The sequence below is a fragment of the Nesoenas mayeri genome, assembly GCF_963082525.1.
Source record: "Nesoenas mayeri genome assembly, chromosome: Z".
In the NCBI taxonomy this organism is placed as follows: Eukaryota; Metazoa; Chordata; class Aves; order Columbiformes; family Columbidae; genus Nesoenas; species Nesoenas mayeri.
The window spans coordinates 23,307,319-23,445,000 of record NC_137542.1 but is presented as its reverse complement, the minus strand read 5'-3'; the positions used below and the strand labels follow the sequence as shown (position 1 = coordinate 23,445,000).

The 137,682-nt window shown below is 38.9% G+C and overlaps 1 protein-coding gene across 1 annotated transcript; it reads left to right on the top strand.

Annotated features, from left to right (window-relative positions):
- Positions 1-74,016: 74,016 nt before the first annotated feature.
- Positions 74,017-133,798, top strand: TMC1 (transmembrane channel like 1; the record flags this gene model as incomplete). Its single annotated transcript, XM_080362758.1, has 20 exons — positions 74,017-74,056; positions 82,367-82,432; positions 82,569-82,941; positions 85,518-85,658; positions 95,771-95,861; positions 100,615-100,696; positions 103,494-103,600; positions 104,863-104,961; positions 109,014-109,156; positions 112,400-112,544; positions 114,593-114,787; positions 120,536-120,715; positions 120,872-121,024; positions 122,220-122,348; positions 126,230-126,297; positions 129,225-129,464; positions 130,837-130,962; positions 133,037-133,115; positions 133,211-133,346; positions 133,539-133,798. 20 exons carry the CDS (start codon positions 74,017-74,019, stop codon positions 133,796-133,798), a joined length of 2,853 nt encoding a protein of 950 aa, XP_080218884.1.
- Between the last annotated feature and the right edge of the window lie 3,884 nt (positions 133,799-137,682).

The following is a 137,682-nucleotide window of genomic DNA, read 5'->3' as shown; positions in this document are numbered from 1 at the left end:
GAGAGAAGTTAATCCTGCCACTCGTTAGCTGTGCCGATCTAAAAATCTTTACTTTTGCTTGTTTGTAAAGTGTACTCTGCTAAGAGCGAAATAATCTCGGCAATGTGCAGAGGTGTTGGCTTGAAACGAGTGTTTCAGGCCATGGTGACAGCCCATATTCAACAGACCCCCTCCACCTCCTGCCCTTCCCTGCTTCCCACAGGCCCCCAGGTACCTTCTGGCTGAATGCTCAGGTGTAGAGGGCTTGCTGCTGGCTATTGGCTGTCACCATGCCAAAACACAGGGAAGACTTAGAGACCAGACCTTGATTTGCCTTCCGCTTTGCAAATTTGTGGGTTGCTGGACCTCAAGACTAAATATTTCTGTATTTCTTCATGCCCAAATGATGTTTTGATGATAGTATAAGTGCAATAAATAGACTTCATGTCTGTTGGACGTTGATGAGTATACTCTATTCAGAAGTGGTGCTGACCTGGGCGCGTAAGAGAGAAGGAAAGGCTGCATCACTGTGGAGAGAGGGAATTAAAAGGTCATGCAAGCCTGGGTAGTGGGGAAAGAGAAAGAAGTCAAAGGAAGGAGAAAAAAGCTTGCTATTTTAGAGTTCTTGCTCACTGTGAGAGCAGCACAGGGTATCTGATGGCTTCAAAACACTGTTAGTAGGTAGAGGATGATGGCTAGTTGCTTTGTCACAGCAAACTAAGGGCATTTTTGGTTTTTTAAGGCAGTGTTCCTGGGAGATGGGAAATACATTAATTCATATAAGCATATGTTTTCCTTAAGAATGGAACATCATCAGTGGTAAAATTTGAAGTTGCTTTATAAAATTGTTTTGAGTAATTCAGTTTTTCTTAAACACAGTTTCTGCCATGTTCTAGTGATATTCTAAGTCAGCAGTTTATTGGAGTGTATATTCGTGGGCTTCTAAATCACTTAATCTGAAGAAAACAGCTAGAGTTAGAATGTGTGCCTTTATGGGAGACACACCATAGAAACCATTAGAAAGTTTTTGTTTGTTTGTTTGTTTTTTCCTGATGTGTCTTCTAGAGCTCTTTTTCATTGTTTTTCAGAGAGATATCTCCTGAGACTCAAAAGCTTCAGGCAAGTGGAGTTGCACAGTGCTGCAGTACAGGATGCTCTGTAGAAGTATAGGGCACTCTGCTTACTGCAGAAGGCTGCTGTTGTGCTATGGAACAGCAGCTGCTCTGTAACCAGTGTTTGGAATAACACTCCTCTTACCTGCAATATTTGGGCTGGTAGTTCCTACTTGGTAGTACAAAATAGTTTCAATTATTACAAGAAAACATGTAAGCATAGCTTCCTGATTTATGATCTAGAGGTCTTCTGAGATCACTGCTCTCAAGACTCTGAGAGTTGGATAACTTTAACCCTTTGAGGGGAAAACTGGAAAAAGAAGTTGGTATGTGTATTATTTTCCACTTGCACAGGTTTTGTGACTAGAACCAAAACAGAGTATGACAGTATATGTTATTGTAAAAAACACAAGTTGGCCTACCTAGTAGCCCTGGGGAGTAATTTTAACCTCTCTTGCAATGGCAGAACAGAGGATCGTGACAACAGTTTCAGCTGAAAGCTATTAACCAAGGTAAATCTCAAAGAGCAGAGTGATTTTTGAAGAGGTAGGTCAACAAACAAAGTTTGTATCAAAGATAAAGAACCCCAGAGGAGTGGGAAGTGGGCATAATTCCCTACTAAGATCCTTCACTTACACACTCCTCTCATGGTTATTAACTTTGGTATAGAAGCTGTCTTAGAAAGGCAATATTTTTCCTGTGTGTGAGTGCATAGGAGTTGCAGATTTGTTATGGGGTTCTGCAGAGATGGGATGCCCTCCAGTTTCCCAAGCCACAGAAAAAAAATGGCCCTGTGACCCTGTACATATTCACCAGAGATTTTTAACTTCAAGGCTGAGACTTCTGGGACCCTCTGTTTGCCTTGGAGTCACTGGAACATGCCCCCACTATGTAATATATTAGAGAAAATAAGTGGCCCTTAATATATAATTTTATTGGTTTTTTTTCTTTTTATTTGACCTATGTTCAAAACCCACCTGGATGCCTTCCTGTATAGACTCTTCTAGGTGTTCCTGCTCTGGCAGGGATATTAGACTAGATTATCTTTCGAGGTCCCTTCCAATGCAGCAGCATTGCAGCAAAACAGGAGAAAAATTTTAGTTGAAATTGCTGATTATTAATTTCATTGCTAGTTGGGTGATGATACTCTCCCTGTCCTTCAGAGCAAACCCTCACATAATTAAAAAAAACCCTGAAGGAATAAAGTATTAGCCACATTTTTTTCTTCATTTATTGCTAAAGAGCTAATTCTGCCTCTTGTTTTGGAGATCACCTTATCCTGTAAGAGCTCAATACCTTAAAGAATACTGTGTGGTTCACACAAGCTGCTTTGGAGACCTTTTCTAATTTGGGAGGGTTGGAATATGAGCGATCTATAAAGGGGGACCACTCCCAGTGTAGCCTCAACATCTTACCCAGAGAGCAAAAGGCTGCTTGCATTCTTAGTGACCACAGCTTCAGAAGGAAATGATCTTGGAAATCATGTAGGTCTGCTCAGTGTCATCGCGGGTAAGCTGCACTTCTGAGGAAGCAGGTGTCTTTGATTAGAGGGAGAAGATTTTAAGCAAGTCTCCTCAGGTGAACATCCTCATTGTAGAGCAGAAACATACAACTTCTACTGCCTTACAGCTGTTGTTCCTGGTTGTGTTTTGTGAATTGTTCAGTGGTGTAGGCACCTACACCTTGGTAGGTGAGGGAGGTGGGAAATAGCAAGTTTGGGAATCTGAGGGTGACAGGGCATGGAGCAGGGTTCTGGGCCCTCCTCTTAAAGAGCAAGCTTGCCTTCTGATGAAGGGCAACTGCCCTCTGGAGAGCCTAGAGGTGAAAAAGTAGCATCCCTGAAATGTTTTGGTGGTGATCTGTTGTTTCTAGAGATAAATTTTGAGCGATCTGACAAAGAGGGACAAGTGCCTGTCTTCTGCACAGATTCTTTTTCTCTAAAATGTATTAATTTACCTCATGGTATGTAATTGCAAGTTTTTACCTAAGAAGAGTAGTAAAAGGGCTGCCAGTACTTTCTCACCCCTACTTTCTTCTGTAGTGCTGACATTTGAATAATGACACATGCTCTGGTGGTCTCATCTTCATTGTAGACAGTACAAGAGATGTTGAAAGTGACTAGAGTACAAGCTCTTTGGGCGGTGGCTCTCTTTTTCTGTATTTGTATAGTACTTTGTGTATTGTGATCCTAGATATAACTTCTGTTCCTAGGTACAACTAGATAATGGTAATAATTGTTGTTACAGTGGAGGGTGTTGTCATTTAATGCTGGGCCAGCCTCTAAACAGCAAAACAGTTGCACCCTCACTTTTCCTTCTCTGGAGGGAAGGGGCAGAGGAGGAAAGACTCATGGGTTGAAATAGAAACAGATTTAATAAAATAATAGTAAAAGGAAAATTATATAAAGCAAATACTTAGCCACTAGAACAGGTACTCCCAACAATGAACCCTGGAAGGCTGGAAGCTATGAGAACAGCGAGTTTAGTAAAGGCCTGGAGAGCAACAGCAGGACACAGGAAAGTCATGGGAATTGGGTCTTGTGAGCAAGGAATAGGAGCAGGACCCCATCAGGAACAGCGACCATTGAGGAAAGAGAGCCATTCCCAGCAACTTCCTGCTTAAATATGGAACATGACGTTCATGGTATAGAATATTTCTGTTGGCCAGCTTGAGTCAGCTGTCCTGGATCCACTGCTCCCCACATTGCTCAGCTGCTTACTTGCAAAACATAGGAAACTGCGGGATGACCTTGACTTCCCTATCATAAGTATCAATATCAGTGAGTTTTTCCATTCTTGCGTGCTAGAATACATATTTTCTCTGTTCAGTCTTTTACTACTGATGTAATAGTAGAAGCTCTTTTTGTTGCTCTTGATGTTCCTGGCAAGCCTCTGCTTTCATTTTCTGCACGGTGCCTTTTTTGTGTTGGAGCTCTATGATGGGTTTCCTGTTGTGTCAGGCTGGCTTCCTGATATGTCTGCTTAGTTTCCTGAGTGTAGAGGTGGACTGTTCTTGTGCTTGAGGATGCTCTTCTCAAAGGCCGACCAACTTTACTGGGATCCTTTTTCTTTCTGAGCTCACGCTCATGATATCTCACCTACTAGTTCCCTGAAGGACCCAAAGTCTGCTCTCCTGAAGCCCAGGGTCTGTGCTCTGTTACTCTGCTCCCTCCTACCGCCTCAGAACCTTGACTCCACTGTTTCATAGTCACTACAGCATCAGTCACTGTCCATTTGCCCTGCTTGGCTCATCCAGTACCTATGTAACAAATACCTACACGCAAGAAGTTTTCCTTGTTGCTCTCCAGCAATCTCCTGGATAGCTAGCATCCCAACATGTTAAATTTACTGATGAGGGTGGGGATCTGTAACACACAGCATATTCATTACAAAACCACAATGCACACGACTACAACTGTTTCAACTACAACTTTTTCAACTACAACTACTTCAGCTACAACTGATTTGTGTGCTTACTTGCTTTCAGCTGGTTGCTGTCAACTTCTGATGGCAGGCCACTACACTCCTCAGCTTCAAAGCTCTCATCTCCTTTGTGAAACTTCTCAAACCACCACTGCACTGTACGTTCATGAGCAGTTCCTGAGCCAAATGCGTTGTCAATGTTGCGAGTTGTCTCTGCTGCTTTACAACCCACTTTGAACTCAAGTAAGAAGATCGCTTGAATTTGCTTTTGGTTTAACATAATTTCCATAGTCTAGAATAAATTTAAAATAAACAGCAAGTAATAAGTCGGTAGCAAAAAAACATAAAGAGAGAAAAGTGCATTAAAATAATGTATACTGTAACGACATTTATTTAAGAATTTATTCCAATATCAAATGGCAAATTTCAACAATGCAAAAAACACAATGCCTTTTGCACCAACCAGTACCTTGTTGCATGCACTCTCTTTGAACAGCTAAGTCTGTTGTCTTCATTAAACTCTGATCAGTGGAAATACCACATGGCAAAAGCCATCATCTCCTAGACAGTCAGTTCCTAAGCAGTTTTTGGGCTTTAGCAAATTCAACATATTCAGTTCTATTTGCTGCTTGATAAGATGCAAGTCTGAGCTGTAGAACACTGGCAATGGGCTTGGCAAGAAAATATTCTGTATTTTTTGTGTTAATATGAAATTCCAGGTAGTTACAGCATGGACAATGTTACAGTAATATAGTTACAATTAATAAAATACATTATTAGTTATACTAAGGCCTTTCTGTGACTGAAATGTCTGCATTCCTCAGCAGATAAAAGTAATCTACATTACTCGAACAGCCCACAGTAGGCTTTAATTTAAGGCATTGTGAGTTTTGTTCATCTGTGAACATGTGGGGTGAGTGCCTCAAGTAGGCTGGCTGTGTTGATCCTTGCCAGTGCATCTCAGTTACCTTTGCTTGTTATGCTAATGGCACCTCAGTCTTGTCCAGATTCATTTTAGCCTTCAGAACTTAATGGGCTCCCAAAACCAGGTAAGTTATGTGGTATTCTACCCCTCCTGTCCCTTCCCCTCCCCGTCTTCTTCTTTTCTTTTTCTTTTTTTTTTATGGGCAGGAGGGCAGTCTGTTATATTCAGCCATTTATCTTCCTCACAACAATTTTTCTGAGAAATCTGCCATACTGGTGGTGTACATCCACTTCTTTTGATAATCTTAATTTTTGAGATTTTTTTTGGCTACATTTAAACAGGAATCAGATGTGGTCACTCAGACTGCAGGGAATTTCTGCCCAATCTGTGATTTTATTTAATTTGAAAATTACACATAATCTCCATTTTCCTTGTCAGACTTCTCTGTGTTTTTGGGCATCTCCTGGTCAGAGATCAAACTGTACGTGTGATGTGATATGACCATACATCCTGAAATAGAAAGCCTGGAACCTGACCAAGGCTCAGTCCTGGAGGATCAACAAATCTGTTTTCATTTTCCACAAAGGAGACAAGCATTTACAGGTGGATGTTTGTGGCTGTAGTGTTGACAGATGATGCGGTAAGAGGGCTGAGCTTGGCAGAGAAGCTGCATTACAAAAGCAGGTGGATTTGAAGTGCCTGTTTGTTCAACACGGCAGAGTAATGTCTCAATTCGCATCATGCAGTTGGTTGTGGCCAAATCATTTGTGTTTGTGTAGCTGTACAGACCCTGCTGGGCTACCCAGATCTGCTTGTGGACAAAGTCTCCATTGTCTTAATATAGTTCTTTCTGTCTGATGTAAAATTGAACTAATCCTTTTTGAATCAATACTGGGACATATCTGGTATTAAAGATAATTTATTCAGGGCACACCAATTATTCAGATTTGTGTGTAACATAAGATTCTTGCAATAAGGGAATGACTTCATGTGGAACAGATCACCTTTCTGTCTTTTGAGAGTGGGATTCTTTTGAGCTAGTTTGGATATGTGGCTTACAATTTGCTTGCCACAGAGATGTAAATATTTGACAGGACACCACTGGTAATGGTCTATGATTGTCCTCATTTAGTTTAAGGAAAAAAACAAACAAACAAACAAACAAACCAGGAAAAACACAACTTTAACTCTCTCCTCACAGGAGTTTTGAGAACAATAGTATTTTTGTTTTCTCTGATGCTGGGAAAGAGCTCAGGGATAATTCATCAACTTGCTCCAAAAATAACTGCTAATCTCCATTTCCTATAGCCAAACACTTTCATGTGCTGTTCTGTGGGAACCCCATGAGTACCGTAGTATTGGGTCAAAACCAACCTATAGTAAATTTCCTCAGAGAATGAAAATTGTGAATGTGAATTGGTGGAACCATAAAAGAAATTTACCCTATTAAGCTGCTTAGATCCTTCACACAAAAGAGCCCCAGGAATCCTTATGCCTTGGAGCTAAGACTGGATCAATGGAATAGAAAGGAAAAAGCTTTACATCTGCTGCCATATGGAGGCTCATGCAATGCTAGCAAAGCTATAATGAACAGGTTTCCAGGGTGGTGGGTGTGTAGGAGCCAAATTTATTTTTTGACTAATACAGAGCATTTAAAAGGCTGGAATTTTAAAGGCATAACTGAAACTTGCATATCAGGGTGAAAATGTTTCACAGTAACAGGAATAAGACAGAATCCTGGTAACTTCAGAAGACTATAGATCATGTGAAGCATTACTCAAAGTTATTGGTCTTTGAAATTTTCCTTCCTGCTTATGTTTTCAGCAGCACGTAGCTGAGGGATACAAATTATGCCAACTTTCCACTGAGAGTGAAAGATACCTTTTGTGAGATAAGCTATTAATAGCCCCTGATTCAAAGAGTTCTTTATTTTGTTCTTTTATAGAATTACTTACATTGTGTATTATGTGTTATTTACAGTTTTATTGGAATCTCAGAACTAGAAATGGGTAAATAACAATCCACATAAGTTGTATACCACAGAAAATAGTAATTATTACACAAAGTAAATGACTAAATACAACTTGACTTCAAAGGAAAATAAATAGTTTAAAAGCAATATTTGTGTGCTCTCAAAACAAACTAAATAAATATGAAAAATGTTCAGACACTTCAGAGGAATATACATTTAAATAGAAACAATACATGCTTTAAGAGAAGTAACAATGTGGCGGCTGATTTTCTCTTTTTGTGAAACCTTACTCTTATTTAAAGCTTTGCATTAAGGAGAGACTACTTCAGCATTCGGAATTTAAATGCAGTTTGTTTGAACTTTGGTTAATTTCTCAGGTGTCTAAGAATGATGTCCACAAGTACATACATGCTTGCAAAACTGGTTGAAAAGTGATCATTACACACACAGTAATTTTCTCTGCAAATCTAGAGTGTTTTATATAAAATTATCTTCTAGGACAGTAAGGACCCATTGAAAATTTGTTCTATTTCATATGAAGCATATTACCCTCAGAAAGCACTGGTATAAAAGTTCCTTGGTGAAACTGAAAGCATATGTACACCGTTTTTTTAGCTAAAACGCTCACACTGTTCTGACATCCTGCTTATTATTCTGGATTTTTTCAATGTTTTGTGGCATGTGGAATATGCAGTTATAGTACTTTGATTTGCTGTAGTATACGCATGTATTTAAAATGGCATGGTGGCACCTGTTGCAGTTTTAAGGTGACTTAATAGGCACTTCTCTGTGACCACATAGTTACTCATCAGTAGAATTTCATTAGCTGATAGCACGAAATTTACAGGTAACACCAAATTTGGAAGCACTCCAGAAAGCTAAAATGTCTTCACTGTATATTTCTGCTGTAACCCACACAGAGGTTATTACAAAACACTATTTCTCCACAGAAGCTAGTATTCTGGTGCATACACACACTGAGATATCCTTTAAAGGAGACGATTTGAGCGAGCTCCTGTAAGCCATGCCTTGAACAGGAGCCTAATGTGTCTTTCAAGGTGTCCAAGGTGTGACACTTGGCGATCTATCTAGCCAAAATTCTTGAAAGTTTTTGCAAATGTTGACTTAAGTGACTTTTAACAGGGATGTAGCAACTCAGGAAAACAGGGATGTGTATCAGTCTGATTTCCACATCTGCTACTTTCACACAGTGGCAAGTTTGGGCTTCTGCAAATGAATTATTTGCATGCCAGTCCAGTGTTCTTGCTGTGGAGCCACAGAAGATGTTTGCTTTACTTGTGATTTTAGAATTCATGAAGATCTTTTACTCACAAGTCATTTGCCTCAGACTCTTTTCATAAGTATCTGTCTGCTTGTTTTGGCAAGTCTTTAAACTCTCTGTAACTTAGTCCACTTTAAAAGCCTTGTAAGTGTAAGCAAATACAGGTAATTTTCATTAAGATGTCAGTTTTCATTTCCAGAAGTAAGATACCTTCATAAAAAGCACACAACCACTGCTGAGAAGAATGCAGCTTGAAACATTATGAATATGCAAAATTAGCAAGTCTGCAAAAGTATTTCCTTCATTGCATTCCAAAGGCACCACAAGCCTAGAGAGAACTTCATGTTACCTGCCTCTTTATTTCTCAGCACTAGGAGATTTGTCTGTGCATATCTAACTCCTTCCAGGTGTCTGATGTCATCAGTTTCTAACTTCTGTTTTTCCGTTTTGGTAGTCTTACTACTGTGGAATAATTCCTGAGGAGGGCAAATTATTGGAACTAACTATCAAGGATACACTTATTGAGACAAAAAGTTATTTGCACATCTTCAGCATACAAGACAGCTGTGCAGCAGGGAAAGAATCTGCCCTACATGGTTCCTCCCTCACTTCAACCTGGTCTACGGTCTTGGATGGTAGTGTATTTGGGAAGCCCAGTGTGCTGGCATTAGGAAGTATGGGGGACTGGGTTGTTGTGAAGGTACCGTGGCCATGCCTTGTGTAAAAGGCAGGTACAGGAACCAGATGGTACAGCTGTTGTCAATTAAAAAAAGATCAATGTTCAATTCCATCTAAAATGCTAGTTACTAAAGCAGAAACTTGTTTTGTGGATGAACTTTGCTCATTATAATCTCATTATAATACCAAAACACACCTCCATCCCAAAGGACACCTGCCTTCCACATGCCCCCTATTCACTCTTAAGCATACTCTCTTTTTACCTTAAAAATTGAAGTGAGAGTTTTTACACCAAACACTAGAGTCACTCAAGCTCCACCAAACGTAGAAAATAGTATAAAATACCCTAGCAATAGGGGAAAGCTGGGGAAGACACCATCACTGAGAAGTCAAAGAAACAGCATGACAGACTGCTGGGATCAGTCAATGGGCTGAGCCCATCTTCTCCACCTAAAATGATGATTTTGGGTAAGATTTGCACATTCGGTTATACCGAGTATTTCCCTGGGACACTTAGACTACGTGCTTATATTTGTAATCCCATTAATAGTGCTATATAGTCACCTTAGAATTTATATGTATTTGGTACCAGTACTTATTTTTTGCAACTAATGTGTTTTTTGTAGCTAAAGTGTTTTTTGCAGCTAAAGCGTGTTTTTGCAGACTATATTTTATCAACTGCCATCTGAAAGAATGTGTATCTGTTGCTTTAATAAACTTCATTACTTGTGCATCTAGTCATGAGAATTTCTCCTTCAATGTGCTCAGACTTATAGTATATATTACACTATTAATGAATCTGTGTGAGTGCGTCAATTCAATGATCATTACTACCCCTGCACTATCAGTGAATCCATAAATTGTATGAATTCAACATAATGCTGGACTGGCTGTTGAGCATGGTCGGACTTGTAGTGCTGACTTGAGGTCATTTGATGTAACTGGGCATTACTCATGGGTTCAGCTCAGCTGCACCTAGCTCCCAGTGAAAATATTGAGGACAAGCTAGAATGCAAGGGAGCTTAACTTCTGTTAAATTGACACTCTTAATGCAACAACTACAAATAAAATAATTAAGAGAATTTGTTTATGAAGAATAAAGATAGCATTTACCTGGGCTTGAATATAAGTTAATGATGATACAAAATGGAATGCAGGTATAGCAGGGACAACTGTCTATCCATGTTCACTTGCCAGACTGTCCTGCCATTTTGGGTAGCAATGTATACTCCCTTGCATTTTAATCTATAGTAAATAATAAAAAAATCCAGTGATGAAGACATTGGCCTATGATATAGATACATAAACTACATTGTCATCTTCCTGATGATCATCTTACTACATTTACCTCTTCTTTTAGAAAGCCCCAGCTGCTAGGGAGAAGATGAATTTCTCTCCTCAGCTGAAGAGGGCCTACTGTACTGAGTTCAAAGTGAGAATTACACTGGACACTTCCAAAAAGCAAGTCTAAGTATGGATTTATGTACCTAACTTTAGTTGAACATGTTGACCTAGGAGACTGGGACAAGGACACGTATTATGACAGTGGCAGAATCAGAGAAGGACCTCAGGAGCCTTGGTGCCCTGCCATTTGTTTAATCCTTACAAGACTGATTCAGTACTCACAGTACTCCTCCTTGTAAAAGACTAGCCCAGCCCACCTGTGCTAGTTCACACAAAATCAATTAGATCTGTTTCCAGGCATTGTACAATCCTGAGAAGCAAATTTGCTGTTATGAATGAGTCTCTTCATGGCATTGGATCACTGTTCTTACTGTGCTGATTAGCAGAGAGTGGATAGTTTGGTTACTCTTGCCACTGGATAAGTTTGATCACTTGATAATCTGGAGATGGGAAGTTGCAGAGGCAGGGAGAATCTCCTTTGATAGTTGGTGTTCAGTCTGTAACTACTAAGGGAGACTGCCAAATCTATCCTGAGCAATGCCAGTGATACCTCCACAGGCACTTTAACTTCATTCACTGTAGCCCGTCAGTGGTTATGTCATCATAGGGCTGAAAACCCCTATTGGCATTTTGTAAAATAAGCATTCCAACAATAAAATGTAGTAATAATAAAGCTATGTCATAAAGATCTGAATGGGAGAAGATGTAATTTACTAGAACTTCATGGAAGTATTCATTTTTCAGACTATAATTGTCTTTTCTTGCTTCTTTTTGCAGTACGTCTAAGCATCCTATATGTCTTTTATATATTTTCATCCTTTCAGAACCTCAGCTTAATTTACTCGTTTGATGCACTTTCGAATTTTTAGCATTGTTCATTCTGTTGGGCTTCCACTGTTGATAACCTTCCTATTACCCTGTGTTTTTAACATCACATTTTATTTTTTTAGTCTTACAGTTTATGATTAAGGCAGATTTTAAACCCAGGTAGCCACCAAGGAGTTTACTGAAAATTTGTCAGATTGCACTGTACTCTTGTGCCTTTGGATTCTCAGTGCAGTGGAAATTGAGATCTTTGCTTCGCCATCCAATTCTGTGTCCACAAGGTAATGGTAGTGGCATTTCCAGAAATTCACAGTGCTGTTTCACTAGACCTCCTCTCTACTGTTGGTATCTCACCAGAAAGAAGCTGTGCAAGGTCCTTTCGCACACAGCGAAGAAAACCTTCTTTTGAGTGTGCTCCAGCTAGGCACACAGAAGGGAAATGGATTTTTTTTTTCCTGGGAAGAGATCCAGTGGTCAGGTATCTTTCTCAAGTGGTCAGTTTTCAGCAAGTAATTGAATGTTGTCTTGTTAGCCTGTTCTCTTCCTTTCTGTCCTGGTAGTCAAGCTGTTTGTTGAAGGAGATGAGTTATCTCACTGTTACTTTTGCACTTCACTTGATTTATCACTTCAACATTTGGAAAGCATAGTAGAGCATAATTGCACTCAAGAATGTAGTTTAATATTGAAAACTTTTCTTTCCATTGCTACAAAGGAACTAACTTTTGCAAGAAAAAGGAAATATGCCTAAGAGCAGTGTTTTGAAGAACGTGGTTACTACAGCTCATAAAATATGAAACAAAGAGCTCCATGAAGTCTGATTTCAGGAGCAAAAAAACCCCAAGTTACATCTAAAGTATAGCTAAAAACCTAAAATTGTATTTGTGTCATCTTCCTAATTTTAAACTGACAGCTTTATACTTGAGAATTTTTCACTATTCCAGTTCACAGAAACTGGTTGATACTTAAGTAGACAGCCTGTTAATAAGGCCTGCAGGCACAACTGCTAATGCTGAGACCCTATTTTTCAGTTGCCTCTTAGCCACATTAGGGTTTAGTTAACTGTGAGGCAAATTTGTGCTACAGGTGTGTCTTGGTGATGTTGTCTCAGACTCTGTTCTGCAGGCTTTCCTGGTGTCATCAGTTTCATAATGACAAAACTATGTTTTCATCCATGCAGCTTCTTTCATTTGTGAGAGGAACAGGGGAGAGGTTTTATTGCACTGGTGCCAGAGGTATTTTGCTGGAATAGGAGTGATTTGTTGGTATAATATAGCAAATGTTGTATAAGGTGAAGCTTTCTGTGGCAGAGGTGTCTGCATTGTAACCTGTTTGCAGGATTAATACTAACACTGGCGTCTTATAATTTGTTTTGATTCACTTTGCAACCTTAACCTTCTTCCCATGTCCTTTGAAAATTAAGAAACTGTTTCAGATCATAAGTGCTTTTTCAGTGGAAAAGCACAATCTTTGACAAAAGGAGAGTTTAAGAGTGGAAGTTCTGCCATGTGAGATGGGCTCACCAGAGGGAAGAGGGATCGTACAGGGAACATGGGCACCTCATGGTAACTGAGCTGGTGTGGTGCATAAAGGCATACTGCGAGTATGCCAATAAATCCATTCATTAACTGTCTCTACTTGCCTAAACACCAGCTAAGAGGTCATATCTACCACTTTCTGTTTCTTCCCCAGGGCTATTCATTAGGTACAAACTGGAATGATAAGCTGAGATCCAGGGTTCAGTTTAGGGGATCCCTTAACTTGGCCACAAAGTGCATAGCCCAGTTAGTTGCCTGCATACTCATCAGTATTGGAACTATAATGAGGAAAGTGGAATTGAAGCCAAGTGTTGATAGGATCCAAGCTAGGTGGGGGTGAAGGAGGATGCTTAGGAAAACGACTGAGTCACTCAAAGAACCAAAAGAAGCATAAATGTGATTATCATCAGTCTCAAATTGGTGACTGCAAAGTAGTTAAAATGATGTAACTGAGGTTAAGAGATAATTATAAAAGGTGAGAACAGACAGAGGGGTACAATTAGGGCTGGCATATTATCATGTATGTAACTTAAATCTCTTTATAAATGATGGTGCAACTCTCACTGACTGTAGCAGAGCAAAATATAAACAATATTGAGCATTGCATACTTGCAGTTAAGACAACAGAAGAGGGCCAAAGACACATAAATGCAGCATTTATGTAGTCTAACCAGAAACCTGTGGACATACCTGTGGGCAGAAGATGACAAATGCTAGTTGTTTGCTTTCTGGAGGCTGATTTTATAGCTAACAGGTAATGAAGTTAAGTACTTCTTCCAAGTGAAGTTACCAGAGATGCAAAGATGCCAAAGCATAGAAAACAATATAACAGTCTCAGGGCATCATGGCATCTGAACTGTGGAGAAACTATAATCTGCATTTTGTCATTCTCTACATTGGTTTGTTACACTCTGGGAAAAATACCAATGTTTTATTATTAGAGCAAAGAGTGTCTTCACCCTCTATACTTGAGGCTGTCCATCCCATAATATTCTGAAAATTCGTAGTCTAAGTACAGGTTGCATTAAGGTCATTACAAATAACATTATAAAACAATATGAAGTAATGAAACTGTATAATGAAAGGAAAATGAAAGGAAAATCTATAGAACTCCTACCTAGCTTTTCTTAGTGTAACTCTTACTTATTTCAGTGTATCAGTGCAATTCCCATGGAAAATGACACTGATGTGAACCTTTTGGTTGTAATATCTCACATTGTTATTCCAACAGACACTTAAGATGTTTTGTGGCTTTGTATTGGGCATCAATCACTTCCTCTTGCACAGCAAAATAACCCACGTGCTGTGTGGAGTTGGCTGTAAATTCAGGTTCTGTGACTGCCCTCTGGCAAAAAAAGACAGGATTGAGTGGCCAGACCTTTCCTTAGATGCAGGTAAGTACTGCTGCCAGCCAGGGCACAAGCAGGGGACTGACCATGGATTGTGAGACCATGAATGAGTCAGTTTTAGGGCAACCTTTTGGTGATGGCCTGCTGGAGATTTGACTTACACAGCTGGCAAGACAGTGGAAAGTCCTACCTGAGCAGCTCTTCCTCTATGTTTGCTTTACAACACATTGGGGAAATTTTCATGGTGTTTGCTTACGCACAGCCTAACCAGCTTAGCTGCCTTCATTTCAGTTTAGGCTTTGGCAGTCTCTCAAAGGTGCTAAGCTTTATTGACTGAGCTACAGGAAGCGAAAAATAAATCATTGCTTAGGTTTCTAGCCTGGGCTTAGATTTGATGAGTCTAGTGCACAAGAAATAGGGATTGGGTAAGTTTTGAAAGGTTACAGATATGATATGGGTGGTATTTCTATGGAGATCATGAGAATGGCACAAATGACTAGGGAGTGTACCAGAAGCTTTTTGTTGATGCTGTATATTGAGATTTTCTAAGATATCTCTCCTGTAAACCTTTACTGAAAATAAGATCATGGGAAGGCAGTGGCGAGATAAAGCATGGCTCTGTCGTCTACCTTTTGACACCAGCTGTGACCTGCTCAGGATTCCTGCTCCACTTGCTTGTGGTGGCCAGACCATTGCTCCCCTATCTCCTTCTTTTCTGTCATCTTCTTACAGTGATGCAATGCACTACAGAAGAAGGACAGGAACAATTTGTCCATGTCCCCCTCCTGTGATGGAAGGAGGGGCTGGCCACTTGGGAAGAGCATAAGGCTGTTGTCAGAGGATGCAGGGAGGCAACTAGGAAAGCTAAGGCCTCCTTAGAATTAAACCTTGTGAGAGGAGTCAAGGACAACAGAAAGACCTTCTTCAAATACATGGCAGATAAAACTAACACCAAAGGCAATGTAGGCCCACTGATGAATGAGATGGGTACCCTGGTGACAGAAGATACAGAGAAGGCAGAGTTACTGAATGCCTTCCTTGTCTCTGTCTACTCTGCTGGAGGCTGTTCTGAGGAGCCCTGTACCCCTGAGGCCCCAGAGGAAGTCAGGACAATGGAGGAATTGACAAGGACTGGGTTAGGGACCAGTTAAGCAGTCTGGACATCTATAAATCCATGGGTCCAGATGGGCACTGAGGGAGTTGGCTGAAGTAATTGCTGGGCCACTCTCCATCATCTTTGCTAAGTGCAAAGAGTGTTAGAGAGCAGTGTAAGGGACAGGGACCTGGGGATCCTGGTGGACAGCAGGATGACCATGAGCCAGCACTGTGCCCTTGTGGCCAAGAAGGCCAATGGCATCCTGGGGTGTACTAGAAGGGAGGTGGTTAGTAGGTTGAGAGAGGTTCTCCTTCCCCTTTGCTTTGCCCTGATGAGACTGCATCTGGAATATTGTGTCCAGTTCTGGGCTCCTCAGTTCAAGAAGAACAGGGAACTGCTTGAGAGAGTTCAGCGCAGAGCCACAGAGATGATGAAGGGAGTGAAGCATCTGCCGTATAAGGAAAGTCTGGTGGACCTGGGTCTCTTTAGCTTGGAGAAGAGAAGACTGAGGGGTGACTTCATTAGTGTTTATAAATATATAAAGGCTGAGTGTCAGGAGGATGGAGCTAGGCTCTTCTTGGTGACAACAATAGGGCAAGGGGCAATGGGTACATACTGGAACACAAGAGGTTCCACTTAAATATGAGAAGGAACTTCTTCACAGTGAGGGTGACAGAGCACTGGAACAGGCTGTCCAGAGAGGTTGTGGAATCTCCTTCTCTGAAGGCATTCAAAACTCATCTGGATGTCTTCCTGTGAAACCTCATCTAGGTGTTCCTGCTCCAGCAGGAGGTTTGGACTGGATGATCTTTGAAGGTCCCTTCCAGTCACTAGCATTCTGTGATTCTGTGATACAGAAATCATTTAACTCACACATTGAATGTATTTGCTTTCATTCATACTACTATGAAGGCTTTCTACTCAGGCTTTAGAGCAGCCCTTCAGCCATTAGCAAAAGTAGTGTAAAATTACAAACAGCCACAACAATTTTGTAATTTATGACTTAGAAAGTCAGCTTGACATATCCACTGCTCAATTGTTTTATTTTAGCATTCTCTCTATAAAGAGGGAGCCAGTAGACACTCAAGCCCACCACTGATTTTTGTTTCTCTGATAACCTTGGTGCTGCTATTAAATAGCCAGGAATTAGTCAGTGCTTCTGGCCTGATTCCTGTCTGAGCAGATGAATGTGAATGCACCCAGCCCCTTTCCAGCCTGCAGCTCTTTCATAGTGACGCTGGTGTGTGCTCTAGGAACAAAAGCAGACAAAGAGTTGGCTTGTCTGCACGCCACCGCCTTTTCTTATGTCCGGATTTGGGCACAAGGGTGATGGAAAGACTTCCCATGCTTCTGGCTCCCATCTTCCCTTTGTGCAAGGGCTCTGCTCATTTCAGCCGTAAAATTAGTCATGCTTGTAAGCTCTTGTGCCAAACCAGTGGGTTAGTGACTTTGGGGAGGTTACAGTCATGAACTGTGGCTGTTGTTAAAACAAAATGAATGGATTGCTGGCTGCTTACAGGCTCAAAACTGAAGAAACATGCAGAGCCCACTGGGCTGTTCGTTTGCTTTTGGGTGGCATTTTACCTGGTGCCAGAGCCTGGAAATTCTGCTTGCTCTTCTCCCCCTAATCAAAATTTCAAATTAATTCTTACATTGTAGGCAGTGGATTTTGTATGACTATTGATTGATATGTCCCTATCTTTTACCTGCTATTATCTTTTGGAGAAAAGATAGGACTCTTTATTACTCTCATGTTTGAAATGCCTTTTGGAGAGGTTTGTCATGCTCCCTTCTATTCCTGCTTTTGGCCCTGTAAGTCAAGCCCCATCCCCATGCCACTCTAGTATATCTACCTTTTCTTTGTTTTAATTGTGGAGCATAAAAACGCCTCTCTATTTGCCTTTCTGTGGTCAGAATTGTTTTAAATTACATCACACTAAGAGGATATCAGAGCATAGAGATGGAGTGCAGGGGAAGCCAACCTATTGAACAGTAATGCAAGGACGACAAAAGGGCCATATGGGGCTCTGGTCACACCCTGACAATTCAAGGAGTTATCTGGTGCTTCACAAGTGCTGGTGGCAGAAATAATCCTGTGGACCATCATTCTAGAAACCACAGTATAATTAAAATGTGCATTTAACTGAGTCCCCAAAGAGTCAAATGATAAGAACAAATGAGCTGCAAAGGTTTACATTAATCTTTGATGTGCAACCTATTTGCAAATAGTTTCTATTTCTGTCTACATGTCTGTAATCACTCTGAATCACTGTATGTCTGATATGCAATGTAAATTACTAGGCCAGATTAAATTTTGGAGTCTCTAAAACTGCAGATTTTGATGTGTAGATTTTCACCTCCATCTCCAAAGATGACAGCATTTTTATTCTTTTTTTAAGTATATGGTGCTACTTATATTACCGAAATGAAAAACTTTAGCGAAGCCTTGCAGCATATTCCAACTTTGGGGATAATGACACCATTAATCCATTCACGTCTGATATAAGATGAACTCTTACTGGTTGGGGAGTGACCAGGAGCTGTATGTTAGTCTTATTCACCCACTGAAGAATCTTAGCTTATAATAGTTTTGATTTTTCTGAAAATTGTCTATGCTCTTAATCAGTTTCCTTGGATCAGGAGATCTAGTGTTTCACTAAAGATTTTTTCATCTGCTTTTTCTAGTGTTACATGAACACTTTCTAGTTTTAGTACTTTTTCAGTTCCCAGTTACCCTGACACTACTTTTTTTTTTTTTTTTTTTTCTAACTGGGAGATTTGGATTTGAGATTGTATTTGAAAGAAATTACTTTCTTGGAATTTCGCTGTCATGAAAACAACACAAAATTCTGTCTTCTGTATAAAACTAGCACGTTAGTGGGAAAAGTTGTCACTCATTATAGAAGCTTGCAGTTCGATCTAACTATTGAAAGTCTGCTTTTCTCTTTTATTTTAAGCTATTTTATGCTGCTCATGAGATTAAAAGGTTATCCTGAGAAAGTCACATTGCAGGCCTGAAATCACCCAGCTGTTACAACAAGCCTTTCCAAACCAGTGACAAGTGACAAAATACTGTAGTAACACTCAGGCATGCTGACGTTGTGGCCTTTCCTCTTGCACTTGTTTTAGAAGATTTCAAAGTATTTCAGGATGACACGTGTTTTTAAGATCCATCAATGTTGGCAATATCCTATTTGTGAGTCAGCTGGTTCTCTCTTTTTGCTGAGTAACTTAATGTGAAATATTATGTCATTGTGTATTAATATGATCTCTGCACGTTAGAGTTTGACCTACAAGCAGACTAGCAAGTCTCACTGATGGAAACAAGGATTGTTAAGCAAACTTCCTGAATTTGAGAGTAGTGGGAACCAAGGAGCTGGAGATGTGTCTGTGACTCTGTGTTAGATGTTTGCCACAGAAAATCACCCATCCTTAGTCTAGCAGACTCCTGCTGAGCCTCCTGCACACTCACCTCTGTAGAAATGAGAGAAGATACATCTGTGAAGAGGTCCTGGTGTTGTTTAGCAGTGGTGGCTTCATTTATCAGCTCAGTAGATTTTTGCTAAATAAGATAAGAGATTACAGGATAAGTTCTTATACTGGAAATGCTGTGGCTCCCAAGTATCAGCAACCAGACAAGGTTTTCAGCATAAGAACTGGGAGTTAAGACATATGTTTTCTAAGAAGGTGGCTTTGAGGTTATTTTATGAAATTCAAAAGTGAGTTCAAATCAGTTTACCCTGTCGTGGTATCTGTAACCATAGAATCTTGCTTGACTTTAGGAACAGGCAGGATTCATGAAACTTGAAACTTTGCAACTTATGTAAGGTGTTACATTCTTCTTTTTAGAGTATAGAGTATTTTTTTTTAGAGTATTTTTTAATAGAGTATTTTTTTTTAGAGTATTTTAAAGATCCATGTTTTTCAAGTTTGTCCTTGAAGTCACGTTTTTAAAAATACTTGCTTTCCATACAGCCATAGGCAAAGCTGACTATGGATACACAGCAGTCCAGAAACCTCTGAGAAAGAAACACGAACGTTGTGAAATCCTGTAGAGTTGCCTTGGTTGAGGCCCCTTGAGGTTATGTGTTATGCTATCAGCTTTAATTGTATTGTTGCATACATTTTTTTCTACTGGAAATTTTGCCTACTGTTGCACTAACATTTATGAACCCTTGTGTTGGATTTTACTTTGTTAACTTTTTTTTTTTTTTAAATCATGCTTTTCTTGTGATGTGTAGGAAGCTGGAAACATGGGTATGTAATTTCCTGGGATTTTTAAAAAGTCACACCTTAAGCTGAAGAAGTCAACTTCTTGAGCTCTCCTGACCACCTTTGATGTGGATCCTCAGCAGAGATAAGGAATCCTAACACTTTTCTCATCTAATTAAACTAAATGAATGACTGGTAGTTGTAGAAGCCCAAGAGACTTAAGTTTCCTAAGGTGCTGAACAGCAAAACCAGACGTGTAAATCAGTCCGTGCTACTGACCTCTCTTCCTGGATGACCTACAATGCTCTGCCTTTTCCTCTCTTCTTCCATCCTTGGAGGCCTTGGATCTGGAAGAAGAGGTAGGTGAGGAGGCAGTGCCAAGTCTGCCTACAAGATCACATAGGAAGAGGCGGTTGACTCCACAACTTAAGACTGCCTCTATTAAGAAAGAAAGAAGGGTGATAGTAATAGGAAATTCCCTTCTGAAAGGAACAGAGGGCCCAATATGCAGAGTTGACCCTCATCTTAGAGAAGTTTGTAGTCTACCTGGAGCCCGGATCAAGGATATTGCTAGAGAGCTCCCAAGACTGGTGCACCCGACAGACTACTACCCGCTGCTGGTCTTCCAGACAGATGGGGAGGAAGCTGCTTCCCGTAGTCTGAGGGCAATGAAGAATGATTTCAAGGTCTTGGGAAGGATGGTGAAAGACTCAGGGGCTCAAGTGATCTTTTCTTCACTCCTTCCATCTTCAAGTGACGATGTGGGATGGAATAGGAAAATTCATTCTCTAAATGGTTGGCTCCAAGAGTGGTGCTACAGGCAGGGCTTTGGATTTTTTGATAATGGTTGGTTCTATAAGACACCAGTCCGGACAGTGTCACGTGGGAAAGGTTTATCTCAGAGGGGCAAAAGAATGCTGGGGCAGGAATTAGCTGGGCTCATTTGGAGAGCTTTAAACTAGGCTCGAAGAGGGATGGGGTTGTAGCTGGGCTTGTCCCAGTGGGGCAGCATTCTAGAACTGATGAGGACCAGGTGGCCTCCTATGCTCCTAGGGAGAAATGGGAGTGCTCTGCTCGCTCCTTGAAATGCCTGTACACCAATGCGCGCAGCATGGGGAATAAGCAGGAGGAGTTAGAATCCTATGTTCGGCTGGGAGATTATGACCTGGTGGCAATTACAGAAACATGGTGGGACAGTTCACATTACTGGAATGTGGTCATGGATGGCTATGCCCTTTTCAGAAAAGACAGGCCAGCCAGGCGTGGTGGTGGAGTTGCTCTCTATGTGAGAGAGCAACTACAATGTACTAAATTCTGCCCAGGAGTGGATGATGAGCGAGTTGAGAGTGTATGGGTCAGGATCAAGGGGCAGGCTGGCAGGGGTGACACTGTTGTGGGCGTCTGTTACAGGCCACCAGATCAGGCTGAGGAAGTTGATGAGGCCTTCTATGGGCAGCTGAGAGTGGCCTCGCAGTCACAGGCCCTGGTTGTTGTGGGTGATTTTAACTTCCCTGATGTTTGCTGGAAGGACCATTCAGCCAGCCAGCCACAGTCCAGGAGGTTCCTCCAGTGCATTGATGATAACTTCCTCATGCAGATGGTGGAGGAGCCGACTAGGAGAGGAGCACTGCTGGACCTCATCCTCACTAACAAGGAGGGTCTGGTCGAAGCAGTAAAGGTTGAGGGCTGCCTGGGTTACAGTGACCACGAGATGGTGGAGTTCAGCATCTTGTGTGGCAGGAACAGAATAGCAAGTAGAATTGCAACCCTGGACTTTAGCAGGGCTAACTTTGGCCTTTTCAAGCAATTGCTGGGGGAAATCCCATGGGCAAGACTGCTTGAAGGAAAAGGGGCCCAAGAGAGCTGGATTGCATTCAGAGATTGCTTCTTCCGCGCTCAGGATCAGAGCATCCCCACACGTAGGAAGTCAAGGAAGGGAGCCAGGAGGCCTGCGTGGTTGAATAGGAATCTATTGGGTATGCTCAAGCAGAAGAGCAGAGTTTACAGGTCGTGGAAGCAGGGGCTGGCCACTTGGGAAGAATATAAGGCTGCTGTTAGAGGATGTAGGAAGGCAGCTAGGATAGCCAAGGCCTCCTTAGAATTACAGCTGGCGAGAGGGGTTAAGGACAGCAAAAAGAACTTTTTCAAATACATAGCGGATAAAACTAATACCAGAGGCAATGTAGGCCCACTGAGGAATGGGGTGGGTGCCCTGGTGGCGGAAGATACAGAGAAGGCAGAATTACTGAATGCCTTCTTTGTCTCTGTCTACTCTGCCGGAGGCTGTCCTGGGGAGCCCTGTACCCCTGAGACCCCAGATGAAGCCAGGTCAATGGAGGAGCTTGCTTTAGTTGATGAGGACTGGGTTAAGGAGCAATTAAATAGACTGGACATCCATAAATCCATGGGTCCAGATGGGATGCATCCGCGGGTGCTGAGGGAGCTGGCTGAGGTCATTGCTGGACCGCTCTCCATCATCTTTGCCAAGTCTTGGGAAACGGGAGAGGTGCCCGAGGACTGGAGGAAAGCAAATGTCACTCCAATCTTCAAAAAGGGCAAGAAGGAGGACCCGGATAACTATAGACCAGTCAGCCTCACCTCTGTCCCTGGGAAAGTAATGGAACAACTTGTCCTTGGTGCTATCTCAAGGCATATCAAGGATAAGAAGGTTATTAGGGGCAGTCAGCATGGCTTTACCAAGGCTAAGTCATGCTTGACCAACCTCATAGCCTTTTATGAGAATGTTACAAGGTGGATGGATGATGGCAGAGCCGTGGATGTGGTCTACCTTGACTTCAGTAAAGCCTTTGACACAGTCTCCCACAGCATCCTAGTTGCTAAGTTGAGGAGGTGTGGTCTAGACAATAGAGTAGTGAGGTGGGTTACAAACTGGCTTAAGGAGAGAAGCCAGAGAGTGGTAGTCAATGGTGCGGAGTCTAGTTGGAGACCAGTATCTAGTGGAGTACCTCAGGGGTCAGTACTGGGGCCAGTATTATTCAATATATTCATTAACGATTTGGACGAGGGAATAGAGTGTACTATCAGCAAGTTTGCTGATGACACTAAGCTGGGAGGAGTGGCTGACACGCCAGAAGGCTGTGCTGCCATCCAGCGAGACCTGGACAGGCTGGAGAGTTGGGCGGGGAATAACCTAATGAAATTTAACAAGGAAAAGTGTAGAGTCCTGCATCTGGGCAGGAACAACCCCAGGTTCCAGTATCGGTTGGGAAATTCCATATTAGAGAGCAGTGTAGGGGAAAGGGACCTGGGGATCCTGGTGGACAACAGGATGACCATGAGCCAGCACTGTGCCCTTGTGGCCAGGAAGGCCAATGGCATCCTGGGATGTATTAGAAGGGGGGTGGTTAGTAGATCAAGAGAGGTCCTCCTTCCCCTCTACTCTGCCCTGGTGAGACCCCATCTGGAATATTGTGTCCAGTTCTGGGCCCCTCAGTTCAAGAAGGACAAGGAACTGCTGGAGAGGGTCCAGCGTAGGGCAACCAAGATGATTAAGGGAGTGGAGCACCTCCCTTATGAGGAAAGGCTGAGGGAGCTGGGTCTCTTTAGTTTGGAGAAGAGGAGACTGAGGGGTGACCTTATTAATGTTTATAAATATATAAAAGGTGAGTGCCATGAGGATGGAGCCAGGCTCTTCTCAGTGGCAAACAATGATAGGACAAGGGGCAATGGGATCAAGCTGGAACACAAGAGGTTCCACTTAAATTTGAGAAAAAACTTCTTCTCAGTAAGGGTGACAGAGCACTGGAACAGGCTGCCCAGGGGGGTTGTGGAGTCTCCTTCTCTGGAGACATTCAAGACCCACCTGGACATGTTCCTGTGCAACCTCACTTAGGTGTTCCTGCTCCAGCAGGGGGATTGGACTAGATGATCTTTTGAGGTCCCTTCCAATCCAGAACATACTGTGATACTGTGATACTGTGAGATGGAAGATAAATGTGAATATGCTCCAAGAAAAATCAGAGTTTGAGGCCCATAATGCTGAGTCAGTTTCTGCTCGTTCTGCCAGTGAACGCAGCCTTGGTTCTCATGGTAGCTATTTGTCTGCTTCTCAGTTGAGTCAGAATTGCATTCAACCTTTTCCCAGTTCACCCTCAGTGCTTTCTGATGGGTACTGTCTTGAGTCTCCCCTGTGAAGGCCTGAGTGCTTACACTTTTCAGGAGCTGCTCAACTTCTCAGAGTACTCAGATCATGTAGTAAGTGACAAAGTAATTTTCTAATGAAAATAATATATTGGAAGAGAAAATCAATTAGTATTTAAATAAAGCCCTTGAGACAGCCTAACACACTTTTCTTAAAGAACTGCAGGCATTTGAAAAGAGTCAGAGAAACAATAACATCTTTTAAACATGAAAATCTCATGAAAAAGGCTCCACCAGCTGTAATTAAAAACGTAACCTCCTCTTGGGATCCTACTAAAAAAAAAATCAGGAATCCTTCTGGAAATCATTATATGACCTCTTGGTGCACCACTGAAAGAGAGAATAAAGCTCCAGTGTTGCAAGTTGCTCCACATGGGAAAACGCCTTTACCCACCACAAACTCTACTGATTCTACTAATTACTAGGGTAATGTCTTAAAGGGAGAGAACTGGCAGCTTTGATCAATCTTAGTGCTTAGTTTAGTCTCCACTTTATAGTTTAGACTATAGGATAGACTCATGTTGGCTGGGGATGTTTTATGGTGATGGTGACAACACTAGAATGGGTCTGGCAAGCCAAGCAAAAAGACTGTACCCTTGCATGAGGAGGAGCTCTGCCCAGCCTAGTGCTGCTGTAGTGAATCTGACGGGTGCCCCACTCCATTAAACACCTATGCTGTGCAATAGGGCTGGGAGGTGAGGAGCACTGGCTTCACCCTCCAAACCCGTGCTCCAGTGCAGCAGGGTCCTGAGTCTGCATCAGCCCATCTATGGTCCCCATTGGAGTGTAGTGCCTGTCCTGCTGCAGCAACTTGCAGCATGGAGGCCTCATAGTGTGCAAGGAGAGATGGTGTCAAACCTCGAGTGTGTGCAGAGATCCTCCGGTGCTTATAAGTGGGTGCCTGCTTATAATTGGTAAGGACTTAGTTCTTTGAATGTTGAAACTGTATAGGTAAGAGATGTGCTATGAAAAGGGTATCCTCTTTGACCATTATAACTTTAATAATCTCTTCTTTAGCCTTTTTTTTTTTTTTTTAGTGCATAGTCAGGCATTGTGTCAGGAAAATAGAGAGACCAAGAGCAAAAGATGTCCAGTGAAAGGGGTTTTATTTTCTACTCTTGTTCCATGAAAGAGTTCATTGTTCCACCTCCACAGTTTGTTGCTAGCTGTGGAGAAAGGAGCAAATTACTGAGTGCAGGCAGAGGAGGAGAATGGTGTTGGGATGAACAGGGCTTTTTATCACAACAAGAACTGGCCAGATAAGAAATCAGTTGATTTGTGTGAGATGGGTGATCTTATATTTTAATATTCTGGTCGTCACCATGCTGTCTTTGATGCTTTTGGAACTGTTTGTACTTTGATTTAATTTGGAATTATAGCTTTCAAACAGATTCAGTAAGTCCCTAGGGGCACAGTTAGTTGTCAGCTGTGATTACATTTAATTAGTGCAAATGGGAAATTTGCTGTTTTCCCCTTGAATTGTAGCTTACTGAGCTGTATTGAGTCTTTTTTGGGGTCTGTATTACCTTTTGATTCTGTGGATTCTGAGTTACATTATAGTACCATATGCTTGATATGAAGCTTTATAGCAATTACCGTTTACATAGAAAAAGATATAATACTAGACAATGTAAAAAATCCTATCTTCTGCATTATATAGAGAACAAATTTATTTTCCTTTCTATATATACAAAAATAGCAGTAAAGAAATGTGGCTGAACAAATGAAGGTGAATTGATATTGTTTCTTACTAGTAATTTTGACAGCACTTCCTAGATAAAAATTTTACCAGTTGAACTATATTGATCTAATTATAGTGCTATAGTTATGCTGGAATAAATTCCCATTTGAGCAGTCTTAGAGAGGAGAGTGTTTGTGCAAGGATTTGTGCTGATTTAGCTCTAGTGAGATAATTATACTAACATTGTTTGACCCATCCGTTTCTCCATGTAGATAAAATGCTTAGCACAAATACCAAGCTCAGAGACCCACATCCAGTATGTAGCAGGACTTATTTGCCATGGATATGGCGGGAGTTATCTGCAATGGGGTGCTGGAGAGTGTCTCAACTACCTACCCTTTTGATCCACATATCTACTGGTTCCTCAGCTGAGCCATTAAAACCTCTCACCATCATCTATGAAGCCTTCTCATCAGAGAAACAAGATATATGCCCAATGATATGTTGTCCAATAAAGTATGGTTTTTTGCCTCACAGTATATGGCATTCACTGAGCAAAACCAAATTGGGACACATCTGTAGCTAATTTTAGTCTGGAAGAGAGGAGTGGAATTTTCAGGAATGTCTGGGCCAGGGACATTAACAATGACATGGGCAATATGTATTTGATGTAAATTGCTTAAAAATCTGCAGGCGGTGCTGCTGTAGGCTGGATAGTTACTATGACAGTATCTGCAAATAGCGTGATGGCTGATTTATGTGCAAAGTCATGTTTCATTTCAAGTGGGTTGGTACGTCTGCATTTACATTTGACCTCCTTTTCTATTTCACAAGAATAATTTTGTGATAGAATTTGGTCTTCATTAATAAGTATTTTCAGTTGATTTCAGTGTAGTGTGACCAGGTCTTAGCAACATGGATGACACAACAAAATTAACTTTGTGAATTAATATTGATTGTACCTGGGGACTTCTATGCATGTTGAATTTACTCAGCAGTAAATCAAGCTGCAATGATATAACAAGATCTGCATATAGGCAGCATATTCCCCTAGTTTAATGTAAGTGCCAGTTACTATATTGCTAGGTTTTGTGTTTTGCTTTGCTATCATAAAATGTGAATGATGTGCAGCAGAAAATGTACGTTAAAAGTGTATCAGAGTTTTTCTGGAATACTGCTGCTAATTGCTACACAACATCTGCAAACAAATGTTTGGCAACCTATGGGAGCAGGATGAAATGAAGGAACAAGGCTTGGGTTTGGAGGGATTACATATGGAGGACAATTAAAAAGACAGCAGGGCAAGGAGGCAAAACCTGAGAACTGTTTGAAGAAGGAAAATTGCTATATTCAAGGAACTGTGCAAAAGCAGACCCTGTGGATAAATAAACTAACAAAGTGTGCCTTCTTGTTGCTCTTCTGCTTGTTCGGTTTTGATGTCTGACTGCGTTTACATTAACCTGAACTCTGAACGGCAGCAGTCTCTGAAAACCCTGCATATGAGAGACAACTGCTCATAGGAACTTCTTGAACTCCAATAATAGCTTTGAAAAAGAAGAGGCATTGTCAAGCAAAGAAACAGGTTTCTTTCATTGATATTAATAATGTACTATGTGTGATCACTTCAGGCATCTGATACTGCTCCAGAGCATCCAAGCTCAATGGTGAGGGTATCAAATGTTTCACCTAGGTGCAGAGACTATGGACTGGACTGTCTGGGTGGAAGGTGCACCATTCTGAGCTGAGGACACTACACAGGAGGCAGTGTAATGGAGATTATGTTTACCTTGCAGAGCAAATGTCCTTTGGGGTCTACCTCCCAGGTCATGACCCTGTGATCACCTGGTTCGGTGGAGCTCTTGGACAGTGCTGTGATTTCATTCTGGCCTCTGTGCTTGGGTTTCCCTTGTGTGGAAAGCAGAATGCAGGGGATGCTATGGACTATATGACATTCTGAGAGGGCATTGCTATGCAGCTGAGTGTTCACCTCGGCTCCTGCAAAGGATCCAAGGCCTCATGATAAAGTCATAACATGTACAAACGCTGCTCCCCACTATGACATCTAGGCCTGGCTGATAGATTATAGACAAAGAGTACTAAAGCAGCTAAAAACCTTTCTTTATACTATGAAAAGTGAGAGAGTGGAGACAATAAGAGTGTGGAAAAATGGAGTGAATCAGAGTGAAGCTATATGGTACAGTGCTTCAGAGAAAATAGCAAATCAGCAGTGTGTACAGGCCTAGACACTGGGAAGTGTTCAGCAAACTTAGGGATTGGCAAGATATTTCCAGCTGCTCTGCAAAGAATCAATACACGGGCTGGTGCTGCAAGGTGGTGAATTTTGGTGAGGATTTCCCTTTGATAGGAGGTAAAACTGGTGCTTCATAAGCTTCTTCATCCTCTGGGGTTCTCAAGGGAGGTCCAAGAGGGAAGAAGGAACCTTGAATCCAAAAAGTTTCTCAACTGAGACCTCTTTGATCCTACGGTTCAAGCCCCCACTGTTTGCTCAGCATGTAAGCAGTTTCAGTGTGATTTTATTTTCTCTTTTTGCCCGTTCAACCAAATGCTTCTGACCAGAGAGAGCTTGTCTTCCATTCTTTTAAGAAAGTGGCATTTTACAAAGCATTTGAGGAGGTATTTCACAGAGAGTAGCAACCAATTCTCTGAGCCAATAGGCCACAATGCTTAAATAGATCACACAGCAAAGGTTCACTTATCGCCTTCTTGTCTGTGTTATCTCATACCACTGTACCCTGAATAAGGCACAATGCAGGTGCAATAAACGCATGATCCCAGGAGAGCGTGGACCTTGGCTAGTGGTGTCACACCCCATGAGCTAGGACAAGTTACCCAATATGTTAGTCAAAGCCTCTTTTGCCACAGGAATGTCTGCACGTCTATGTGAGACGTCCCTGAAACTGTGCCATCAGCAATTCTCCCTTAGGAGGTGGCATCTCCTAGTGTGCTCAGACTACCTGGAAAAGTGGTGTCTTTCTCTTCCTGTGGTGCTTCCTATGCTGCTCCAGACAATATTGTAGCTAACACATCAGAATTGGATTCTGAGGTCAACACAACACCATCGATCACTGTTTCCCAAAGGCACCCCCTGCGGTTATTCTGCAGCTACTTTGGTGACTGTTAGACCATTCCTGGTATAAGCAAGTCTTTGTCAGCTGTGGTAGCTGGAAGAAAAGACTCAGAAGACAGAAAAACACATCGTAATGTCTGTGCATCCAATCAGTAGCAATCTTGAGGACTGCTGAGGGCAAGGCAGCAGCAATATCTGTAATTCAAGGGATGTTCCCACCTTCATCACAACAGCTCTGCTTGCCAGGCTGTCAGCATTGTCACCACCTGCAGGCAGCAATGGAACATCACGAACTTCCAGGTGCTCTAGGTGCTTGCAGGAAGTCTCCTGTGTGTATGTTGCTATTGGTGAAGTGCATACATCTTTGTCTTCTGCAGCTATGGGTTGCTCTAGATCTGCAGCACTAACTGCTTCTCCCTGACAATGCCTCTTTATTGCTCCCAGAAAAATAGTGCACTAAATGAAGCTGTTCTGTGTTGTCCTTGCTGAAGCAGCTACCCAGGCTTCTTCTCTTTCCTTGGCCTCATGCTTGTTCTCTTTCTAGGGCATCTGTAGATGAGACAGAGGAACTTGTGACTGTGGCCACCAAAGCCACTGTTGGAGCCGTTGACCAGCACAGTGTTTGGCTGGTGGACAGCTTGCAGGTATCAGCATCACATCAAATGTACACATGTCGTGTGAAGAGTATCTGCCTGACTGTCTGACTGACTTGCCTTTGTTGTGGTTGTGGCTGTTCGCTGGTGCTGGGTGTTCAAGCATCCAATCACGATGTGGTAGAAGAACTTACCAAGATTTTTCTTGTGTGATCCTGAGGTGGGGCACATCAGTTTTTAGTTGCCTCATGGCCTATATCAAACTGCTAGAAAAATGCCATGGTGAATGGAGATCAGCACTGTTGCAAGCAAGTGAAGTTGTCAGAGGGAACCTTCCTTGTCTGAAAGCACTAACTCACTGTAAAATGAAAGCTCTAAAGATGGCACCACTGCCTGTCTGCTCAGATAGCATGCTTAAAATGAAGTACATAATTTTGATGTAACCTGAAGAAAGCAGAAAAACTCTAAAGCTTTTTCTGTATTGAACTGGCTTATGTTGATATCACTAAAATAAATGGGATTGCACAAGTGAACTGTGTTTATTTATTGCATATGCTCTAGACTGTTTCTTAGAGAGGTGTTGTTTGAAGTGATCCCGAAGTTAGAATAATTCTGGCCATAACACTAGAATTTAGCTTCTCTTTAGCAAATAAAATTATATAGGCATTCAATAGTCTGGGAGTTCTCCTGCCTTGTGCACCGAGGCTGCAGCTATCAGCTGGTGGAAAAAACCTAACATCATTATTTCATTACCACAATATCTAGGATAAAACTACCTAGAATTAGCTACCAATCCCAGACTAATTATGCTAAATAAAAGTTGTGTTGTCTTCCCAGTTTTGTTCCAAGTTATTGCCTAGCTACGGAGTGGCAAGATTTATGTGTTGCCATAAAATGCCACAGACCAGAGTTACAACTGTGTCAGGGTATGGAGCTGAGCTACCAGGCCCACTGAACACCATCACAGTACTCAGAGATGCTGCTGGGCCAGGAGACTGCAAATTCCCTTAACACTAATTTAGAAAGTCCGTCAGCAAATGGCTAGAAAACGCAGGACATTTATCTCACTGTTTCATTATTGCTGCACAAAATGTCACAATTCTTTTTCTTTAGCAGCTCTGTGAGCAAAATGATAATTTAACTGCATGAAAACAAAACTGGGCTAACTCTCTGAGTACTGAGGACTGATATTGAGACAAGAGTAACAAGTCCTTTCTTCTGTTCACAATTTTCTTGTCTTCATTTCATTGTACAGCTTTCTTTGCCATGAAAATCAAAATTTCATAAAGAAAAGCCACATTTGCTCAGTTTGGCTATTGTGAGATAGAATTACTTTTTGTCTTACAATTAGCTGCTGCTCACTTATTTGCTATACATTACAGAAGGCCACAATTTCAATGCTCTCCCAAACTGCATGAAGGAAGATCAGGTGTGTACTCATGTGTGTGTGTGTGTGTGTTCAAATTGTCTTTTCGCTGTGTGTGATTGTCATCATTACCAAAATATAAACTAATAAAAATAATAACATGATATGCAATAATCTATTTTACACATGCATGGGGTATGCATGAAGATCCTATTGATGCAGTTTAGCAGCCCAGCATTTAGAGCTTTGTTCTGCAATGTCTGTCTGTAAGCTTTCTGCAAGCTATGTTGTATGCTGATGCCTTGTTATTTAATTTGGAAAATATAGAGACACTGTGTATCTTCCCCATGTATGTCCCTAAGTAAGAGGGAGAAGGCGTAACAACTAGGATCTTGCAGTGATGAGTGTCTCCGTTGGAGGAGTGGAACGAAACACAGCGATCAGAAACTTCCCTTATCTGGTTAATATCCAACATTAGCTCTAATTCTGAAAACACTTGTCCATTTATTTAAATCTGAACATATTTTCAAAGTTCAGGGCCCTTTTCTGTTCTTTCTTGAACTGACAAAATAAGAAAACAAAACTCAGGGCAATTTTTCTTCTCTGAGATTACTGTAGCCTCTCTCTGTTCTCTCAGGATCATATGATTTGCTTGGACTCTTTTAAAAATATTATTGTAAGTACAAACAATTGAAGGTGGAGCCTAACCTACCACACCAGCACTGTTTGACACCTTGCTAATGCTGAACTTTTCTTACAGCTGACAGTGCAGTTCTTCTGTGAACCCTAATAGCTGTCACAGCCCTTGAGAAATTACTATTAAAATGTAAGTGTTGCTTCATACTGAGGACCCTGGTAAGTGTCTGTGGAACTATAAAATTACAGGCAGTTTTGCACAAGTATCTTTGCACAAGCATCCCTCTTTCTGTCATTCAGAACTGATTAGAAAACTCCTTTCCACACCCCTTCCCTGCTTTTAAACTAGAACACAATGTGTTTTTCTCTCTCTGGAATAAAATTTGTTTTAAGGAGATTTGCACAACAGATTTATTCATTTACTGAATGTAAAATATTTGTACTTACATTCAGAAAATTTTGGCGTTCACTTGGTGGTGTACACTGTACATGCTTTGGTATACATGAAAGGAACAAAATAGGAACGTATTTACCATATATCTAGACAGGCATTTACTATGGCTGAATAAAACAAAAATAAAATGTGCAAGAATATACTTCTGACAAGCAATCTGTTGGAAAATGTGCAGTAGAAGTATGTAAATATCAAAATTCTGAGGAGATAAAGCCTTTTTTGCTTTGCTGGAACTTCTCTTAAAAATGAACAGGAAAATTTCTCAATCAATATTTAAGCTGAAAATCTACGATGTTTAATAAATGGCTTTTCAAGTATTAAGTACGTGTACTGTATACCTTATAATATATATATATATATAAATACATATAATGCAACATAATAATTGAAACATTGACATGAATACAGGGTGATTTTAACATGTTTTGACCATTCAAATATTTGTCTTTTCTCCTCAGGTATTTCCTTCCTGAAGAATTTTTAAATTTTGGGTTGTTTGCCATACAAAAGGATAAAAAGTAAAAATCCTTCATAAAACTTAATTCCTGGATTGCTCAGCACTAGTGACGACTGCTGTATTGACAGAGCTTTGGTGGTGGTGATAGATTGAATATAATACTTCAAAGAAAGTGGAAGAAACTGATTTGAGATGACCACAATCTAGAAAATATGTTTTAGGGAACAAGAGAGGACAAGACTAGGTGAACAAAAGTGGCTTTTCTGTCTTTTAATTTTCTGATTCTGTGGTGCTGTACTATGTGCTGTTAACCCATTAAAATAAGCTTTGAGCGCTCACCATTGCTTTCCAGCCTTACAGTCAGTAACAGCAAAATGAGGTGTATTACTCATGCTTACACTGCTCCCTGGCACTGGTGGGTGTGCTATGATCTGACACTGTCAGAAGATGAGAAAACACCATTCTGAGCCTTCCCCGGAGGCCACCGTGTAATTTAGGAGATTATAACTACTAGAGTAGTAAGATTTTCTTTTTCTCGCCTTCCTGTGTGTCAGGTAGGGCAACACTTTCCATCAAGAAAGAGGATGGAGGCAACTGAAGATTTCAGTTGAATCTAATGCTGTATCACCTCAGGGCAAATAATTAGTCACGCAAGTGCATCTAATTTCTAAAGTGGTGTTGCCTTTGTAGTGGGAGGAAAGGATTGTACGTACGAAGGTAGTGAATACAAGGATGGTCTCTAGAGTGTGCTCTTTTAAACTGAGCTTCTGGCGTATTGAGCAACTGACATACTCTAAACTGAGATATTTATTGAAGGACCTGCAACTTCAGTCTGGAGAATAGGCAGAAATTGTAACGGAAAATACATTATGCAGAAAGACTGCATCAGGAGACTACCTATGTACTTGTACCAACACATACAAGTACCTGTGGAAGAACATGACATTTTAAGAACACCAAATAATTGCCCAGTTAGAGAAATCTTCAGTTTCCATTACATGATGGTTTAAACAGAAAGAGGAAACCTCAGATATTGACTTGGACTATTTTCTTTTGCAGATTCTTGTTAGTATTTCATAAGAAGACTGTGTGAGATGTAGCAACATTTGAGAAAGCCTGTTCCTCCTCAGTAATGGTTCAGTCGTGCCTCCAGTAGCACAAGTCTGTCCCTATACTTTTGTGTAATTCTGTTTTTCCTTTTCATAGCAGCTCATCATTCACCCCAGCCACAACACCGTTCTATTTAAAGCTGCTTTGAAAATTGTTGAGGATGCTAAAAAATGCCACCTTTGGGAATCTGCTCCTTTGCTGTGGCATTTGTCATCAGTGATGTGGCAGAAGTAGAAACACATGGAAAGAGACTTAAAAGTATAGAAAAGTTTCCAATGGCATGCCAAAGATGTAATGCCATGGAATTAGGCCATAGCTACACATTAAGAAATGTTTTCTAATTTGGGAGTCATTAGGCTTGTGCATTGACAAAGAACTGGTGGAAGTCTGTGTGCAACTTTTATAAAAAGACTTGAAAGCACTGCTGAATATATGGCGGGGAATAAGACTGGCCTGGCAGTAGAAGGGTAGATGAACTAATAGATCTCTTCTATCTTTCATTCTTATGATTCATATTCCATAAGCCAGCACATGGTAAAAGAAGAGGAAAATCAGTGCTGTTTTACAGATGGGATTGTTTTCAGCACTTCATGTCTGCCAAGAACCACCTGCAGAAAGCCCTTAACCCATCAAACACAGGCACATTTTGGTGTGCAGGGCCTCATTGATACTAAGGGAAAAAACAAGCCACCTTTTCAAGAACGCATCACTCTATTTCCTGAAGGGTGGTGCTGCACTTTGTAAGCAAAGTGGTTTTACCAGCTCTGTGGTGTTGACTCCTCCACTCAAAAATCACAGGACCTGTAAGCAGTTGTGCAAACATAACATACTTTGGCTTCTTTGAATGTCCATTCTAGCTTTAAACTTCTAGTGTTCATGGTATTATTTTTTCTTCTTCGGGAAATACAAAGCGTAAACTCTTTCAGAAATAGTAAAAAAACCCCCATAATAAATGCATACACTGGGAACTAAATATCCATTTTAAAATTGGACTTGATTCTGGATGTATAATTCATGTACCTGCATGCACAAAAGTGATACTTAGAGGCCTTTATGTAGACTTTTACCTGTTTTGGAAATGCAAAATAAGAGCTGTAGCTGATTCTTGAGCATGGACTGCTGGCAACCAGTTCAGTCCTTGTATTTTAATCTGTGCTGATGGCAAGAAATAACCCAGTTCTGGATCACCAAAGCTGAGGAGGGGATGGGGAAGAAAGAATTAAGTAATTGTACAGGGTGAGAGTCTGCAGAGGTCTGCAGAGTCAGCTGGCATTTATACATCTGGCAACTACACTTCAAAGAAGAGAAGCCATTATCACCCCATACAAATCTGCATAATATCTCATTGGACTGCAGCTCTAACCATAGCTCTCTAATGACCTCAGGGTCAGCTGGGGATATGGTTCCATTGTAATAGGCACTGTATGATGTGGCTTGGGTCATGTCTGCCTGGATGGCTGAATCCTAGCCCCATCATTGACAGCCTGCTTCTCACTCTATTAACATGAGACGGCAGCTGGACGGGTAGTGTTGTATCTTTTGAGACAAGACAAGACATGGGTAAGTGCATTATAATAATTTAGTATCTGCTATGTGATGCCTTTCACTCATGTCCAGAAATTCTGATCTGTTAATATTAAGGAAACGTGCATGTTCAAGTAGTGTTTACTTTCTTGGCGTGTCCGAAGTTCCCATGCTGCAAAATAACAGAGTGTTTAGACAGACAGACAGGAGGCAAGGGAGTTAAGCAACGCCATCTGAGTCATGAAGGTGGAGATGACTCCTGTCCTCTACTTCCTTCAAGCCACCTTTCGGGTTTTGAAATAAATATATAGCCCCAATGTCCATGGATTATCTTTTCTGTTCATCTTGGAACAGATACATGCATCAAAATTTGCTGGTTTCCTATGCATACTGATTCCAGGCTGAACTAGTCTGGATGTTAGGTATGCCTTCCAAGCATTTAAAATTCCATTATCATCATTGAATTCATTTGGAAAAAGATGACAATAGGAAAACATTGCATGAAGAAGCTTTACTGTGAAGGGGATAAAACATCTCATTAAATCACTAGCTAAGATCTGTGTGAATGTTATTTCCTTTTTTGCCAGGAAGTGGATTTGTTTCATCTTCCTTCTATCCTTCTGTGGGAGGCTGTCCTGCATATTACAGTCTTGGATATACTTTGTCCATAAACAGAGTGGAAGGCTAAATCTTTATACCCAGCTCTTCTTGCATAAAGTATGCTCACAATAGTGCCTACAGACTGTGCTCTGTGGCATGGTTTTGCAGATATGCAGTCTTAAGTCCTGCTCTGAACAAGTTCTGGATAGAATGAAGCAAAAGCCATTTAAACCCAAATAAAACTACAGCTCTATCCCTTTGAGGTTTGAAAATTGGACTTTTTTTTTTTTTTTTAAATTTTTCCTGACCTTTACTGAGACTTGACACAACAGGTTGTGGAAAATAAAACATTAGGTCAGCAACCAATTTTTGCAGCATTTTGCCTACACTGAAAAGGATTATAAAATTTGGAAGAAAACCACCCTCTTTCCACATTTAGATTTGTAGCACTTCTTTTGGAATACATCCACAACAAAAGCCTGGGTTTTCAGAGGTTGTTTAAACTCGTGCAAGAAGTCCGTAAGGTCTTAAATATTTTTGAAGTCTGCTCAAATCCAAAACTTTTCTATTGAAAGTAAAAGCAAGGTTGTACCTCTTTAAAACAAACTTATTAACTGTCAGCAGAGCTCACTGCTTGGTAGGAACTGTTTACCATCCTCACCTAGTTAGACTGGCAGTTTTTGTATTTAAATAGGTGTAGTGAAGGTGATGATCTAGACTGAAGTCTGGTGATGTGTGCAGATGGTCTGAAGGCCGCAGACCCCAAGGCACTGGATAGCTGTTTGCTGGGATGCAGCTCTGAGGTTGGGACACCTCAGCTCCTTGCCTGTGTCTTGTCTCAGCCAAGTGCAAGGCATCAGCAGGAGAAAGGAAAATGCTTTCCCTGAAACTTGATTCTGGCAGCTCTCAGGAGTTGGAAACTCTTTGCGAAAGAAGTGGAAGCTCTGGGAATGGTGTCTTTGGCTGAACCCTGAGATTCTTGCTTTGCAGGTATAAATTTGAGGCTCCCAAAACTTGTAGATTGCTAATTCATCCATAGCTACAGTGTGTTTAAAAATCTGGCTCTTTTCCACTCCTACAAGGCTGTCAAGAAGAGGAAAGGCAAGAGAAGCTGGCACTCACAGCTGTGAGGATCCTTAGGGTTGCTGCCATCATTTTGTGCAGAATTGCCCCAAATGAAACATTCCACTTGTTTTGAAATTATATTACAGAAGTGTGGATGTTTTCCCTGCCACAGGAAGTATAAAAAACATTGTACTAACCTGCTTCTGTGGTTCTTCTCACTGTTAGCGAAAGCTGAGTGGAAAACATTTTTACATACGTGAGCATAATGGTCTGTATGCAGTTGTAGCTTTTGACTAATAGTGGAGATAAGCAAGGAATTAGGTCTGGCCCATCACCAGTATGTGACTGGGGAAAGCAGCATGGTGCTGTATGTGGGCCTTAGTTTTAGCTTAGTAACTGCGGAAGAGGATGACACAGCTACACGATGAGCAAGGAAAAGCGTAGCCAGATGATGTCACTTGACCTTTCTGGGATAAACACCAGAAAATACAAATGGAGGAGGTATTGCGGGCTCAGAGAACTGTCAAGGACATTTGTTCTGTGACCTTTGCACAAAAAGCAGTGGATAGAAAGTCAGAACTTCTGTGGTATAATGCTGGGCTGCTAGCTAAATTGTGCACTAGGTTTTCCAGCTCATATTCTAGTTTCTTAAGATGGCGCAGCTGCTATAACATAAGGGAACAGAAGATTATTAAAAAAACACAAACAAAATTATTTCATTGAGCTGCAATATTTGAATCACTGGTGCCCTTTACGACAATATTTTCCACTTAATCCATTAGGATGCCATGACTAAATCGGTACATACACTTAACAGCAAGTACTTTCAGTCTGTCTGCAAGCAGAGATAAGTAATCAGTATTGCAGATATGACACATTCATAATACTTTGTAAGAGTAATGTCTCCATCCAGTGCACTCACACACATATACTATGTCATTTTAACCTAGTTAATAATTAGTCAAAACTTGTTTATGCCTTATCATATTCCTCCTGGAGCAGTCCATTGAATTAGCCTGCATTACAGATATTAACCTGTTATTTCTCTAATACTCATATTGTCTCTTGAAAAAGCAATAACAAAGTTCCAATCTTGTGGTGAACATTAATTTGGAATTGATGTTTTTTAAGAACCAGTTCACTATCCAAACCAGCTTCTTTTTTCATAATTGACTGTATTGCTTTTGCTGTACTGAAACTCCTGTGAATTGCTATTTGAACATACTCGAATGAGTTTTCAAAACAAAAAAGCAGTTCAAACAGAATAATATCATTCTGGTATTTTTTTTTTTTCTGGAAAAGTTGGGCATTGATATTTTTATTTGGAGAAAATGCCATTTTAATTGAATTTATATACTTAAACCGGAAAGTTTTCAGCAGGAAATTTGTACCAGCTGTAAAAATGACAAAATTATTATTTTTCCTCTTCCCTACCAGTAAGGAATGAACATCAAGAAGCATTTATTTCCTTCCAATGACATAAGTAACTATGAGAGTAAAGGAAAGAAGGCACTACCATAGTGATAGGAGTGTTTGTGTGAAAAGGTGGTTCTGCATCGACTTTGCTGTGCAGTGAACTCAAAACTTATTCTCACTCCAGCTAGCAATTAGGTACAGCCTTTGTCATTCTCCTGTTAAAATTTGGGTCATGATTTTGCTTACGTGAATAAACATTTCCACTCTAAGAGAGGAACAGGCATGTCTTGAGATGTTCTGGTCTGAGGAAGATGAGATCTGTCTCAGGTAGCTGGAACCAGATTAATTCAGCTTTTAACTTGAATTAGCTCCTGAGTTCAGTCTTGAAAGTGGGACAGACATCAGCAGTCTGATTCTAGGTGACCTGTGCCACACCAGGAGTGGACCATGAGGTACCCTTAGAGAATTACAGGAGTTTTAAGTAATCTGACATGTTCGTTACAGCTCACCTTTAGTACTGTGATGTGAAAGGTTTATTAACGTTGTGAAATAATTTTCTGTGTGTGCCCACTTCTATTGTTTATTACCTTAAAATTCATGATGAACACGTGTTAAAAGAGAGATAATATCTGCAGAGGAATGATTCTCATTGATGAGATGTTTGAATACCCAGTACCCAGAATTCAACTGGCAAAAATGTGAAAAATAATTAGATCCTACAGTTTTAGAAAGCATTCTCTCTAGGAAGTTTAAGAGGAATTTTTTTTTACATTTATGCAGCACAGTTTCATTGGGCATAGTGTTAGTTTTTCTGCAGTTTTTGTCAGAAGTACTCATTTTCAGCAACGAAGACATTGGTGATAATAAAGTGATGAGAGCAGAGAAGCAAAACAAGGGAGGGAGGAGAGATGCTGAGGGAGATAAGCACCCTTACAGTTCCTCTTGTTTCTTTCCCCTTAAGTTGCTGTGTATTTGCAGGAAATAAGTAAATAAATAAGAAACCCCCAAACAGCCTGTCCCATCCTCCTCTCCATGTCTTACTCCTAGGCCATACCAAACGTCTGTTGTGTAAACATGACCTTAGAGAGATGTGCAGGCTGTTCTCCAGGACCTTTCCCACCTGCCACTCACATGTTTCCCAGGGGTTAAGGGACAGGTCTCTTTGCTTGGCCATCCCTGTGCAAGACACAGGTGGAACTGTGTGGGAGAGCAAGTTGTTTTTTGATGATGGTAACTAGGGAGTAACCTTTACCACTTGGATCTGCCTCCAACTCCAAAACATTTGACCAGTAGAGACTTGTACAGGGTTCACAGGGGCCAAAAAAACAAGTTTCATCTCACGCAATACATGTAGCTCAGCTGTCTTGAGGGAAGTTATTTACAGCTAGTTCTACCTACCTCTTGGCCTCTCTAGCCTTCTACCCCGCCTTCCCCAAATTCTTGGTTGATTTCCAAGGTATGACTAATGCATTTCTATAAATGCTTTGGGCTTCACACCTCAGTTCTTTCACTTTGATGATTTGTTTCATCATATTCCTGTTTGCTAATGTTTCAGTCAACAAGAGTTGTTTGATGCCCAGAGGGAATGCAAGACTAACAATGGCTTATATTATTCCTAATCAAGTTCCAACTCCTACCTGATGGGTGAGATGAGAGATTTATTATTGTTAATTTAATCCTTGTGAGACATCAAATGCTTTGGTGGTGGGTATCAAGATAAGAGCTCAACTACATAAACAGTGGATGAGATTAAAGAATGGAAGCATTAATGATTAAAATGAAAGATCATACCCTTCTGCCAGTGAATACAAATTGGACATCAGAACAGTTGCAAACACTTTCTGTTGTTTTATTTAGACTTGTCTAGGCCAGCATTTATCAAGAGATCTACCCCATTACAGCTCCATTGCAGTTTGACTCAAACTTTTTAATGTTGGAGAAGTGATGTTATTTTATCAATTTTAGCCCAGGAAACTGTAAACTGTACACTTGTAAACTGTTGGATCCTGTCTGGTAAAATGAGCAGCAAGTAGTGGAGGAAAGCTAACCTAAAGAGATACAGAACAGAAACTGCAAGCCCTGGAAAACGGCCAGCTATGTGTCTCCCATCTGCATCCAACAGAAAGCACAGGTTGGGATCTGGCAGGGGTCCGTAGCTGGTAGGAGGCATCTGGCGAGGTGTGAAGGAGCCTTGAAGTTCTGCCTAATACTTGGAGAGGCTCCTGTGGGTGTGGGGTAACAGGTACAACAACAAGGCTGATCTAAGCTGGAGTTCATGATCAGAGACTGGAAAGGTCACTGGGACACTTTATATTTTTCTTCCTCTACTCTCTTGTACTTGGTTGAAGTGAGCTCTGCATCCAGCATGTGCATGAATATTTGTATTCTTTCTGTGCACTGTCACCCCAAAAGACATTTAGACCTTGCTGAGTTGTTCACAGAGATACAGCCATTAACATGATTGCATGTAGGTCCACAATGTCATGATCAAGATAGTGTGCTGACAATATAGGCAAACCAAAAACTTGTAGAAAAATTAATTCATTTCAATACAGATGAATAATGTGTTGAGAGTAATCTATCCAGCTGAAAAATCAGATGAGCATAGTCTACTCACAAGACTTTTTCGTTATTTTTCTTTAATCTCACAGTACAGGGAGATGCAATCACAGAACCACAGAATCACAGAATCACAGAATCACAGAATCACAGAATCACAGAATCACAGAATCACAGAATCGACTGGGTTGGAAAAGACCTCAGAGATCATCAAGTCCAACCCTTGGTCCAACTCTAGTCTCTTTACTAGATCATGGCACTAAGTGCCATGTCCAACCTCACTTTAAAAACCTCCAGGGACGGCGAGTCCACCACCTCCCTGGGCAGGCCGTTCCAATGCCTGACCACTGTCTCTGTAAAGAATTTCTTCCTAATATCCAGCCTAAATTTCTCCTGGCAGAGTTTAAGCCCATGCCCCCTTGTCCTATTGCTGACTGCCTGGGAGAAGAGACCAATCCCCAACTGGCTGTAACTTCCCTTCAGGTAGTTATAGAGAATGATGAGGTCACCTCTGAGCCTCCTCTTCTCCAGACTAAACAACCCCAGCTCCCTCAGCCTCTCCCCATAGGTCTTGTGCTCAAGTCCCTTCGCCAGTCGTGTTGCTCTTCTCTGGACCCGCTCCAGCACTTCAATGTCTTTCCTGAACTGAGGGGCCCAGAACTGAACACAGTACTCCAGGTGTGGCCTCACCAATGCAGAGTACAGGGAAAGGATCATTTCCCTTGTCCTGCTGACCACGCTATTTTTGATAAAGGACAGGATACCATTGGCCTTCTTGGCCACCCGGGCACACTGATGGCTCATGTTGAGCTTCCTGTCAATTAGTACCCCCAGGTCCTTTTCTGTCTGACTGCTCTCCAGCCACTCTGTGCCCAGCCTGTAGCGTTGCAGGGGGTTGTTGTGACCAAAGTGCAGCACTCGGCACTTGGCCTTATTGAACTTCATCCCATTGGAATCAGCCCATTTTTCCAGTCTATCCAGATCCCTCTGCAGAGCCCTCCTGCCTTCCAGCAGGTTGACACTCCCTCCCAACTTGGTGTCATCAGCAAATTTGCTGCTGACAGTCTCAATCCCCTCATCTAAATCGTCAATAAAGATGTTAAACAGGACTGGACCCAACACTGACCCCTGGGGGACACCACTAGTGACTGGCCGCCAGCTGGATGCAGCCCCATTCACCAGCACTCTCTGGGCCTGGCCCTCCAGCCAGTTCTTAACTCAGCATAGAGTGCACTTGTCCAAGCCACGGGCTACCAGCTTTTGCAGGAGTATATTATGGGAGAGAGTGTCAAAGGCCTTACTGAAGTCCAGATAGACCACATCCACGGCTTTCCCCTCATCCACCAGGTGAGTCACCTGATCATAAAAGGAGATCAGGTTGGTCAGACAGGACCTGCCCCTCCTAAACCCATGCTGGCTGAGTCTGATCCCTTGTCCATCCTGAAGGTGCTGTGTGATTCCATTCAGGATGATCTGCTCCATAACCCTGCCAGGCACCGAGGTCAGGCTGACAGGCCTGTAGTTGCCAGGGTCAGCTTTGCAGCCCTTTTTGTGGACTGGGGTAACATTGGCCAATTTCCAATCATATGGGACCTCCCCAGTGAGCCAGGACTGTTGGAAGATGATGGAGAGTGGCTTGGCAAGTTCTTCTGCTAGCTCCCTCATCACCCTAGGATGAATCCCATCTGGTCCCATAGACTTGTGAGGATCCAGATGGCCTAGTAAATCACCAACGATTTCCTCCTGGAATACAAGAAATGGAATACAATACTCCAGGAATGATCTATCTAACAATGGAGAGAAAGCAACTGAGTCTGGAACCCCAACTGGGAAGAAAGGGTGCCATTCCCCTCAAAGCAGGATGGAATAATGCTCCCACAGCCTAGTGCATGCAGGTTGGTGATGACAACATGAACGGCTACCTAGGACGACCTTGGGCCTTTACTGGGTTAACAGACACATAAATTAGTTTTGAGCAAGAGCTGTTCTTGCATAGTTTTCTAAGTTCTAACCTGTTTTAAAGACTACAGTAATCTATGTAATTAACAAAATGTACACTTCTGCTCCTGCTGAGATCCAAAAAGATGAGAAAACAATTACACCAACAGTATTTACCATCCCACCTTTATTGCAGCTGCTCTTTTATTAGTTGTCATTCCCAGATATGAGCAGGTAAACTCCTTCCAAGTTTTACACTGCAATTGATAAGCCCTTATCAGCTAAACTTTTCAGTTGTTGCTTTGTGGACATTGTAGAGCTGATAAGTAAAGAACATTGGTAACAGCAAGTGAAGTGTCAGTTGCTTTCTCCAAAAAAAAAGTATTGAAAGCCAAACAGTGTTCACAAAAAGGAACTCCAATGAAGTCTCTGCCACATCCAACCTAGCTTGTACCTCAGATATTGATAGTAGTGTTATATCACTTAAAAAAATAAACTATATTGTTTGCTTGATATAAATTAAGTGACATTTTGTATTTGAAAACCATCCCCCAGATATTTTCAAGTCTGTCTACTGCTTTCAATACTCATCTGTTTTAGATGTTTTTGGACATAGTTGCTTTTGTAGAATTTTACTTGTCGAGGGTATTAGCGAAGTTCCTTTTCCCTAGGCTTCTCACAGCAGAGACTCAGGCCTGGATTACGGAAATTCTAAAATAGATAATTTATTTGCATGGTAGAGCATAGAACAGATTGAACTGGGTACCTCTTGGATAGAGATTCTCAGTGGAAAAACCTCGGACAAGCCTAGCCTAACAGTCTAAGCCCCCACACTCTTGTGTGTCGCTCCAGGCCAATTGCAAAGGCACAGTCTGGGGATCTCTTAACTTTCATCAAGCAGGCTGTCAGTCAAAGTCCTGACCTTCATTTGGTATTACACATGTAGCTGGAGAAAATAAGTTCTTGACAACAGCTAAAACATTCTTCTGTTAGACACAGTTCTGTTCCTTTACTTATCTCCAGGGACATGGCTCCCCTTATCTTCTAGTTTGAAGACTCTGAGGCTTTTTTTACTTAATGAAGTAGAAAGTTTCAAAGTTTCACAGCTTGCAGAAGTTATGCTAAGAAAACTTACTTGTGCTAAGCAAATTCTATATTAGCAGTTTGTAAACAAGTTCTACAAGAAGCAGTATACCAAATAATTTAATCAGCTAACGCAGTCTGTTCTCTAGCAGTGGAAAGAATTCTGCTACTTGTTTGTGTGTTTCAACTGGCATTTAAATTCTCATATTTTCTTAAGACTTCATCCATTAAATTGCACATGTTTAACAGCAAAGGAAGTACATATTCTCTCATGTAATGTGCAAAAGTAAAACTAGTGTATGATGCTGCTGAAGGCCTGGATGGTATACTCAGATAAAAAGCATATAGTTCAGGGAGTTTTTGCTTTTTCTATTATAAAGCATTATTTAAAAAAAAAAAAAAAAAGACCAAAAATAAAGACTTAGTCAGTCATGGTGGCTTTTTAAGTTCATGGCAAGGCTAAGATGTACTTGCACTGGACTCAATGTGCTCATCACTTAAAGTTTGTATACTTATCCAGCACATTTTTCCTCTGATTATCCCACATTTGCATGTGGAAAGATTGAGTTTTCTCCCTGTGAACAGTTCCCAGATCCTGTAAAATATGAGCATGGACAAATCAGTTGGAGTCATCTGTGGGTAAGCTTTTGCTGAACTCCAGCAAATATTCAGCAGTAAGTCTATGAGGAGTGAGTGACCCGCAGATAGACAGAGACTTCCCCATGGGACTTGCATACAATCCCTTCAGTATCTTCCAACTAAAGTTAAATGATCTGAGCTGCTCAGAAAAAAACAAGTTATAAATGATGTGATAGGATGCACTGGGTTGGCACTGTAGTCTGCTCCAGAGCTGCTGGCTGCTACAAGTCCAGCTTGACCTCCTGCTGAGCATGTGGGCCACTTCAGTCAATCCAGAAACAGCTGGGGAACTGGCAGGAGGAGGGTCATGAGCAGTTAAAGGACTCCTGTTCTTGTTAGGAGTAGGTTTTCTGGAAGTTGTTCACCTGGTTGAGAAGCACTTACTGGATTTCTTAAGAAGATTCATCTGGTTGTAGGAAGTGGAAATGTGGCAGGAGAGGGCACCTGGATTTCAATCAAAAGTTTCTCAAACTACAGCCCAGTGACCTTTCCCTGAGATCTACCCTGTGTTCCTGCAAGGTTGCTGGCAGTAAGAGTTTATGTGAAAAGAGATGAGTACAGATTGTTTATTGTTTGAGGATTCCCTTTCTCAAAACCTCTTGTCTGTCCTGGTTAAACTAGTTAAGGTCTCAGAAGCCAGAGGGAATCGACAGCTGGCTGTAAACCCTCAAAGGGAAAAGCAAATTGCACAGGTATGCCATCTAAGCAGACATGACAATCAGCCAAACAGACAAAATCAAAGACTCAGAGAGTCAGAAACTTTCACATTTCCTGGTATAGGGTCAAGAAGCTCAGACACCTGACAGAATTTACTCACACATGTAATAAGGTTGACAGAAAACAAGTGACTATTCACTGAATTTCTTCTAAAAAACATTCCTATGAGAGAATAACATGAAATGAGAGAATGGGGAGTTGATACGTCACTGCCTGTTATCAGCGGGAGCTGTTCATACCAAGAATCACCCAAGTCATTAAATATAGGAAAGCTTTTCTGTCCCAAGGAAACTAAGGGTCCACAACACTCTCCTAACTTCAAACTGAATTTTTTCAATAACCTCACCTCTGACCGTAACAGGCACTCACCATGTTTCTGCTATGGAAAAAAACTAATCACTGTTTCTTGGATCTTATTTGTGAATGAGTCTGGATAAAATTAAAAATGCAAGATTAGGGCTCATCCCCATAGAAGTGTAGATGTTTCTTAGTACTCTTTGTGTTTGGATAATCTAAACTTAAAAGTGAAATTTTAAAGAGTAGACTCTTGATTTCAAGTGCAGATGGTTACGATACTAAGATTTTATTTGTCTATGACTGAACTTGTTACAAATGGAATTTGTCCTTAATGTGTGTCCCCTGAAATATTTTAGATGGTTAACTGGTAAGACTTATATGACCACATTATTGTACAAATTTCAGGAAATAATATGGCGTGATATTTTATGGGAATAAATTGAGATTTTTTTTTCTTACAGCTGTGAAAATGACATGCTAGGTACTTTCCAGAAGTCTCTAGTGCAAGGGGTCACTATCTAAGAGGAAGACAAAATAACAGAGAAGAGGGAAGTAGAACAGTAAAAGCTAATTACTATTGAAACAAAATTCTTGACAAGAAAAGAAAAAACAAACAAAAAACCCCAGAGATGCCAGTGGTGTGTTTCTGGAGTGGGACTGAAGACAGAATTAAAAGTGGAAATAGTCATGGCCTGTGGAGAAATCCATGCATGGGCTGTGGGAGAGCTATCAAACAAGGCATAGAAATGACTATGTGAGAAACTGGCAGTCACAGAAACAGGAGTGACTACTTAGTGGAGTACTGTGACATGAAAGACAATATATGTAGAGAAATATGTTTACAGAATCTTGAAAATGAGAAAAAAAAAAGACAAAACCAAATAATAATGTAATTTCAGGAAGGAGAGAGAAGGTGCCCAAAGCACAGGAAGGCACATTGGAAAGGTAAATAGCAAATAAAATCTGACATGCAGAGCCTACATGCTCATTTGTTCTGTGCCTTGAGACATTTCCATTTTGCAGTTCTGTCCCACCAGTAATACTAAGAATACTGACACAAATAATGCTGCATCAAAATTGCCCCCAAATTCTCACTTATTATCAGAGGCAAATCACCTTCAGATAGGGTACTCAGATATGAGAAGAAATGAATGATATGGTGGGTGGACTCAAAGAGGCCCTGGAATAAGAAAGGGGCAGGAAATTATAAAGAGAAACTGCTGTTCCTATTCTAGATTAATAATCTTTATCTTCCTCATCATTACAGGCAATTCTGTGCAGATCTTGCCTATGGTGGAAGGGTGTTCCAGTTAAACAACTAGGGATAAGGATCTTAATTTGTTCCAAAGGCTGGCACTGTTAAGTGCACTCTTAGATTTCTCCACTCTGCTCTTTTCTTCTTCCATTACTTGAAGTTCCTTTGTCCTTGTGATCCAGCCAAAATCAGGACAGCAGCCTATTTTACCCATGGCTTTGTTCCTTCTCCTTTATACCAACAGTGCCAAAACTTGGATTGCTAAAGCAATGGAAGTGTAGAAAACAAACAAACAAACAAAGGAAGCAAAGTGTTGTAGTTCAGAATCACATGTCTTTTTGCATAACTGTGTAAGGAAACCTCAGAAGATTGCACAGACAAAATAGACAGAGTTAGCCATTCACTTCTCACTGATCAATGAACACAAGTAGTTGTTACCTGAAGAAAAAAAAGTGCTTCCAGTTTCTGTAACTGCATGTGAACATTCTCATTGCCGCAGCAGCTCTACAAAATAAAGCCATTCTTGCAGCCTCTATGCTTCTGTCAGCTTATGTTATTGTGATTGTATATGGCACTTTAAAAAAGAAAATAAACGGGATACACAAAAAATAATTGATTTCTCTGGGGTCTAAAGCTTATCAATTCTGCATTTTTTTTTCTTTTTATTCTTTTTAAAAAAAAAAAAAAATGAAAAAGGAAAAAGCCACTATCATGGATGCAAGTTGTGAAGAGAAATGCAAAGGCATAGAAGGTAAGCATGTGAGTCAATTCTAGAAGTTGTTCAGCAGATGACTGGTGTGGATGAAGGGGAAAAGATTTTCTGTGAGATAAATTGTTTTGCGCAGCCAGAAGGGGGAAGAAGAGCTCTCACAGTATTAATGTCTACAGGAGAGGAGATCAAGATGCAAGGCAAAAGCAAATTTGAAACAGAACAGAAGGTGAGGGCTTCAAGTACTTGAACATCACACAGCAAAGCTGCAAAGTTTTGAACAAATGTAACAAGTTAAAAGCCCTGAGAAACAATTTTGCAGTGATGAAGGACAATGTGGGTGTAGGAGAGGCTTGAAACAGCTTTGTTATTCAGACATTACTAGAATAAAGTCAGAAGTATAGCAGTCTGCCTTCCTCCCATAGTTGAAGACAGTAGCTCAAGATATGGAAAAGGGAGTTGGGTAAGACTGAGAGTTATGGGAGACCAGCAGAACAATAGAAGTGGAAGACATCAGTGGGTTGAGAAGCAGTGACTGTAAAAGAAAAGTGGAAAACCTTTGATGCTCCAGTGAGAGTGGGAGAGGTGAGGAGGACCTACTGAAGTATCTTTGCAGTGACTTCCCTGCATCTTGCCAAAGTGGACTTAGATCCACTTATTTCAAAAGTACTGCAGAAATGGATGCTGGGCTTAACTGATCACATCTATGCCTAGCCTCATGTTTTTACTTTTTTTGTCAGATAGATAGAATTGTTTAGATATTGTTACACATATCTGCAGAATTGAGTGATTCTTTTGGAACAAATAATTATGAAATTGTTAGCCAGGAGAAAGAGAGAGAATGAGAAGATAAAAAGAAAAGAAAAAGACTAGTTCTAAACAATTGAACCCTAACAAGAGTCTTACGCTTGTGTTACAATATTTAGTAATGTTTTTTATGCACCCCATTATATCACTGTATTGCTTTCTGGACAATAAGTTATTTCCAAATAATTGATTTATTAACTATGGTTAGTAGAAAACAGGTATTTTAAGCTGTGTAAAGAACAATTGTGTACCACAATTGTTTTCAAGAATAAATGAGCTCAGACTGCAGTCTCCTCAGGGCAGGAATTGTATGTCTTATTGTGTGCTTGCCTAGAGAAGTCTTTGTAGGGTAGCATGTTCACTGGTGGTGCTTCTGAAATGCTTATAAATAACCACCTCTTTGTAGCTTAGTGAACCTTTTTAAGTCACAGACTTCTGGATATTTGGTAACTGAGTTACCTTATAAATATATACTACTCTGGGGAACACTTTTTATTTTCTGTAGTGATTTCAGTGTTCAGGATTCACAGCTTTGAGGAATGCAACTATTTTGTCTCCCACAGAGTAGTGGATAGTGGGAAACAATAACTGCTAACTCTTCCTCCTTGTATTTTTACATGGTTGCATTTTATGGTAGTGCTCTGATCAGTTTTACTTGACAGCGAGTGAGTCTCTGGAGGTGCCTGCTGTATAATGTCCTCATAATTTAAAGATGCTTGTTCAAAGACTTGGCTAATCTACAAAGACCTGAAAGAAATGTGTTTATATCATCGGGGAGGATGTTTTTTTCTGTCAGTGCTCTCTCTTGATGTTTATGGTAGGTAGATGCTTTGGCCAGGATCTCCTGGGGTCTGTCAACCACAGAAGCTCTGGGTCATCTAAAACAGGGACTGACCACTTCTGCATAATTCTCTGCCAGATTAGGAGATTATTATTACCAGCTTTTTGCTACCATCTGCTGAGTAAAGGTTACCACTAAAAGGCTTGTGCCAGTGGAAGGGATCCCATGAGCTGTGAGTTATCCACATCAAGAAAAATCAGGTATGTCAACTTAAACAACCTGGCTAGATAAACCAATTTTGAAATGGACAAGAGAGTGCTTTGGTAATGCCTTTTCCAACACTGGCAGTGGCTGCCAGAGGATGGCAACAACCAGTTGTCTACCAGAACACCCATTTGCCAGCTAACCATTTGTATTAAGCCCTCAAATATTTAGGCTTTTTCTTTTCCTGAGGCATCTGTGAGTCAGGTATACCAAAGAAAAGCCTTCCATATATGAACTATCCCTATATGGTGTGTATTTTCTGCAGTCTTTGTGACAGCTAATTCATATTTTATTGCATTTGCCATATTCAGCTAAGCTGAGAATGAAACCAGAGGTAAAATGCTCAAGTGGTTGGATTTGGTTGGCAACACAATGCTTGCATAAATTAAATGCAGGCTAAGAATTTGTGCCCTTGAAATCTTAGAATGATGGAAATATTGATGTACGAGCTGAAGTCCATGTGGAGCCAAACATATTTTCATCAAGCTGTGACTTACCAAAAGACCATTGCAGTCAAGACTGGATTTCCTGAGAGTCTAGACACAGCAAGAAATAGCAGAAGCAATAGTTTCAGTATGTACCCAAACCAGCCATTCTGAGTTTGACCTTGGAGCCCTTCTATTACCATTGCTTTTCTTGTCAATGTTAATAAGCAGATGCATTACCCAACAACCCTGCTAAATAGGCTGTCATCAGAAGGAGGTGGTATTGAAAGTATGAGTAAAGATGAGGAAGATAAAGATGATTCATCTAGAAGAGGAAGGGCAATGTGGCCAGTGACTGTCACCACTGCACTTCCACTGTACAGCATATTGCCCTCAGCAAAGCATGGCCTTTTGTTACCAATATTAGTCTGTTTCATTCTGCTTAGGTCTGTAGTGTGTCTGGTTTTTTTTGTGTGTGTATTTTTTTGTTGTTTTGTGTTTTCTTTTTTTGTTTTGTTTTTTGTTTTCTATTTTCTTTTTACCTTTTCATAATTACTTTAAAATATTTCTTAAAACATTGGGGGGAAAAACATCCCATAATCGTAACTGTCTCAAGTTACTTCAGTACCACACAAAGACATTACTTCATGGAAGAGAAAGAAAGAATGGTTGTTACATCTCCTTTTGGTCCACACAAACTTTCAGAAGTTTGTCTCTCATAAGCCAACAAGCATTATGGAGGTTTTTCTTGGAAGAACTTCTTTATTTGATAGTTTCTTGGGGAAAAAAAAAGCAAACATAAGACATAAGGACATTTCAAATTGCTGTAAATGATTTCATGGGATGCTAGATGATAAAAAACCAATTTATTTACATTGTTACATTTTCTGGGTTACTAGCTACAAGAAGTGCCCATTTTCTTTGCAGTAATGCATTGGATTTGGTCTCTGCAGAGTAGAAAGACAGTATTTGAGGTCAAACCCTTAATTTGTTATGTCAGTTTGCATGACTTTTGTCCTCTTTGAGGTTTTAATCATTTCTTTATTGTTTTCTAGTGTGATACTCACCCCTTTTCTTTAACAGTTCTCTTTTCTGCAGAGTAAATAAATAATAAATAATCTGGAGATTATGTTTTCTCTCTCTGTCCTATGTACAGTATTTAGGAGAAGCTTAAACATCTCAAAAACTTTACATATTTTTTCAATTTAAGAAACTAACTTGGTTTTCAGAGAGTCATTTCCTTGAAATCCTTGAGAATATTCCATTTTACCACTTGGAAAAACATGTACATATTTTCAGAAGACATGGAGAACAATTTTCAGGGTTATTGATTGGAACTCATCATAACTGCAGTTTTTTGTGGTATGTAATCAAATAACACTTCAAGTTTTTGTACTGATTTTTTATACCACCTGTTACAGACCCCAAATAAACAATAAGAAAAATAAAGTAGTTATTTAGCCAGTTGATCATGACTACATTTGCATAGCAAAAACCGTTCAGAAATAGTCCTTGGAGATGATGGAAAAAAATATACTTTAATGAAAGGTAGTGTTTGTAAGGAAATTCAAACTACGTTTTGATAAGCATTTCTTTTAGCAGTGGTGCTGTTGTTAGGGGCTCTTACCCCTTGCATTTGTTCTTATCCTAGTATACCTGAATAACCTTAATTCTTCCCTTAATTATCACAAGAGAAATGAGTACTCAACCCAAATGTACCTTTATGAATGGGTTTAGTTCAATATAACTATGTACACTATCAGTTGTAAAGATATGAACTGCTTGTATGAGCATACAGTAGGTTGGATTAGAGAGCTCATCTGGGACAAAACTTTGAAGACAGAAAAAAAAATATTTCACAGGCAAATCAACCTCCATGAACTGTAACAATTGAAGACCTGAAGCAATGATGTTTCAAAATAAGTTGTTATTTTTTTAAGGTCCTTCAGGTTGAACCTTCAGGTTGATTTCCCTATGGCTGGATTTTGCCTTAATACTTTAGTAAGGGGGGTTAATTGCATTATCAACCCATTTCATACAGTGATTGGGATGATTTCTGCTTCCCTGATGAAGCATGGTGAGAGGACCCATTTGGTATCAGATATTACCTGGAGGCTCAACATGCTTCTGTTGAAATTGTAATTGGCAATGTTTCGGCATACATGGTCACGTAGTTTCCTTGCCAGAGTTTTGCTTGTCTGCCCAGTGAAGGTAATAGACAACACACACTTCATAGGATTTCAGCAGACTATTCTGGTGCGAGCAAGAGTGAATGAGAACTTCTCCAAACCCTGTTCCAATGTGTCCCGCTACCTCCATGCTGTCTTTGGAAGGGAGGTGTCCTTCCTGAGTAGTTCCACACCCATGAGAAAAGGACAGAAAGAGTATAGAGTACCACCTGCACGAGAAGCCTCTGTTCTTCCTTCTCTTGCACTTTTGCTTGTGATTTCTGACCTCCTGAAGCAGATTTGAACCAAGAAAAACGGTGTTTCTCCTTGATGCCATAAGCATAGGCAAATAGTGTGGCGGACTATCATGATGGACACAAAGGATATTATATTGGTACACTTCAATCTTTGTAATTGTATATATATCAATGTACTCATTTTATTGTTTGTTTTATGATCCTTGGATGGAAGATAATAAAGAAATATGGAAAAAGTATAGGTATTCTCAATCTATTAATGAGGACTATTGATGCCAGATAAACTTTAATATCCTGCACTCTGTCTCCATAACTTGCTTTTCCCTTTCCAAAGAAAAAAAGGAAGCCTAAAAAGTTGCACCCACAGTAATGTATGTTCAGAAGGTACAAAATGGGACCTGTTCTGCCAGAAGTCCTGTAGTACATTCATTTTAGTCTGTCCTCTTTGCTATTTCAGTCTGCCCCATAATATACTAAAAGAATGATTAACATAACTGAGTAGTGCTGTTGTTTCTGACTTTTTCCCCCCTTCCATGACTTAATGCCTCACTCTGAAATAGCTTTGAAATCCTGCCAAGAATTCTTCTGTTCTGTGATTAATAATTCTATTTTGGCAGGCATACAGTGTCGTGCAGCATTTCATTTAGACTAGATTTATTCAGACTTGATTGTGAGATCATTGCACATCACAAACACAGTGTATAGCTCCTTGAGAAATTTTTTTGGTCATTTCACTGCATGCTGAGAGAGACACACAAACCTGTATCCACATGTTTAGTAACTGGTATTACTAAGTGATTCCAGCTGTTATAACCAGAAATCAGTCTGAGGTTTAGAGAAAGTCCTGAGGAGGTCTACCAATGGAAGTTGCCTCAGACTGCCATGTAAGAGTCACACCACATTGGCAAATGGTGGAACCTCCGAACACAGCGTGAACTAATGATTTGCTGAGTAAGACCTCCTAGGTTCAAAGTAAAAGATTCTTACTTTGCTTCCTGTCCGCCTGTGTTCCATCCACCATAGCAACATGGCTTTGGACATCTGTTAGCATCTCTGTAGCTGTTTAGCACATGTTTTGAAGGAGCTAACAGAGCTCAGTGTCATTAATTTTCACCTTGGCTATTGCACAGAAATTACAGGGACGAGAATGCAGGCATGAGGTGCTCAAGCAGTTTGTATCTCTGCCTCATCTCTTAATGGCAGTAACAGGGCTCAGAAAATTGTATTCCTACAAGTGGATGGAAATCCCTCTTTTCTGAGCAAGGCTTTCAGTGAGTGGTGCCCATCTCTTCCCTCAGGCTGCAAATCAGATTATGGTGTTTCTGTTAGCTAAAACAGACATGTGGTACATAAGAGTTTACAACTCAGTATGCAAAGTTAGCCAAGACAGATTTCAGCCTGGATTGCAGAGGCCTCTTGCTATCCCTGGCTTGACTGCTCTAGATTTTGGGCAGGCTTATTGAGATGTGGGAACTGAATATACCAGTCTCCCCAGTCTGATGTTTGGAGGTGTGAAAGGAGTGGTGGGAACTATCAGTGTTCTTGTGGACAAACCTGAACAAGCAGGCTTTTAAGAGCATTTTGATTTTTTTTTTTTTTTTTTTTTTTTCTGGTAGCTAGTATTCAGTCAGTGTTTAATACTTTGAAGTTGCAACTTTATTTTTTAATAATTCATTTGCTCCTGGTTTTCTTTCTATGACCTACTTGAAAAGGATTTATCGAATATTTATTTTTCTACTTTAAATGAATTTTATCTCACCTCTCAGCAGATGTGTCTGTCTATGAGAAGAAAATCAACCAGAAATATTGCATTTGATGTTTCCAAACATATAAGTGAGAAAAACTTTTGTAAGATGTAAGTTTGTAAACATCCAGCAATACAAGAGATATAAGTAGTCTGAGTCACAGTCCGTCTGCCCTGTTCAGGAAATTGTGAACAGATTCTTATCCTCACAACCATCTAGCCTGTAGCATAGTTGAAAATCTGACTGAGTTGATACCGTTCTTGATACAAAAGCTTTCTAAAGGTGTTGTTTCTGGAAGCTTTAGTCACAAGAGGGCATTTCATATGGCTCTTGACAATGGAAGGTGGGAAATTTAATGTGCTTTCTGATCCACAAGAATACCTTTTCTTTCTAGCTACTCTTCTCTGCTGGCTTAAAATAATAGCTAAGTGTATAGACCTTCATCCAGCACTGTTCTTTGCTAAACAATGGTTATGGTCTGTTCCTTTTTCATGCTGTACAAGTTTCATTTTGTAAATGCGGTTAGGTGAAATGCATGCTTTTGGGTCCCATTTGCTGTGACTGCTTTGGCAATGAGACCATGATAGAGAAGAGGTGAGGTTATTTAGTACTAAATAAGTGTACTATGACAGGTGTGAAAGGCTCCTTGCTTGTGTTATGCATTTGTGGCACAGTGAGTTGGAACTGTCCTGCACTATTCCTTGGGTGTGTCTACTCTGCTAGTGTCCTTGGGAAGTGCACCTTGTGTGGATGGCATAGCAAGATAAGTAAAGATTAATGATCATAGTGATTTCAGTGAAATCCATGTTAGTGAAACTTGACAAGTTGTTTGTATTAATATTTTCACACACTGGAGGTTTCTGTGAGTTACAGCTATTACTGGTTTTAAAACAGTCTTATGGTTTGGGGATAATTTCTCCTGTGCTAACTCAGACTTGGTAAAAGCATGAAAATGAAGACACAGCCTTGGTCTGTGATATCTAAGTCAGTGAGTGGAGCAGTTTCGTGTATAAGTACAAAATTTTATTTAAGGATATGACACAAAAAAGACAAAAAAAAAGGTTTTTTTGATTAATAGGAAGAATACTTTCCTCAGGAGGCTGAAATGAGTGAGTGAGCAGAAAGCAGAACTCTAATCCTATTTACCAGTGGAAGATATTTACTAATTTGAAACTTCAAAGTAGGATAGCTTAATGATTTCCATATTTTCTTTCTTTTATTGAAAGGGAAGGAGGAGGACAGTGTAAGGTGAAACGCTAAAAATCCTTTTTTTCCAGGCTCAGGAATGCCAATCACTGTTCTCATTGTCAGCTCTTCCCATACACCTGATGAGGCACAACTGGAAACTCTGAAGAATGTGAAAAATAATTTTTTTATAAGGAGGGTGGTGAAACCCTGGCCCAGGTTGCCCAGAGAGGAGGTAGATGCCCCATCCCTGGAGACTTTCAAGGCCAGGCTGGATGGGGCTCTGAGCAACCTGATCTAGTTGAAGACGTCCCTGCTCATTGCAGGGGGTGTTAAACTAGATGACCTTTAAAGGTCCCTTCCAACTCGAACTATTTTATGATTCTATGATTCTGTGAATCTATTATAAGGTGCATTCAGATCTATACTGGTCTTCAGGACATATCTGTGTGCCATTCATGCCTGTGCCTGAGCACCACATGCCATGTCACTGTACTTTTCAATTTATATCCTTCCCATGACAACAATATCTCAAAAACGTGGTAAAGTTCTCAGTTTTCCCTCAACAATCAATTTTTTTTTTTTTTTTTTTTGTATCTGGTGTGTGGGCAGGAGTTTTTTATATGTAACACTGAAGTATAAAATCTGAGCACTCAGTCTTCTGCCTAAGAATTAAGGGCTTTACCTCAAGTTAACACTGAGCTCAACCTTTGTAAATTGCAGCATAAGAAGATGTATTTTGCTAACAAAAACTTAATAAGTAATAAAACACTGCAAATGGCTCATTATTCTAATGCTGTTCATCCAAACTGCAGTGCTGGTTTTCTTGTTGAAATGAAGGATCCTCACATTACCTAGACTGAAAAAAACAGAACTACATGGATGTAAAGCTGGTGTAGTGGAAAGAGGAATCAGTCCCCACTCTTTAAGGAGCTTCACAACTGCTTTTGTGAGAACCCTTGGCTTGTTGCTTTTGCAGTCATTCATAAATACTAAAGCTCTGGCTGTTAGGCCATACATTTAAAGACAGAGTAACATCATGGAAAGCAGACACCTGCCCCCCCTGTCGTGTTTACTTAATATGCAGACTAATTGGGAGCATCACCTGATATCAGCTCTGGGGAGAGATATTTCCCTTGCTTGAAAATAGGTCAGGAGGAAACCTGACATTTCTTTGACTACCTGATTGCTGTGTTTGGCAGTCTGGGCAAGCTTTCTCAAAATATCTTCTGGGAATGAGAAACAAAAAAGTGTGAAAGGGCTTGAAAGTCCTTACTCTGCATAATTTATCAGTTTCAGCTTTCTGCTCTTTTCTTTTTTTTTTTTTTTTTTTTTCCCTGAAGAACAAATGACTGTCACCCTTTGAGCCTTCACAAAGTGATGGAAGCATCTGATTAATTTCTTGGGTAATCCAGAGCAGAGAGGGGAAGTGGCTGGTTGGAGAGGACTGTTTCTTACTGTCTCGGGAGATACTGTGAGGTGTGGATATGGTGAAGGTTTTGGGAGTTACTCAACAGATGATCATGGGTTTTAAAAGTTGTTCAAAAGCAGCTGGTGCTTCTCTTTCTATTTTTGTTCACTTCATCCATCTACACCAGCTCAACATATTACACCCTGTAATGACATGAATGAGTAATTTCTTTCATTGCTCAATATTTGTTTTGAAATTCTGATGCAGATTTGAACGCCAGGCCACTCCTTCTTCCATGATGACTTAGTTTTAAAAAAAAGATGCAGAATTTTTTAACACTTGGTTTAAGGAGTTACAATAGGTAACAGCCCAGATCAACAGGAGCATGCTTCTATGTGAGAGTAGCGTTCATCCCTGGGATGGCTTGAGGATTTTTTGTGTGTAGTGCAGCATACACTGGAGTGATGCTCTGGCTGGGGTCTCAAAAAGAATGACTTTTGTGGCCTCCAGACACACAGAGCTACAGCATCCATGTATACAAACAAGCAGGGAATTTGTTTTTGCACACACAAACATTTCTACTTCTGTAGTTGTAACAAGTGGCTTCTTAAAATAGTAAGCATCAGCAAATGATTTTAGATGACTTGCAAATTTTCAAACCCCAAGCCCTCAGGGCTACGCACCTACCTCCTACATAGCAGGAAAAGGAAGAGAGTTCAACCAATGGTGTGCAAAGGCCATAATAAAAATGGAGCTGCACCCACCAAAAGATGATTTAAAAGTCTACAGTTTAGTGCCAGCGATTTTTCCTCTGTCTTCTGAGCTTTCTCTGACTTCTCCATCTCGGATTACTTCCTCCCTCTCTCTTTGTCCTTGCTGCTTGCACTACAAGAAGGTGATATAAGATGACAGATGTGAAAATCACAGGATGCTAGCCACTGACTTGTCCAGCTGAAGACAACCCTTGCAGCTGTTTGGCATCTGTGACATGCTGCCCTGTGTGGATCTGAGGAATGGGGAACATGGGCAGCTGCTGCCATCCTCTTTTCACTACCATGCAGCAAGTCCTGGCAGCCCGAGAGAAGAGGATTAGAGGAAAGACAGGTGTCTGTGACACTTAATAACATAACAGGGTTTGTTGTGCTGCAGAGCTTGCTGGGCCTACTCTTTCCTCCTGAAGGGTAGCTGTCCATCACAGCTGAGACAAGCTCTGTGGTTTCCTGTGACTGTCCCTGGAGGGGATGGAGGCTCATGCATGACACAGTTTCTGCCCCATTGGTGAAACCTGGCAGCTCCTACAAGGAAGAAGTAGTCACTGGTGTGGCCTCACCAGTGTTTGTCTTGCAACCTCCATCAGCAGCTGTAGTTTCTTTTAGGAAGGCAAACCAGTCTAGTACATCCTGCAGCATCATGAATCATGGGTTTTGCTGCTCCAAGCTACATTTATCACGGATGGGTGAGTGTATTTAAAGGGTATAGAGACTCTGTTTGAAACTACACTGTTCTGTTTAATGTTTGCAGAATTGTGTCTTGAAAGTTTTCATGATCTGCAAATAGAGACTGAGTAAATTTTCTGGAATATGGCCCTGGACTGAAGAATTCAGCTGTCCCATCAGGGCTGCCTAAAGCAAGTGATTGCAGATGTTCACTGAATGCACCAAGCAATTCCCGTGTCTCTGACCTCTTTTACTGAGCGGATCTGTGACTGTTGCACAAAAAATGCTGATAAGATGAACACATGAGTGAAAAAGACTTGCTGTACTTGGAGTACAGATGTGCACATCAGAGCTCTGTGATGGAGGAATCACTTATTGCAATGTAAGGAAAGGAGAAAGGAACTGAAGAAGAGGGTGGGAGGGGGAAAAGGGGAAGTGAAGTTAAAGATTTAGCCATGTAGTACACAGTAGCTGAAAAAAGGAGAAAGTCAAGACCAACAGGAGGTACAGGGTGAAACCTTGTTTCAGTAACAGTACTGGTGTAAGTACATTAATTTCCATGCACAGGGTGAAGGCCATTATACCATACTCAGGAATGCTGGGATATGGCCCTGCGGGGCGGGGAGATGCTCAGCCCCATTCCCATACAGTGAGTCTTACCTAGAGGACACCTGTCCAGCTTCCTGGAGTTAACCAGACTTCACAAAATGCTCAGCTAATGCTAAGCCTCTGTACCTGCACTGCTGAGTATTAGCCAGGGAGACCAACCAAGGTCGGGAGAGAGGGATGGGAGTGGGATGGTGGGTTGGAGAGAAACTTTGTGGAACTACAGACAGAGGCCTCAGCTGCAGGAGCTTTTCCAGTGTGCATGCTCTGACTCAGGGCATTAGAAATGAGCTTTGAACAATCACATTGCCAGGATACATGAATGTTGCTTTAGTCATTTTTTTTTGGCATGTAAAAAGCCAAACTCCACATCACCACTTGTAGAAGAAAAGAACATTGTTCACTAGGCTCGGGAAATGCTGTTTTTTTTTTTTTCTTATTTTTTTAACAATCAGTGAAAGAAAAAAAGCAGCAAGAATTAATAAATAAACAAAAGAATAAACAAAAACCAGACTTAATTCTCATGGGCAGTGCACAGCTTTCTCTCTCTGGAAATCATGCTTGCATCCATACAGAGATCTCAAGGATCCAAATTGCCTCTGCTCCACTTTTCGATAGACATCTCTGACTGTAACTCATGGTGACTTTTCCTGGTGTGTCCCCACAGGATCTTGCTGTTACTGCCTCAGGAGAACTAGCAGTGACTCCATTCTCTTTGTACCGTACCGTACCACACCGTACCGTACCGTACCGTGCCATACCACGCCATGCCACGCCACGCCATGCCACACCACACCACACCACACAACTATATGTTAGTGGTATCAGTCCCCTCAAAGGTCTGGATTCAGAATATTTCTTCTACTGATACGAAATAATTTTGTTGATTCACTGCCCAGCACACAAAATTAGCTCAAATTGAATCTCCTAAAAATAAAGTGTTGGAAATTCTTTTGCATCTGTGGTGACACCTATTATCTAGCTCTTAGCAGTTCTACATGCAAATTAAATAAACCACTTAGAAAATAAAATACTTTCATAAAACTAATGTTTGCGAAGAGGCCAGAAAACCACCCTGCAATGCCTGTGTTGCCACTGAGCTCTGTGGCAACTCAACGACAAACCATCAGCTGGTCCCTAGAGAGCACAGCACATGTCAGGACTTGGCAGAGGACGGCTACATCGGAGGTATCAGTCTGTTGTGGCTTGTCCTCAGTGATCTAATGGATAATGAGTGCAGTGCATCAGGCAGAGTCATTTGTTTGTGGTCTCCTCCAGCATGGGTGTTGTGGGAAGCAAAATCCAGGCTGACTTCAATATGAGCAGAGGTGCTGGTTTATCAAGGTGGTGGGAAGGTGCCAAAGTAATGCACAGGCTGAGGGACAAACTCATGGAAGACAAGTCGTCTGAGTACTGGTTAATGCACAAGAACCATGTCAGGCTCAGGAGGTCTGTGAGCCAAAGAGGGTTAGAAGGCACTAGAGGGAAGAGTCAGAGATGCCTGTCCTGCATAGCTTGTGCTAATAGCCACTGTTACAGACAGGATGGACCTTTGGTCTGATACAGATAGACTGTTCTTATTTATATATATGCAAAAGTATACAAACTATTTTGAAATAACAAGACATTAGAATAATGGTATGTTACTTTGAAAAATGCCCCAGAAATATTTTTGAAGATGACAAAAATGACAGAGGATCTTGATTTTCCTGATGATTTTGAAAAACAGTGTTCTCTTGCTCACTCTTCTGAAGTGTTTCTAAAATGTAGATGTAGATGAGGAATAATAACATTGCTGGGGGGTCTGTCATGAATAGGGATTTGCCTTTGTCATGGGGAAACGTTTTAACTCAGAATTTTTGTGTAGGCTTTTAGCGTAAGTCTTAAGTGTATAGTTGTACATTTTTTTAGGAATTCCATGAGTTAGAAGGAAATTACAATACAAAATGTAGGTGGAATGGTTTCCAGAGGTAGTCTCTGCATTTGTAACAAGAGTTCCCACTCACGTTTTAGTGTCCGTGACTCACCCTGGAGGCTGACATTAATTGTCAGTGCTGGTGCTTTCATGGGAGTCTACTGATTTAGTGTGGCTCAGTGTTTGGGTGCTCAAATGAAGATGTAATCGGGAACTGCCTCGAACTGACTAATTCCTTCTAGCTTCAGTGGGTGTTAAGTGCTCAACTATGTAAACATCCTTTGTGAATCTCGCTGCTTATTGTTCTGCACTTTAGTGATTATCTTCTTTTGTGCTCTTATGTTTGCCCCCTGGACAAACAAAGGTGTGTAGAAGACCTTATTCACCCTTACATGTGCCTCTGCTATGGAAACTATCCTGAGAAGCTGGCCATAACCTTTGCTCATCAAAGGTTGATATAGCTGAGATCTTTGGAAGCACATTGATATTCCAAGGTTTTGTTAGCTCAGCAGGCAATGAGTAAACTAGCTCTGCCTGGCATAGTCTACAAGAGTGACACAACTCTCACATGAGAGATCAGTGTGGTTAAAACCAATAAGGCTTTTAGATCATGGGGTACTGTATAAACAGGAGCACACATGAGCTTTTTATAGCTAGCGCTGATTGGTGCAGTTCATTAATATAACTGACATAATGTCACAAGCTGGTAATTAGCCTGAAGCATGTTTTGCCGTGGTTGTGCTCTTCATGTTGTTTCACAATAAATCAGCACAAATAATGAGAGAGTCATAATAGAAGCTTCATATTTTTGGTTGTGACAAAACAAAACTCAAATGATGGATTTTCTGCTGTTTAAATAGTAAGAAACTGGGGACAGAGCACAAATGATAACTCTTGGGTAGAATTTTGTTCTGATACTTCTTGCCAATCAGGAACATATTGCTTTTTCTTGAGTGTGTCCTCCATCAAAGCAACTGAGAACTGGTGTAATGTCATCACTGGCAATATTACACTATCTGTATGCCCTGCTCTGGTTTCACTGACTTACTGACAGTAGTGCTTTAATTACACCGATAGGCCCAGAATCCAGATGTATACTCTTGCAAACGGTGTATATGTTCTTTTTTAAGTGCTAGCATAAAAGTAATAGAGAAAATAATCACCAATACTTATACTAAATCTGACCAATTCAGAGCACACCAATTAGGTTTCTGCTTATGGACAACCATCTCTGATCTCTGCTTCAGAAAGAACGTAGGGACATAAGCCGATCATGTTAGTTCACTAATATGTAAACTGGCAGTTGAATGAAATATCTGCCCTCAGTATGTAAACAGTGTCATCCACAAAAATGGGATTTTGCGTGATTTTTTCTGTTCTGAATTATGTCATTGAGTCAATGAAATTTTACATTAAAAATGAAATCCAATGCAAAAGTACCTTGTTAGTACAAAAGTAGCTTTTGTATTTGTCTGGCTCACTATAAAATTCTAGCTGTGAAAATAATCTGATATACTGATATTATTTTTTTATTATTTCTCTGTCCATGTCTGTTATCCTGCCTGAGAAAATGCCATGGGCTGTATACATAAAACACAACACTATAAGCTTGCAAGATTTCCCTGATACTTTTTATGATTGAACAAGCTCCCTGTGCAACTTCTTCAGATCTTTCAGTAATGAAATATGTTCATATTTCTTCATATCAAAACTAAATATTTTTGATTGAAAATACGTGATCTCTGTTGTATTTTTTATAAATTAAATTATCAAGGCAAAAAAAGAGTGAAAACAAAAGAGCAAAAAAGAGATTACTCTCTTACAGGATAATAGGCTGAAAATAGGTGGGAGAGAAATTTATATTAGTTTCATCATTAGTTCTGAGTGAAATGTTAAGATAAGGAAAAAGTAATTCCCACAAAAGATCTGAGATTTGCTCACTGCTGAGTTCAATAACCTTTACAAGTTCGATATACATTTTTCAATTGAGTTAAATACCTGAAATGAAAATAATGAAATGATTAATTGTAACAGTGCCCTACCATCTGTAGGAATACTCCCAAAAACCTCCATAGACTGATCTGGGCACTTTTCAGAGCATGTGATTTGGCTGATCCCTAGTCACTGACCTTAACGTGATCTGTTCTTCATGATGGTTTGCCATTGGTTTTGCTGAAAATCTAACACATCATGCTTATGCCATTTGGTAAGTAGAAACAAGGTTAGTCACTTAGACACCTAATGGCTAGTTATTTTCCTGGATGAGACTGCTTACATGCATCAATGTAAGCATGCGATTTGAAGTTCACCTGAGCCAGAATCTTCACTAGTCATCTGGGCAAACTCTACTGCAGTCTGCTCTTTCTGGAAAACAGTGACTCTTTGTCACTGTGAAGATGGTTACACTTTCTGAAGGTTTCATTTCATTTTCACAGTCTCACAAAAACAAAACAGAACAACACCAAAAACAAACCAAAACCAACATCACCCCATGCTTCAGTTAATTCCTAAGAAAACTCTATGAAATATAAATAGGAAATGCAGAAGCAGAAATAAAAGAAGAAATAAGGATTACATTATTCTCTTACTCACCCTGCACCAGTGTAGCTTGGGTGCTACAACTTAATTTGTACAAATGCAGCTTTCTATTGCTAGGTCTCAAGGCAGTGTTATCCACTTGCAGCAGATGAGGAAGCAAGAGCACAGAAAGGTGAGATGTTCTGCCTGAAGTCACACAGCATTTCAGTATTAGATCCAGGTCACCCAAACACTTTCAGTCACTTCTCCATGCAGCAGGCCAGAGTGTCTCCCAAATATATTCAGGAGTCTGCATAGACAAATAGGTAATCTTGCATTCTAGAAATTCTCCCTAGCACTTGCAGTTTTAAGAACATTTTTGTAAGCTTATTATGAGGGCTATTTGTTTGAAAGAGAGGCTATGTTCAGATGACTGAAGAACAGTGATTTTAAGAATAAATACTGAATATTGTGAAACTTAAAAATAAGTTTCTAGTGTAGCAAGGTTATTGTTGGCTACTATTTAAAAAACAGGACTGGAGGAAAGGAGAGGAGTAAAATTAAAAAAAAGAAAGTGTCTATGCCAGAATTGAATCAAAGATATATATCTTCTGAGTTCCAGAATATATCATTACTGTTCAATTTTGTTTACATTCCTGATTTTGCCTGGTCAGGATAAATAAATGCTTACATAGCAAAACTCAGACCACAGATTTTTCTGACCTGGCTTGAAGATTTTGAGATCTTATAAATGTATCTGTTCTTGTAACATTTAAATGTTGCTTTGCTGGTGCAAGAGGCTTGTTTAGCATGAGAAAAAGAAAAAAAAAACACTCATTCATGACTTTCGTTGTTCACTATTACTGAGAGTTGGAATAGTGAATGAAAGTGATTTAAAAGTTTACAGATATTATGTCAACTTATAATGTGAAGTATGTGACGTTTGAAATGCAACTGCTACCAGGAGCTATCTATAAGAAAATAACCCTTTTTTCTACTTCAGGTGTACAAGTGAGTTCTGCCATACGCAGAGATAGATGTGACACATTAATTCTATAGGAAAAATGCATATTTTCTGGTAATTGCACTTTTTCAATGTTAAGGATCTTTAGATTTGTTTGTAATGGGGAACAAGTAGCCCCATTTACTATGAAAATGAAATTATGACAAGGGAAATACTTTGGAACAAGTGGGTTCCAATACTTTGGAACTTTGGGGTAGCTATAGAGGTTTTCATTTAGAGCCATCACTCTACGTGTACTCCAGTGACAGGTGAGCCTCTGCCTGCTGACAAGCAAAACCTTTCCACAGACGGGTGTGTGAGAGAGGCTGCCTCTGTGGTTTTAATGTCAGTGAGGCAGAGCCTCTTGATTATCTCCCTTCAATCTGTAGTTCTGTTCTGCAGAAGGGTAAGCAAAACCCACGTCTTTTAAGATTTTCAAAACAACTTTTAAAGAACTTGGCCATGACCTGTTATAAACAGAAATGTGCTGAAATCTCCCAAGCAAAAAGTCCTTTTTGATTTACAATGAGAATATCCTTAAATAGTAATCACTAAGTGAACTGGAAGTGCCTACCGCTGACCATGACTATTGCCAACATGGTTGTGAAAAAGCTTGTGTTTGGCAGACTGTAGACTGGGATAAGGTCACCCCTCAACTTTCTCCAAAATGCACAAGTCTAGTGACCTCAGCTGCTCCTTATATAACAAGTCTTGCCCTCAAGGCCTTTCACCATTTTGATTGCTTTCCTCTGGACACACTCTGTTTATGTCTTTCTTGTATTGAGGCATCCAAAACTGCACACAGTACCTGAGATGAGGCCACATTACTGCAGTATAGAGTGGGTCAATCACATCCCTTGACCAGCTGGTTATGCTGTGCTTGATGCATCCCAGGACATGGTTGGACCTTTTGGCTGCCAGAACACACTGTTGACACATACTCAACTTGCCACCAAGCCAGACCCCCAAGTCTCTTTCTAACAGGCTACTTTCCAGTGTCTCATCCCCCACTTGCTTATTGCTCCTGAAAAGCCTATAACCATCCATCATTGTACCCCAGTCACATGACTTATCCCACTAGGTTTCTTTTATACCAATGATGTTGTAGCTCTGGGATGAGGCCAAACCTTCAAGCTCCTCTTACTTATTTCTTATATGTCTTTCCATACTTGAACACAAATCTTCAAATGTGATAGTGAGGATGGATTAATAGTCATAGATTTGGAAGGATGATACAGGTAAATAAATTTATGGCATTGATTATTAGAGGAAAACTGGACTTTATTTAAGAAGAGTGGACAGGTGAATAGCAAGGTTGATAAATATTCCTGTCCATCTCCCTGTCTCTATTTATGTTTATCTTCTCTGTACATACTGTTTTTGTAAGGAGAGGTTCACAAAAATATTTGTAGATGTTTAAGTCTTACAGCCACATTTAGGTTTTTGATTCATGTGCCTTCTGAATATGTGGAGATAGAATTTTGTTTCTAAACCTGCTTTTTCTTCCAGATGGAAAAAGAAATGGTAGAAAGCATATATATCTTCTTGCTTTTCTTTCCAGTTTATATTGTTGAGTGGTGCATTTTGTGCGCATCAGCATCCATTTACTGTTAGAGACAACAGTCAAAGAAATGAGATTTGTGTGTAACACCAAAAGTGGACTCTACTCAGAGCCTTTGTTTCCTGTAGTCTAGGTGTTGTTCTGAAGTTGTTTGATTTAAGCCATACTGATACAGTGAAAGAGAAGAGAGCATTTGTTTTCTGTCATTGCCCAGGTGACCAAGAATCATACTCTATCTCTGCCATCCAAATGCTTGATCAATTTAAATCTAACAGGTCATGGAAAGTAGGGACATAGCTGACATGGTGCAAAATTAATGTAGTTTAATACTGTGCTCTCTCTTTTGTTGCTTCTAAACAAAACCTCTGTTGGGTGCTCCTTAGCTTTCTTAAGTAGTGACATCGTGATTTTTCTTTGTGGGTTTTGTTGGGAATGGAGCCCTTGCATTAAGGTGCGACTGATTCACATACATTGCCATCTGCTGATAGCAGCTGAAACTGCAGCTTCTCGGGAGAGGTCTTCGTGCTTGGAGTTTCTCACATTGTAATCCAAATTATTAATAGTTTAACAAAAGCTCTATCTGTCTGTGTCTGTCTGTCTGTCTATCATCTATCTATCTATCTATCTATCTATCTATCTATCTATCTATCTATCTATCATTATCTATCTATCTATCTATCTATCTATCTATCTATCTATCTATCTCTATCTCAAAGCTAGATATTAATCAACGCTGCCCATGTTTCTAGCCTTTCATATTTTTACAAACTGAGTGAAAGGTTTTGAATGTGTATGAAGGCTCTTTCCTGACACTTTTGACTATTGTGGTAGTTAAAGGGTGACAGAAATAATAATCTGATAATCTTTCTCTATTTCCTCAGAAGCAAGGAGTATTAATTAAGTCAAGTAATATAATTTGACAGACATGCATATGTATATGTGGAAAGCTGAAATTAATAGGTGGGTGTTGCATCACATGATAAAAACAAATATGTGCTAATAAAACTGTCATTTTTTTTTTCCCAGAAAAGAAAAGTCTTTCTATGCCTTGTGCTCAGCTACCTCACCTCACCCTGAAGATGGCTGGAAAGCTGACGCAGGGTTTGGAGGACCAGGACTGTCACTAGTATTAAGTTTTTGATTGTGGTCTCTTATCAGGACAATTCTGGAGTCATCTCCACTGAGGAAGTGAGGCTGTGTTTTTCCCAAGGATCTTTCCTCCATAAATGATGACACAATGTTGCCATGTTCAGAAACAAGGACAAAGTTATTCTGAAAAAGATCTTGCAAAATCACCTCTGTCTTTCAGAAACTACCAAAGCTTATGTGAAGTAAAGCTCACTTGCAGGTCTTAATGGTCATGTTCTTGATAATTTGTTCAGTAACTAATGATCTATCTACATTTTGCCTAAATCACAGCAATTTTAAGACAAGCTTTAGACTTTGCTACATTTAGTGATAGTTTTCAAAGGACCTTTGATGTTGCAAATCATTCTTTCAAGGACACTTAACTTTGTAGCTTTAGTTCTAATTTTAATGTAATTTTATGGTTTCAAGAATATATTTCAAGCCTCAGTTTGTCCATCCAAGGCTGGACCATACTAGTATTTTTCCTGTTGCTGTTGACTGCACATGTGTGTATTTTTGCAGGCCTTCATTGTTTTCCAAACATGTAATCTTATTTTATCCTTGATTTGTTATGTGTTTGTGTGATATAAGAATATTTATTTCCTTCATCAGCTGAATTGCTGGATTAGTGTCTCAAGAGATCATTAATAGTCTAGGATATCCTTAACCTGCAGTTAACGTGTTGAAACTTTAACCTATTGGATGTGGTTGTTCAGGGTTGCTAAATAATAAAAATTATGACTGTTCAGCAGCTATTCAAAGGGTCAGTAGAGAATGAATTAACAGGTTCAAAATCTTCCCTAATGAAGGGATGTCCATGTATCAAAGGCTGATAGTATCATAGACACCTATTGGCATCCATTCTGACACAACAGCTCACAAAACTGAGGTTGAAAGTGTATGGAAGTTAAAAAATGTGTTTTCACTCGTATTATCATATTCTCACAACAACCCTGAGGCAGATGTATTTTATGGGAAGTTTGCCATATGAGTACTTGAAAAGAAACTCGTTTGTTTGTTTGTGTGTGGGTTTTTTTTTTCCCTTCAAGAAAACAATTTTCTTTCTCTTCTTCTAGTGCTAGGTTTGTCCCAGTACTACAATAAAGATGGCTGCTGTGCTTACCCTGTTTGACCTTGTCCTCTTGGGATACTTATTAATTCCTAGGAGCAGGCACTGACTGAGCACCTTGGAGGACTATAAGCAGTGTTATTAATCTTTCATTCAGTGGCTGAAGAATTTGTCATTGAATCGACTACTTGTTGCACTGCTCTTCCCCAGACTCCTGCCTTTCATTTGTATTGTATTCAGTTGATTTTACGGGAAAAGCAAAAGAGAGAGGTATGAATAGACTGGTTCCTCTGGCTAAAGGTTTTATGTCCTTGATCTGCAGATGATGTTTTACCCTGGGGTTTTGCTTCACATTCAAGATTTTACTTTCTAACTCCTGATGTACAGATGCTAACTAGGGAACATGCGGAGCTCATTATGATCCCAGTGCTTTCAAGACATATAGACTGGTCCCTTCAAGCACTTGCAATGGTCAAAGTCCAAAGAAATGAGTCCCTGAAGATGATTACATCCTTTCCACTTCCTCTGACATGTGGAATGGTGAGAAAAGTTTTGAACTGTGCCAACTATGCCTACTAATTCATTAGCAACAGCCTGAAAAATGCAATGAAACCTTGGAGTGGAAAGCAGACACTTTGGAATGTTATGTTTGCTGAGTGTGTGTTATCTGTTATAGTAGTGTGCATTGAAGTGGACATAGTATTTAGAAGGACCTGATCTGTGATTTACATGGGTCATTGATGGCTGTGGAGTCATAAAGCCCCAAGATTTTAGTACTCCAAAGCACATCCTGCCTTAACCAGTCTGTGCAAGCTAAGGCTTCTGTTCATCCCTTTTTGGCTGCTGCAGCTGCACTTACTACGCAAAGTGCTTCAAGACATCTAACAATTAGTGTGGTGGTGTTTTTTTTTGTTTGTTTGGGTTTTTTGTTTTTTTTTTTTTGTTTTGTTTTTGTTTTGGTTTTTTGTTTGTTTGTTTGGTTTTTTTTGTGTGGGTTTTTTGTTGTTTTGTTTTGTTTTAAATCTAATCTTAGAACAAATAAACAATAAAGAATTGCACTGGGAAGAAAATCTGGAGTCCCTCCATTGAGTGCAGCCACAACTCAGCAACAAACAATTACCTGAGCAGTGTGCCTATTTGTCAGCATAGCAGTTGCTGTGAGCAGTTAGACATAGCCAACAGTGTGTGATATCAGATGTTATTAAAGAAAGCAGCTGTATTAATGACCATTCGGTCAGTCATTAATTTTGCTTAGGATAATGACAATAATATGATTCTAAGTAGAATTATCTAAGTAGCATTATTGTTAGAGGAAATATATGTACACATATCTTCAGATGAACTTCCCAAATGCTTGCAGTGATGCATTTTTAGAAGTGTTCTAAGAAACAGTACATAGGGATATTTAGAAACTCTGCCACGTATTTCTCTTCCTAATAAAAATTAATTTGGCAGAATTGTAATGAATGTTTAGGAATTTAAAGATGTTTTTGAGCTTTTAATAAAACATTCTCGTTAATTCTGGAGCAGGATAGATTCAGTGATCAAGAGGAATTTGGATAAATACCTCTATGTCACATATACCACCCTAATTTATTGCATTAATTGACAAGAAAAATTTTAAAAAATGGCTTCTTCATGACACTTTTGAAATTTTTCCTCTGAATCTGGCAATCATGTCTACCAGGAGAGTGTAAAGCACCTAAGTATAATGCAAATTACATCCTGCTCTATTTTTGCCTTAACTTCCACTTTTTCAGAGATACTTGAGATACAGTATTTCAGAAATGTCAGAAAAGCTACAAATGGCTTCAGAAGCAATAACTGCAGAAGTCTGTTTGAATTTCATGTAGATTTTTAACTTAGCTGTTAGATTTCCTTTTCACGGGCTGCTCAGAGACCTCTAACCAAATAAGGTTTTCCCTGCAAGTAAATTTAGGCTGTTGATGTTTTCGCTGTGAATATCAGTGCACCATCACAACAAGGTTACTTGTGTTTCTGTTACACAACATTCCCTAACCAGTGTTCAAGAGCTGAACATGTTGATTTGGGAGTTAATATTCAAAAAGGATGCAAAACTTTTGAAAGTTTCTTACATGAAATTAATCAATCTGATGTGTCATCTGATTGTGCCTGCCCACCCTCACCAGGGTCCTCCCAGTGCCACTGTGACAAACCTGCCCTGCTGGCACTGCTGCAGGATGGTGCCCCTCAGGGAGGTTTTGACCTCCGTCCCGCCTCAGTCCCATCCTGCTGCAGCCTCCCACTGCTCCCAGACATGAGCAGCATAATCATCTACTCAGCTGTGAAAAAATGTGAGATAATGGGGACCGTAGGCACAGACTTACTGGTTAATGCTGTTCAGGCTCATCTGGCTCATCTGGATGAAGCAGGTCAGGGAAAGATCAACTTGAGTATTATATTACAAAGAAAATGATGTTTTAACTGGCATAGCTACATTGCCAAGGGTTCAGCTTGTTTTCTGCTTCTAAACCTGCCTGATTTTACCATGTGCTTCAATAGGGCAGAATACACATTTTGCGTGCTTGAAAGCAAAATGTCATTTTAAAATCCCACCCTGACAGAAAATTATTTATTGCCCTAAGTTTTGCAGTACGTCTAGAAACTGATGGAAAATACATCCAGAAACTGTGAAAAATCAACATTAGGGGCATTTCATTGTGGTAGAAAGTGTTCACAGCTGATGTGTAGAAGCGTTAGGAAAGAAATTACAGTGGCTATTTCTTTGTGAATAGGTTGTGGCACAGTAACTTACACGTTGATTACAAGCAAAATTGATGGCTGTGGGTTTACTGAGGTACTAATGTTTGTATAAAACATAGTTATATCATAATTCTTTGGTGCTGTTTTTGTTCCCCTTGGATGGATTTATCCGGTTGTCAGATGGCTGTCAAAGGGCTTATCAGTTTAGTGGTAAAAGGTAACAGGTATGTGTACCAATACTTTCCTCTTCTCCTTTATTACAGGTTTTTCTATGAGTTTCAGCTGTGATAAAGGGATAATTGTGCACTTCCTTCCTCATCTTTTGTGTACCACACATGCTTCAGCACTTTGTGTATATATCGTCTGACAATGAGATACAGATTTGAATAAAGCAGCAAAAGTGTGTCATGCTTTCTAACAATAGAAATTTTTGTAGTATTCCACAAATTCATTTAGGACTGAGCCCAGTTCTCTGAACCTGTCTGCACTGGGGCCATTTTAATCATTAATGATATCTTTAAACCGAACTGCGTTCTGATTTGATTGGTATTAAATAGAGTTAAATCACATTAAAGACCTTTTATTTATTTATTTATTTATTTTCTTTTTCAGACTGGTTGCTGTAAGGAGAACCTTCTGTAAATGTAAACTGTCCATGCTCTCTATGCAATCATTTATATTTGTGCTAGGGTGCTATTTGTGCACTAGGGTGCTATTAAGTGAAACTGCTACAGTTTGTCTGCAATCTCTGCATAGTATTTGGTACCAGTAGTAAATAGAAACATAGGATGTAGCTCCATGGTGTATTATCTCCAGTGGCAATTCTGTCTTCAAAGGTTTGAGCACACTTTCTGCCTCCTGACCCTGGCTACCCTTTCCCACATCATGTCACAATTTGACTCCCCCGTCTGTGCTAATACAATTGTTTGTTGCACCATGATGTGGAAGGGATCACTGCACTAAGCTGACATAAGAAAGCGATTATTTGCTTTGATTAGTGACTCAACTTACAGGGCAGCCCCATGGACACTGGTAGAGGTAAACCGGTGAGGGCAGCAAGTGATGGAACTCCATGAAACAGCTAACTTCTGCCACCACAAAAATAAACCACAAACCAGACTGGATCTGGCTTGTCTAAGCTAAGCAGTTGCACTTTGGTAAAACCATTTGACTGAATGTGATCACTATCTGAGTCAGAAGCCCTTGAGAAAAAAATAAAATGGAGTGTACAGTTCACTGATATCATAGCAAATGTTCACCCAGTGACTACATTCAGACTGCATGTATGACCTTCTTTTATTTATCTGTCTTTCTGCTTTTGATATTCATGTATTCAAATATTTTCCAATGTGGCTAATAAAAGAAAGTGAGGAATTATTAACTTAAATTTCTGATGAAGACTTAGTTCCATCAAGACTAAAGTCCTGATTTAACTGCAACTGTGAAACATACAATCCTTTCACTGCTTCTTTTCACAAGTACATGTAGAATCATTAACTTGAATGCCAACTTGAATCACAGAATCACAGAATGTTACGGATTGGATGGGACCTTGAAATATCATCTAGTCCAATCCCCCTGCCAGAGCAGGAACACCCAGATGAGGTTACACAGGAAGGCATCCAGGTGGGTTTTGAATGTCTTCTGGGTAGGAGACTCCTCAACCTCCCTGGGCTGCCTGTTCCAGTGTTCTGTCACACTCACTGTGAAGAAGTTTCTTCTCATATTTAAGTGGAACCTCTTGTGTTCCAGTTGGTACCCATTGCCCCTTGTCCTATCATTGGTTGTCATTGAGAAGAGCCTGGCTCCATCCTCCTGATGCTCACCCTTTACATATTTATAAACATTGATGAGGTCGCCCTCAGTCTCCTTTTCTCCAAGCTAAAGATCCCAGCTCCCTCAGCCTTTCCTCACAAGGTAGATGTTCCTCTCCCTTAATCATCTTTGTTGCCCTGTGCTGGACTCTCTCCAGCAGTTCCCTGTCCTACTTGAACTGAGGGGCCCAGAAATGGACACAATATTCCAGATGTGGTCTCACCAGGGCAGAGTAGGGGGCAAGTAGAACCTCTCTTGTCCTACTTATCACCCCGCTTCTAATACACCCCAGGATACCATTGGCCTTCCTGGCCACAAGGGCACAGTTCTGGCTCATGGTCATCCTGCTGTCCACCAGGATCCCCAGGTCCCTTTCCCCTACACTGCTCTCCAACTGGTCATTCCCCAACTTATACTGGAACCTGGGCTTGTTCCTGCTCAGATGCAAGACTCCAAAATTGTCCCTGTTATATTTAATTAAATTTATCCTGCCCAACTCTACAGCCTGTCCAGGTCTCACTGGATGGCAGCACAGCCTTCTGGCATGTTATTACAGAAGTCTACTAACTGAATCTTTAGAACATGATTATTCTTTTATTTTTTTTTTTTCAGAGTTCTTAAAACCACGACTTATTACACATGGTGTAACTATGGATTTTCAGAGATTATTTGAATGTTTTCTTGCATTTTTTTTTTTTTTTTTTTTTTTTTTGCAACAGAAGTCTTTCCCAAGGATATAAAAACACAGGATCCCGGATGTAATATGATGACTAATAAGAGAATACAGTAAAAGAAATAATAATTGTTCAGAAACACGTTTTTTAGACAAAGGTGTAGGTCCTCTTATAATTGTATGTGTAGACTTAATCTCTCTGGGAATATTTAAAACATAGAAAATAGGACTAAATACCTGGATGCATTTTGTCTGTAAACTGAATTTCAAGTACAAACAAAAGCCACTAATATTTTCACAATTTCCAAAAAACTTCAGTGCTAAAATTTGAAATTGAATAGGTAAGCTAGACAGCATCACTGGATAAACTTCCAGATGAACTTCCTTCAGGCATCTGAACAACAGCTCCAAAGAAAAACAAATGGCTTTCACTGTGATGTGGTAGGAGGATCCAGAAACCACTCAAGAGGATCTGAGAATGTGGGGTGTTTAGCAGATGCTTACTGTTTTTTTTTCGAGCTGTGTCACATTGAAAGAACTCCAGAGGAGGAATACTGGGGAAGCTCTGAAGAAATCACCTAGTTAAATACAGATCGATAATTGTATCTTGTATCGTTTTATTTGTAACATGTCATTTTGTTTATAACAAGCTGTTTCAAATCTTTTATGTAACAGCCTGACTTGTCTTGTTAATTAAATTCTTGCCTTGTTGTACCATTAAGCTTGTCTTGTGTTGTAGATACAAGGTGAATTGGTAAACTTAAGATGTAGTATCAGCATAAAGACAGAAGCAAGGAGTCTTAGCAGAACTCCAAGGTCATGCAAATATAAACCAGCAGGTACATCAGCATCTGTCTCTTTTTGCCTTCAGAGGTTTTAAATCTGTGTCAGTCTGTTAAAGCTACACAATTTAAATATCTCTAAAGTAAAGTTGTCTTTTGTGAGAAAAAAATCCATGTAATGTCCTCTGCAGGCTGAAGCGTAGACTTGCATGCAGCATCAAAGTGTGACTGTGTGGACAATGTGCAACATCCTCGCTCAATAAGGCGCTTAATCCTTTAGATGTTAGTGTTAGTCGTAAGTCAGTATAGTGCAGGAGTGTGTTTATTTTTTTTTTTCAGTAATGATAATAAAGAAGGTTAACAACTTCTTCTATTCTTTTGACCCTAGCATGCCAAACCTAAGTAGTAAACTAAACATTCATAAAAGATTAATTACTTAGGAAATTAGTATCTTCTTATATTTCAGGCTGTGAAACTTCACCAGCACCATCCGTTCAGTGACAGACAGCAGACAGGACGATGCTGATGTGCACTTCTTGAACTCAGCCTTCAGACGATCTCTAATATAGGAAGCAGGTGGAGAAGCCCTGTGAAATACAGTCACAATGCCTCAACATGAAAAGCCAACTACTGTTGAAGGAAATGGTAATTGTAACTAGAATTATGCATCTTAAGCACGTATCAGTTTTCTGCATGTAGCTCAATAGTGTGCAAGTTTTGTTTTCTTCTTGTTCTTTCTAATACAATCTGTCCTTTGTCACAATTCATTATCTTTTGATTGGAAATGTATTTTACTTGGCTTTTGAAAGCAGCTTTGCTCTGTCGGTTGGTTAGTTGCAACATGGCAATGTGGCTTTCCATTGGTTCATAAATCAAGACTGCAACCACAGCTCTGTTACTTGTCTTATATTTATATACAGTTTATAGGAAAGATTAATAAAACAAGGATATTGTGTGACTTCTGTAAACTGAAGAAAAGCAATGCCTTCTTTTCTTATTGCTTTCGGTATTTGATATGAAATATCAAACGTTTTCCATAGTAAGATTAACAATACTTCTATGCTTATAGTGCACTCTTCTTGATGTAAGAAATGTTTTTGTAGGATGATAATGCCTAACAGCTTATTCTGGCAAAGTGCAAAGCAACTCTTTGATATGGGAAGTACTTTCAGTTCTCATGGGCTTATCTTTCCAAAATATGTATCCCTTTCTATGGAATAGGCATGACATTTCTGGACTTCAGCGTGGAAGAGAACTACCAGGAACCTTATTTTAGACCAGCTTCTGAATGAATTCATTAGGTCTCACTGAGTACCAGGGCTGGTACTACTAAACAGTGTTTTCCATATTTTTAATCCACGTTTATAATGTTCAGTAGTAATAAAATGGGATCTGCTTCCATAGAAAACATCAGAAGGGACTACCTAACATTCCAGCAGGCTAGAATATATAGCTGATTTTAAGAGTTCATCCTATTTTGTTTCCTTTTGTTGTCTGAGCACCTTCATTGTTTTTTCCTCCATTTTTTTCTACAAGTCCCATTACTGACCAATTTAATTTTCAAGCAGTACATGGTAATGGAGCTCATTGTAACATGAGCGAAGAATAGATTTTAATGTAGCATAGGAAAAATACTAGTTTCAGCAGACTTTTTTGTCTGAACAAAAAAGAAAATGAGCCTGTCCATAGAACATACACATTTAAAAAATTATTTATAATGAACAAAGTCTTTTAATATCAAAGATCTAAGTTTACCTTAAATATCTGCCTTCTACTTGCAGATATCTGGCTGAATTGACTTACCTTTCGATTCAGTAACTTATTATTCATTCAAAGTACGGAGGTTTGCATTCCCACAGTGAACAAAACCCACACATCTGTTAACTGGAGAAGGTTGAGTCTTTAGGTTGTAGAATCATGATCACTCTTTGACACACCTTGCACAAAAAATTATCCTTTACATAATTTATAATAAAATTTAATTATCTTAATGACAGTTATTAATATATTTGGAGATGAGATTGTGTGAGTAAATTCAAGACTCAGTCTTGATTTAAGAAGACTTAAAAAGCTGGAGTTCCATTATAAGTAACATGAGCTACTTTCAGAATGTGGTTCTGAGTCCACTTTTGACTTAACATGTGCTGAGAGCTGGAGCTAGTCAGCACAGCTCAGGCATTAATCTAGTTGCAATTTCTTTACGGGACATTTTTCTTCATCATTGCTGACTGTCTTGACAAGTATTCTTGCAAAGAATGGACCACACCAACAATGGCAAAAATGAGGTCTAGGGCCATACATTTTTACCTTCTGATACCTTTAGCTCTAGTGAAGCCCTGATCTGGCCATTTTTCTTGTTTTGTAATAAGTCTTCTGCAATATCTATGATAGTAGGAGGTGAATGGTTCATTACACTATGTTCATGAATGTGAATTCATTGTTCTGTGCTTCTCATACAGGAAAAGAAGACTTAGGGAACAAATCTTCAGAGAGGGTATTTAAAAAGGATCAGATGGGAAGTACCTGTTCTCTAAAATAACAAAGGGAATCTGTGGTGAGCTGGTCAGCCTCAGGTATCAATCTTAAAAGAGTTGTCTTCTTATGAGATAGTAAAAAATAAAATTGACTTCAGGTCCACTAGGACTGCTAAATTTGTAACTTGAATATAAACTATTTTTTCCATGTTAACATGTTCTTCCTGTGTTAACAGTACTATGAATGAATTATAGTAAGCTAAGTAAATAACATTTCAGAATCTGGAAAGGTCAGATTGCTATGATTTACTGCAGTCTCACACTTCCCATAATACTATTGGACACCTAATATTCTGATTCTAATTCTTGCACTAAAGACTTCAATGTAAATGGAAAATTGTCTGCCATCAGCCCAACCATGTGATGAAGAAGCAATACAAATATGTATTCTCCTTGTTTTATTGCAGTAATCAGTGTGTCATGCAAGCTTGTCACATCTCTAGTCTTGGGTAAGACAAAGAGTTACATGGTTAGGTCTTTGTCTGGTGTAGGTAGGGTAATGCAGGTGTATCCGCAGAGATAATGTATGACACAGTGGCCTGCGAACATATATCCATGCTTTCCTGAAAAGAGTGAAATACTGAGGGGTTTCTCACTGAATTATCTTCCTCCTCTGCCTTTTGTAGGTTTTATAATAGTAAAATTAGATTTGACCTAAAATTTTTACACTCAAATTGTGCAATAAACCTATTTATCCCTGAAAGGGAACTTTGCGTAAGAGACATCCTGACTCAGAAACTGAGTGACAATGCTAAAACCTTGTGGTGTGTAAATACAGATCTGAAGAAAACTGGAAAGAGGAGAACGCAATCAAATGATGTGCCTGATGACAGCCACAGTGCCAACTTGATCTATACAGGCTTAGTCTTGTCATTTTGGTAAAACATTTGTAATTTTTCCTTACCAGTAGAAAACAAATGAGCGATTTATGGATGTGAATTGAATGAATTCCATTTGTTCCCTGTGATCATCATATGTAATTTTTAAATGTTCACTCAGATACCATTAGTTGACCAAATTCTTCTTAGTGGCAATCTGAAGAGAGGAAAAGCTTATTGCCCCCCAGGCAGCTTCTGTAAACTCATTATGTATAGAAGTCTGCAGGCCACAGCAAAGACATTAAGACTAATAAGTCTCCTGAGACACTAGTGGCTTTATAAATCGTAGTGTAAATATTCTGCTTACTTTAGTAACTACTACCTGGGCAATTCAGGTGCAGAAAAATAAGCAGTATACTCATGGTAGCATAACTGAACAGGAGTTGTTGTTTTACTTCATAAATTTATAGCTATTGCTGGACAGGAGTTTTTTTGGATTGTGATTTTTATTTTAGACCATTGGAAGAAAAGATTGCAACACTAACTGGGAAAAATATAGAACAGTCAAGCCTTGTCTCCAATACAAAGTGTGCAATTTCTTCTATAAATTCAATTTTTAGTTGTAATTTCTGTTTCAAGTCCCCTTCTGTGCCAAAGGTAGGCCAAGCTGTTTTTCCCAATGACTGGAAGCACACTAAGAGGATAAGGTCTACAGTGTTAAGGTCTCAAAGCTGGGATGTTGAAGTCTCCACAAGTTCACTCTCACCATAGAATTTCTGTGAGATCTTGGTATATATTTTCTGGTGTGTTTCACAGAGATCAGCTGTTACTTCTAGTGATATTTATCCTCACGGAAGCGTTGTGAGACATTCTCATATTTACATAATCAGAAAGAACAGTACAGAAATATATGTAAAAACATATGGAACTGAACATTGTACAGCTCTTCCTATTCTTTATGACTAATATTTCACATGCATTTGTTGTCTAATATGATCTCGCATTGCTGACATTTCTACATGCTGGGCACCCAGTTTATTAGCTTTCTCAGCTGATGTCTTCCTGACACTGAAAAAAATCCAGCATAGTTCAGTCTGGAGGGAGACATAATAATTGCTTGCAAGGCTCTACCTGCATATGATCCATTACAGTGGCTCTGTAATTAATAAATAGAGTAGAAATTTGTTTTATAACATATACCAAAAGTCTAACAGTATTTTTTGAATTGCAGGTTACTTTGTGTACCATAGAACTTTTTGATGGTACCAGCATGTAGAACTGCTTAGAAGTCGTGAGTTTTACATAGCAATAATGTGAGCAGTGATATCACAACAGTGGGACATATTTTATGGAGTAATTCCAAGAGTCATTATCCCACTCACAGTGAAAAATCAAGGAAACTTATCAGTATAAAACAATTTTTTAAAAATCCCCAAAACATGAAATCTAGGCAGTACCATCTGGCAAGTGGTGTAAAAATAACTTTGGAAGATAAGGTAAAGATACAACAGCTCCCACAGTCTACTAAGCAGACATGTCATATAGCAGAGTCCTATGGTTTTATACATTTTTTTCTGTCCTTAATTTCCTTGCCAGACAACATGTCAACATTTTGAGCTCTCTCCTGAGATGTCTGATGTTCTGTCTTCACTGCAGTCTTTGACTTGCAGGTTAATCTGAGCCTATATTCAGGACTTTCTCCTTTAATCTTTTTGCTTATTTGTGTCTATAGTCTAAAGCATAAATAAGACTTAAAGTAAAATGATAGCTTACTCATATTACGCTTCCCATGCCCTTAGTTTAGAAAGATGAGAAAGTTTCCCTCAAACTACTGTGGGGGGAAAAAAAAAAATCAGAAAGTGATTTGGTTTCCTAGAGTATAAGGAATTACGGACTATAGCTCCAAATATACCTAATAATGGATGTGTCATTAAGGCAGGATAATGCATCCTGGAAGATATAACAGTTAACAATGGCTTGCTCTGGGTTATGTAAATTCAAGTTAGCTGACTCAAAGCCTAATAAGCAGATATTAGTCCTATGAATATTAATACTGTGAAGTAATGAGGTCCTATCAACCCTTTTCAGGAATAATGAGTAATTATAGACAGTGCTTTAGTGAAACTTAGTTGGCTTTGGTGGAAGATTGATTGGACCTTTGATAAGTGGGATCAGATGAAGATCTGTTTTAAAAAGCAGAAGACAAGTATATAGACCTAAAAGTACCCCATATAGTGATGATTTTGTTCCTGCATCAAAAACTATACATTTATGTTTTAAAAAAAACAGAGCATAAAAAATACTCTTCAGTTTTTCTACAGGATGATAACATAGTGCCTGGAGAATGCACTCTACTGTTTCTCTATGTTGTGGTTTATAGAAGAACATTTAAATTTAGTACTAAACTGCATTTAGATTTACTGTCACCATGAAATGTAATTTGTTTATTATTGAAATGCTTCTCCCATAATTCAATAAGACAGGCTTTGCCACAAACAGCTGAAGTGCTGAGTTATGAGCTGCCAAGCCTCTTGCTTTCCTCTTTGATAAGTATTACAGAGTTAGTGGCCTGAAATAGCTTTTTAATAATAATAATAATGTTAAGTACAGAAATGATTATTTATTACTCTTATTACTCAAATACCAAATCAACAAGCAACATTGTTTTTTTAATGACAGATGCAGAAGCCCCAAATACAAAAAGAAAATTATTAGTACAGCTTGTCTGAATTACCAGTCTCCAGGGCTAGCTGTAATGTGGATGTGGTGTGGGGTGTCTATGTATCTTGTAAGAACACATGCATACGCACTATTCAGGACAGACCTCCGGGGTGCTAAAGCTCCTTCATCCCTCCCCTCAGTGATTCTTTTCCTCATAGGCATTACAAACTGCTGTCACAGCTGACACGAATAAATTTTACTTCTACCCTGAGCTTCCTTTTTTATGCCAGTGACACAGCTCATAACATAAAGCATGAGGTAGCTGGAGGGTTAGAGTGTGAAACTAGAAGCTAGTTTCCAGCTTCTCTGAAAAATAAATATTAATACAATGTTTTCTGCATAGTAGCCCAAGACCTCAGAGAGATCTTTTATTTTGTGGATACATCAGAATTAGAAGGACAAACCTCTAACATTCTTCATAACGACAGGTTTCATCTCTCTGTGAGCATGTGGCTGTGGAGTCAGAAATGTTCTGAAGTTCAGTTTGAAACCATAATTTTAAATTTTTGCAGAAATAACTTTTAAGGCTGCACTTGTGCTTGTTGGGAATGTGTGTAGTAACCACTAATCTTCTAGCTACATGCTTCCATGTAATCACTGGTCATTTTTTTTCTAGGCTTTTGTTTGATTTTATGGTTTTGCTTAATTTATTTAAAAACTTTATTAGTTGAACACTCTTTTACCTGAAATGTTGGATTCTGACTAACATGTTTGTAACATTTATACTATCAGAATTAACTAAAACCAACAGCTACCTCCTGCCCCACCTAAGCTTTTGTGTTGCTTAGTCCACTGTCACTTCTACTATTTTATCTACCTGATGTCAACTTGAGCATGATACACTTTCATTTGTAATGCATGATCCGGTGTATGCGATAAACCTCTAGATGTTTGCTTGTATGCACTCATCAGAACTTGCAGTGAGGTCAATCTTGTACTATCAAAGTACTTCCCTGGGAATTTCTGCTTGGCTGGAGGAGATCAGCAAAAGCATTAGTTGCAATGCAAGACCCTGCCCTATTGTTGCATGAAAAGTATCTCTTTAGAAGCATCTGGCTTCATCTTTGCAAGATTTCAATAGCAACATAATGATCTTTCTCAAATGCAGATCCTGTTACTGTCAGCAGCAGAAGGCATATGTCCCAACAGAACAAAGGAGTGCTTATTTTCACATTCCACTGGTGATATTGAATTATAACATTTTTGCATAGTCTTAAAAAATTATTGTGCAGATGCTGTGGAAGTGCTAGAAAAAGTAATTACAATGAAATGGAGGGACTCTCTACATATATTTTTGTTTTAAAATGCCTGTCAAATTCTGGATTATAGCCCTCTGCCGGCTACTGCACTAAGTGAAATGACCCCAGATTCCCTCTTGTTTGCAGCATTACATATTTTACTACTTTTCTTTGATACTAGGTAAAGCAAAGACGTTGTGTCTGATAGTTGCTACAGTAGTCTCTAGATAAATCAATTTGTGTATAAATTTTTGATGAATCACTAATGGCTTTTTAAAATTTATATAAAGAACTAGGGTACTAGTGAATGGGTAGAGTAAAACAGTATAAAGAAAAATTCAAAAGTATTACAGATGAATGAAAAAGGAAGAAAAATGTAGTTTCTTCTTGCCTGAAAAATCCAACTATGACATGATTGTGATGTCACCTGTCCTGTCTGTACGGAGGAGGAATTAGACAACATACATCTGGAACTTGCATGATATGTAGGAGCAGAATGACAGCTGTCTATTTCTATTCATGGTAATATTTTTTAGTCTTCTCATTAATCTCCTGCTACTATGTATTTCTATGTATTTCACTGCTGTGTCTTATGTACTGTCCTACATATACAAGATCAGACGTACCTCAAGAGAGCCTAATAGCTCCTGGCTTCTCAGGTATTAGTTGGGTTGCTTCTGACAAAAACATTACTAGTGAATGCCACTAGCAGTTTCAGGAGTAACCTGTTCAATAGTATATTTGTACCAATATTTGCAGAGAGCATATTCATTAAATATTATGATGGATATAATGTGCATGAAAGGGGTATTTTATTTCTTCTCTTTATATGCATGATGCCAGTTTCAAAGTGTATCAGGCATATGAATTAGATGCTTTCCTGGTTACTGATGGGTAGCAGAGACAGCATCTCCTATTGAATTTATTGAGAATGAAAAGCTTAAGCAACAGATCTCCCTCAAACCAAAGATGTTTCTGAGCAGAAATACTACTTGCTTGTGTAAATAAGCTCTCTCTCTTAGAATCTCCAATGTTTTTATCATCTTCTGACTGGTAGATGAGGACTGTGCTACAGCATACAAGCAAGCTCGGTCAACTTTTGTCACTTTGCTTAGAGATTTGGTTGCAGGAATGTAAAGTGAGTATCCTCTTTCTTCTGGGACTGCTCTCTGCAGCCATGCTGTGCAGCTGTGAAGCTTCATGCCCCCTAGTCATTCAAATCAGAAAATGATTCTTTTAATCTTCTTTAATCTCAGCTAGTGCCTATTTTTCATATGTTTAAAAAGATCTCTGAAAATTGCCTGAGAAGCATTTTAATCTTCCTTGTTATTTTCCCCAAATTGTGGGATATTGCTATAAGGTTTGTTTTTTGAGGGTCCTCCTGTTTTACATATTTCTTCCGTGAAAGGGAGTTCTTCACAGCATCAGCTTAGGGCTTACTTATTTGAGTGCTAAAGGAATGTGTAACTATTTTTTCTGTCTTCATCTTATTTCTCAAAAACTTTTGACATGTTCCAAAAAGCTGTGTTTGTGAAATGGTGTTAGGGAGCACAATGCAGTAATTGCCAAGAATTTCTTAAAACCCCATGTTCCCAATGACTGATCCACACTTCACTTGCACTGGGCTTTATTTTCATTCCACAGATGGCAGTGATGTTGACAATGAAGAAGGCAGCACAGCTGAGAATGAAGAAAATGTCAAAGGAACAGGTCAGTAATGTGGATTACTTTGGGTCCACACTCAGATGTTTTCTGATTATCTGTGTCAATGAAGGAGGAGGAAAGTCCTTCCTCTAACATACTGCCTTCACTAATGTGTTCTATTATTGTTTTTTCTCTATCACAGATAAAGTGGGGAAGAGAGCAACACCGAGAACCAGAAGGGGACATGCTAGAGGGAGAACCAGGCAGGGTGATGAAGAGGATGAGGATGATGAAGATGGAACAAGGAGAACTGGGTATCGCAGGCACAGGAACCGTAGAGGACGGGGAAGAGCAGCTGGAAATGAGGGCAGTGATTCTGATGTAGACCCTGCAAAAGCCAGGAAGAACCAAGCAAATCAGAAATCCAAGGACGATGATGAAGAAGAAGAAGATGAAAAAGGAGGTAAAAGTGGGAAAGGCAAAGGTGAGAAGAAACAAGACAAAAAGCCTGATAAGAAAGGAAAAAAAGAGAAGGCCAACAAGAAGAAAAAAGACAAAAAGAAATCAGGATCTGGGTAATTCAGTATTTTTTTTTTTTTTCCAATATAAAGCAATGTTCATCTTACATAAAATTTGCTTTCATTTATAGTTTTGAAATATTAAGGGCAATTATGACTCCCTTACTCATTACAGCCCAATTAGAGCTGGATAGATTGTTTTTTCCTTTAGTGTAAAAATGCTGGCTTAGTGAAATGGAAACTTTCCACAAAGCCGTATCTACTTCAGTGTAAAGAACTTAGGGGTTTGCCACAGGTCCACGGTAGGACCTGGAGATATGATTAGCCAAGCCCTTCTGGGACTGCTGATATTCTGAGGATTAGGACCAATCTGGTCAGACAGAACAGGAACTCAGGCCACACTCACCCTAATTGTAGTTAAATATCCTAAATGATTCTCTGTAACAGAGAACAACTCTCTGGAGAGAGGGAGTGGAAGAGTAAAAGTAACTGGGGAGGGGAGCAAATGACAGAGTGAGGTGATAACATGTGAGATCTCTCCTGCTTTTTCTTTCCCCAAAACTAAAATCCCCCAAATACTAAGCTGATAATCCTCCAAAAACCCAAAGTCAGAACCAAAGTCTTGACACTCTTCACAAGACTGGATTCTTGTTTCCCAGCCAGGTTTGAGACAGCTTTTCATAAAAGATCAGTGCCAAAATTTAAAGAACCCAGAAGCAAAGACTCAGATGGGGTTTTCCAGCCTCTCTCCCACTCAGTCTCTCTGAAATATTACTGTTCAGTTTTCCAAAGCATTTGATTCAACCTGGAGTCTTTGGAAGACCCAACTGACACAGAGCACTTTTGAAAATTATTTTTGATTTTGATGGCATCCTGTCATTTCATTGTCCCTGTCCTTTCTCATGCTATTGAAAGGAAACAAACCCTGGGAATGGTGTATAATGGAGCATATGAAGCTAGGCATGCTTATCTCAATGGAGGGGTAGAGAGATCCCTTTTCTCCCATCCAGTACTTGCTACAGCTGTTTGTGTTCACAAAGGCATCACTGGAGAGCACTACAAGAGTCAAAGGAAAGAAAAAAATACAGTGAGACACGTTGTTGTATTAATTTGTTCATGATACCCTTTCAATATACTTCTACTTCATTTGCCTTCCCTATGAGAATGCCTAAAATCTTTGTGCTGGCTCTTCATTGTATTGCAAATTACAACCCTCTGTGCAACGCCCTCTACTGACATAGCAACAGTCCTGTTTTGAAACTTTTCATAAAATTATTACTGATAAATTCTTTTATCCTTTATGTCATACAAATAAACTCTTTGACCTTTATGTTACACAAATCTTTACAGCTAGGTGACTTTAATAATGAATTGTTCAGCTTTGATGTCAAATTTTGAATATCAAACTCTCAGAAAGTAGAATTATAAGCCAAATAATGTTTGATAAAGTCTGAATGAACTGTGCCCCCCAAAAAATACCTAGAAAACCATTTTAAAATATCTGCGGTACATCTTTAAGCATTCAAAACAGGAAAAAAAAAAAAAAAGCAAAGGAAAACACAACAAGAAACACATAGTAATGCATCAAACTGCTTTTACTAAGAGTTCACTTAATGGTAGTTGTCACTGTCAGGTGTTTAGGGCAGGAAGTCAGAGTCTAATGTTTTTCTGTTTTTTCCTGTTTGCTAACATAAGAAGAGGAAACACTCGTTGCTAATGATTTTCTTTATGCCATTGTCTGAGAAACAAGGTTGCTCACAGAAAAGGATATCTATGCAGGTTTTAGGAAAGCAGATGTTGCCCTAATCAGCTGTTTTCCAAGAATACTGCAAACCAGTACATGGATAAGAAGGTCAAGTTGCAAACACAGCACATATGGAGATGCCATTACTGTTACATGTGCTTAGTCCGAGTGCTAGAACACATCACAGCCTTGCTGCCACATAGCTTTGAATCATTCTTGTCTCTGAAATGTTCCTGATCAGTGGACAGGCTGTCGTCTGGTGTTGAAGCTTGTCTTTGCGGTGGCTGTGATGTCTCTCCTCTCCTCTCCTCTCCTCTCCTCTCCTCTCCTCTCCTCTCCTCTCCTCTCCTCTCCTCTCCTCTCCTCTCCTCTCCTCTCCTCTCCTCTCCTCTCCTCTCCTCTCCTCTCCTCTCCTCTCCTCTCCTCTCCTCTCCTCTCCTCTCCTCTCCTCTCCTCTCCTCTCCTCTCCTCTCCTCTCCTCTCCTCTCCTCTCCTCTCCTCTCCGTCACACTGAAGTGGGGAGAACAAGTACATTTTTATGGCTGCAGTTACAGTGGCCTCATTTACCTGTTGTGATTTTGCGTTTGATACTTAGGAGGCTGGTTAGCACATGTCAGATACTTCCCCAAGAGTGCTGCCCACTCTCCATGGGATTCTCTGGGTGTAGTGCTGGTTCAGCTGTGGCTCTGCACTTCGTGTGCAAGTTTTAACTTTCATAGTAAAATTAATAACAAGTCTAAGTGAACTGTGTCCTCCCTTCTGTGCAACAGTGGAGGCATTTATCTAGGTCTCAAAGTTAACAAGAATTAATACCAATCATGTGCTTTAGTGAAAACTTCTATCCTTTCTGAGTTTTGGTGACAGTTCTTGTTTCTGCTTTTGTTTGAAGATCTGATTCTGATTCTGAGGAGGAGATGATTACAGAGGAGGAACTGGCCAAGCTGAAAGAAGAGGTAGAAGAAAAAAAGAAGCTAATTGCCACACTACGAAACAAGCCATGGAAGATGAAAAAGAAGTTGTCAGTCCTAAAGTATGGTTTGATTTCCACAATGAATATTTGCTTTCCACTTAACATTGTTTTCCTGAACCTTCACTTTATTTCTACACCTCCTGACACAAATAATTTTAAACCATTTCGAGTCTCTCTTTTGCAGGATGTGCTTTCACAGAAAGTGGAGGTAAGTGGCACTGCAGATCAGTGCTTTCTTGTCTCTATAGACAAGAAATCAATCATGAAAAACTCAGTTATTTTTCTTTTTTTTTGTTTTCATCACATCCTCCTGAAAAAATCTTTCATTTCCTTGCGTTAAGTTAATGTTGGTAAATTCATCCTCTGTTAAGTTTAATATCTCATCCAAGAAAAATAAAAAATAACGGAATGTCAGGGATATCTCGAGATTACCAGGGTGGGAAGAGAGGATTTATTTTTTTATTCTAACTTTTTGGAAAGAAAAACTTTTTTTTTTTTTTAAACTTATGAAAAAGCAAACTTATTGGAAACTGAGCTCACATTTTAATGCATTTTTAGGTATGCTACATGTAAAACTGTATTTTGCCCTAGCAAACCTATCACTACATTTTCATTAAGGCTAAAAATTTTAATTTACAGTTAAATTTCCATGAGGCATATGAAACTCGGTAAACACAGAGAACTTTGTTCTTTAGTCAAAACACGTATGCTTCTCTGTTTAGAGTAACTAATTCACTGCAGTACTGCCCAAACACCAACAAAATGTATTATCATGTTTTGTGAGACACATCTAACAGAGAAAAGGTTGTTTCTCCTCCAGATGGTTTTTGTTAGGGATAGAAAACACAGACATAATGGTAGGAGAGAACATATGAAATATGGTGTAGAAGGTCTACAAATTTTTCATTCTAGAAGGTAAGGTCATTTTGGAAAGGATATTGTTACAAAGAGAGAATGGAAGGTATGTTGTGAAAGAAGCTGACATGGAAAGGAGTACAAGAGGAAGGAGTACGTAGGAGATGTAGAGTGAAAGCATAGTGGAGGTAAGAGAAATTTCAGAAAAAAAACAAACAGATGAGCAGATTAGATAGTCAGATAGCAATTAGATTATTTTGCGTAGTCTATAACTGAAGAATCTCCATGTACAAAAAGTTAAAATTTGTTGCAGTCTTACTATAATATGAACATATTTTCTATTTTTATAGCCATTCTTCTGTCCCAGCATTCCTAGCAATTCCGAGTTCCTAGGAAACTTCTTAGCCTGGTATGGCAGTTGGACTATTACTCATTAGTTCTCTGCCATGTGATTGGCTATTAAATTGCAACACACAGTCCAAGGGCAATCTAAAGAGACTTTCAGGCCTTGGGACCATTGATGAGGGAATATTGAGCACAGGCAATTTTTTCCTCTGTCCTTCCAGTTGCAGTCAGGGTGAAGTGGTCCTTGTACATGCAGCATGGGCAGCAATTCTACGTGAAGGTCCATTAGTTTATCAACTTTTGATGTCTTATGTTTATGAAATCTAGGCTGGGAAGACTAGACATGCATTCGGTTTTATTTGCTGCTAGTAGAAGTTTTATTTTAATTAGAAATATGCATTAATGTGCGATTCAGGCAGTTTGCACCAGTGTTTTTGTTTTTCTATGCTTTGCTACATTCCTCTCTGAAATAGACTTGGAAATATATTATCAGCCTATTCGCCCTAGGAAAATGTGTATTTCAAGAGCAAGTGATAGTTCTTAGCTTAGCATATTTATTTTGGACTACTTTTATTAAATGAAGAGTCATGTTTATTACTATGTTTCTTTGTCAAATCAGATTCACAAAATAGTCACCTTTTATTCCAGGCAGTCCCATTCAAATTATCACACTTCTGTACAGGGTTGTGTATATCTCAGCAGACGAAACACATAAATCTAGCAAAAAAATGGAATAAAAAATAGAAGCTAAATGATAATATTTGGTCACATTTTTCAATGTATGTGCTGAGAATTAGACATTTAAATTAGTGTTTAGCATCTTAGATGAAAATGACAGAATTTGGAAGCACTCAGTACCTTTAAAAAAATCAAAACAAATGATTTACATACCAAAATACAGCCACAGGCAAAGTTTTCTAGAAACCTCTTTTCGTAATTGACTCTTTGGAGCCCCTGTTCAACTGACTTACAATGAAAGGCCTGATGTTACTATGATGCTTAAAAGAAGCAGTAATATCTTATCAATGGGCTCGCTATTATGATTGTGGTTATAACAATACAGAAGTACCTATATCAGCATATTTTAAATTGTTTGCATATTTTAAAGAGTTATTTCAGATTTATTCCAGAATCATCAGTCAGATTCATTTGCATTGTTCTTGTATGTGTGGAAAATAGACACATACAGGCTTTAACTGCCTTTAACTTGTTAATTAATAACAAGTGATTTTGAATACTCTTATATTAGCCTCTCTTGCTGTTGAAACTTTTGGCCAACAGTTATTATTAGCAAGTATTTCCATATGTCGTCTGCTTCTTCCTTGCGCAGGTTTCAGAGTATTATGAGATATGTAGGGGGAAAAAAAACCCCAAATTAATCTTAGAGGTAGAAGATATTTCCCTTGTCTTTGTCTTCTAGTTTCCACAACAGGGAGATACTTACAGCAGAGAGATACTTCACTGGAGATTTCTTCTCAACATTATGAAAAATGTTCTTTACTGTGAGCCAAAACCCACTTCCATGTTTGTTCCGTATTAGCATCTATATTTTTCCAAGAATGGAAAAAAAATTACCCCCAGGAATGCTCAAGGATTTGTTACATGCTCATGACAAAATAAGACCAAAAAATATACTTTTGCATTTTACTTTGAAAAGTGAATATTTGGGTTGATTAGGACTTCCAATTCTAAATATTATTTTTTTAAAGAAAGGGTTAATTTGTCAGAACAAACTATATTTGGAGAGAGATTCATATTACACTAAATCTTGTGTTTTAAAAAAGTGATAAGAAACTTTAAATTGTTGAAAGATGTTGTTTAATCATTTTCAAGTCCAAACAACCCCCATGCTTTGATGATTCAAAACCAGTTTTTTTCCCAAGGGAGTGTTTCTTCATAGCTAAAGAAGTGTAGGGTGGGAAAGACGATTTCTAGTTAGCTCTAGTGAAAACTTTGTAAAATAGTTAATATTTCATTTTATGTTTTGCTCTGAAAATGCACAAATGAAAAACTTTAGAACACAGACTCAGAACTACTTGCTCTGTAGAAAATGCCTTCTATCAAAACCTGGCTGAGATACTCCTTGCTGAAATGGCATTCTTAATACAGCTGCACAGCTAAATTAGATCAGCTCTAATTTCTAATTTACATCCCTGTGTCTAGAAAATGCATTTCAAATAGACCCTCGTTATTCTCTGAAGAACTGTGCCTGAGGATATTGTTCTGCTGCAGAGTGTTCCTCTGCGGTTTGAAGCTGGGTTATACTGGCACTGTGAGACTTTAACTGCACCTTGAGACATGGTTAGATCTTTACAGGTCTGGAGATGTTAAAAGACTGAGGAAGAAGTCACAGAGAGGAATTAAAATATGTTGTTCAGGAAATAGCATCACCTCTCCCAGGCCCTAAGGAATAGACATGTTAGGCTGCAGGCTAGGAATTTAGTGATCCTTGCTGTTGAGAACATCTGTGTGGCTGGATGTGACTTTGTTGCCTTTCCAAGACAAATATTCTCCTTTGGAAGAGTTTTCTTGTTCTTTACATCTTCCTTCGACTGGTTTAGATGGTTTGTGAGTACTGTTATTGTGCCTTTTCTGGGGGAGATGGTAATCTGTGCCCATTTCCTCCTGACACTGTCCATTCAGGCCAGCACAAAATTAACTGAAGAGACATCAGATGATAATGACCATCAATCATTATTTACAAGACTGAGGGGTTAAACTATTGAGAAGATTTTTGGATCAGAAAAAAAGTACAAAAAAATAAAAGTCATGGGCCGTAGTTTCAACTGTTGCAAATTGTAAAACCTTTATGGAAAGTTATCCCAATTTACTCCTGATGGCCTGATTTCGGGACTGCGTCACTGTCTGTGCATTCTTCTGGTTGGGTTTTGCATAAATAAGAAGGAAAGGGGAAGGTTTAAAAGCATGCTACTGTGTTTGGCTCTGGTACACCAATCCCCTTGTTAGTGCATGTAACACTATAGATAGCCAGAATTTTGTGCTATTAAATAGCAAAGAGTATTAAGAGCTTTCTAGTTTATATTCACCAGCAAAGCCTGTTATGGTACTGTATAGTTAGAGAATTGAGCACAAGAACCCAGAAATGTACCCACAGTGGTTTCACTTTAAAGCTGTACCACAAACTGGTTAGAAAACGATCAAAATAAATGAAATGACAACATTAAAAAAAAAAAAAAAAAAGGCAGGCAGTTGTCAAACTTAAGCTTTTTAAAGAACTTCTAGTTAAATACAAACCATAAAGACAGCCATGAGAACTTCTTGTTTTTTTTCTAAGAAAAACAGAGCAGAGCACTCTCCTCTTCATCTGCCAGGAACAGAAAATGATGTGACCATTGTTCAGGTTCTTTTTAGCACCATTTATTTTATTACAGGACTTAGATTACCCATAAAGACAGATTAATTGGAAACAGAATAATTTGTAAGTCTACAAACCCCAAAGATATATAAGGTGCCTGTGTGGGCTAGTGGAAATTTCTCATCTTTGTATATACTCATTGTACTTCAATGAATCAGTATTTCAGCTCTTTTTCTGTAGAAATACTGACAGTCTTGGAGGCCAGTGTGAGTGTGCTGGAGGCCATCTGGGTATTAAATAACACTATAATTTGCCCATTATTACTGCTGAACTGCTTTTTAAGTGAGCAGTGCCTGACAAAAGTTGTTTTGCAGTCAGTTTTTATCCACTCTCTTTAAGACTTGGAGAAGTCCAAGGTAATAAATATTAATATGTCATTTCTTTTTAATGAGTTTGTAGATCTTGGAGACTGAAACCTTCCTGAACTGTTACTGAAAAATATGACCAATCCACTTGAATCCTATTCATTAGCAACAACCTCTGAGGGCTGTAATTCATCCTCTCTCTGCAACACTGAAGTGCCTGAAGTACCATACCCCTAGCACTTTGGAAGCTGTAACTCCACACCTAGTATTAATAATTAACTCAGGCTTCTGTGAGACAATGATGCCCAGCCCCATGCAACATTCATTAGTGTCTTGTGTCTGTAATTCAATTAATAAGGTTTCTCTGAGGCTTCTTTAAATTCACAGTTGGCTAACAGTGCACACTTTGGCCTAACTTGTGATATGGATAATTTACCTATAACACATGATACCAGTGATTACAAAGCTCAGTTTTGTCACTCTGTGTTGTTTTTGACACGTCCTTGTGTCGGTGAAGTTGTATTACTTCCAAGTAGGCAAGCAGATATAGGTATGTGGTTTTGGTTGTTACTGTGGTTTCTAAAAGGGTTCTGTGGGTTTAGGACTACTTTTTACTGTTTGATCATTCTTTCTGTCCTAACACCTTAATTTTAGCACAAGACAAAGGGAGGAAAAGACAAAGGGTGGCAAAAGTCTGCAGGGATGTGCAAATGGAGGTGTTCTGGTGGGATAGTTTAGACATCAAGGTGGAAACCTGAATTAAGCAATATATTGGATTATATTTACAAAAAAAGAGTATGTGTCGTAGACATGGAAAAGACAGTGCAAGCGTGTTCCCCATCTGAATGGTGCCAAATTATTGCTGAACTTTTAAAGCCAGAACACTTAAGTAGAAGTCAGGGAAAGGTCTCCTTAATCTACAATTTGCAGAGGTCAGGAGTAACTCTGTGGGTCTAACTTGCTGCAGAACTCTTGAGGGAAGAAATATTTGATGAAATATTGGAAGAAAAGCTGAGCAGGAGAGAAAAAAAATTCTGTTTGATGGGTCCAGCATAATCTGGTAGTTACAGTTGCTGTATTTCTTCCTTTTACATAACCGCATTCATGTTTCTGCCTTATTATCCACGGGCCCTCTTTCAAGCTCTGCTTCTGCATTGATTTCGCTTTTCAAATATTTAATTAAAACACTAGTGGGAATTTTTCATAGTGTCAAGTTGTTATTGAGATTTACATTTAACTACACTTCAATAAGATTTTTAAGTCATGCAAATATTTGTGGATGCAGCTAACGGATAGGCTGCTGAGGCACTTAACTACTTGTACTTTTGCATGTGATTGGATTCTCTTGTAAGTCTTAGACTTTCTAAATAAGTGATATGAAAATGCTACTTAGAATGCTATTGATATCATCCACCAAACACAAAAAGGTAAGACATGCTTGTAGAACATCAAAGGTAACTTGATTTCAATTGTTCCATGAGTGAGAGAAGACTTGCATTTTTTTCTTTCAGAAAACAATGTCTAAAAGGTTCAACTGCATAATAATCATAGAATCATAGATACATTTAGGTTGGAAGAGACCCTTAAGATAATCAAGTCCAACCGCCAACCTAACACTGCCAAGTCCACCAATAAGCCATGTCCCTAAGCACCACATCTACATGTCTTTTAAGCACCTCCAGTGACGTTTTGGTTTGTCCAGGAGGAAAAGCTTAAATGCTGCTAACACTCTGACTTGAAAGGTTGCTTGATGGAGAGTCCAGGATGCAGAGAGGGATAAGAAATACTGATTTTTGTAGAAAACCCTGTAAAAAGACATTTCTAAAAAGTGAATAGAAATCTTGGATTAAGAGTTTAAAAAGAAATATTTTTTATGGCTTCCAGTTACTTCTTATTTTTGCTTTGCTGAATTTTCTAGCAGAAAGTGTTTGTGGAGAACTTTTTTGTTCAAATACAGATACAAAATAGGTTAATATCCATGGAGTATTTTTCATCTGTTAAAGGTTGTTTTCATATTAATATTAGCATTAATATTAATATGAATATCCCCTTAAATTACTAACTTACTGATTCACTGGAAAAAAAAAAAACCACCTACAATTTGAAATCTTCATATGATGCAGCACAACTGCATGTAACTAACTAGTGACTGAAAGCACAAGTTTTCTAGAGCTCTGTATGTTTCAATTTCAGTAATTTTTCATGAACAAGCTCCAATGTTTCAATTACCCAGTGACAGAAGTGGTGGTAGAAGGGTTCCCTCTTAATTTCAGAATATAGTATGCTGACTTGGGAGATTGGTCCATGTCTAATTTATTGATTCTGAATGCTTTCACAGTACTTTTCTGGCACAGAGTTTACAAGGAAGCTGCCATATGCTGTTAGGACCGTCTTGTATCCTGTAACAATGCAGCAGGATTTGAAATCCCAGGGACATGGATTTAAAATAGACTGTCAGACACTGGTTTCCTGAATCACAGAATCATAGAATGTTAGGGATTGGAAGGGACCTCAAAAGATCATCTAGTCCAGCCCCCCTGGCAGAGCAGGAACACTTAGGTGATTTTACAAAGGAATGTGTCCAGGCGGGTTTTGAATGTCTCCAGAGTAGGAGACCCAACAACCTCCCTGGGCAGCCTGTTCCAGTGCTCTGTCACCCTCACTGAGAAGAAGTTTCTTCTCAAATTTAAGCGGAACCTCCTATGTTCCAGTTTGAATCCATTACCCCTTGTCCTACATTGGTTGTCACTAAGAAGAGCCTGGCTCCATTCTCATGACACTCACCTTTTATATATATTTATAAACATTAATGAAGTTACCCCTCAGTCTCTTCTTCTCCAAACTAAAGAGATCCAGGTCCCTCAGCCTTTCCTCATCAGGGAGATGCTCCACTACCTTAATCATCTTCGTGGCTCTGCGCTAGACTCTCTCCAGCAGTTCCTTGTCCTTCTTGAACTGAGAGGCCCAGAATTGGACACAATATTCCAGGTGCGGTCTCACCAGGGCACAGTAGAGGGGGAGGAGAACCTCTCTCAACCTACAAACTACCTCACTTCTAATACACCCCAGGATGCCATTGGCCTTCTTGGCCACAAGGGCACAGTGCTGGCTCATGGTCATCCTGCTGTCCACCAGGACCCCCAGGTCCCTTTCCCCTACACTGCTCTCTAATAGGCCATCCCCCAACTTCTACTGGAACCCGTGCTAGTTCCTCCCCAGATGCAATAATCTACACTTTCCCTTGTTATATTTCATTAATTTTTTCCCTGCCCAACTCTCCAGCCTGTCCAGGTCTCACTGGATGGCAGCACAGCCTTCTGGTGTGTCAGCCACTCCCAGTTTGGTGTCATCAGCAAATTTGCTGATAGTACACTCTAGTCCCTCATCCAAGTAATTGATGAATATATTGAATAAGTTAACTACAGTACAGAAAGATCAGACTCCAAAATCTAGAATATAAATGTAATTTGGAAGTGCAGAATTGAGCATAAAGAATCTAGAGCCCTAAAATGATACTGAATCCATCCCTGCAGAACACTTTAAAATGGTGAACAGGTGGGATGTATGGCTGAGGTTGTGGCTGGATATTTTCTATTTTTATCTGAATCTGTGCATGCTATGTGCCACAGAGGAAATTAAAAACCAAACCAAACCAAACCAAACCAAACCAAACCAGATAAGAGTGGTTGGATTTGGCTTCATGTCATCATGTGTAGCTTTTTGTTTCTGCCAACCTGTGATTTTGAAGGAGGAAACAGGATCTCGGGTGGTGGGAATAGGCATGCTTAACACCTAGGGAGTTCAGATGCACTGGTACTGATCCTGATGCCTCACCAGTAGGGTTTATGTGTGAGCACCTGGAAAATGAGAATACTCACACGGCTTTCAAAGAGAGAAAGCTCTCGAAGAGTGAAAGCTGAATTCAGTAGCTTGATTTTGCACTGTCTTGGGAAGCACAGAAAGAAAAGGCTGTTTGGAGACTTGGTATTGCAAGCTGGAGAGGTGAATGCAGAGGTGTCTAGTGGGGAAAGGTATTAATAGGACTTCAAATGATAGTATGAAGATCAGCCTAAGCATTTGCAGTTACTAAAAATATGCATTTTTTTGAAGATGTTGAGATTTTTAACCATGAGTTAAGAGAAATTTTGATGTGGCTAATAGCCTTCTTCACACATAATTATGGTTTTCCTTTACCACAGCAACACTACTATTCTGCCAATGTTACTGTCAGATTTTCCAGTTTAACACAATCTTTGTGCTTGCTTACATAGAATATTTGAGCAGAAGATAGAAGCATGATAGTTTATTTCACTCTGTGAAATCTAGTGCTATTAACATTTTCCCAATAGTCTACCATTTCCCAAGTGGTTAGTGTAATACCTAATATAATATACAATTCTTTGCAGTCATTAACTGCAATGATGAAATAGTTATACAGTCTTGTTCATACCTTGATAGATAAGAGTTCTTAGTCTATTTTCCAAGTTTTAGATTAGGATGTTTAGCCTTTAAGGCACATTTTCTCAATAGAAACACACAGGAAGCCATACTTACAAATGAAAATTAGAAAATAGAAAATATTAGTAGAAAATATTAGTATATTCCTTGTCTTATCTGGTTGTTTTAATCCATTGAACATTATGGAAAACAATCTAAAAATCTTCCTTTCATATTTGTATCACCAGGATATTTAACTTCCATATCTTTATAAGCAAAACTTCAGTCTTTTGGGAACCACTGAAGCTACACTTCTAAGAAATTATTCTGAGAATGGTACAGTCAGAGATTGTACAGAGGTTCTGAAGAGCTGAATTAAATCTAATCTTGAGAAGGCCAGACACAAGGGAACCAAGGTTCTAGTGTACACGTATCTCCAAAACAAAAAATAAGAATAGATTTCCCTTAGGTAGCTAGACAACAATTTATATTAGGTGGAACCAGGAGGAATAACAGTTTGTAAGTAGCACAAATGGGCAGCAACTGAACTACAAGTCACTGTCACAAAAAATATTTGATAACATTATCTGGATGTAGGCAGATCTCAGATCTCCAAATGCATTTGGATTAGAGCAGATGACTCAAGTTACTTGTTCTGTTTGCACTACATATGATTAGTCTTCTCTGAAATACAAAATCTCAGAGCTTTTGTTTCTAAGCATTATCAAGGGAACAAGACTATACAAAAGTCTATGAGAAGTTAGAACAGATAAAAAGTTACATTGCTATAGTAGAATACATATTGTGCCTACCATAACACCATCTACATCTGTCTTTTTGCCCTCATTTTCCAGGGAAGCACAGCTTTTTGTTGAAAAGTTTGAAGGTGCCCTTGGAAAAGGAAAAGGAAAAAGGTTCTATGCATACAAAGTGATGATGACCAAGGTAAATTTATTATTTTACTAACTTCATGTAATGCGAATGTGGAGCCTTTTGCAGATTATTGCCACATGTACCCATCTTCCAAAAGAGAGTTCCTTGTCTTTATTTGCATTTTAACACTTTTATTTCCACTACTCTCATGTGAAAAGATTTCTAATGCAAGCTCAGTTTCACTGAGACTTGTCATAAAGACAAGAATAAACCCTTTTGCAAGAGTTCAATATTTTGTGAAAGTCTCTTCATGTAGATTGGGTTTTTCTGTGGAGTGAATCCAAAGCTCAGTTATCGTCTTGAGAAAGGCCTCTGTAAAGGATAAAAAGTGTCCTTTTGCCCAACAGCAAAAATACTGGGGCATCTCCACAGAGCCAATGCTTTAGGGCTGCGTATATCCTATGAAGCAGTATGGCACTGTAGGATTGTGACAAAAAACCACAAACGGTGGTTGCTGGATGAAGTGTCCACACAATATGCATTCTGACAGGTATTTCTTTGGGCTAAGTCCTGTGTGGTTCTGAGGATTAAATAGCGAGGAGCAGTGGATGTGGATTAGTTTACTCCTCAAGTACACTCCTCAAACACACCTTTTGACTTAGTTTTATGCTCTGACACTGCTAGGATAGAATGTAGACACAGTGTAGGATAGAATCAAAGAATCATAGACTCATTTAGGTTGGAAGAGACCTTCAAGATCATCGAATCCAAACATAACCTAACTCTAGCAGTAAACCATGTCCCTAAGCAACACATCTATACATCTTTTAAACACCTCCAGGGATGGTGACTCAACCGCTTCCCTGGCCAGCCTGTTCCAGTGCCTGAAAATCTTTTCTATGGAGAAATTTTTCCTAATATCCAATTTTAACCCTCACTGGCAAAACTGGAGGCCATTTCTTCTCATCCTACTGCTTGCTACTCAGGAAAGACCAGCACCCTCCAAACTACAACCTCCTTTCAGAGAGCTGCAGGGAGCAACAAGGTGTCCCTTCAGCCTTCTTTTCTCCAGGCTAAACAGCCCCAGTTCGCTCAGCTGCTCCTCATCAGATTTGTGCCCCAGGTCCCTCACCAGCTTTGTTGCCCTTCTCTGAACTCTCTTCAGCACCAAAATGTCTTTCTTGTAAGCAGCTAGGATAGCCAAGGCCTCCTTAGAATTAAAGCTGGCGAGAGGGGTTAAGGACAGCAAAAAGAACTTTTTCAAATACATAGCAGATAAAACTAATACCAGAGGCCCACTGATGAATGGGGTGGGTGCCCTGGTGGCAGAAAATACAGAGAAGGCAGAATTACTGAATGCCTTCTTTGTCTCTGTCTACTCTGCTGGAGGCTGTCCTGGGGAGCCCTGTACCCCTGAGACTCCGGATGAAGCCAGGTCAGTGGAGGAGTTTGCTTTAGTCGATGAGGACTGGGTTAGGGAGCAATTAAATAGTCTGGACATCCATAAATCCATGGGTCCAGATGGGATGCATCCGCGGGTGCTGAGGGAGCTGGCTGAGGTCATTGCTGGACTGCTCTCCAACATCTTTGCCAAGTCTTGGGAAACGAGAGAGGTGCCCGAGGACTGGAGGAAAGCAAATGTCACTCCAGTCTTCAAAAAGGGCAAGAAGGAGGACCCGGGTAATTATAGACCAGTCAGCCTCACCTCTGTCCCTGGGAAAGTAATGGAACAGCTTATCCTTTGTGCCATCTCAAGGCATATCAAGGATAAGAGGGTTATCAGGGGTAGTCAGCATGGCTTTACCAAGGCTAAGTCATGCTTGACCAACCTCATAGCCTTTTATGAGAATGTAACAAGGTGGATGGATGATGGCAGAGCGGTGGATGTGGTTTACCTTGACTTCAGTAAAGCCTTTGACACGGTCTCCCACAGCATCCTAGTTGCTAAGTTGAGGAGGTGTGGTCTAGACAATAGAGTAGTGAGGTGGATTGCAAACTGGCTTAAGGAGAGAAGCCAGAGAGAGGTAGTCAATGGTGCGGAGTGTAGTTGGAGGCCAGTATCTAGTGGAGTGCCTCAGGGGTCAGTACTGGGGCCAATATTATTCAATATATTCATTAACGATTTGGACCAGGGAATTGAGTGTACTATCAGCAAGTTTGCTGATGACACCAAGCTGGGAGGAGTAGCTGACATGCCAGAAGGCTGTGCTGCCATCCAGCGGGACCTGGACAGGCTGGAGAGTTGGGTGGGGAACAACCTGATGAAATTTAACAAGAGAAACTGTAGAGTCCTGCATCTGGGCAGGAACAACCCCAGGTTCCAGTATAGGTTGGGAAATTCTATATTAGAGAGCAGTGTAGGGGAAAGGGACCTGGGGATCCTGGTGGACAGCAGGATGACCATGAGCCAGCATGGCCAGGAAGGCCAGTGGCATCCTGGGGTATATTACAAGCAGGGTGGTTAGTAGATGAAGAGAGGTCCTCCTTCCCCTCTACTCTGCCCTGGTGAGACCACATCTAGAATATTGTGTCCAGTTCTGGGCCCCTCAGTTCAAGAAGGACAGGGAACTGGTGGAGAGGGTCCAGCGTACGGCAACGAAGATGATTGAGGGAGTGGAGCACCTCCCTTATGAAGAAAGGCTGAGGGAGCTGGATCTCTTTAGTTTGGAGAAGAGGAGACTAAGGGGGGACCTTATTATATGTTCATAAATATATAAAGGGTGAGTGCCATGAGGATGGAGCCAGGCTCTTCTCAGTGGCAAACAATGATAGGACAAGGAGTAATGGGATCAAGCTGGAACACAAGAGGTTCCACTTAAATTTGAGAAAAAACTTCTTCTCAGTGAGGGTGACAGAACACTGGAACAGGCTGCCCAGGGAGGTTGTGGAGTCTCCTTCTCTGGAGATATTCAAAACCCGCCTGGACATATTCCTGTGCGACCTCACTTAGACGTTCCTGCTCCAGCAGGGGGATTGGACTAGATGATCTTTTGAGGTCCCTTCCAATCCCAAACATACTGTGATACTGTGATAGTGAGGGCCCCAAAACTGAACATAAGATTTGAGATGCGGCATAACCAGTGCTGAATACAGGGGAATGATCACTTCTTCAGTCCTGCTGGCCATGCTATTCCTGATACAAGTCAGGGTGCTGTTGGCTTTCTTGGCCACCTGGGCACACTGCTGGTTCATATTCATCTGGCTATTGTCAACACGGAAGCCACAGACTAGTCACACAATCAATATGATCAGATGATAGCCAACTCTATTAGCAAAATCATTTGACTTATATATGCTATTTGTTTCCTCATCATGCACTAGCAAGTATCTGATTGGTTACATGTACTGTTCACGCGCTGTCCACGCATCAGAAAGCTGCATATAATTGGATAATAGCTACTGTTCACGCGCCACAGACTAATAGATGATTGCATTGTACATTTCTGCACAAGCTCTAATATTAAGTAGAATGTATCTTTATTATAGCTAACTTGCTGACTCTTTTATTCACTAGTCAGTCTTTTGTTTTACTCGAGGTTCTACAAAGTCACATGAATCACGTAGTCTGCTTGACTCTTGCTCTCTTGCTGTCTTACTCTCTTGCTGAACACGTAGGCCTCAGAGGCCTGTTCAGTTCAGTCCATTAATTTCAAGAAAATCCCTCCAATCTTCCACAGGCTATCAATCAACACTCCCAGATCGTTTTCTGCCAAGCAGCTTTCCAGTCACTCTTCTCCGAGCCTGTAGCACTGCCTGGAGTCGTTATGATGCAAGTGCAGGACCCGGCACTTGGCCTTGTTGAACCTCATACAGCTGGCCTCAGTCAGTAGATCCACCTGGTCCTGATCCCTCCGTATGGCCTTCCTACCCTCAAGCAAATCAACATTCCTGCCAAACTTGGCGTGATCTGCAAACTTACTAAGGGTGCATTCAATCCTCTCATCCAGATAATTGATAAAGATATGAAACAGAACTGGCTCCAATACTGAGCCCTGGGGAATTCTAGTCATGACCAGCTGCAGATGGATTTGACTCCATTCACCAGTGTTCTTTGGGCCTGGCCATCCAGACAGTTCTTTACCAAGTGAAGAGTATGCACATCCAAACCATGAGCTACCAGCTTCTCCAGGAGAATGCTGTAGGAAGCAGTCTAAGCGTAATTGTGGTAAATTTAGATGATTTGGGAGATTCATTTCAAAAGCACACTCCTACCCCAACCTAAAATGCTGATGCAGAATGATGCTAAGAATGTTTGGCAGGACTACTTGCTATGGCCAGTTTTACCCTCAGTTAGACCTGATTTTCTGCAACGAGTTTTATAGTCACATCTCATAAGCATTAATGTTCACAAAAATTAATCAGGTTTTCAAACTCAGTTGGGCACAGGAATCTCAATTACAGAAGTTATACTTATCCAGTCGATAAAATACTGGGTAGAGCAATTGCAGTTAAATGATGGAGCTTGAGCTCCAGGTCTGAATTTTGATTAGCAGAGGAAATAACAAATTAAATTCTCAGAAACATTTAAAAATAAAATTAAGTCATGAAAGGAAGAGATTATTTAATCATTCTTCTTGCAGAAGAACAGGGACTTCACACAAAGCCAGTAGGAGGCATACTCAGAACTAACAAAAGGAGATGCTTCTTCATAAGCTAGTGTTTCTGTTGCAGTGGACTCTGCCAAAAGATACTGTCGATGACTAAGGGTTTACATTAGCTCAAGGGGAAACTGAATATTGGCACACTGAGATGAAAGTGGTGGTCAATTTAATTAATTAATTAATTAATTAATTGTTTATTTATTTTTACATGTGATCCTTTTCAGAAATGGATGAAATTTCAAAGGGATTTTGAAAACTTTAAGACAGCCTGCATACCCTGGGAAATGAAAATTAAGGAGATTGAAAGTAAGAACTTACAGAAGTTAATAGTATCTAGTATTATATTCCTGATGAATGCCAAAATGATGAATTACTTTCCAATACATGAGAAATACATGTCAGTATTCAATATGTAGTAAAAAATCAATGAGTCTTTATTTTTCATTAATATTTGTTGAGCTTGATATTATAGCTAGTTGAAATTTTCATTAAGAGATTGTTAGTTACCTTACAATTAAAAATCCTCAACATAAATTTAACAGTTCGGGAACCAGTGTTGAAGTTAATCTTGGAAAGTGGAAATGGGATTTAGCTATTGCCTACCTTCACTTTAGTATGTCTGTATTTATACTACAATTATTTCTGTGGGTTTTTTTTTTTTTTTCATCATTTAAAGCCTTTTGTAAGAGGCATTTTGGCATTATTTATGTCATTTTCAACCACATAATGAAACACAGAGAAAACAGTAGTGGTCTTGGATGTCTGCATATATTATGCATAAATATAAACAAAATGATGTAGTTGGTACTATGGGTATGTTTTAGGATATGATTTTGGCACAAATCAGTTTTGTGTTCCAGTTTCAGTGACTAATTTAAACTACAGTCCTCTCTTTGAAGGAAATTTGGCTTAACTGCATGAGTACCTGAGTGAGGTTATTCCACTGAAGAAAGTGCAATGGAAACTGATTTTAGAGAAGTTGTTTTTGAGAGAAGCTGCGAGTTGCATCAAAAGGCAGTAACCAGAACAGCAGAGGGACATAAAAATTATAAATTGTAAATTTTGTGGGGTTTTGAACTGCAAAACAGCCCTTGAGGAGAACTTATACAATGTCCTTAACCATATGGTCTACAGATTGCTCAACAGATGATCTACTCACTTGAGATGCAGTTTAGAAAGGAACTGCTGCATATGTGTATTTACAACCAAACTCAATGGCAAGAAGCATGTGGTCTCTTACTAGTTTGAACACATAACACACATCTTGAGGATATGTGAGAGTGACATTCCTGGAAGTTTCCATAAAGGAGTAGTTCTGACACAAGCCATTCTGCTAGTAGTAAGTTCCAAGAGACAATTTCTTTCTTTGTAAAATTGGAATGTAAAAATAACACAGGGTCATTTTTCCAGTCCTGCTATTGTATCTATTTGTTTCTTCATTTGAAATGAGTAACATTTTTGCTGTCATCTGGAATGTCCTAAAATCACAGTGGGTTAGTATTATAATCTCAAGTGATAAGATCGTGAAGTTTACTTTTTTCCTATTTTTGTCCTGCTCATTGTATTGCTAAGGCAAGATGCAATTGGCTTTACTTGCAGAAACAATCCTCTGCCTGAATATTAGTAATTTAAGAAGCACACTTAAACCATAATATGATCAAAACCTCTGTACTCTAAGGCTTGATTTTAACGGAACAGTTCTGAAATATTGTTGAGGAAAATTCCGCAATACAATCCAAAAGATTGAAGCCATCTTAATGATGATGCTGATAAAAATGTCAAGTCCCACTACAAATAGGGAGGTTAGATAGTTAAAAAAGGTTAAGTGAGGGAAACTGAAATGGAAAAAAGCTAGTGTGTGTATAAGGGAAGAGTAGAGATTAAGATACATTGAGTCAGAGAGACCAAAAAGCTGATGCTTCAGCATTTTCTAGAAACCTAATGGCTATCTGAATTTATATTTAGGTAGGACATATACTAGATTGATCACATTGTATCACTTTTAGCATAAGGGAGTTACCCTCTGTTTCTTGGCATTTAACAAACTGTTGGTGCCAAGTCAAGGATTTCCCTACATTCTCCAAATTTCAGGTTGGCAGAGTCAGTATGAGAACCTTTGTAAAACCATTTTTTATATCAAGCTCTGACCAAAATTGCCAGATTTGATGAGACATCAAATACAGAGCATATTGGAGGAACAGCCACCTTTTCAAGAGTCACCCTCAAGCTTACATGTATAAACTCCAGGGAATAAAATTTTCTTAACAATTACTGTCCACAAATATGCAGTTGTGTTAGAGAAGCAGCAGAAGCAATTCTGCAAGGGGAGGCTTGTTTCCAGATGGCTCCAAACTTAGCAAGGACCTGATTCCCCTTAGACTTCTAGCACCAATGACTTTGTCTTTTGGGGTCCACTTCAGGCCTTCGTAAAATTAGAGTGACACTACTGACTTGAACACGTGACATCAGACAATGGAGAGGATATGCCAGGTACTGTTTATAAAGAATTTGGCAGAAAAAAGTCCTTAGTTGCTTAGGACTTTGTCTAAGACTTGCTAAATGCAGCACAGCGAACACCTTAGAGAATTTTGCTGACACAGACAACAACTCACTTGTAACCACTGTATCCTTCAGTCCACCCAAAATACTGAGGAGTGGTTGAAGAAAATGATTGAACACCAGGCTTGGACACCAAGATCAACATTTAAATAGATACTCTTGTTAGTGTTTTTTATGGTGAGTCCTTACTCATGAGTTCCCACGGGCTGCAGTCTCATGTGACAAAATTAAAAAAAAAGTTATTTGCTTTGAATCTTGTCCTAGAGAATTTAATATTAGTAAATATGATAGCTCTTACACAATCCTAATACTCTATATAAATAATACTTCTATATTTTTTGGTTTTGTTTCTCTTTTCTCTGTCAGGTTTGTAAATGCTAGTGTGCAATCTGGAAAAGTGTTACTAGAGCTATGGTAATAAAAAAATGAAAAGCCTCACCTGATTTTATTTCTTTTAAATGAACTTTGAGCATCTTTGCTTTAAGGTAAAATACTGTAAAAGGACTAACTTATCTGCCTTTTTTTATGTCTCATATTTTCATAGGTCACTTTGGCTCATCAGTAGCATCTTATTTCATATTCTTGCGCTGGATGTATGGAATAAACATGATTCTCTTTGGACTGACCTTTGGACTTGTAATGGTGCCTGAGGTGACAATCTTTTAATTGTCTTTGAGAATTGTCAAGTGACTTTCTGTCTTTGCAATGATATTTCATAGTACTGAATCTTTAAATAAAATTGTAATCTGTACTCCATTTAGAAGGATTATGGTGTACTAAGGCTGTAAAGATACACTTTCTTTGTGGACAATTGTCTCTACAGAGTCATGTTTTGAAATAGGCATGACAGAAAAATACGTATAGGGTTATGTACTGAAAGTCGTTTCTCATGTTCTGGGATGTTGCTAAACTTCTTTATTTCTACAGAGAACTAAGGAGAAGAACTGACACTAAGAAGCAGGGAAGTTGAGTATCTTGGCTAAAATGCACATTGCAATAGAAAGATACATTCCAAGCCTCTGAGGCACCATGGATCCTTTTCAGTTGCCTGAATACTCATATGCTAATAGGGCCCAACAGAGCTGTAAAGACATGAGCCCCCTCATGTTTTGCACAGTGTGCAGCATCACTGTTAATATTGCTGCCCAGAGCATATGTAATTCAAGGGGAAATCACTTCTGTGAAATGTAATATTCTTCTACTTCCTTTGAGCCACCATATTGTCTTCCTAAAAAGAGGGCTTATATAGAATTAAAGGTATTGTGCCATCTCTCTGATTTCAGTATTCCACATCCCCTTACTACTAGCGAGGAGATGTGAAAGAATCAGGTAAGAATTTCCAGTTGCTTCCTAGTGCAGCATTTCAATAGCATGACCCATCTTCCACTGAAGCCAAAACAGAGAAAATGCCCAGCAGTTTTCAGGGTAAAGCCTGGAAAGGACCCTGTGAGGACATACACTGTAACTGGGCAAGCATCTTGCCAGCAGCAGTGGGATTCTCAGAACTGAATTTCTATCATCTTTGCATTTCAATTAAAAACCCAATAAAATCCATAATGCAAGAAAAATTAAATGTCTGATCTTGTCTGTGGAACAAGCACCACCCAGCAGAGGAATCTGGACTTCTGTGTTCCCTTTGAATGGAAGAGGCACAGTTTGACAACCCACTGGTACTACTGGAATATCACTTTAAATTTAGAAAGCATCATTAATGAAAACTTTAAACATAGTTTCAGTCATTAGAGTGAGGAGCAAAGAAAATAACTGGAGAAATAGGTCAGCCTGCTTTATGCTTTATACTCTTCAGTTTTGGAGTATAAAACAAGTCTTCCTAAGAAATGAAAGATCACTGTCCATTCCCTTTGTTGGTATTCTTCTTTAAAATGTAAATTGCTCTCATTTTTTGGTTCCAGGCTCTAATGGGGAAGCCATATGGCTCTTTACCTAGAAAGACTGTCCCAAGAGCTGAAGAAGCAACTGCTATGAACTTTGCTACTCTCTGGGATTTTAGTGTAAGTGCATAAATTGCAGTCCAACATATTCACATGACTCGTTGATTCTTATGAGCTTTTCCTTCATGATTTAATATTCAGAGATCTAAAATTTCAGGAGAAAATGTCCATAGTACTAATTTACATATTTTCTCACGAGTTCTTTGTATAGATGTTTCCTTCAGGCAAAATATGTAATGAAGCTCCATATCCACTCACACGTTGCAGCATCTGTAGCAATCCAAAGATACTGAGTAAAAAGTCTCAAAGTTGAATTATCATCTCTGGATACTGACTTTCTATTTTTTATGTATGTATTTGGTCATCTGTTTTTCTATGATCAAGGTTCTGACTTTGAGGATGCAGTGTGAATTAGAAAAAAAAAAAAAAAGAAATTCCAAAAATGTGATCTGTAGTTTTTTTCTCAAACAAAGAATACTGGTTTTAGTTTTTCTTTGTCTTATAGTATATGCAGATACTTTTGTTGAATTTCAAAACAGATAATAAATCTTCGCTATTGATGTGATGCCCAGTCTAGCCTGAGGATCCATGTCTCCTGTACTGGCTAGCTAATGGTATATTTCTAAATATGTAATACTGCTTTTTCCTCCTGAAAAAAACAGTTTATCTAATTTTGCACATGGCTTGTCTATGTAATTGGAGTCTTTATATAAAGATAATACAACTTTGCAAAAGTCAGCTGGTGATAAATTTGATATTACGTTATGTTGTTTAGAATGCTGTCAGGTTTCTGTATGGCACGTAGCCAGTGTCACCTGTGAAAGGGTGTGAGTATCCAGTTAAGGTTTTCCTTCAGGCTAATGGAAGTAGCATCCATTGAACGAAGTGTGATTTCTCCCTCCATCTGCTGCACTCTTTCCCTTCTATATGAAGTATCAAGACCTTTAAAGAGTTATGCATACACATACCTTTTAGCATTTGAGTTGTTTCAGCCACAACAAGCATAAATAGGATGTTGGAAACAAACCCCTTTCTTGGAAAAATAAAGTCAGGCACAGGTTCTTCCAGCTTACAACACATCTTCTCCATCTGTCTGCAGAATGACTCATCTAAAAGTGGCCTCTCCATGTAGGTTTGGCCCGTGTGAGGTTCTGTTCTACCCATCCCAGTGGGGAGGACTATGCAGGCTGTGGAGTTACGAGGAGTGGCACATGCAAATTTACATACCCGTTCCCTTTCCTACAGGACACCAGCTCTGAACTCTCCTGAAAAAAACAAAATAAACCAAAAACCAAGCAGATAGAGGGTATGGTGTCTATGTTTCTCATTAATATTGTCATTTTTTATGATAGTTAAGGCCTGGAGAAATCCCTAATCTTGTGACATGCAGATCTCAAACAGGATCCCGTGTTTTGTGGCTCAGTACCTTCCTGTGGATACTCAGATGATGTCAGATTTTGGTCTTTCATTTAGCTTCCTTGGCTCTATTTTCTATCTTCGGCTATCAGTTGAGGAAAAATCAAGTTGTAAGATGACAGAACATTGGAAAAAATCTCGACTGGATATAACCATTTTTCTATTATAAAGCAAAACTTCCAGGCTTATTAACTACAGACAACTATATTTAAAAAGTTAATATAATAATAGCTAGAAATTATAATCTTTGTCCATCTTTTGACTATATAGGTATATAGAGACAACAGACTACTTCTGCTTTATTTTGCCACATAAAGAGATGACCCTTCTTGTATACAAAAGGGTAGAAATATCTCTCTGAAAAGTTACATATGTAACATCTTGCAATGACTGCTGCATAAAATGATATGGCTTCTGGTTCATGGGAAATTGTATCTTTGAGTGACAGTGAAGAACAGATCTAGGCATGTAGCTGGGTAGTTAGATAATGATGACAACATTATCAAATGAGAAATTAAAACTTCAGGGAGAAATTGGAGAAAAAGGAATCATAGTAACTTGCAGATTTTGTAGAGAGAATAGAGTCTGTAAGAGCTTTATACAGCAAATACGAATGGAGTTTTAAAAATAAATGTATTTGAGAAAAGATGAATGAAGACAGATGGTGTAAAGAGAAGGCAAGTTTATAATAACTCATAGAAACTAGATCTGACAGTTCTGAAGAAAAAAGTGTAGTAACAGGTTAGCAGTTAACAGAATGAGCAAATGTAAGGGTAATAAAAACAGAATAGGGCAGTGAAAGAGATGGAAGCCCTGAATATTGAGGGGCAAAAAGAATTTTCTTGAGGCATATCACATTGACAAATACTCCCTGAGGACAATGACATCTGTAATTGAACATCATGGGAAATAGTACCTTTTATCTACTAGCACTGCTTGCGTGCTACCAAGTAAGCTACAAAAAAATGAACCCACATCAGCAAATGTTATTTCATGCTAAAAAAATCCCAAACAAAACAAAACCCAAACCAAACAAAACCCCACCCATTTTTAAGATAGTAAAGATCAACATATCTTTTGCCTCTTTTTTCTTCTTTTTCTTTTTTTCCTTCTTTTTCTTTTTCTTTTTCTTTCTTCTTCTTCTTTTTATTTTTCTTTTTCTTTTTCTTTTTCTTTTTCTTTTTCTTTTTCTTTTCTTTTTCTTTCTTCTTCTTTTTCTTTTTCTTTTTCTTTTTCTTTTTCTTTTTCTTTTTCTTTTTCTTTTTCTTTTCTTTTTCTTTCTTCTTCTTTTTCTTTTTCTTTTTCTTTTTCTTTTTCTTTTTCTTTTTCTTTTTCTTTTTCTTTTTCTTTTTCTTTTTCTTTTTCTTTCTTCTTCTTTTTCTTTTCTTTTTCTTTTTCTGTTTCTTTTTCTTTTTCTTTTTCTTTTTCTTTTTCTTTTTCTTTTTCTTTTTCTTTTTCTTTTTCTTTTTCTTTTTCTTTTTCTTTTTCTTTTTCTTTTTCTTTCTTCTTCTTTTTCTTTTCTTTTTCTTTTTCTTTTTCTTTTTCTTTTTCTTTTTCTTTTTCTTTTTCTTTTTCTTTTTCTTTTTCTTTTTCTTTTTCTTTTTCTTTTTCTTTTTCTTTTTCTCTTTCATTGTACTTATTTTCCTAATTTAACAAAAATTAATACTTTTGGATTTTTATATATTTTACTTGGGATTAAGCTTTAACATTATATATTTTACGGTTCTGATAATAATCCAAACATTAAAAATCAGACTTTCAAGGCTCATTTCAATGAAGAGTTCGATCAATATTCTTATTTCACTCCTCTTTTCTGTAAGGCTCAGAAAGAAGTGAAAGAGATCTTCCACACATGCTTACCTTTACACAGTTGAAGATATTTCAGGCCTTATGGTGAAATGTACACAGTGTACCCTGTTTCCCCAAAAATAAGACCTACCCTGAAGACAAGACCTAGCATGAATTTTCAGGATTTCTCAGGATGCTCAAAATATAAGCCCTACCTCAAAAATAAGCCCTAGTTACTGTTCATTAAAAAAGTCATTTGAAATAGCATCGAGGCAGCTATACATGTAAAAAAGTAATAAGCTTTGGAGGAAAAAATAATGTAAGACCCTGTCTTATTTTTGGAGAAAAGGATAGGAATAATCTCTGACTTTGTAGAAAACAATGACTTAAGAAGCATTTTAATACTATGAGGGATCCAAATGATTTTCCAGAGCAGCATTAGTATACACACACACATATATAGAGTGATCACCCAACGAACAGCTGACAACATTGCTAGACAGAGAAAGCCTATCAGAATTTTATATCAAATAGGCTACTCAAGTACAATTTAGAAATGTGAAAATTAAGTTAAAAATTTTATCTGCAAATAATTTGTAAGACAAATTTTGTAAACTGAGCTGGTTTTGTCTTTACAAGAAGTATGTTGATGAAAAAATTTTGACTCATTAAATAATGAAGTACCCATGAAGACTTGTAATGATAAAAGATTTGAAAGTTGACATAAAATATTCTAAGTCTTTCTAAATGAAGGAAGAAATTTCCAGTCCTGTGAGATTTATTATACCCATGCCTACAACTGTTTTGAATGCATTGAAATGAATGTTTCAATTCATTGTTATTGGTACAAATTCTGATCACATGCATATTTAACAGATGTGATATTATAGTTTTTGCTGACTTTTCAGGGATTTGCACAGTATTCTGTACTCTTTTATGGTTATTACAATAACCAGAGGACAATTGGATGGCTCAAGTTCAGGATGCCTCTTTCATATTTCCTTGTTGGAGTTGGGACCATTGGCTACAGTTTCATTATTGTCATTCGAACGTAAGTTCTCCTTGGTTCTGGAATAAACTACATTCAAAAAGGCATATAATCCCACTGTTGATCCCTGAGACTATCTCTTTTAAAATATGACAGTTCTAAGGGCTGGACAACACAAGATTAAGTGCAAGATTAAAGTCATGTAAGATTCCTTCAGCCTGTATTTATTTGTCTACTGTTCTTCACCAGTGGCTGTGTTGCAATGTTGTGGAAGTGGGAAAAATCTTTACTGAAATAACACAACACTTTCCTTCCTCAACTTCAGATTGAAAAATGAATGCACTAAGAAAGAAACAGAGCTGTCAGCCCATCTTTTGTAATATTCAGCATCCAGCAGAATGTCGGTTAACATCCAGGAAATTAAATTGTTCTACCTTTAATGATACCTTATGTGAATTAAATTCTTTTAAGAAGGAAGAAGACAAGAATGAAAGAAACATACAGCAAATAATTCTGTGTGAAACATTCAGTCAGCAGTAACTGGTTCTCAGCAAGACTATAGTGGCTATGTCATGTTTGCACAGTGGTGTAGAAGAATCAATGCTACTGGCCATAGTAAGGGTTTAATGTCTTGTGGAACGCAAAATAATATCCAGCATTGTGAAAACTGTGCTAAATATAATGTTAAGAACATGAATGTTAAAACAGTAGGAAGCACAGGAGTAAGTGAAATAGGACCTAGGCAACACAACTGATAATATATTAGTCTTTTGACTCTCAAATTCAGTTTTGTCTTAGACTCAGAATTTAAACGAAATAAAATTATTTTATAGTCTAATTCGCTACTGGAATAAATTGTGATAATTCTGAATCATTTTGGAGATAAGCTACTAATTGGACATGATTTAGTGCTACAGTTGGGTTGTGGTTGGACTCAATGATCCTGAGTGTCTCTTCCAACCGAAATGATTCTATGATTCTATGAATCAGTGATTACAATCTGTAATACCTTTGATTCAAACAAGGTGAACATGTATAACAATAATACAGTTAGCTTTACTGGTGGATTTAAAATATGTTTAGGGTGAAAAAGATCAGAACATTGTATGTCAAGATTCAAGAACACTGGTGAATATAGAGAAAACTGTGACTGCTCTATGTCCAATGTCTTGTGTTGAAGCCAGTATTTTCCCTTCCATGACCACTACATTAATTCATGTTCAGTATTTAAAATATTACATAGGGCAAAAAGAATTTCAAAAGATAAAAAAATGTCTTTGGTTGCATATATATATTTTTGGAAGAGGAACAAACTACTACAATAAAAAAAGTAATTGGTTTAGCTCAAGATGCATTGTAAAATATTTTTTAAAATATTTTTTGATAATGTAGCTGTGAAGATCAGAAAAGTCTTAGATGACTGTATTTCAATGACTGTCACCCAGACCAAAAAAAAAAAAAAGAAAACAAAAAAAACCTGCAAAAACCTTCTAGCAGAAAAACTCGGTGGCTCAAACAAAGGAACCTCCTTGTGGAGAAAATACATTGTATTTGTTAACATTCTACCCGGCCATGTGGCACTAATGCTGATCAATATTTAGGTAGTCTTATGAGCAGTTCTTGCAGGCTTCTGCTCTTTACTGTTTCTCCAGAAAGCAACACAATGGACACAGAAATTAAAAGCAGTGTAACAGGAGGTGCTGCAATTTTTCTACTGTTGACTGAGTCCTGAGAAAGGGAATGTGTATGTGAAGAAGGTAGTGAGGATTATAAACACTATTATTCTATTTAGGAGAAAAAATTAGATGTAGGGCTATTCTCTGCAGCTCTTCAAGTGCATAACATAAAATGGAAACATTTCTCAGCCACAAGACTGTTCACTATTTAATTATGAACTCTTGAGAAGGAGTTACATTAGTCTAGAAACCAGCATCAGGGCAGTTCCTACCAATAACCTTTCATGATCTCTGTCCATTCTATATGAGAGCAGTAAAACAAACAAACAAACAAAAAACACCCTGGCATTGATATGATATCTCAGAAGGATTTTCTGCATTATTTATTCACTATTATCTCCATAGATTTCAGAGTACATAATTTACTGGACTTTAAAAAATGTGGTATGTAGAATGTATTGATTTTAATAACAAAACTTTCCTGCACTAACAAGCTTTAAAATACATGTTGCCTTTTCCTGACTAAGAAATCTATATAATACTGAAGGCTAAATGGTTTGTATCCTACCAGTATACTCCATCTTTGTGCTTAATGGTTTGAATTAAGTGATAAATTATGCAGACTCAAGATCATTATTATTGCATGAATGACAACACTTTGAAAAAAAGAAGTTAGTAGTCAAGATTAAGTCAAATTACTGAAAAAATAATTTAATGTTTGTAGATATCATTATAAATCTTGTTCAAAAGGGCACAGGAGATGAAAGGGAAGATAGGGCAATGAAGATGATGAAGGGAGTGGAGCATCTCCCTTATGAGGAAAGGCTGAGGGAGTTGGGTCTCTTTAGCTTGGAGAAAAGGAGACTGAGGGATGACCTTATTAATGTTCCCAAATATACAAAGAGTGAGTGTCACGAGGATGGAGCCAGGCTCTTCTCGGTGACAACCAGTGGTAAGACAAGGGGTAATGAGTTCAAACTGGAACACAAGAGGTTCCACTTAAATTTGAAAAGAAACTTCTTCTCAGTGAGGGTGACAGAGCACTGGAACAGGCTGCCCAGGGGGGTTGTGGAGTCTCCTTCTCTGGAGGCATTCAAGACCTGCCTGGACGCCTTCCTGTGTAACCTCATCTAGGTGTTCTTGCTCTGACAGGGGGATCGGACTAGATGAACTTTGAAGGTCCCTTCCAATCCCTAACATTGTGATTAGTGATACTTTTGTATCGTATAACCAAGCTTTGTTCTGGCTTGTTATTTAGAACTTTTTTCCTCTTTATGAAGTCTCTAATAAAATTTATTGCAGTTCAGGATGCTTTGCAGCTTTCTGTTTGAGAGGTCTTCTTGATATTTCCTATTGAGTTTCTTATCTAACAGATTTTCTATGAGATGTTAAAGAAATGAATTAATTCTTTTTCATCAAAATGTGTGTTGTGAGTTCATGAATTGTCTAAATATGAAAATCTCCATCCTTACCTTTTGTTTCAGACTGAACATTCCAGATTTAGTATTCCATGATTACCTGTAATAATACTTTTTTCAGAACAATGTTAGAGTTTAAGAACAATTTAAAAATCATGCTCACATAGCAGAACAAATTCTAACAAGGTCTTGTGTCTTTCTGGCTTTTGTAGAATGGCAAGGAATGCAAATGAAGACGGTGGTGGGGATGATACTAGTTTTAATTTCAGCTGGAAAATGTTCACAAGCTGGGACTACCTAATTGGCAATCCTGAGACAGCAGATAACAAGTTTGCTTCCATCACAACAAGCTTTAAGGTAAAATAGAGCTTACTATAGAGAGGTAACCTGATTTGTCTTTCCAACTAGTGTGAGTAAGATGGAACCAAGGTCAAGTATTAGCTGTGCCTGAGGCTTAAAAGCTTAAACTAGAATTGGACAGCTCTATAGCCTTCCAAGTCTGGATCTTTGTGCCTTGCTGTCTTGATATTTTGCTTTTGATTGAGGAAGGAAGAGCATTAATGACATCCCGTGTGTCCTCTGTGACTGCAGTACTAGTTTTTTAAAAAAATATTTTACTGAAAAAGTGGTATTTTCCTTTTTCTTATCTCTGACAGCTTCTAGTTTACTTGGTGTTTGTCTGAAAAACTTTCTTAATAAATGCTGGTGACATTTTGCCAAACTCACATTATCATCTTCTCTTGCTACATTAAAGAGATACTATAAGATAAAGCAATAGAATCATCGATAGAAGGCTATCCATTTCAGTAAAATTGGCCTCAGAATTCTGAGTGTATACTTGCTTTTCAGAAAGAAAAAAAAGTTTACTTTCCTTGCATAATGTAGAGTTTTTATTGTCAGGTTAATTATGAAATATAGCCCAGTTTGCAAGGCAATGAAAGGTGTTTTAGGCCTGTTTTCAGTTCATAGGATATATAAAAGGGGTTTTTGTGAGAGGAATCTGAGGCAGGATGTGAGATGCACTGCTGTGAGAACAGTGAAGGGGATACATTCTATGTGTTGAATATAAAAGAATGCGTTTCTATACTGGGGTCACTGATGCACAACAGTGCAGCATGTAAAGGCAAATTTAATCTTCAATGTAATAATGAAGAGGGAATACACCAGAAAGATGTTGACAGGTCATGAACAAGATGTTAGACTTGCAGCCACACTGACAGCATACTATGTGAGAGATGGATGACCAAGCACTCTCTGTGCTATCCAATCACACACAACACCCTTCCTTTCTGCAGTGATGATATAGTCAATATACCTGCTCTACCCCTCCTGCCCTCACAACTCCAGGCATAAGAGGTAACTGGGCTCAAACTCAGTAGAAATAAAAGGTTTCAGGGGAAAAAAAAAAGAAAAAAAAAAAGGAAGAAATGCTGACAATGCTGACTGAAAGCACAGAAACTGTGTGAACTTTCCCTACCCACCTAATGAGGTCAGTTATTGACAGCTGTTTGGGCAAGAATACAAATCAGTTGAGACAGATACTTATTTTTGAGAAATAAACTAATGAATCTTTACTGTGATCTTTGCAAACGAGCAAGGAACATCAGAGAGAAAGGGTGAAGTCTTGGCTTGGGTGAGGTCATGGGAGTTTTGCTCAAGAGCTGCTGTAATCTCCATTTATGTAACAAACACAAGTCACAAGAAAAGCAATAGTCATTCAGAGTCATTATTACAATGCAGAAATTCATCTTCCCATCTGGGCAACTGATCTCCATGCTAAAGTGAGCAACTGTAACCTAATTCCCATTTCAAGAGGACACATCTTTCTGCTGGCAAAAGTATGAGGTGCAGATCACAGCTCCACCAGAGTCTTAACATTTATCAGTCCTGGCCAAGGGTAAATGTGGAACAAATGTTTTATTCTGCAGTCTGAAGCTGTGCATTGTTTGTCTTTTGTTGGATTCCTGCATCTAAACTGCCTTCTGGCGTGCTGACTTTCAGAATAAAACTTTTTATTCTTTTCTCACAAATGCAAGTGTGACAATTCCTTTTCTGGCAGCTCATCACACATTTATCCTGCTGGGTCACTCAGCCTCATAGCAGTTTGCAAGCTGACAGAACATACTGGTTTCCTTCTGGCACATGAGTGGAGGCGTAACGAGACTCAGAGGGGACACACTCAACAGAAGCAAAGCAAACTCTGGGGAGCCAAAATCCCAGGATGTGCAAGCATCCAAAACAGATTTTATGAGACAATATAAACTCCTCTCAAAATATGATGCCCAGGTGTGCGTTTGCATCTTTGTAATTTATTTAACTGACTTCTAATAACTGAGAAAGAAATGTGGGGTCTTGACCATTAAAGTACTCACCATATTATTTTCTTTTCTTTCTAACAAGTGCAGGAAGCTATTGTGGAGGAGCAGGAGAGCAGAAAAGAGGAAAATATTCACTTGACTCGATTCCTGAGGGTTCTTGCTAACTTCTTAGCCCTGTGCACACTTGCTGGGAGTGGCTACCTCATCTTTTTTGTTGTCAGAAGATCCCAGAAATTTGCCCTGGAAGGTCTGGAGAACTACGGGTGGTGGGAAAGAAATGAAGTTCGTGCTAGCACATTCCTAAAATAGATGTGGTTTGAAACTGTGTTCCTCTACTCTGCATGTTGCCATTTTTTTCCTGGGAATTTAAATACTCTGACTGTGGGTAGCAAATGTCTAACAAAAGAATTGTTCTTGTCTCTCTGCTTCCTTCTTTGTTAAAATGATCGTTCCTTGGTTGGTTCTTTCAAAGGTCCCTTTGTATTTAGTTTTTATTTGGGGTTCATTACCTTTCCTCCTCTGTGCTCTTAGAGATTGTTTTCCAGCCACTCTATGGACTCACAAGATACCTGCAAGGAGCCCGCTCTCTTGTTGCTTTTGTCCTGAGACTGACTCAAACAAAGTGACTGATCTGTGAGCATGTCCAAAATTATTTTGGGTCTCATGGATACAACTTTGCAGTGTAGCAACTCAATGAAACTCATGCCTTCCAGTTCCAGCTACCCAGTCCAAGAGTCCAATACATTTTTTTTCCTGCTTAAATTGCTTCCTTCTAGGGTACATGCAGCCTTGCCTGATAGAAATGTGCATTGAAAGGGATTGTGTCTGCTCTAACAGTGTGCAGTAGGCACCTGAAGTCAGCACTGCTGTATGAAAATCCAGGCAGGTTTTACCTTCTTAGCAAACACACTGCTGTGTATGTTGTAAAACCAGTTGTTTGTTACTTAAAGCTCATCTTCTGAGCTGGAGGGTAAAGTAGATACCTGATTTAAGGTAAAGCAAAAAGATGCTAGCCTCACAAAGCTGCTGGGATGGGTGATGATGGAATGAGGAAAGTCAGTGCCTAGTTTTCAACACCAAAACCTGACTGAGAAGGTAACAAAAACTCCAGCAATTCACCTCTGGAATCCAGAGAAATGGGGTTGTTGAGATCGGGTTGAGTTACTTGATAAAAAATTTTACACTTTGATCTGGTGGAAAAGACATGTACAAAATTGCTTGGCTTAAAGAAACTTGAGTTCTAAATGTGACAACAGACTAGCAGAGAAAGAATGTTAAGGAGAAATTCAGTTTTCAGTTGGAAGGTGTGGTAGCAGATTTGTACTAGCAGGAACTGTGCTAATGAAAGCTGGTATATATATGCTTATGCCACAATGTGGAAAGTAGTTAAACATATGCATATTTACGTCCATTGTTTTACTTTGGTTTGCTCTACAAAAAAATACTGCTAAGGAGCCTCTGCATCACAGAACTAAGATCTGGAGCAGGTGTGTCTCTAAAAGACAGAGACATATAAGGCCACATTGCCATTATTTGGCTAAAGAAGTTTTCCTATTGGCAGGTAATTAATATATTTGTGAAGTACAAAATACTGCTCTTGATTGGGTACTAATATTCAATTAAGTAAATACATATTTGGTTTATATGTAACACCCATTTAAAAAAAAAAAATCTTATTTTCTACATCATGATCTTTCATGTTTCTATAATTAATAAATTAATTAACATTTTGATCAGAAAAAAAACCCCATAAACAATATATTACTTAGAGCCAATTAAAGTGCAGGTCTTACATATAATTCAAGCAACAGCATGTGAAAATTGATATTCTTCATATAAACATTAAGCATATTTGTGAGAATTTTATTTTTATCACACTGTAGTAAGGAATTTAAAAATGTTTACAGATGATTATGGTGTCCTTGAAGTAATCCAGGCAAGCTCACAGCCTAATAAAGTGCCACTGGTGACTTTGTGGCAGGACCTTTATTTTCTTCTCAATTGTTTGAACTCCCTCACGATATCGTCGTTACCTAGTTCTGTCAAATTGTAGTTCAGATAAAATTGTCTAGTGTGTCATGGAGAGCAGGAAATTAGTGGAAATAGGCAGACTGGAACGGTTAAGAGATTTCATCAGCCTTTGCATTGCTCCTCACACATGGCTGTGGCCTGGTGGTGAATTGTGGATGAATGATGTTTCTGCACTATGTGACAATTTCCACATGACTGTGGAAATTTTGGTAAAATGGAGAACAATGACATCGATTCCTTAGATATTCTGAAATTGGATGAAAATTACCAAACATAATAGATTTTTCTCATTTGATAGAAGATAATTTGCAGAGCTAGAAGGTAGTATGAGCAATTCTCTGGTACTGCTGTATTCTATTTTCTCAAACATATTCCTGTTCTGTTTAAAAATAAAGTTATTATGCTTAAAAGGAGAGAAAACTTATGAGGAGACAGACTGATTTCTCTGAATCAGAATCATTAACAACATTTAGGCAAAGATGAGATAAGTTTTAAAAAACTTTTTTTCTTTTTTTTCAACAATAACATATAGCTTTAACATTTCAAATCTTGCAAGCTGAAACAACTCCACAGATCTTTTGCCAAAAATATCATGCTATTTACTTTAATGTTCCTAGTAGTGGATATGAAGTACATTTGTATTGAAGTTTTTAAGCCATGTTATCAATGTTCTGTTTAATTCCAGAAACCCTCAGGCAGCTTTGTTTATTATAAAATATAATTTCTCTAATTTATTTTTTAAATATTAAACTGTATTTACTAGAAAAATAGGTCTTTATTAGTGCTTTCTGCAGCAGATGCTAGATAAATCTGTGACTACTGCAATCATTGTTAGTGGAAGATACAATTTCTTTAGCTAGAGTACTGACTCTTAATGAACTTATAGTTTAAACAACAAGCAGTCAGTGTTCAGTATTTAATGTGTCGGCACAGTTTAATCTGCTCAGGGGCTGGTGTTTAGTTGTGATTTCAGTCAGAGGATTTCTTAGCAGACTCATAGCAGCTGGAAAAGCTTGTGTAAACTGCAATTTTCTAGCTTTCAGTGTCACATGGGTACTTGGTATCTGGAGTAAGTTAATGTCACAGAGGGATAAAAAATGGTGTTTTGAACCAGAGTTTTAATAATTAGTGGGTGCCTCTTTGTTGTAATTCCTTTCTTAGAGAAAATTCTGGCTTAACAGGGCAGAGAGGGCTTTTGAGAGTCCCTTAGCAGATAGTGAATGTAAGACCACCTCAGCTATCAACAGTAACACTGCCATACATGTATGCTGGCATACTGCCCCTCTTCTGGCATATCCTTGTTAATTTTAAGTCACAGAGAGCAGTGAAACTGTCACTGATAAAACTGGGGCAGAAAATATGCTCCAGCACTTGACCTGCTTTCTGAAATCAAATTAGATTAAAATGGCTAAAATTCAATAGACAATTCCATGGATGATTTCTTTGTTCAGCAAAATCCTTCACAAGAAACTGGGAAGTATAATGATAATATATCTACGAAACTTTATGAGCAATATATAAACTTTTAAAATATAAAAATAGTAGGTTTTGGATTTTGAAAACTCAATGTGCTACATTTTTTCTGAGTTAAACATTGCATTTTTCGTTGTAATAGTTTCTCACTTTTCAGCTTTGCAACTTCCTGTGCCTCATTTAACCTCTTATCTTAATAACATATTTTCTCCAGGATTAGAAATGCTCTTGAGATGTAGAACATTAATAGTCAAAGCATGGAAAAACAAGTATAGAAAGCGAATTAGCAAGAATATTCTTGCTTCAGATAACTGATACAGGAGGCAGAACACAATGAAAATAAAGAAAATATTCAATGTCCAAGAGAAAGAAAGCAGTGACTTCTGTCCTGCCTCTCCCATGCAGCAAAAAGGAAACTTTCAATAAAGTTAGCAGAGACTGTATTTAAAACTGCCCAAAGGACATACCTTTTCTTCAAAAATACATATTTACTGTGTCTTCCAGTATAAGAACTAAGGGAAATTAAATGAACTGAGTAGAAGTCATGTTCAGAAAAAGCAAAAGAGAAGGAAGAGAAGTCATAACACTCTTGATAGCAGGAAGTTAGAAATTTATTAAAATTTATAATAGTTCTAACATAATGGGCTACAGCATGGCTGAAAAATGCTAGTTTCAGAGCAATCAGAAGACTGGAGTTTTGTGAACCATTATGGCTTTTTGTGATTAATCAATTTTTTAAACTTAATTGTTTTAATATGATTCATCTCAAACAAACATAGTTGCATTTTCCAGCAACCTTTCTAGTTTAGACTGAGATATTTTCTGTTTCCTGTTTATTGTCTTAGTCCTTAAAGATATAGTTTTTTGTTATGAAATTTTATTTTAAAATGAAATTAAATATCTGCCCTCTCAAACTTTTTCAATTATTTTCATTTTTGTCTGACACAATAAATCAGAACCAAAAGGTTCAAGCAGACTTGAAATAATTTTCAGCAGTCACTTAGGAATGTTATATTACTAGAATGTCTCACTTGTCTGTAGAATTTATAAGCTATGCTGTATTTTAAACTTTCTGTAAAACCTAGTTATCTGTTTTTCTCAGTTCACTTTCAGTAAGCTTGTTCTATTTCCATAGTGCTAAGATGATGAGTTAATCTTATCAGAGGTTACTCAGAAAACAGGGTTGATTTGAATTTGCTGATGCAGTGAGGACATGAGATTTGAGATAGACTAGAGAGCTGTGCAATCACCAGCCTCATGAAATTTAGCAAGAGCAACTGCCAGATTCTGCACCGGGGTTGGGGTAATGTTGGTTATACATACAAACTGGGGGTGAGAGGCTAGAGAGCAGCCTGGCAGAAAGAGATCTGGGGGTTTGGGTTGGTGGCAAGTTGAAAATGAGCCAACAGTGTGCCCTGGCAGCCAGCTGTGTCCTGGGATGCATCAAGCACAGCATTGCCAGCCAGGCGAAGGATGTGATTGTCCTTGCTCTGCTCTGTGGTGTTGCAGCCCCACCTCTAGTACTGTGAGCAGTTTTGTGTCCCTCAACATAAGAAGAACATCACGCTATTAGTGTGTGTCTAGAGGAAGGTGATCAAGATGGTGAAAGGCCTCAAGGGCAAGACTTACGAGGAGCTGCTGAGGTCGCTTTGTTTGTTCAGCTTGGAGAAGGCTGAGAAGTGACCCCATCCCAGTCTAGAGCTTCCTTAATTGGGTCAGTGGAAGGGCAAGTGCTGATGTCCTCTCTCTGGTGACCAGCAATAGGACATGAGGAAATGGAATGAAGCTGCATCAGAGGAAGTTCAGATTGGACATCAGGAAAGGTTCTTCACTGAAAGTGTGGTTGGTCCCTGCAACAGGCTCCCCAAGGAAGTGGTCATGGCACCAAGCCTGTCAAAGTTCAAGGAGTGTCTGGACAATGCTTTTAGTCATATGGTTTAATTTTAGGTAGCCTTGTGAGAAGCAAGGAGCTGGAATTTATGTTCCTTATGGGTCCCTTCCAACTTGAGATATTCTGTGATTCTACGGCTCTATGATTCTCTAACATCTAGAATTAACTTTGGGTGAGACCGCAGATAAATTTAATTTGGTGCAGTATTTTTGTAGGAATGCTTTTTATAGAACATTTATGTGTCTGCTGGGAAGATGTGGTAGGGATGTAGCATAAAACAGTACTGGAAATGTGTTTTGCCATGTTCTCGGATAGTAGAATTCAGGTTAAAATGTAGGTTCTAGTCAATAACTAACAACTAATTCTTTCAGATGTTTTAAAAAAATGTAAAATGAAAAAAAGATGTCACATATCCATCTGTAGTAGATTATATCCAACTTCTCACAAATTTCTTCTTTTGAAAAGAAAACATCTTGTGAGTCCCAGAGTGGATTTTGTACTTCATTAAATCAAACACCAAATAAAAAGTACTAATAGAAGCACACCCTCCACACAAATCAATAATAATGAAAGAACTTGCCTATAAATTTCTCTCTCTCTTTTTTTTTTTCTTTCTTCTTCCTTCCCCCTTTCAGGTGAACATGGTTATGTCACTTTTAGGAATGTTCTGTCCAACTTTATTTGATGTAATCAGCTCTCTGGAAAACTACCACCCTCGAATAGCTCTAAGATGGCAGCTGGGACGAATCTTTGCCCTTTTTCTTGGCAATCTCTACACTTTCATTATCGCCCTAATGGATGAAATCAATCTCAAGGCAAGCTATTTACTTCCCTTCACTATTTTTAACATGTAGCTGGGCAAGGATGAGAACTTCCAGCCACTCACAGAAATGTCAGCAAAAGATGTTGTTTTCTTTCTGTATTGTAATTATTCCCATGTTATTTAGTTTTCTATTTTTTTCTTTACTTAGTTGGAAGAAGAAAAGATTGTCAAGTATAACATGACAATATGGGAAGCCAGTCTATACAATGGTACTATCCCAGAAAATTCCACTGCTCCTCCAATACAGGTGGACCCTGCAGATGTCCCCAGAGGACCATGCTGGGAAACAATGGTAGGACAGGTAATGTCAGCTTTGAGCTCATATTTGAAAATAGATCATAATCTGTTAGAAGATATTTTTGTTTCTGCTAATAAGTGACATTAAAGTGGGAAAATGTGAGGAAAGGCAGATGTGTGACTTTTTCCTGACCTAAAAAGTTGAGTAAAAAAATATTTCAGTTTCCTTGGACCATGTCTAGTGCAAAAGTCTTTGTCTTGATAGTTGAGAGTATTGAAAGCATTTCCTTTTTTCCACCCTCCATTTCACTATTCTCTTCATTTACCTTCTCATTCCTTATCCCATTTTGTCTTTCAAAACCTTCTTAGAAATTCTGAAAAGTTGGATTAATCACAATGCCTAATAAATGCGCTAATTTTGATTAGAGCTTTGATCAGAGAGCTATTAGTTTCTGACTACAACAGACTTATAGAAAATATATAAAAAAGTATCTCCATAAGGAAATACATGTAAGATAACTCTTACAGCAGCATCCTTTTGAGAAGGTGTCTCTATCTTTAGACAAATAACATAATGCAAAAGAGCAATAATAGTTTAATGTAAATCTGCTCAGTCCTTTTATGTGACTCAGTTGAACATCTATTCTTATTGATGTAGCAATATAAAATATCATATCCAAAGTATTTTCTAATATCCCCCTTTCTTCTATTTGATCATACCCCATTGTTGGATTTTTGTGCATGTGAATGAATTCAATACTGAATCACAATTTTTGCTGTTGCTCCATCACTTTGACAATCTCGTCATCACCATCATCTCTGCTCCTGACTGAATAAATGACCAGCAGGGAGCAGACAAGTAGGAGAAACAGTCCCTCTATTCTTTTCACTGATGCTAAATAATAAGCTAAGAACACCGAGAGCTCATCACTGCACTAATTTTCTCCTTAATTTCAGATAAGTGAGAGTAATAGACTTTTGGGCCACTGGGGTAAAGCCTGTTAGAGTAGGATTTAGTGAGACTTACTAAAATTAAAGAAGAGAAATTAGGATTTTCATTAGGATTTTCTTCTGTCTTCTCCATATTAACTGGGAGTTGGTGCTCCTGTTTTTCAGAACTGGTGGATCTAGAGGAGGAGTACAGTCTTTTCCATGTTGAAGTAGGGGAAGCAAAACTAGCAGTCTAGTCCAGTATTTAATTATTACTGTGATTACTAATTTCTTAAATATATTCTTAAAAGTAAATATTGCTTTAACAGGAATTCGTACGGCTGACAGTCTCTGACACAATGACAACATACATCACAATTCTAATTGGTGATTTCTTGAGGGCTGTGTTTGTAAGGTTTTTCAATTACTGCTGGTGCTGGGATTTGGAGTATGGATTTGTAAGTATCTGATTTGCTGTTTTAAATGTCTTTGTCAGATTATCATTTCACAATTTTTCAGTAAATTACATTTTCCTTTCAATCCTACAGAGTTAACAACTGGCTAGACACATCAGATTCAAAATCCCTGAGCAACATTGTGTTAGTTTTTCTCAGAATTTTCTTATGCCTCAGTGTTTGATTTATTCTTTGGTAACTTTAGACTTTTTTTTTTTTTTTTTTTTTACATTTGATTGTGTAAGAAAACTGGGTACAAATTTTTAACGTTTCAGATTTGAAGACTCATTTACTGTCGCACAGAATACAATCTCATTGATTTCTATGGGATTTTGGACAGGGTAATCTAGCATACTGGAGCATCCATTGTTTGTGGAGAAAAATATGAAAGAAGTTGTTCTAGAAATCTTATGATATATACCTTTTGCTAGAATTAGTTTAGCTGAAATAAAGTTAGTAATTCCCGTAAGACAAGCCAGTGTAGAGCTCTTCACTTGGGAGCTGAGACTTTCACTCTTTTACACAGATCTGAGCTAGATTAAATTAGCCAGCCAGAATACCTACACTGTAAGGTCTGATGCTGTTTTTTCACCTGTTAAGCCGTAGTCAGGGTACTGACAAAGCTTGTGAAGCTCCTGAAACCTCTTTTGTACTTACTGAGAGGTATAGGTAACATTGTAGTTTTTCTGCCATCCTTTTGTCCTCTTTTCCTCAAAATTTTACCTTCATATGTGTACAAATTTACCATTTTACTAAAACCAACCTCTTCTGAAATTGTAATTTTCCAGAGGAGGAGAAAGTTTTGGTGTTTTCTACTAAAAACCAGTTTTCTGGTGTATTAATCTCATTGTTATTGGTTGGATCCTATGAAATTTTGGCCTTCATGGCAAGTTTCAGGTTTCTCTCTGTTAATCCTACAGTGTGTCTCAAACAGAACTGGTGTAAGGCTGAAGACAAAGACAGCCAGCTGGCCAGGTTGTGGACAAACAAGTTATAACCTTTGTAATATTGATATAAAATACAGGAATTTGGATACAGTGTGGGCAGAGAGCAAACACAGCTTGTGGAACTGTGTATTTCCATATATTAATACTTAAATTATATCTGGAACTTCCCCACATTTTCAAATATTCAACAGCCATCGCAATAGCTAAGGCTGCATGTGGGGAACACATGAATCATTGTAGTCTGAGATACATCTGTGAGGAAACAGTTCAGATATTGTATTTTCCAAAGACATTGAAATCTTAGTCTGGACCTTTTTCCTGTAAGGATATCCACAATCAGTGGAAGAGTCTGAATGAATACAAGCCTGAAAGCCATTCTGAAGATCGCAGGACAGATTTTACTTAGTGTGATTCAGCTTTCATTTAGGCTTCCTGAAACCTCTTGTCTCTTGTTATTTACTCTGAATCAGCTACTTTTTATGCAGGAAATTTTTGATGCATGACCTGTCCAATCACAGGTGCCCTACAGGTGCCCAGTGCTATTTGAGATGACCCTGGGTATCCTGAATAGCTGTATGAGTCTACCAGACATACAGATATATATAATTCCATTTGTTTGTTTGTTTATTTGTTTTTGTGAGATGCCTGCAGTTTATTGGTATTGGGAGCCACACAGTGAACTGCAGGACAACGTGGCTTAAACGGAGAGTTCCAGTTCTCAAATAAAGACGCACACATTCACCTATTAATACTTCAGACTTAATATTTGTTCTTTTTTTTTTTTTTTGTTAACATTAGGAATGTTAATGGAATATAATACAGTAATTCAATCAATAGAACAGACCCACAAAAGAAAGAGCCTTAATTAACGATCTGGCCTAAAAGGCTGCACAAATACCATCTTTCTTTTTAGTCATTTGTCCATAGAAACAGTAAAAAACATAGAGAGAGGCAGTAAGCAGCAGGAGTGAACCTCACAGCCCCCACACAAGGGCTTCAACACTGTTAATTGAAGCTGTGGCATTTTTATCCAACAATGAGTGGACACCTTATTTCCAACAATATATTATTGTTCTCAAAGGGTCAACAACAGAGCTGCTGGTAGGACATGCTGAAAACAATTTATTATTGTAATTTTTATTTGGGAGTATATAAAAATGACTATAATGGTCCGGTCCATTATGGTCCTCAGGTACAGCCAGCTACCTGAAACAACAGCCAGAAGTGGAAGTGCAAACTTAAATTCTTAAATTCTTCCCTAGGAAGCTGCTATATCTATGACTCTGTGTTTGTTGGTTATGATGTACCTATCATCCATTAATTTTTAGTCTTTTTTTATACCCTAAATATTTTTAACAACGAAAATATCATTTAGCAAAGAATGTCAGAAATTAATTTGCATGTTGTGTGGTAAACCACTTCATTTTGTTTGTTTAAAAATTATTTTAAAATTATTTTATTTGTTAATGCTAGCTCCTATGTTATGAAGAACAGTCACACATTATTTAGTTCTGTATGATTCTATTTATCTCTCAAAGTCACTTATGAGATTCTGTTCCTTTATATAGCTCTCCTTAGTCAACTGCTTTCTAAGTTGAATGCTACTAACCTGTTTAATATTTCCTCATGTGGAAATGGATTCATAAATAAGCAGCATAAATATGGCAGTTTACTGTAAACATTTACATATAAAACTGTACATTTACTCAAAATTACATGGAAAGAGTGTAGGGGCTTCAACTATTCCAACAGCATAACATAGTGCTATTCGAAATTGTGACTTGATTTAGTGATTTTAATAGAATAAATTTGTCTTGATTTAGTCATAAAGAAATAGTTGGTTTTGTCTCTCATGTCACTTCCTCCCTTTATCAGTCATCCATGTAATTAATACCTGGAAGTTACACGTAGCCTTTTTTTCCACTCACTAGGGTAAATCATGCATTTTACCAGCTATGGTGTAGCAAAACTGTCTTTTATGAAAAAGCTGATTAAAAAAACCTTTGTGACTAAGCAAAACCATATGAATAATATGCTTTAATCAGCCATTTAGGTGTAAAGCAAAAGTTTACAGCTACAATTTCTTACCAAAAAGTTTTGTTCTGGTGCATATGTGTAATATATAAGTGTGCATTTCAATTGTTGCTCAAATGCAGTGTATTCAATATTTGTAGATAGAGGTCTTCATGAATGAGAGAATAATAAATAGGGTAAAATAAGAGATGTGGGAATGATTAAAGATTTGGAAAAACAGAATGAAAGTGTCAGATGAATGGTTCAGAAATATAAGACTAAATAATTATTTGTTTATGGTGTTTATATGTCTATACTGGGAACAAAAATTTATGATACAGTGCTTTCTTCAGAAGACAGTGATGATGAGACCCCATGTCTGAATATTGAAGTAAAATTTAGAATGAAACACACTTAAATTAGAAATAAGAGATTTATATTGGGCAGAGAAGACACAGTTAGGCAACATCTATCAATGCTTAAAAATAATTCTTCATCAATATAACTGTTAAAATATGAAAGATGGTGTTCAAATAGGAATTAAATCACAGCAGCCCCATGGCTGGTACTGTATTGGAGGACACATCAGTTGACCAGCAGTAGCCACTCCAATGGAAAATTTATTAATTGTTGTTTTAAAATTTAGCCAGTACACAAAACTATTTTTAATATTCCATTAGCACCTTCTTCTGAACAAAGCCAAAAATGATTTTCAGTAAAATACTACAATCTGTATTAAAGTCTGCCTGCTTGCCTTGAGTCATATTAATTTGTTTTGTGATTCACTGATAAGATGCAACAAGAAGCCTTACAACCTGATGCCAGTATGCTGCTGTTATTGGAAGCAACAGTTCTAATCTACTGTAAGTCATCTTAAAACCCTTTGTACAAGCCTAATGAAAGCATCTGTCTTATTTCTTTCAGCCATCATATTCTGAGTTTGATATAAGTGGAAATGTGCTGGGACTGATCTTTAACCAAGGCATGATCTGGTAAGTGCAGTGAAGCATGTTGTGTCTGCAGGATGGTCAGATTTAGCTGTATCTGTGAAAGATTCTTCTGAAATGTTGATCCTGTCCCATTGCTTTAGTTTGGTGGAAATGCAATGGAATACATTAGTGTATCAAACTCTGGCGCACTGCAACCCGTGGGACCACTTCAAAACTAGTTCTGGGTAAGACTAGATGAACAAGATGCATCACTAGGGACAAGATGCATCAGGATTTTGCAATGAGCTTGTAAGACCAACCAGTAAATAGCTGTGTAGATGAATCTTATATTTTTTTGACTGACTACTTGCTAGAGCAAACATCTGTCCTGTTATGTTTATCTTTGAATTTCAGCCTTTCAAAATAGCTTACCACTCTTTCCCTATGTGTCCTGTGAAAAACGGCCTTTTCTTTCAGAAATTTGTGTATACTTATTTGTGATTGTGAATGTGTATAAAATGCTATTGCTGCAGTATTAGTCCTTTAGCTTTAGAGAAGAGCTCTATGTTTCATCATGTTTTTGGACTTCATGTGAGTGGTAAAGAATACTAACTTGTAGAGTCCTCATGCAAGATGCTCAGTCTTCCTCAGAAATGATCCTTCTCGGGCACTGTTGACTTCTCACATTTAATTCTTCCTAAGGACTCATTTTTCACCTTTAATATGACTTTCCTGATCAGACCTTTTGCTTGGTGAAAGCCCTCACTTCTGTAAAGCCCTAATGTTATCTGTTGTGTGCATGTCAAAGAAATAACACAGAAATATGGCAAAGAAAGAGGCAAATATCTTGCAGCCCCTGCAACCAAAGCCTGTTGGAGGGATGCACTGAGGGCTGCGACAGCAGCATGGTGAGCTCACTCAGAAGGTTGGTGTATCGCTGGGGATGAGCACAGCACCACCTATGGCCTTGTCTTGATGTCATGCCATAAGAGTTTGGCTAGAGAGAGTCCAGCCCTGCTGCTGGCCTGTAAGGCACTTATATTGTGTTTTGCCCATTAGAAAAGCAGCTTAGCTTTGCAACTGGCATTTTGCTACATGCCTTAGGGCTGGCATTATAATTTATGTTAGAAAACATTTCTCAGGCTGCTGTTCATCAAAATGATGTGGAGGCAGCTTAAACTCTTGCAATTTTATACTCAACTGGTGGCACTAATCCTTTCTACTACTGCAACTAATGCTTTGGAAGATAGGTTAGAAATCATTCTCTACCTGACAGATGTTGGGGACTGGGAGGGGGAGTTGATTAATGATTATTCTCTAACCAAACTTCTATACATGTCTATCATTTTAATATTTCATTACATGTGCAGTCTGTGTGCATTTCTAAGCTGCCATACGCCAATACAAACATCCTGGCTCAGAAACCATGACCTGTGCTTTTGCAATGCTATTTAGATACAGCATCCTTCTGCTTACTGCTTCTTGCAGAGTTGGGGTCCACATTTACAGGCTAATTGATATTTGCGGGAACAAGTAATTCACTAGACCTGTAGTGTTTTTCAAAATAATGTTTCATGATATAAACTGAACCAAATACATCAGGAAAAAAACAGTTTGACTGAAATAATAATAAACACATGCTGCCAAAGCTATGTCTATCATTCATATTTACATAAGATAAATTGGTTTCTGTTTTACCCAAGCTGTACAAATTCTATTGGACACGTTTATGCTCATCTGAAACAGAACAAAGAAGAGCTTCAGGTGGCTCTGGTGAGATGGCACTGTCACAGAGCCAGAAAGTATACAAGAGGCATGCATATGTGCATTTATTTTTGTGTATGAGAGAGATACCATGCAGTTAGGAAAACTTCTCTCTTCTCTTTGTGTTTTCAAAAAGTAAGTGCAGTATAAATCATTTACAAGTCTTCTCAACATTAGCAATCTCTGGCAAGAATTTGTCTACCCTATAGTAAATGTTACACTGAAACATTATGATAGGGGCCATAAGTTACCCAGACTCAGAACTAGTTGAAGTTGAGGAGTATTTTGCAACTGATTTCCATGAAGTTAAGAAACAGGGCCATGAGATGCTCTCTCAGGTATAGACCAACAAACCCTTTATCACTTCATTGAAGATACATGAAAAAAAGGACAGATTTTAATATAATAGAGTCTATAAAAATATTTTTCTACTTGGACGGGCTTTCCAAGCATGCAGATCTATCTCCTGTTTTTTAGATAGAAAAACTGAGGCAAACAGAGGCAAAGCAGCTCAGCCCTGGTCACCTGAACAATGATTAAGGAAAAAGTAAATTCCTGATCTCTTATATTCTGAATCATTTGGCCAGACAAATTAAAGTGATTGCTCTTCAGTCAACATGACACAAGAAACAAGGTGTGATAAAAATAAAATGATCCCAACTGCTTTAGTGTCATAATCATGTAACCATACATAATAAGGAAAAAAAATAAATAAATTAGCAGAATAAATAAAAATTTGTCAGAATTAAGTGCTAAATAACCATGTCAACAAAACTAAAATAAATGTCAGCTAAGCAAAAATATCCTTCCTAAAATGGTACTAGTGTATTAAGAAAAATAAGAAAGAATAAATGATTTTTTGTTAATACCTAGCTTTAGAGCTACCATTTTTTATACGAGACAAATGAAATGCTACCTGAACAAAAGGGACAAAGTAAGAGTGGATAACATTTCATTAGGTGATCTTTAATTTGCAGAGAAAGACGGCTTCATAACTTTGGAACAAAAAGTTCATATGGAGAGCTCTCTCACATTTCTTCAGTGCTTAAAGCAAGACTGAAGAGACAAGACCCGTAAAAAAAGTGTAAAGATGGTTTTAGAACTTTATTTCTGAGTGCATAGTGTGTATGGCTGCAAAACACATTGACATAGGGAATGGGTGGCATACCTAGGAAGACAGAAGTCCTAAAACAAAGTGGTTATTTTAATTTTTTGTTCTGTTCTAGGATGGGGTCTTTTTATGCTCCATGTCTCCCAGCAATCAATGTGTTCCGCCTCCACACTTCCATGTACCTGCAGTGCTGGGCAGTGATGTGCTGCAATGTCCCCCAGGAGAGGGTCTTCAAAGCTTCCAGATCAAATAATTTCTACATGGCCATGCTACTTTTCATCCTCTTTCTCTCCACACTGCCTGCTGTATATACCATTGTCTCCATCCCACCATCTTTTGACTGCGGTCCTTTCAGGTTTTTTCATTTTACATCCATTGTTTTTTATTGATATAATGAATAGCCTTAACATATCACAGTGAATGTTCCAGTAATTGAAAAAGAGCTGCTATAATAAGTATTAGCACTTGATAGACTGAGTGTTTTTGTCGCATTTCTTATTGTGGATGATTCCTGAAACTGGAATGTAAAAACTGTAATAGTTTCTGCATTTAATCCAGAAATTATTCTTAAGGAGTTTCTAACGTCTTCAAGACCTCCACATTCATTAATCCCTTCTGAAAACCTAGGCTTGCCTTGCCTGTGTAAACATGTGCCTTGTATTCAAGCTAGCTTAGATGTTGCCACTTTCTCCTTCTGTGTCCACTACCTGGAAAGTCCAGGACCATTTTCATCATCTTTACCTGCCAGGTAGCACGGCACACAACTATAATGAGTACACAAAGTCAGTTAAAATATGAAACGAAATATTTTAAAATACTTTAGTCTTTGCTATTTGACAAAGTATTAGCAAAACAAGAGTAAGATAATAGTAAAAGAGGCATCTTGATTCCAGTGAAAGATTTGAATAATACATTGTTGTTGTGAGTAAAATGATATTTGCATAATAACCAGTGTAATTTGTATAGGAACAGAAGTCTTGCCATGTTAACTTTGACCAAAGGCAAATACCTGGGAGATTGCTATGGTCACAGTCACCTAATTGGGAGAATTGTACAACATGCCAAAAATTCTTATGAGACAGAAAATTGCCTGAATTTATAGAAGCAATGATAACAGAGCAAGTGATGCAACGTAAGATTTTGCATTTGAGTCATAGCAAAGAAAGAACAGAGGGAGATTGTCTAGATTCAGATCTGAGTAGCATTAGGTTGTTCTAACAATAACAGAAATCCCCTAAAACACAGCAACCGACTTCTAAGCCATTGGTATATAGCAAAGGCAGAGGACAGTTAGACTGAACATTGTTGAAAGAAAACAAATTGCAAGCAGATTTTTTACTTATCAACCATACAAAGGTGGGGTTTGATTTTTTCACCACGACTTTATAGGACACAAATTGCACTACAGTCTTCGGTTGGTGGTATGGAGTTGACATGTTAGGATGCTGATTCTTTGAGGAACAATCTTGTTGGTAACTGAAGGCAAAATCTATTATCATAAAATAAAAATATTAGTGTCTTTCCCCGCCCTGCCCCGTTAAAAATACATAAATACTATCTTAAATGCTTTTCCTTTCAGAGTGTCAATTTTTAAACACTGTGAACCTATAATCTATTATCCTTTTCCTGGCTTTGATGTAATGTGATTAACCTATGTATTCACACTACTGAATTGTTATTGCCATAATATTTGTATGTGATATATTTCCAACTTCTCTGTTTAATAGTGGGAAGACTAGAATGTTTGAAGTCATATCAGAAACTCTGGAGCATGACTTCCCTTCCTGGTTCGGGAAGGTATTTGGTTATGCCTCTAACCCTGGACTCATCCTACCTTTTATATTGCTGATGGTGTATGTATACCATATGAACTCAAGCTTGTTTAATCTAAAGTCTGCTAAGATTCTTCCACTCTGAATCTTCACTACCTGAATATCTAACTAAATGCAGTGCTAATTGTCCTGTGGTGAGGGACTCGAAGAATTCATGAGGCTTTAATTTTCTTTATTTGATCATAATTTATGTGCCTTTGCACAGAAGATGTCTTTTTTTTTTTTTTTCCAATGGCTTTCTTTTTGTTTTTGTTATTGCTTTTCAAAAATTTTGTTGCCACAATAATGGCAAAGCTATTAAAATGCAGAAGCCTATAGGGGATCCGAAGTGCTACGACATTGCTCAGCTTGTCTAGGAGGCAGACCACACATCATAGATACAGAGCAAGTTCAAAAGAAACATGACCACCATGAAGCAGAGTTATTTCTCAGTAGCTTTTGGAGAGTCTGATCTTCAATGCCTTGGCTTTTCCTTGATAAACAATGTACTTCATGCTGTTGAGACAGGAGTGTGAGGCAAGGTGTACGAGACTTTGTGAAACAAGGCTAGTAGAGATATTTTCTAAGTCAGTACCTGGTAAAGAATAAGGCACCAGAACAGGCTTTCTCAGAAACTGTATTGAATCCTGTATTATAAAGGCATTTTAAACTGCTGTATACATATATCAGATTATTCAGTATACTGCTGAACTTAAAATTAATTCTATGCAGAGAAGGGGTGGGATTTAACTCTGCATTGTAGAACTGTGAATAAATATAGAGAAGAATAAAGAATAAGGTAGAAATTGCAGAAGGATTTTACATGAGCAAAATGGAATTTTGAGATAAAATTTTGCCAAGATTCATTTAACATCATACTCTATTTTAAACCTTGGCTAGAAAAACAAAGAATGCATTAAATGGTTAAGTCATACTGATATCTGGCTTTGAGTGCTATTCCTTTCCTGGAGTTGTCCAAGGCAAAGATACTGAAAATAAATTCAGAAAAGAAAGAGAAAGAAAAAGAAAGAAAGAAAGAAAGAAGGAAAGAAAGAAAGCAAGAAAGAAAGCAAGAAAGAAAGAAAGAAAGAAAGAAAGAAAGAAAGAAGGAAAGGAAGAAAGGGAGGAAGGGAGGAAGGAAGAAAGGGAGGAAGGGAGGAAGGGAGGAAGGAAGGAAGGAAGAAAGGAAGGAAGGGAGGAAGGGAGGAAGGAAGGAAGAAAGGAAGAAAGAAAGAAAAGAAGGAAGGAAGGAAGGAAGGAAGGAAGGAAAGAAGGAAGGAAGGAAGGAAGGAAGGAAGGAAGGAAGGAAAGAAGGAAGGAAGGAAGGAAGGAAGGAAGGAAGGAAGGAAGGAAAGAAGGGAGGAAGGAAGGAAGGAAGGAAGGAAGGAAGGAAGGAAGAAAGAAAGAAAGAGAGAGAGAGAGAGAAAGGGAAAATACTTCTCAATTTCAGCCAAAATAGAGAAAACAGCATATACAGATTATTTACTGCTTAACCCTATCACATCAATAATTAATTAATGACATCAATAAAAGACATTATCAGAATTTCTCTAAATCAGGATGGTGAAAAATACTGATTTTATCACAAAAATACTGGTTTTATCACAAAAGTAACAAAATACAGTGAAAAATAAAACTTGCATTATTTAGTAGAAGAATGAGGTTGTAATTCAAAACAAAAATGGAAACCACTGCTTTTGGCCGTTTTCTTGGCAGTACTTGAGTTTTCCTATTGTATTAGTTCAAAAGCTTTTTAAAATATAATTTACTCATTTATAATGTATGTCATACAAGCTAATTAACTTTTACAAGTTATTCTTTACAACACACTTCATAGTGTGGCATAGCTTTATGGAACATCTTGATTAAATGTAGAGTATTAATAGAGAGAATAAATTCTTTCAGTTTCTTTCCCCCCTGAAATAACAGTCTTCTTCATACTGTAAAGAAGCACATAGTTTGTTGGCAAAATAGTACTACAGATTAGTCATTATAAATGAGGAAATGATACAGGTTTTTTATTAGCACAACCATAGTTGTTGCTGTAGGAATGTTGTAAAGAACTTTATATTTAAATAATTACCTAACAACAATTTTTTTTTTTCTTTAAATTTAGCCTGAGTATTTATTATCTCAACGCTACATCCAAATCTTACAAGGAAGCTAACTTGGAACTTAAAAAGAAGTTACAAAGTGTAAGGAATAGAAAAGAATTGATTTTTAGTTTTACTCAATATTAGAGAAACAATTCAGGTCACTGAAAAAGTCTCATCTCTCTCCCCATCATTAGCAAGCAGAAGAAAATAAAAGAAGAAATAAACAAAAGGCACAAAAATCAAATGAACAAGAGGAAAATCCATTTGAGACAGAACTACCACAACCAAAGCAAAAGGGAGACAAACAAGATGAATCCACTCCAAACCAAGGTAAGGGCTATTTTGAACTCATCAGGATGAAAAATCCTTGTATGCCAGACCATAGTCTTCCTCACTGCCTTGGCTGTTTCCTTTGCCCTAATCTCCTGAAAGATATGCACAATACTGAGTCACAAGTATTTAGCCTAATCTCCAGTCTATTTTTCTTTCATTTTAAACTTATTTTCTCTGAACACATTTCAGACAACAAGAAAGGACAGAATGGCAGTGAAGGGATGAAGACAGGCCAGCCACGAGAAACCAACTCCTCTCAGGCACTCCAGAATCCAGGCCCTGCCCTGAATGGCCACTATTCCCTGCAGAGCAGAGGAGGAAACCTTCCTCCCCCATCCATAGCTGTGTCAAGGCCACCAGAGCCCAGGGGGTATGTAATGCCACCTGGAAACCCACGCTTCCCAGGGGCTCAGTCAGGAATGCCCAGAGGCCCTCCCAACTACAGATAAGGACCCTCAACCACATCATGATATAATGAAGGATGCTGAAGAACAGAAAAATAGTCCTAACCCCAAACACATTCCTGCAAGTGCAGAACCCCATTGTGTTCATTTTAAAACTTCATATGCATAGAAGTTACACATGTGCTTCAGTTTTTGCAGGATAGAAGTCTTCAGAAGAAAATATTGCATATGTCTTCTTGCATTTGACAGCATTACAAAAACATGCTATCTGTGTCAACAGGTTACTAAATGTGGGGATATTTATTTGAAGATATTTATTAGAAGAATGAAAAATGTTTTGTATTAAGTTGATTACTTAGAATCCTGAAAGTGTGTTCCTAACATATTTTCCTTTTTCTTAGAAGCACGGTTCACTGAAAATACAGCTTTGTACAAAGTTTATGAGAATCATTTATACTTAAATACTGCATACTGAGGCAATGTAGGCCCACTGATGAATGAGGTGGGTGCCCTGGAGACAGAAGATACAGAGATGACAGGGTTACCTTCTTTGTCTCTGTCTACTCTGCCAGAGGCTGTCCTGAGGATCTCTGTACCTCTGAGGCTTCAGAGGAAGTCAGGACAAAGGAGGAGTTTGCCTTGGTTGATGAGGACTGGGTTAGGGAGCACTTAAGCAATCTGGACATGCATAAATCCAGATGGGACGCACTCGTGGATGCTGAGGGAGCTGGCTGAGGTCATTTCTAGACCACTCTCCATCATCTCTACTAAGTCATGGGGAACGGGAAAGGTGCTTGAGTACTGGAAGAAAGCAAATGTCATTCCAGTCTTCAAAAAGGTCAAGAAAGAAGACCTGGATAACCATAGACCCATCAGCCCCACCTCCATCCCTGGGAAAGTGATGAAACAACTTATCCTTGGTGTCATCTCAAGGCATATCAAGGATAAGAGGGTCATTAGGGGCAGTCAACATGGCTTCACCAAGGGGAAGTCATGCTTAACCAATCTTATAGCCTTTTATGAAGACATAACAAGGTGGATAGATGATGGCAGAGTGGTGGAAGTGGTCTGCCTTGACTTCAGTAAAGTATTTGACACGGTCTCCCACAGCATCCTTGCAGCTAAACTGAGGAAGTGTGGTCTGGATGATGTAGTGAGGTGGACTGAAAACAGGCTGAAGGAAAGAAGCCAGAGAGCTGTGGTCAATGGGGCAGAGTCTAGTTGGAGGCCTGTATCTAGTGAAGTGCCTCAAGAGTTGTTACTGGGACCAGTATTGTTCAATATATTCATCAATCGCTTGGATGAGGGAATAGAGTGTACTATCAGCAAGTTTGCTGATGACACCAAACTGGGAGGAGTGGCTGACACACCAGAAGGCTGTGCTGCCATCCAGTGAGACCTGGACAGGCTGGAAAGTTGGGCAGGGAAAAATCTAATGAAATATAAAAAGGGCAGGTATAGAGCCCTGCTTCTGGGCAGGAACAACCCCAGGTTCCAGCATAAGTTGGGGAATGACCTGTTGGAGAGCAGTGTAGGGGAAAGGGACCTGGGGGTCCTGGTGGACAGCAGGATGACCATGAGCCAGCACTGTGCCCTTGTGGTCAAGAAGGCCAATGACATCCTGGGGTGTATTAGAAAGGGGGTGGTTTGTAGGTTGAGAGAGGTTCTCCTTCCCCTCTACTCTGCCCTGGTGAGACCGCATCTGGAATATTGTGTCCAGTTCTGGACCCCTCGGTTCAAGAAGGACAGGGAACTGCTGGAGAGAGTCTAGCGCAGAGCCACAAAGAGGACTAAGGGAGTGGAGCACCTCCCTGATGAAGAAAGGCTGAGGGAGCTGGGTCTCTTTAGTTTGGAAGAGACTGAGGGGTGACCTCATTAATGTTTATAAATATATAAAGGGTGAGTGTCAGGAGGATGGAGCCAGGCTCTTCTTGGTGACAGCCACTGGTAAGACAAGGGGTAATGGGTTCAAACTGGAACACAAGAGGTTCCACTTAAATTTGAGAAGAAACGTCTTCTCAGTGAGGGTGACAGAACACTGGAACAGGCTGCCCAGGGAGGTTATGGAGTCTCCTACTCTGGAGACATTCAAAACACACCTGGACACTTTCCTGTGTAACCTCATCTTGGTGTTCCTGCTCCGGCAGGGGGATTGGACTAGATGATCTTTCGAGGTCCCTTCCAATATCTAACATTCTGTGATTCTGTGATTCTGTGATATAGCTTGTCTTCTGCATGACAGGTAAGTGTAATCAAACATTTCAGATTGTACATTGGAAATCTAGGATCTTTCCAAAAGCTGGATATTTACCTCTGAACTCTTTTGGAAAGTATTAGAAAGGGAAAAAAAGAGCAATATTTGCCTCTTGTTATGAATAAAATGTAATTCCTATTCCAGTACCATTTTTAGTTCATAATAATTTAATCACTTTCGGAAAGACTAAAATTAAATTTTAAAAATCGAAGTGGTGAGAAGTATCTCCTGTGCAAAAAGCATATTTCAGGAACAGATGTAAAGCACTAATTTTCTCCAAATACCTGGATTGTGTTATGGCTCAGAGATAATTTCTATTGCGTAAGAATATATGCTGTATAATCTGCTTAATGGATTTATCATTGTATACTTGTATTGACTATAAAGTCTAGGGTAGAACAGGTTCTTAGCCTGGTAGGTCTTGTGGAAACACAGGATAGATGTAAGCTGATACGCAAGCTGATGTTACTTATTCCAACAAGAAAGCTTTATTTTTGTGTTCTGATTTTATTTCCTTGTCCATGATTTGAGTCTAGGTAATTATTTTAAGACTTCTAATATTAATAACAGCAAAATTATTCAACTGAATGTCTTCTAAAAAATAAGTATAATTCTGTTGGGGGCCTTCTATATAATACAGGGCCATTTTGTACAGTAGGAAAACTTTAACCATATCTTGGTATAAAACAAGTCTGTGACATCACCAAACAAACTCTGTGTAATTAAATTGCAGAACTTACAAAGAGACCTTACAAAAAAACCCAATATGGAGTTTATATCCCTGTGACACACAGTGATCGAGATGCAATTTCCAGCTCAAGCAGTCTTTAAATCAGTCGCCAGAACCTGAGAAGATAAATGAAGGGACAGTTCACTTTATACTTCACTTAACTCTTGTACTGCTTCAATAAGCATCTGCTATCATCTGGAGTCAAGATATTATGTCAATCAGATCTTTAATGAGCACTAGAATAGCTGTACTGCATGTAAACAATAAGTGCTAGCAACCAAATAAAAAAATAGGTGCATTGCAATAAGTACAAGGGAGGGTCTTTTCTGGTGAGCAGACTGGAAATGTGTTATTCCTAAGAGGACAAATGAGTTAAGACTGGAGCCCAAGAGATGTCTGCACCTGGGATGCAGTGAGTCTTTTAAATTAGAGCAAGTACAGCTAAGTGCAGTGTAAGTTGTTTTATCTTTCTCAGATAAGATTTCTAATGTGCAGACTTCTGAAAAAGTACAGTAATTCCAACAGTCTTTTAATCTGAAATCCTTTAACATGATTAATTTTTAAACTGCATATGTTTTTAGCCCAGAAAATTAGAAGATTGTCTAGAGTCTTATTGAAGTTAAGCATGAGACCCAGTGTTCTAGGAGTTCTACATTTTTAAGACAAACTTTTTCCTACAGCCTAGGACTGATCTGTCGTGAGACACTGACTTGCACAGAGGTTTTAGCTTACTGTATGTTAACATTTGATAATAAGTAAACACCAAATATTCCTTAGGAAAAGGAAGATAGTATATACAACAAGTGAAGAAACTGATTTTAAAGATGCTTTATGGCTTGGTGATTCCTCTGACTTTTTTCAAAGGGTGTTGGAATAAAGTAGAGTTGTAAACTGGTTTTGATGCAGTCTGGTTCCCTGAAATGCAGAGGGAGGTTTATGCTAATA